This window comes from Barbatula barbatula (genome assembly GCF_947034865.1).
Source record: "Barbatula barbatula genome assembly, chromosome: 8".
NCBI lineage: Eukaryota > Metazoa > Chordata > Actinopteri > Cypriniformes > Nemacheilidae > Barbatula > Barbatula barbatula.
In genome coordinates this window covers 198,421-342,599 of record NC_136771.1, presented here as the reverse complement: position 1 = coordinate 342,599, position 144,179 = coordinate 198,421, and the positions used below count along the sequence as shown (strand labels likewise).

Below are 144,179 nucleotides of genomic sequence, written 5' to 3'. Positions count from 1 at the left end.
TGCGTCCTATGGCATGACAGCATGAATTTTGGAAGAAAATCTAACAGTGAAGATAAATCTCTCTTATCCTATGTTATATTATAAATATAAATCAAATAAAAGAATATATTGTTAACAGTTTGTTTCAATTTTTGGCCGTAGGAAGTTCCGGTTTACTTACCCACATACTACTAACTGCAAGACCCTTTAGTCTTTGACTTAAACTTTGGGGGGGGATTTAATCTCATACCATCTGAGCATCTGACAGTAATACTTCAAATAATAAGATGAGTGGACTTACGTTTTTTGGCAGGCGATAAAACGATTAAAAAAATCCCTTGCCTCGGATTGAAGGAAGGACCGGAGCCATATCTAAAGAGCAGAACATGTTATTGCTGGGCCTTTTGGATTTGCTTCAGAAAAAAACACCTGGAAACCATTAACACCCTAGCTCATCACCTCATAGCAACCCATTAAAAGACTTTGAATGCATTAGCGACTGCATAGCAACGCCCTGGCAACCACTATGAGCAAATGGAGAGCGAACAGCGGTTGCCAATTTAGTTTTTAAAAACTACATGACACATAAATATTTACACAAATTGGATTTTAATTTGATGTATTTAAATGTGAACTCCAGGGTTTTGTGTTCTTAAATCTGTTGCTTGTTAAAGAGACTTCATTGCCTATTACACAACTGAGTTATATGACACAAACATTTCCCTGGCGTGAAACTCGTTGGAAGTAATTCATCTGAATGATAACCTCCTTTTATCTTGGCGTTGGCAGGGATACTGTTATAAAACTGATAACCTTTCGCCTTTCTATAAGGCATTTCCCCTCTGTTGTTCTGGACTCGTGTAGCCCAGGGGAACGTCTTTGTTTGTTTCAGAGCCGTTAACCTTATTCCAACCCCGATGCAACGGCCGCTCTGAGGTCATTTCAAGTGTGTAACTAACCTTTGGGTTAACCAGGCAGATTTTTATCAAAAAACATCTCGTGTCCTCTCTCTCTCTGTCTCTCTCTCTCTCTCTCTCTACTGTGGTCAAAGAGCCTCCATTGATGGTCTGATAAGCACGTGGTGGTGTTTCCAAATGAGATGCTACAAGCTTTTCTTCATTAAGAGCTGTTGATCTTTTGACCCTGGCAGTACATGTTGATGTTTTTCTCAATAACAGCACATGTTCTGTCAGGGATCTTCCTTACGACAGTGAGCTCTGGGAAACATCAAGACCTTGAGATTGTATTGATTGGATGCTTTCTTTCTCAAAACTGACAAAACATTATCAGACAAATTTTATTTGACACTGCGTGCGCTTACAAAACTGTACTATTAAACTATTGAAGAAATCACAAAAACTGAACTTTATTTACCGACGAAGGTAAACAGTTCATTCTTTTGTTTGTCAAAGCTGCTCTCTATCGCCATCTCTATTTGAAACATAAATTGCAGGTTACTTCATGTACTTATCTTTGCATGAGCTTTACATCATTTCAAGCAAATACCGAGCATAGTGAATGGAGGTAAAGAGACATTACTCTTTTTACATACTTGCTCTGAAATTTCTGCATTATTGTCCATTACAAAAAAACGTTATGGATTACAGCAAGTGAAGGTCTTTTTTCAGTGATAAACTCAAAACAAACATTGAGTGATTTATTGCTCCTGTAACGTAAATGTTCATGTGAAAACATGATGTATGAAAGCATATCAGTTATTAAACGCTAAAAGTGCTTTAGCACAAAAATGGTCGTGCAGCGGCTAACCTGTGAGCGTCGCGTCTGGCCCTTTAAATCTGAAGTTCTGACTTCATATGGCTCTTAATAAGAGACAGCAGCTGAAGGTGGGGGAGGAACGTGGACGGACGGACGGATGATAAAGTAGGAGGAGGGTGGAAGTTGAGAACGGAATTCCTCTGGTGCATGGCCGGACCTGGAGATTTAACAAACACAAGCAAAACATGCAGGGAAAGAAATCATTTTATGTTTTTAAAGAAGAAAAATGTTTAACAATAGGAATTTCCATTACGAAACCATTACGAACTAGCTGTTTACCATTAAAGCCATTACAAAGTTCCTTACACAGTGTGTGTTGAGTCTTATCCCAGTAGGGTTTAATCTATTGAAGTTTAAATGGAAAAAACGAATGGTTCATGATGGTCTTTTAATGGAAACCGTTGGAATTTCTGTAATGGTTTCTGTTGTTTTTTTTAGCGGGGAAGAGACCCACAGACGCTATTATAGTTTAAATTCAAACCAATACAATTCACATCATAACTCTTAAATCCAGTTGAAATTTCTTCCAAAAGAATAGTCGCCAAGGAAAGTCAGACGCGATATACAAATATATTTCTGAGGGCAATCCAGATCTTTGGAGGATATCAGGGTGGATGTAGGTGAATGACAGCAGGCAGTGTGTGCCGAGGGTCACAGAGACCCCTCTATGACCAGGCGGCTTGGAGAGCAGGTGGTCCTTATCATCGCCTTTCCAGTCTGAGCGGGACACTCGCCACATTGTGCTCGGCCAAGTTTATAAGCAGCACCTGTGGGCTCGCCGGCCCCCGAGCTCAAACATGTGGCGTTGAAGGAACATTAAGTGGAAGTTTCACAAAATTGTTTTGGCGAACTTTTGCTTCAGCTGAACTAGACAAAACTATGCACCATATTACCAAAACATATCGGGTTCAAAATAGACTTCATGCATTGTTAATAACTCACTAGATATGACATTTGTGTATTACTGACTCTACTTTGTTTCTAAGAAAGAAGGTTTCGTTCGAGCATCAACCATAGTTTACACCACTTTGCATAACTACATCATTTGCATATGGGAACTTTATGATGGTAAGCTCTTTGTATTGAGTTATTGCAGACACGGGTCTTACAAAAAGAAACACGGTATTGAGGTGTAACTGTTATTGGAACATGTAAATGCACGCTGTCACTCAAACGGTTTTGTGTCCCGAGATCTCTGTTGTGTTGCACGGAAGTTTCAAATTAGTCTTAGAAGCGAAGGAAAAATGAAAACCGAAACAAATGAGACTGAACTTGTTGAAATGCATGAAAAGTATGAAGGTGTACATGCATGTAGATTGGAGAGGTAAAAAGATTGCAGACTGAGCTCAGTTTGACAGAGACGTGTGTGACATTTCTCAGGAGAACTATCTGAGACTTGAGCAAATGGAGAAAAAATTGAGATGACGTTTGTGAGTTTGTCTCTTTCTAAAGTAACTTCAGACTGGGTTGTTGCCATAGTAAGAAATGGAATCCTGGCTGTATGTTGGGATCTAGCGGATCCTGAATCTCTGGCTGGAGAAAGTAGATCCGCTGCAGTCTACGGATGAATCACAGCTGTGCTGCGATGGACCAAACGTCACGCTCGCTCATGAAACATTACTGTCCAGCGTTCTATCTTCTGTAAACTAGCGCTGATATGCTGGATAATCATCTCAACCCAAACGGCTACTGGAGGTTCTCGTCGTGCTTTATTTCATTGCCAGACTTCTGTTAAATGTCAAGATGTAGCAGGACTCTAATATCGATTGGGGTCTCGCTCACCTCAGCCCTCTGATATGTGGAAAATTGAGTTGAGGAAATGAAGTCCGAGTTGATTTCGGGGAGTTCAGCTCCACCATGTAATTGGTGTTCATTTGGTAACACAATTACGCTCAAGGAAAGGACAAAAATAGGCGTGCTTGTCAAGTTATTAATGGCCCTATAAGTGAGGAGATAAAAGTCCCCCTGTTCCAGACTGTGTTTATTAAGAAAACACACCGTTGGCTTGTGAAGGGTTGTGGGCAGCAGCGGCGGTGCAGCGCTACGAGCGTGTCCGTGCCACGTGTCGGGTTCAGGCTCATAAATAATGTTCAACCATCAGCTCACTTTTGAGTTTCCAACCTTAAACATCTGCAGGCTAGCGTTGCACAGCATGTCTGTAGAATTGCTTTGAAAAGTGTGAAACATGCAAGAGCTTTGTGTGCATTCAAACTGAACCAACGATAGATTTCAAATCAAATGTCCCCAAAACCAGTGAGAAGTAGCCCTGCAGCCACAAAAACATATCAAAGTGATCCTTTTTTCTTTCATGCCCAAAAAATCTGGACATTAACTAAAGACCATGAAGATGTTTTGTAAAATATTGCAAATATATCTAAACTTTCTTTTTGTGAGTGATATCCTATGGTATTCCAGAACAGTATAATCTACTCATTAAAAATATACGAACTGTACTCAAAAATGTGAAAAGTTCATTTATCTTACAACTGTTAAGTGTGTTTAGCGATTTTTATATTTTGAGTTCCAGGGACACAAAAGTAAGAAGTCGCTTAATTCGAACATTTTAATGATATCATCCAATGACATCAGACCGATTCCCAGCATGCCTTTCCTGTATCTCAGTGGTGAGAGCGTTGTGTTAACACACAATGTTTTGTGTTGGATCTCAGGGGATTGCAGATATCTATGTATAAATGTAAAGGATAACGCAATGCGAGTCACTTTGGTTAAAAGCGTCTGCCAAATGCATAAATGTAAATGTGCTTTGAGTGGACTTGATATTGGAAGTAAATCTCGAAAGTGTTTTTATATGAAAATGACAACGGGAGAAGGCTTATGAATGTTTAGTATTCTGTTATTTAAAGAGTTTTGTGACATTAGTGATTTTAAGAAGGTTTCCATTGTGCAGACGTTTGCTTAGGAGAAAAACAGACTCATTTCAGATCTTAATTCTTTGATCTGATTGTAATTTGCTATTGTTCCTTCATGATAACTATGATAAGTGAAACTCAGGTAAATGTAAAATAATGAATTCATTATTATGTGTTAAGTGTTCTTTGCTTAAAAGAATTGAGTTCCCAACTTAAAAGTTTTGAGGTAATAAGTTTCCACACATCTTCCTCAGTATTTTTAGAAATCTTTAATAGTTGTATCTCGGTCACCATACATCAATGGACAGTTTATTTATTCGGCGTCAATTTTGTTTTGAAAATTTTGACAAATTTAGAGTCACAAATCTCAGGGTTTGAATGTGATTTTACAGCCTGGTCTATTTTACAAGGTACCCACATTGATAGAAAAATGAATTGAACAAGAAAACTACAATTATAAAAGAAATCAATGATGAAACCCTCGTACGAATGAGACGATTTGTACATTGAGAAGCTTTGGATTGTATTTGAACAAAATCTTTGGTAGAAACAACTTTAAAATAGTCTGTGAAATAAACCAAAGACATGCATGATTTAAGATTAGAAATGCTTTATTTATTTATTAGATGCAAATTAAAGTGATACTTTACCCAAAAATGAAAATGAATTTGCTCACCCTCAGATTCTTCCAAACCGATATACTGTACATGTCTTTGATCGGAGGAACACACAGGCAGATATCTGAAAGATAGTATTTCTTTTCTCTGGGGGTCGAGATCTGACATCTCCTGTGTGTTCATCAGATCAAAACATGTTTATACTGTTGGAGTAAGAAAATGAGGACAGAACTGACATATTTTGGGTGAAGTATCCCTTTAACATCCCTCTAAAAGTCACTCTTATAAAACAAGCACGCTAAACGGGTCTATTGACTTCTCTATGGTCACTATTTACTCTCACATTACTGACACAGTCTTTTTTGTCTTACTATAAAGTCGCAAACGGAGTTGTGGTGAAGTGCGAGTAAATAGAGGAGGTAAACGCAGCGGTTTTCATGTGTGTTTGTGAAATATCACACCCGATAAAACAAGCGATTCATAAACTTTCTGGGAACTGAACGTGGATGTCGGCCATAACAAAGCTCACTGTGGCAGAACCTAAATTCAGAAAGACTCGAAATAATATTGATTACACTTTATATTAAGCTACACAAATTCATCTACATGCATGTTGGTGGTATATCAGAGTTTTTTTTTATTTGAATGAAATGAAAACTAAAGGAATTTCAAATCACATGAGCCAATATTTTATTCACAATAGAAGAAAGATAACATAGCATAACTGAGAAATGTAATCTTTTATCCACTAAATTAACTCATTTTAAATGTAATGCCTGCTACAGGTCTCAAAACAGTTGGGACGGGGAACAAACGGTTAAAAAAGCAGCAGCTGGAAGACCATCTAGAGACTAATGAAGTGAATTGATATCAGTTGTGTAACATGATTAGCTATATAAGGGACGGATGTCTTAGAGAAGCAGAAGTAAAGATGGGCAGAGGCGCTCAAATCTGTGATAGACTGCGTAAAAACATGGTGGAATACTTTCAAAACAATGTTTCTCAAGTCTCATCATCTACAGGGCATAACAAAGTTAGTAAATAGTGAGAATTGGTCTCTATTCTAAAGTGTGACCATAATAATGATGAAATATGAAATACATTATTTGATATTATTATTACGATAAGTATCCCATAACCTGTCTGATCACATATACATCAACAACAGCTTTAGCTTGGCAGCTGACTATGGTACAAGAGGGATAATCCACGGTTAGTCGTGCGTTAAAGGATTTCAATGCACTTCACATAGGCAACCTTGGCCTTAAATCCTTTAATGTCAATATTATACAGTTGTATACAGTATATGAAGAGCTCCTTTGCAAAAACAGATAACTTTTTATTTTCCAAAATCACGTTTTATTTGTGTTTGTGAGTTAGTTAGCTGTTTTGTTTTATAAGTTTATGTATATACATAAGCGTATTATAATAGCAACATGTTTGTTCCCAAAGTTAAATACACAATTTAGTTTTAGAAAGAAAGCGTGCACTTTAAAAATGCAATTTAATATGATACAAATGTCTTCTTCTCACCCTAAATAACAATATGTAGAAGTTTGTATATAAAGTTGATCTGTAAAAGTTTTCTTCTCATAAGCATGTCCTCGGAAACAAGAAACCAGTTCCCATTATAACACAACGCTTACAAACGAGATTCAGGATTGTGGTGGTACGATGAAATGAAACCATCAGTCGTGAGTCATTGTTTCTGTTAGGATATGCCGCTGTTGGACAGTTTCCACATCAATGTCAAAGCATTTTCTTTTGTCGCACCACAATCCCTACAGAGCGAGAGTTTTGTGCCAAAGGTTAGCCAGGTGGCGTCTTCCAAACTCACTGTAAATGTTTACAGACGTTACGGTTTGTTCTCTCGGCCTTGCACACCTAGCCGACCCCTGATCCTGTATCAGATGATTTCAGGGTTTGAATCAGGGAAGAGCGACTGAAGGGAGAGACAGGGAAAGATGTGTTTGCTGGGACAGCTGCACCGAGCCGCTCTGTATCAGATGTCCCCACACACACATCCTAATACAAATATTGTGTGTCAGTTGCCATGGACACGACCAGGCAACAGCTGGCTGGATTCACTTCACCTAGAACATGTTCCTCGTGGTCCACGACATACACCATACACGGCATACACGACTCTAATCTAGCGTTCTTTGTTTCCAGATTCATACTGCAATGCTTTTATCCCATTTAAGGTGTACATTTTATGACCTAAGGAGCTGTCCATTCAATCTTGTTTCGCTACGATTCACATTGTGCGAACACAAACGCATTAGGCACCTTGAAAAAACGTTGGTACGGTGTGAGACAGGAGCGACAGTTTTGTTTCTGTAATTGATTTGTTTCTGTTATAATATCTAAATGTGTCTCTTCGCAGTATACATTACTTCAATGATAAATATAAATACCAAAGTTAACAAAGAACAAGAAAACCGTTACTCGTTTATCATACAAATCAACTGTAAATAAAGAACAATCGGGCTCTTTTAAAACATCAAAAAATATATATAATTTCTACAAATTAATGTCATGTGAAAAGCAAAAAGCTTCCAATGTTCATTGGCTCTTTACTTTGTTCGTAAGTGTCATGCGATCATGATTCATCACGTATGTGTGTCTGAGGAAAGCAAGTTCATTGGTCAACATGCGGGAGCGCTGCAGAAGAGAGTTTGAGGAGGTACGTGGATCCAGACTGAAGGAGCGGCGGTTCTCTGCGCTCCCGTCTCACGCGCCGGGTTCATGTTACGGTTATCGGAAGGAATCTACGGAAAAAGCGGAGCCAAGCGCAACTGCTCATCATCAGGACAGATTAACCTTGTCAAGCAGGAGTGTACGAGGAAGTGAAGGAGAGAGAGAGAGAGAATGGCTGGCAGGCAGGCTGGCTCCACAGCTAACTCAACACCACAGAGGCCTTTCCTCCATCCTGAGGGAGCGCAAACACACGTCTCCTCTTACAGCCTCTCTGTGCCATTACACTCACGTATCCCAGCATCCCCTTCTTCATTTTCACACCACCTGTAGACCACCATATTTTCTTCTGTCGTGGTCGCGTCGAGGTTATCGTTTGAAGTCTTGCTGTTTGCACCTGAAGAGTTTGGTTCCAAAATGAGATAAATAATGTCTGAAAATGATGTTTTTTTATTGTGCAAACAAATACAGTTTACTAACATAATAAAAGCATGAAAACATAATACAAAAAACTAGTCTCATTATTTGAAAAATACAAGTTTTAATCTCTTTCTCGATTTTGAACATCAACTAATTTAGCAGTTGATGCTTTAAACATGAATGCCACAATCCAAGTTTAGTCTCTCTATCGCCATCTGAGTTTGAAACAAGCCGCAGGTTTCTTTACATACGTATCTTGTCTAAGTTAGATCTCAAATGTCTCTTACTGTTGTAAATCAAACTAAGTTCAGGCAAAAGTATAGAAACGCTGATTTTTGTTTATTTTTAACTACTAAAAAGTGAGGGATTGCAGCTTTTATGTGTTTTTTCATATGTTGCTTTGTTAACTTCCTCTTGCTTCTCTTTGCAACATAAATTGAAAAGTCTAGCACGTTGTATTATGGGATACGCTACTCGTACAAAGGATGCAAATGTACAGGAATCTATACACCGTTTGGTCCAGAAGCACTTCCTGTTTTAGTGTTTTAACACTATGCAAATGTCAAAACAAAATACTGAACATTTAGAACCTTTAAGACTCAATAATGTGAAACAATATCAAACTGCTTCTGGGCCATTATGCTCTATACCATTATGTAGTGATTTAAGATATACCAACAATGTGCACATTAGGTACTAGACACTATTATATAACATTACTGGCATAAGTATGCTCTCCCGGTCGGACTACCTAACAGGAACTATTCTTGCTTTGATCATATTTCACACTGAAGCGAAGAATTCCTGCCGAGGTGACAGGACGACCCTCGGGTCAAAGTTGTTAAAGCTCTGGCATGTGGAAGTGACCTCTGCCGAGCGTTCTGTTATTACAAACGAGTACAAACCAAACGTAGCACGGCAACAGGACGAGTCTTTATCATGAGCAAATCTTTAGCTTCAGGGCATTTATTACATCCAACAGCTGCGACGCCTGAGCTGTCGGCCTCATCAGTTCCTTCCAAAGTCATAAAGCAATCCATTTTTATTTGTTTGGGAAATAGCGCGTTCTTCAGCGCCTTTAAAAGCTCAAGCTTATGACTCATAATTATGAGGTAGCATCCAAAATGTCTGTTTCAACAGGAAAAGTCTTAGATAAAGAGTCACAGAATGGAAGTGGACATTCAGGTAGTCGAATGTATTTTTACTATCCTTTGCTTAAAAACCCCACAGATCTTTGGAGACCCTCTGAGAAAAAAAAAGAGCTTTGTTGATCTACTCGAGCAAAAGCGCAGGCGTGCAGCCAAACGGTTTGCGGTTTTATTTCAATGATCTAGAAAAAGCGCGGCCTTCCGTGCCAGAAAAACAAGTGAAAGCCAAGCCACTGTGGAGTGTTTCTTGGCCACTTGAAAGGCAGAGGATGTGCTCCTCAATTCACCGTCGTGTTCCCTGAAGAGGTGTCGGGAGTGAGTCGCAACACAACTGCTCAATAACCACCAGCCCACCTACAAGGTTAACGCTGTTATTCGTCAGAGCCAAGCGTTTTGTTTGCCATGAAATGAGTCCCAACGAAAGCTTCTTGCGAGATCGGTGTTGAAAAACGCAGGTGGAAGTTTTTGGAAGAATCTGACAGGCCGTTGACAACATACAAGAGAGGTGTGGAACGGTGCCATGCTGGCCCTGGGCGGCACTTACTCCCAACCCATCCACTGAGAGAGAGAGATCAAATATTAGATAAGAAAATGGAATTAAAGGTATATACTGTATATAGCGGCTGATAGAGTTTGATGGTGTACCAGCAGCTGACGGCACAATGGCTTGTTGACCTCCACACATGTTGTCGGCCACTTGGCTCCGCCCCCATGACGTTTCATTGGTCACATAAATCTATACTGGACTCGTGGATCCATGATGGTTTGCACGGAAACAACATGTCAATTATTATAGAAACATGTGTGTCTCATGATTTCTTAAATGAAACACAAGTGAGTCTTCTATCTATCATGCTTTAACTGTAAAGCCGCTTCATTCACAAGCACGTGAAACCATGCAAAGCGCAATAGAAGTGCATATGAATGAGGGAAAGAGTTGAGCGGCAGGGCGAGCAGGTTGAGACCCGGCCCCTGACATTCCTCTCAGTACCTGAGCAACAGCAGCGCGAGCAGAGGTGTGTCTGAGCTTAAGAGAGAGAGACCTGTTTACCCGCGGGGGCCGGAAAGCCTCAGGCGGGGGGAGACCACGAGAGGCCAGGGGAGCATTAGGCATGATACCACCAGGGATACTTAGAAGAGGACAACAGCTTGTCCTGGAGAAGAGTGAGAAATGAACACGTGTCCGTGTATTGATAAGAAAATCCCTTTCAATCATTTGGAATGAAGTCTATACCAACTTACAGCATAATGTGTACACCTAGTTATATAAATAAAAATGTTGTGTGTACAATAGTCATGAATAAAATTTATAAAAAAATTGTGTATAGATATTAACACAATGTGATATCATCACTGTACAATGTGAGACGCTGTGAACGCCTGTGAGAAGAAAAACATCCATCCAGAAGAAAGGACCGGAAAAATGCAGTAGGAGCATGTGCCGAGCGGAAAGGCATTATGTAAATAGGTCACTCATTAAAAGTTTATCACGAGTGTGTGTGTGTGTGTGTGTGTGGGAGAGAGAGAGAGGATTATAAATGGGAAAGTGCCACTCAGTGGTGGACATTTGCACTTATAATATAATAATCTTGTGTTTGTTCCACTGCTACAGAGTTCTGGGCCATAAACACCGTTGCATTTGGGCAATTTCAGCATTATGGATGTGACATAAAAACACTCAAGAGAATGAATTTGTTACCAATATAATTTTACTGAACCCTCGCGGACATTTTCTGATGTTTCAACACTATGTCTGAGTTCTCTATTTTAAAGATGGAAATGAATAAGCGTTATGGATGTGACAAAAAAGGACTTTGTAGGATTGTGAAGTAAAATACACAAACCTGAACGCAATAATATCTAATAAATGAAGAAGTGATGTCTCTTAACACAACATCAAATAGTTTCTGTATTTTACTTTCCATGTGACCATTTGTGAGGAATATGTGCCGTTATGGATGTGACGATATGACCTGACTATGACCAATCGTGCACTTCAAATAAAACAAAGATGTCTGTTTGAAGCAGTAAATGTTGATATCTGTGCTATTAGCTTGATTCGTTGCCCATATACATGGCTTTTTACCATGGTACTGTATCCAAAACAGAACTTACTGAGACTATGTGATATTAAACCCTAACCACAAATGTGACGGTGAAAATATGTGCAGATGAATCAGCGAACGGGTCAAATGATCTCACTTGAAGACAAACACATTATTTAAGGTCTTACAACAAGCGAAACGTTCCAGGGATTCCAAACTTTATTGGCATTTGGCAAGACAAGAGAATAAACATCACACAATCAATCTCTGCGAATCAGAGAATACCCAAAATCATTTTTTCCAAAACAAAATAGTTTGGTTGATATACATACATTTAACAATGTAAGCTTGCTTCTTTTAATCAGGTGAATTAGTTTGTAAAGCGTCGCTGTAACCGTGTTAACCATGCATTTCTTCAATATGCAATATTGCTGAAGAGGATTGTGATAAATAGAAGCAAATGACAGTAGCGTTCAGGCATTCCAGTAACTGAAGAAGTCCTCTAGGCAGGTCACAGCTTGAGCGAGATGCAACTTAAAACAACCAATAATCATTAAAAAAACAGAACAATCCAGAAGGTGCAAAAGGCAAATACATACTTTAGGATCAGTACAAATTCATTTTCCAGTTTGAAACACATCAATGATGTTACATAATCATTTGCTATAAAGTTAAGCCAAACACAACTCAGAAGAAGAAGAAAATGTGCAATCGTGTCTTACATTTTAGCTTGACTGTTTCGCTAGGTTTAGAAGTCAAAATCTATCTACCTATCAAGATCGGTTTATTAATACTGCGATGCAATAAAATCAGCCAAGGACCTGGATGCAAAGCAAAGAGTCTAGTTTCATCCATCTAAAGTTTGGTAAACCACATTGCATAGGAAATCTTGGCTGCATATTATCATAAACTAAATGCGCATGCAGTGTGCGTGTGCTTTGTGTTTTGAGTTTTCCAAAAGTAGTTATAAACCAGATTTGAAGCGCACGAGCTGAAGCAAAAAGGGAAGTTATTAAGTGAAAACCTCATGTGAACGTCGTGGTTCTGCGCTCCTTCAAAAGTGCAGTAAAACCTTTTACCAAGTTCAGTTCAGAACGTTTGGCAGAGAAACTCGTGTTTTTCCCCTCTCTTCCCTTTTTCCTCCGTGGGATCCGGTCCAGTTCATTTGACGGGTTGCAAATCATCAAGGAATTTCACATTAGGGAGGAATGTTTGGCGAGGCGACCCTGAAAAAGAGAGTGAATGAGAGTCAAGCTTGTTTTTATGACGGCCTTTGTTCTGCAAACTGCGCGGAAGCAAAGATACCAGATACATTAAGAACGAACCTACACATCTAATGTCCGACAAAAATCATGCGTGAGCCAGCTGTGACCTCTGTAAAGCACATCTCTGAAGTGAGTGATTATTACATCATTTTGTTAACTTACTGTAAAAAATTGCTGTGGTGTGTAAATCAGCTGGTTTTAAACAATATAAGCTAGATTTAAAACTAGACTGTTTGCTAGATTTCAACATTCGGTAAACACCAGTGAAAATACATTAATACCGAGATCCAAAATGTGGTGAAAATGCTTTGAAATACAAAGATGTTTTGCTAGTTATATCGCAGAGAGACTTGCTTGCAATATCCAGATGGCAAATGATACATTGGGTAATTCCTGACCTGTTTCTCAAGGAAACGTTTAACAAATGACATGACAACCGCAGCAATTAAGTTCACCGCAGAAAATGTGATCAGCATCATTTTATACGTGTTGAGCAACACCAGCCAAACATTTAACCACATTTATTAAAAAAACGCATGTCAGGCATTTTGAAAACAGGAAACATATACGAGCGTGTGCTGGTTTCCCTCAATTCACCACAATTAACCCAATATAGGATGTGATATTAAAACACAGAGAGCAGGACTCCATCTGCAACTCATTTAGCACAAGAAATGAAAACTAGAACAACATCTTTGGACGATCACACGTACAAACACATATTTGTGATTTGTGCTGATGTCAGGAGCGACTCAAAGAGACGCGTATGAAAGGGTTACTCTGGTCTTTCTGCCATTCATGAGATCACGTGTGTGTGTGTGTGTGTGTGTGTAAGGTTCTCCTCACCTCTAGTACAGGAGGAAGAAGCGGGTCCGAAGTGAAGACACCATGTTTTCCGACATGTTACGCACCTTCAGGTAGTTGACGAACCCTCTGAAGAACAGCAGCAGACCTGGAGGTGAAAGATCAAAGGTCAGAGGTCAAAGACACAACGTGTAATTTCAACCCACAGTTCTACGTATGCTAATGTGTGTTATTTAAGTTTAACACACAAAATAAACATGGAAACATATAAGAGGCGATCACTCATTTAACAATGGAAATACAGGTTCTCTAAACATGTAATGTGGTAAACGTCCCAGCAGATGGAGCCAGATCGCTGCACAAAAAACAAGCCTGCTGATAAATCAAAACAACGATATTATCAGATGACAAGCAAACCGTGTTACTCTTGTGTAACATCTGTAAGAGAACACTTACCCAAGACAAGGAAAATCCACCAGAGCCAGTACTGCCCGTTGAAGTATCCAGTGAAATAATCGGAGAACTGTAAAGAAAAATGACCCCCGTCAAACAATGCTGACTTTCTGTCACGTGGATGTCGAAACAGAGTTCAATCCAGAGTTTGAAATAGAAATCTTTCGCTTGCAACTACGGCCCTCAATTCCAAAAGAGTCCTCCAGTTAAGTCCTGAGACTCATTTCTCTCTGTGTTCTGCGCTTGAGCTAACTCACCCGAACAATAAGAATCCATTTGATCAGCGAGAGACCGAAGCCACAGATAGCACCGTATCGGCCCGCAATGGTGTTGGTCAAACAGAATGACAAGCAAAATCCGATCCAGTTGAAAAGGAAAGCCACTGGTTTCACACACAGAGAGAAATTGTATCATTACATTACTGCAAATTAAATGAAGACACACAAACGCCATGTGCATTGAACTCAATGAATATGATTGAATAACAATAATAATGTGCAATAACAGTAAAGACACTAGGATTGATTAAATAAGACATAACACTTATTCATGGCCTGTTAACACCATGAATAAATATGAAGATATTATATTAGCGTCCACACAAAGTATGATAACTAGAAAGAGATAACGTAACATAACACTCCAGGCTGTTGGTATGGCCATTGTGAACTGTTTTAAAATAACAATATAGTTCTTGTCATAGTCGTGATGTGGACTGTGCTCTTCTCTTAAATAGCAATCATTTCAGTTATAACCTTCTGTTGTACTCACTAAAGAAGGCCAGCAAAAAGATTCCATCATTCCCGACCCTCAGCTGGTCAGCATCAGTGAAGTCATCCCGAACGGGAAAATCCTCATCCTTATTTAAACAGAGCGAGAAAGACTCCACATGATAATGGCCATTATTTCACCCGTTTCAACCGAGAATTGATTCCATTACATTGTAAAAATGAAATCATGAGCAGCAGGCCCGTCTTTATAAACAACAAAACAGCCACCTGTTTGATGCTAAGTGTCAGAAAGATGCTGGAAAATGTTCATGCAAAATGATGTATATGTTTGGTGTGAGAAACCTTCTGAAGCATTAGAAGCAGAGAAAAGTAGAACATCATTATTGAAAGTGTGGAATATATCATCTTTAAAGCATTTGGGCAACAAAAATCACCTTCTTTTTGATAAAACGTTTGAGTCTGAGATAAAGTTAGATTCAGAAAGATATGGATGACGTACAAGGTCCAAAGTCCAAAAGTCAAAGCTGGATTATAAAACATTGTTGCTAAAGCTCATAGCAGTCCGAGGGGGTTGTGTAACAATCGCAAGTCTTAAAGCCTTTATGTAAACTGCACTATGAGGGGTTATTAAAGGGTATGACGCATTATTATGGTTCATTAATACATTAAATGTTGTTTTCAAGAATTATAACCAAAATAAAATGTGAAGAGTAACAATGATTGATGAGTGTTATAATGTATCAACTGTGGTTACAATTATTCATGAGACATTATAAGGTGCATTACAGGGCATAAGTCATACATTAAAACTACTTTTATAATGCACTATACATGCTTTAAGTAAAGTGTTATTCTCTCAATATGAAGATTCAGATCTGGATCCACAAATATATATTAATTGTGTTTTAAATAAACAACTTCACATACTGGTGACAAAACCAGAGAAATATTTGGTTTAGAAACGTAACAATACTAAACACAGCTTACTGTTTATTTTATATATAGTTTTAGATTTTGCATTAGTTGACGTCTAGTAGCATCTGATCGTACAAATGACAGACGTGCATCCATAAAATCCTCTCGACAGCCGTCTCAAGTTGAAAACTCAAGTTGGTTCTGAGAAACAGTTTGCCATTGCGTTACATAACAAAACATCAAACCAAAACAATGACATTTAGAGGATTGGAAGTACCACTTCAGACCGAATGCTTTTCAGGGTCGCGTTACATAACACTTGATCCGAGCAGAGAAAACTGAGAGACTCTGTATCTGGGTCATGGTTTCCACGGCACACCACATCCTCCATGTGGCTCCCCTCATGTTCCTGCTCAAAGCCTCTCAATGACACACAGACGTATACGGAGCTCTGTCCAGCGGAACATTGTGTGGATGAGATACTCACTCGTGGAATGACCTCAACGACTGATGCAGCCATGGCCGCCGCCTTTGCTTTCTCCGCCTCGTCATACGTGGGCAGTGATGTGGCGACGCTGTAAGGTGGAGGCACGGGAAAGTCCCCTGAAAACACGCTTTCTGTAAAGAGAGCCACACAAGGTTATATTTCAGTGCAGCCTCGTATTGATACACAACAGACGTTTATTGGCGGTATTAGCTCTAGGGCAGGGGTGTCAAACTCATTTTAGGGTAAGGGCCGGATGGAGAGAAAAGTGACAATGTGCGGGCCGAATCACCTTTTTTAAACCATATTGCACCAAATTACAAATGAATTAGCAAAAAAACTAGAAAGACATACTGTTCTGTAAAAGGTGCATTTAATAAATCCTCAGAACGGTTCAATAACACTCTTATTCCTCTTTGAAAAAACTATTTTGTTTAGGTAAAGGCAATCAAAACCCTTTCCTTTGAATATGAATATTTTTTGTCAGATACTTTTTAAACTAGTAATGACAAAAATGCAACAGACTCTATTTGTGTACAGACGGTCACATTAAATATGAACCATACAAGCTATACAATATAATTCACTAATAGGAAAAACTGCTTTAACATATTTAACAACTAGTACAGTAGTACAACTTCACTTTGGATATGAACATTAAATATATACTAGAAATTCCCTTTAACAACAAAAGATCTAGATCGCATCTGCATTATGATTTTAATTCCTGACATCTCTTTTCTTCTACCACATCAATCTCATGCTGTCATTTAGCTGTCTGTTTGTGAGTCGAGAGCGCAGGTTGGACTTGTTAATGTTCATTACCGATTCTTGATGAATTCTCCCTCTGAAAACGGCTTTGATCCCGCTGCGATTTCGTTGGCAATCAAATAGCGTTACAGCTTCATCAGTCCCTGTTGTTTTTGTGAACATTGACTGCTTTTTTCCGAGGCTAAAGTTAAATTATTGACTTTTCGAAGTTGTCCAGTGTATTTATCATATTTCTCTGCGTATATCTCATAGTGCCGATTAATATTGTACTCGTTTTGCACAGCCACGGCTTGTGAGCAGATTAAACATACCGGCCTACCGTTGAACTCACAGAAGAAATACGTCTTCTTCCGTCAGTTTTCTTTATTTGGACATTTTTAAATCACTAGTCCTTGCCGCACAACTTAGCCGACTTTGTTTTCGAAATGTAGGCGGCGCTTTAGAATGCGCATGTTAGGGGTTCCGGCAGAAGCCCAATTAAATGATCAATGATAAAATAAAACATTTAATAAAACAAAACATAATATGGCAGCGAAAACCTGATTGTATTAATAAACTTTAAATTAATTAAAATAATAATAAACTTTTATTTCATATTTGTATTATTTTTCAAATCTTCCCTCGGGCCGTATTGGACGCCTTATCGGGCCGGATACGGCCCGCGGGCCGTATGTTTGACACCCCTGCTCTAGGGTCACTACTGCTTTTGGTCAAACTTTGGATTTGAACAAAATTGACAACTTTGTGGTTTGTAACACACATCAGTTTTGCTAAAAGTAATAGTTTAAACCGTTTAGTAATGTGTTGGTTAGTCATTTTTTGCACATTTAATATTGATCGTTTCACATTGTGTTCACCTGCACGTATTGTTTCCTCAGACGGTCACAAGGATTTCAAACCAGCTACCCAATGTGATGAAGCTCAATGGATTTTATTCATCATAATATTTCATTTAAGTGCATATTTTTTATTAATTTAGCTTCGGCAGTCCTTAGAAATGTATAAAGCATCAACAGCCACACTGATGTTGACATCAGCAGAATAATTCCACAACTACAGTTAAAACGACATTTAGACTGCACAGATTGTTAGTGTAAAGAAATGTTGGTAACACTTTACAATAAGGTGCTATTTATTACCAATGAGCTGCATTAGCTAACATGAACTAACAATAAACAATACTAATACAGCATTTATACATGTACGTTCATGTCAATTTCTGCATTTACTCATACATTATTCAAATTAAAGTTAACATTAGTTATTGCACCATGAACCCACATGGATAGCTGTATTGACATGAACTAACATTAACAAAGATTAATAAATGCTGAAAAACTAAATTGTTCATTGTTATCTAATATTAGCTAATGCATTTGCAAATGTTAAGAATAACACTTTATTGTATTGTTTCTGTTCATTAATTCTTATCAACAAAGCAAACCAACACGGCCCTGTGGCCAGGAACCCAAACTCCAATGATAAATAAATGGAGATAAAAACCAGACTCAGCCGGGAGGACCAGATCTCCTCTGACATGTCACAGCTGCACTCGCTGACTTTGATTCAAAGTAACTGAGTAAATGTTTATGAATAACAGGGAGAGATTATTAGTTGTGATTTAGGAACTTTCATTTGTTGAAACTGTTTAGGGCTAATTTTGTCTTTTTTTGTGACCGATATCAGACAACAGGGGAATGATATTTTGACCTAAAAATACTGGAAAAACTTTGAAATGTTGCCTCAAAAATAAACTGAAATAAGTTTAAAGCAGTAAAATTATAATCATAAACAAATGTATTTATCCTATATAGCAACCCAACAAAATAAACAAATAGATTAGAAAATGAGTATGACAAAAGCATATACCAAAATTGTAATAATACACTATAAAAATGAAAGCTTATTTGAAATATGAATAAAACTAAAATCAAAACTATTCAAATGTATTCATAACAACAATCATTATTCTGCCAGATATTATAATAGTACTGTCTGTACTCAATTTATTCATTTAAACTAAACTAAATCAAAAATAAATAATTTCCTGTGTGTCCTAATGGGATTCAGGGAGTGTTTGGAAACCAAAATGATTGTGTTCGATGCCCACAGATGCACCGATATGTGACACTTCACCCTGTTTGGACCTTCTGCTTAATCTTTAACACTGATGATCAAAGTCTACACCCACGACTGAAACATGTATTGGGATAATCCTTCATAGATCATTCAATGGGGTGTGAAGAGACGCCACTCATACCTGCTGCGGCTGTTGCTCCCAAGGCCACACTGGCGTAAGGTGGAGGCGGGGCTTCGGTATCCGTCGCCGCAGGGTTACTAATGCTTTCCATAGGAGCCTGGGAGGAGGTGGACGGCTCGGGGCTGGCGGACCCTTCAGAGGGATCGTCCTCATTGTGCAGCTGTGAAAGAGCGAAAGAAAAACACAAGATGTTTAAATAACACACCCCAAACCAGACATTCCCAGCGGACGTGCACAAAAACAAAAATCCAAAACATGGAACACAAACAGCTACCTTCAACAGAAATGAAAACATGATTTTCCTTTCTCAAATCTAAAAGAAACTCATAAGGAGTGACCGGCCGTTTATTCCAGACCAACACATCTGGCATCCACATGACATGATAAAAACAAGGAATGAATCTCTGATCTGTGATGTTCTGCATAACTCAAAGTGTACAGTGGTCTTCCGCTGCAAGTTTGTGACGTACTTTATCAACCGCAGCTGTGAAAACTGAAGCGCCCTGCTTACATGTGTACGGAGCCTTCGGCTGATGACCCCGAGGCCTTCACGCTTCAATAGAAGGGAGGATAGCACTGCAGGGAACATGTCAACAACTCGCTCTCTGGGATCGCATAATCGTATTCCTCTCGCCCTACGAAGAACAAAAGAGCTTGTGAAAGTTTTCGATAAGGGGGTTGGAGCTGAATGCCTGAAATATTGCGTGTCCAAGCTTTGAATTGAGCTTTAATTCATTTGAAGCGTCCTGAAAATGTCTTGCAAGCATTGAAGCTTGTGGGTAATGCGACAGTTTAAGACTACAGAAAGGATTTGGCACATCAGAGAGCTGAAGGATGCAGAGCACCTGCCAACAAAGTTTGCAAACCACGAGGCTCAGGCAGCGGTAACAGGAGAGCGATGTGATGAGCATCAACTGAAACTGGACCTGTTTGATGGATTGTGAAGTGGTGTCAACTTCACGTGTAATAGCAAAGGTTTAACCAATAGATGATGTTTGAATGACTTTAGGGGAAACTGGGACTAATGCTGGGTTCAGACGAATATTGTTTGACATAGGGTGTTGGGATGATCTAGGGCTGTCACGATTATGAAATCTGGCTGACAATTAATTGTCTAATACATCATTGCCATTATGACGATTAAAGCCACAATATGGTTATGAAATATCCAAAAACAAATAAAACTGTGAAGCATTACGCTACCAAATCAACTGACAAAGTCCAATATCATTCTCACAGGCTAGCGTAGCATAACATTCCACGTTTCTTGCAAGCTAATTCATTACGATGACATCAAATATAATTCATTCATTACCTCGTCCCTGAACATGATGAGCGATCTCCATACGCCTCTGGATGGTGAAAACAACATGTCCCATAATTCCACTCTCCTACATAACGTCATTTAGCTTGGCCTTTTGTTGTTGTTTACAAAGTGCACCATCTAGCGCTCCAAATGTACATATTGTGGCTTTAATGGTTTTAGAGCTTTTTTAATTCAGCCATATTGTTCTGAATATAAGAATATGAAAATTTCTTGGAAATACATCATCATATATTCACGGTGTAGGCTTTGACGTGTCAATAATAGAATAACTGATGTCATTGGTTTTTGTGTGCCTTGACTTTCATGTTGGATTGTTGTCCTTTCTGGAGCGATAACATTTTCAAAGCTTCGAAGTGAAAGTCAGTACATACATTACATTCGGGATGGCATGAGTGTGAAAAAGACTTCTGTGTTATTCTTCTGAGCGTGTTACAGGGAAGGACATCTCAAGAACGCTGCATTCTGCTCGACTGCATTCCATCGGATGTTTGTGAATGCCAGAAAGGTCACCTGCGCAGATCACGTCCTCTCCCGGCTGCATCGCTTGAACCTCTGTGCCAACCAATCACAACATCTAAACAAGTGGCACAATCATTACATGTCATTTCCAGCCACTCTTGTACTCAGAAACTCAAGCACAGACGTCTCTTCATAGGTCAACGTCCTGAGGTTTAACTCCGCTCTCTTCAACAACATGGCTGGATAAACTTCCCAAGAACGCCATTACACTGTGAGGCCACATCAGGGCCAGAGAAAGTCCAATAGAACGACAGTGGCGCTGGTCTGAGGACAACACAGGGACGACCTCCGTGACTCTTACATAAACACAACAGAGACGTCACAAGCCTCTCTGGTGGGTGATTAGAAGAACTACTAAAACTACCAGAAATGTCATTTATAGACATCGCCACATCACCGGACCCTCGCATGGATACACTGAGGATGCCTTCAGGACCTCCTCTTAAAGGGACAGCTGACCCAAATATATCATTCTGTCATCATTTATTCACCGTCATGCGTTCTTCATGGGAACACACATCTCTGTGGTTTTGTGTTCACACAACGGAAGTCAACAGGGTTCAGTGTTATTTGGTTACCAACGTTCTTCCAAATATCGTCTTTAGTGTTCTGCAGATCATGTGCAGAGGTGGACAGTCAAACAGAAGGAAGGAAGCCGGTTCTCTACTGTGGTCAAACCACAAGCACCTAATACTGATGGACACAGCGGCTCGGCCTAACCCTAAGCGCTCATTTGTGGAGATCAAAAAACATCATGACTAAGAGCGAGACTTCCTAGAAAAGCTGAAAAGACTTTTAGAAAACAAGCGCAGCCCTGCAGGAGGAGTTACAGCCTCCAGGAATAGATCTTCATTTGCTGCCACAACAAACAACTCGTATTATATTCCAAGAAAATAAACACAAGTTTCATAAACTTGCTATATTAGAAAAAGAATGACGTGTCTTACACTTTACAATATTTCAACTTTATCAAAGATTGCAGAAGCACATTTAAGCTACACGTCTCCATCACATTTGATTTGTTTATATGACAATACACCTTTTATTGTGATATAATATATAAACACGTGTAGAAGACTGGTATCATATCAGCAGGGTCAAGAAAGGTTTGCACGTATATGTTTATAGAATATTATATTATTTATTTTGGTGTAAACAGCGCTCATAACTTAGAAAAGGTATCACAAAACATTTGAGTGGTTTTCAAACATCGGTATACATTGAAACCGGTATCCGGCCCAAGCCTAACCTATATATATATATAGGCACACTTCTTTTAAGCATCAGACCACTAAAGAACACATTATAAAGCCCTTGACTTATATTCAGCCTGTGACATTCAAACGCGCGCCTGACGCGTCAACTACACATTTAAACACGTCCAGTGAGTCACACTTGATCTCTACTTAGACTGAAATGTTGTCTATATAGTCTGCTCATCAGATCTGCGTCACACGCGTCTTAACGTGACTTCAACTCCCAGAATGCGTTTACGCGTTGCTTTCTTGACGCAAAACGCGCTCTGAATAAACGCTCGCGTCTGTGGTGGGATTGATGGCGATCGCTGCTGGCTGCACCTCATCTCGTTTATGTATCGCGCGGTATTTTATCGTCTTATATATATCGATGAATCGAGACTTACCATTCGGTAGCGGCTCGCCGCCTGATCCATGTTCATATACGGCCAGCCAGTATAAACCCCGAAGATTAATTCAAATTAAATGTAGTTCTCGGTCTTCGTTGAGATCGTGTGTCACGGATCGGTCATGAAACAAAAAGCATCGCTTCACGCTAAACGCCTCCTTCATACACACGGTATACCGTCTCGTTCAACAAAGAAGAAACAAAGCGAGTGGGCGGAGCCGCCCGATGCGTCACTGTGATGCAATGACGTGAACGTCAAACGTCAAAAAGAAAAGTTTGCCTGAAAGTATTGAAATACTGAACACAAACACAATTGTGAGTGATTACAGTTATAACAAAACATGTTTTTACCGTTGATGATGTCGTAACCTATGGAAGTTATGGTATGCAATGACACGAAAAATCGACGAAGTTCAGTCTTTCCTCGCAACATTATCCGTTCTCGGCAAAGCCATTGAAGCTGACAGACAGGTCTACATAGTAAACATCGACACAAGCCTGTCAGGTGAGCCGAGCGAATGTAAACATCGACACAAGCCTGTCAGGTGAGCCGAGCGAATGTAAACATCAACACAAGCCTGTCAGGTGAGCCGAGTGAATGTAAACATCGACACAAGCCTGTCAGGTGAGCCGAGTGAATGTAAACATCGACACAAGCCTGTCAGGTGAGCCGAGCGAATGTAAACATCGACACAAGCCTGTCAGGTGAGCCGAGTGAATGTAAACATCGACACAAGCCTGTCAGGTGAGCCGAGTGAATGTAAACATCGACACAAGCCTGTCAGGTGAGCCGACACAAGCCTGTCTGGTGAGCCGAGCGAATGTAAACATCAACACAAGCCTGTCAGGTGAGCCGAGCGAATGTAAACATCGACACAAGCCTGTCAGGTGAGCCGAGCGAATGTAAACATCGACACAAGCCTGTCAGGTGAGCCGAGCGAATGTAAACATCGACACAAGCCTGTCAGGTGAGCCGAGCGAATGTAAACATCGACACAAGCCTGTCAGGTGAGCCGAGCGAATGTAAACATCGACACAAGCCTGTCAGGTGAGCCGAGTGAATGTAAACATCGACACAAGCCTGTCAGGTGAGCCGAGCGAATGTAAACATCAACACAAGCCTGTCAGGTGAGCCGAGTGAATGTAAACATCGACACAAGCCTGTCAGGTGAGCCGAGCGAATGTAAACATCGACACAAGCCTGTCAGGTGAGCCGAGCGAATGTAAACATCGACACAAGCCTGTCAGGTGAGCCGACACAAGCCTGTCTGGTGAGCCGAGCGAATGTAAACATCAACACAAGCCTGTCAGGTGAGCCGAGCGAATGTAAACATCGACACAAGCCTGTCAGGTGAGCCGACACAAGCCTGTCAGGTGAGCCGAGCGAATGTAAACATCAACACAAGCCTGTCAGGTGAGCCGAGTGAATGTAAACATCGACACAAGCCTGTCAGGTGAGCCGAGCGAATGTAAACATCGACACAAGCCTGTCAGGTGAGCCGAGTGAATTTAAACATCGACACAAGCCTGTCAGGTGAGCCGAGTGAATGTAAACATCGACACAAGCCTGTCAGGTGAGCCGAGCGAATGTAAACATCGACACAAGCCTGTCAGGTGAGCCGAGTGAATGTAAACATCGACACAAGCCTGTCAGGTGAGCCGACACAAGCCTGTCTGGTGAGCCGAGCGAATGTAAACATCGACACAAGCCTGTCAGGTGAGCCGAGCGAATGTAAACATCGACACAAGCCTGTCAGGTGAGCCGAGCGAATGTAAACATCAACACAAGCCTGTCAGGTGAGCCGAGTGAATGTAAACATCGACACAAGCCTGTCAGGTGAGCCGAGCGAATGTAAACATCGACACAAGCCTGTCAGGTGAGCCGAGCGAATGTAAACATCGACACAAGCCTGTCTGGTGAGCCGAGTGAATGTAAACATCGACACAAGCCTGTCAGGTGAGCCGACACAAGCCTGTCAGGTGAGCCGAGCGAATGTAAACATCAACACAAGCCTGTCAGGTGAGCCGAGTGAATGTAAACATCGACACAAGCCTGTCAGGTGAGCCGAGCGAATGTAAACATCGACACAAGCCTGTCAGGTGAGCCGAGCGAATGTAAACATCGACACAAGCCTGTCAGGTGAGCCGACACAAGCCTGTCTGGTGAGCCGAGCGAATGTAAACATCAACACAAGCCTGTCAGGTGAGCCGAGCGAATGTAAACATCGACACAAGCCTGTCAGGTGAGCCGACACAAGCCTGTCAGGTGAGCCGAGCGAATGTAAACATCAACACAAGCCTGTCAGGTGAGCCGAGTGAATGTAAACATCGACACAAGCCTGTCAGGTGAGCCGAGCGAATGTAAACATCGACACAAGCCTGTCAGGTGAGCCGAGTGAATTTAAACATCGACACAAGCCTGTCAGGTGAGCCGAGTGAATGTAAACATCGACACAAGCCTGTCAGGTGAGCCGAGCGAATGTAAACATCGACACAAGCCTGTCAGGTGAGCCGAGTGAATGTAAACATCGACACAAGCCTGTCAGGTGAGCCGACACAAGCCTGTCTGGTGAGCCGAGCGAATGTAAACATCGACACAAGCCTGTCAGGTGAGCCGAGCGAATGTAAACATCGACACAAGCCTGTCAGGTGAGCCGAGCGAATGTAAACATCAACACAAGCCTGTCAGGTGAGCCGAGTGAATGTAAACATCGACACAAGCCTGTCAGGTGAGCCGAGCGAATGTAAACATCGACACAAGCCTGTCAGGTGAGCCGAGCGAATGTAAACATCGACACAAGCCTGTCTGGTGAGCCGAGTGAATGTAAACATCGACACAAGCCTGTCAGGTGAGCCGACACAAGCCTGTCAGGTGAGCCGAGCGAATGTAAACATCAACACAAGCCTGTCAGGTGAGCCGAGTGAATGTAAACATCGACACAAGCCTGTCAGGTGAGCCGAGCGAATGTAAACATCAACACAAGCCTGTCAGGTGAGCCGAGTGAATGTAAACATCGACACAAGCCTGTCAGGTGAGCCGAGCGAATGTAAACATCGACACAAGCCTGTCAGGTGAGCCGAGCGAATGTAAACATCGACACAAGCCTGTCAGGGACCCGTTTCAATAAGGAGGTTCAAGCAACACTGAGTTAAAATATGAACTCTGAGTTGATTTACTCAGATAACCGCTACTCTGAGTTTTCTGTTTCAGAACAGCTGGTTTCAATCAGTTCAATCCACTCTGAGTAACTTCACCCGAGGTTACTCGTGTTCACCGCGGCTTTAAAAAGACATCATCAATTGAGCGAAGATAACATGATTCACCATGGCAACGCCACGTGACAAAAAGCGTTCCGTTTATTTCTCGCAGTCGAATTGGAGGCACTATATATATATATATATACACACACACATATATACACATATATATACATATAGACATATATATACATATACCTACGATTTTGCAATAAAAAGATGGCAGCAGCTGAAAATGAAATATAAAAACATCCTTCAGTCCGGTGAGTTTAAATGCTCTTGCTTGTAGGATGCCTGACTGGGAAATATTTGATATATTTAATAAACTGGCTTTGAAAGTTATGAGGATATGAGAACCGAGCACTGTGGCTATAGAAGACAGAAAACTGGCCATTCTTGCCCCTGATCCAGCTGTGTGTAACGGAGGCCAGCTAGTGAAGAGTTGTGCAGTGTGTAAGCCTCACTCCCCGACCAACAGAGACGCTCTACTGACAGACGCAATAGAGACTGCGGTCTTTAGCCTCCTGGTTAGAGCGCCCGTCTCTCATTCGGACCGACGGCAGTTCGAAGCCCGCGCAGAGCGGGATGAGTGGAACCTTTTAAATGTGCACCCTATCACAATGGGAAATCCTAAAGGGTATTTGAATTATTATCTAATTCCAGAGGTGGCAGCAATACTACATTTATTTGATCAGTCTAATTCAGAAAGACGTTCACCATAATCCTATTAAACTCCTCTTTGATGGCTCTCACAGGAAACTTAACAAAAGTGTATAAAAAATGCTTGAGAGCGATGCACACTTTTCTTACTGCTCTGCATACAGTTGCCTTGCTAACGTGTTCTGCATCCCCGGTGTTATATAGAAAGCTTCCATTAGTAAAGAAACGTAAGGCCATACAGAGAATCTGCTCAGATTTAAGAGTGAGGTTTGTGATGTAAGGATGAAGCAGATTGTGGATATATTTAATGGACTGTAAAGAAAAACGGTATCGCTCAAATAAAAAATCCTCCGGATATGATAAAACATCCAAACGGGGCTTCACCATATATTCTCTCCCGACGTAAATTTAACTCTCTCTGAATAAACGGACATGCAATTTTAATGTCTGTGTTACGAACGATTGAAAAAACAAACGGCGAAGGCAATTTCAACACCGCTCGCGCTTCTAAAAGGGGCGGAGATTGTAACAAACCTCGGGTTAGTGGAATAAAACCTGCTGCAGACCAGGTTAGGTTCACAGAGTAGGTTACTATGGTTACTCACTTTAAGTATAAGATACCTTGATGTCTGAAACGGGCTTGACTTACCCTGCGGTCACGGGTTTGATATACCTCGCGTTCTGAAACTGAAAACCCAGAGTATCCCGTTTTCTGGGGTTAACTAACACTGAGTTTGCACTTAACCTGCTTTCTGAAACGGGTCCCTGGTGAGCTGAGTGAATGTAAACATCGACACAAGCCTGTCAGGTGAGCCGACACAAGCCTGTCAGGTGAGCCGAGCGAATGTAAACATCGACACAAGCCTGTCAGGTGAGCCGAGCGAATGTAAACATCGACACAAGCCTGTCAGGTGAGCCGAGGGAATGTAAACATCGACACAAGCCTGTCAGGTGAGCCGAGTGAATGTAAACATCGACACAAGCCTGTCAGGTGAGCCGAGCGAATGTAAACATCGACACAAGCCTGTCAGGTGAGCCGAGTGAATGTAAACATCGACACAAGCCTGTCAGGTGAGCCGAGCGAATGTAAACATCGACACAAGCCTGTCAGGTGAGCCGAGTGAATGTAAACATCGACACAAGCCTGTCAGGGACCCGTTTCAATAAGGAGGTTCAAGCAACACTGAGTTAAAATATGAACTCTGAGTTGATTTACTCAGATAACCGCTACTCTGAGTTTTCTGTTTCAGAACAGCTGGTTTCAATCAGTTCAATCCACTCTGAGTAAGTTTACTCGAGGTTACACGCGTTCATCGCGGCTTTAAAAAGACATCATCAATTGAGCGAAGATAACACGATTCACCATGGCAACGCCACGTGACAAAAAGCGCTCCGTTTATTTCTCGCCAGTCGAATTGGAGGCACTATATATATATATATGTATATATATATATAAACATATATACCTACGATTTTTTGTCATGTAGGTGCAATCCTTCTGCAATAAAAAGAACATGGCAGCAGCTGAGAATAAAATATAAAAACATCATTCAGTCCGATGAGTTTAAATGCTCTTGGTAGTAGGATGCCTGACTGGGACATGTTTGATATATTTAATAAACTGGCCTTGAAAGTTTTGAGTATATGAGAACCGAGCACTGTGGCTGTAGAAGACAAAAAACTGTCCATGCTCGCCCCTGCTCCAGCTGTGTTTAATGGAGGCCAGCTAGAGATGCTCTAGCGACAGACGCAATAGGGACTGCGGTCATTAGGCTCGTGGTTAGAGCGCCCGTCCCTCGTTCTGACCGACGGCAGTTCGAAGCCAGAACAGAACGGGGCGAGTGGGAACTTTTAAATGTGCACCCAATCACATTGGGAAATCCTAAAGGGTATTTGAATTATTAGAGTTGGCAGCAAGAGCACATTTATTTGATCAGCTTATTCAGAAAGACGTTCACCATTCACCTGCAATCTTATGAAACTCCTCTTTGATGGTTCTCACAGGAAACTTAACACACATGTATATAAAGTGCTTGAGAGCGATGCACACTTTTCTTACTGCTCTGCATACAGTTGCCTTGCTAACGTGTTCTGCATCCTCGGTGTTATAAAGAAAGCTTCCATTAGTAAAGAAACGTAAAGCCATACAGAGAATCTGCTCAGATGTAAGAGCGCATTCACGAGAGAGGTTTGTGATGTAAGGATGAAGCAGATTATGAATATATTTAATGGACTGTAAAGAAAAACTGTGCCGCTCAAATAAAGAATCCTCCGGATATGATAAAACATCCAAACGTGGCTTCACCATATATTCTCTCCCGACGTAAATGTAACTCTCTCTGAATGAATGCAGCTTCCTCGTCTACGGGTACTGAATAAACGGACATTTAATGTCTGTGTTACGAACTTGTGCGCGATTAAGGAAAACGAATGAAAAAAACAAACGGCGAAGGCAATTTCAACACCACTCGCGCTTCTAAAAGGGGCGGAGATTGTAACAAACCTCGGGTTAGTGGAATAAAACCTGCTCCCGACCAGGTTAGGTTCACAGAGTAAGTTACTATGGTTACTCACTCTAAGTATAAGATACCTTGATTTCTGAAACAGGCTTGACTTACCCCGCGGTCACGGGTTTGATATACCTCGCGTTCTGAAACTGAAAACCCAGAGTATCCCGTTTTCTGGGGTTAACTTACTCTGAGTTTGCACTTACCCTGCTTTCTGAAACGGGTCCCAGGTGAGCCGAGTGAATGTAAACATCGACACAAGCCTGTCAGGTGAGCCGAGCGAATGTAAACATCGACACAAGCCTGTCAGGTGAGCCGAGCGAATGTAAACATCGACACAAGCCTGTCAGGTGAGCCGAGCGAATGTAAACATCGACACAAGCCTGTCAGGTGAGCCGAGTGAATGTAAACATCGCCCTCACGCGGTTATTAGATCATATCGACAACGTGATGATGCAAATGAGCGATTAAACAACGACCGCATTCATTTAAATACGTCAATGAAGTTATATATGGAATTGACGCGAATTGCAGGTTTTTAATGAAAAGTTTGAGAAGAAAATCAAAGGTTTCAATAAACATGTTAATCCCTTTTAATGTTTTAAATCAAAAAAAGATTTACAAAGAATTGTAAAGCATTTTAATTTTCAATCTCACCACCAGAGGTCAGCAAACCATCATCATACTTCCTCAGCCCCATTCAAATAACCGCTAGCATGTAATAATGATAATTCAACAGTTACCAGCACATTTTGTTTATTAAATATATATATATCATTTTAATATGAACTAAGAAATGTCAACTAAAACCTGTCGAACATTAACCATCAAGGACAAGTTAAGACAAACTTTGTTATGCCTATCAACAAGGAAAGATCTTCACCCGCCCTGTTTCCATGATTTTGTTTAATAAACAACTGAGAACTAAAATGATAAGAGAAATATCTCTCTTGATTTCCATTAAGCGTCTTTTTTAATCACACAAGAAGACGTCCTGAGTCCGCCGCAGTCCCATCTGAAGATGACTGAACCCTGATGAAAACAGATACTGGAGGGCCACCGTACGACAGAGACATAAACATGACTGATGAATGTCGTTCTGTTAGTCCTGTAGCCGTAAGAACTATTCCTTTTCCACCAGCATAACTAAATAGGGCTTTAGTAAAGCAACAAATGTGGTGTTTATAACGGGGTTTATTGTCTTTGTTGAGTCGTAACGAGACATGACTTAACACTGGTTGATCAAGAAGGGCCGAAGCACTTGCAGTATTTATTATGTTACTGTAATAAAGTTCCATAGAAGGGAAGGAAGGAGGCGGGAACCGGCGAACATTCCAACAATAAAACTTTAATTAAATAAACAATAAACACGGAAGTAACCGACAGCCACCTCACGGTAGACTGCGGGCCATAAAGTTGTGGGTCAGTTGTGGGTCAGCTGTGGCCTAATGGTCAGCTGTGGCCTAATGGTTAGATCGTTGGGCTTGTGATCAGAAGGTTGCCTGTTCTAATCTCAGTGCCAGCAGGTCATGACTGAAGTGCCCTTGAGCAAGACACCTTACCCCTGATTGCTCTGCAGTAATGTGCCACTGTAAGAAAACTACTTGTAAGTCGCTTTGGATAAAAGCGTCTGCCAAATGAATAAATGTAAATGTAAATAAAACATACATAAACTAAACATATGTCCGGGCCCGGTCCTCTCTCGTCAACAGTCCTGCCGATCGTCCTTTTAAGCTCCCAATCTCCTCCGTGATAAGATGCAGGACCGGTGCGCGCACAGCTGCTTGCACTGATCACTCACGCCACCAGCCCCGCGTCACGGCTCTCGTCCCGCCTTCCTCACCACAGTTACCATTCCATTCCATCTTACACAAACTCTGTATGATGTATATGGTTGTTTGTTTATAAGAGGCGTTACATTTCCGTGCAGTATTCGACTGATCTAGTGAACTGGCCAATCATAGCACACCTCGCTTTTCAGAGCGATGAGCTTTGTTAAATATCAGCGCATTTCTTAGAGGCGGAGCAAAGATGAGATACAAACATGCACAGTGTGGAAAATACGGCGTTTTTAAACCTTAAATCTTGTTAACACATTGTATTACATCTAAAACAAACAATAATATTCGTTTTAGCCTCGTCAAATGACCCCTTTAAATTAATTTGAATGAATCATTTGGTTTACTTGAGATGTTATTTAATGCAGAAAGGTTGAGGTTACATTGGGTACATACATTTAGGTATTGTTTTACTAGCTGCTCACAACCAAGTGCTATAGTTTTAAAACCCATTTAATCTCCTTTATAAGCGGTCACTTAAAATACTTGATCAGAAGTCTGATGTCTACCTGTTTTTTAAGATCTTATATGGTATGCATCTAACCCATTGTGCCAATTTATTACACCAAAGGAAAGTGGTGCTAGAATATCAAGAGCCACTAGTGATTTTGCTGTCCTCATGCTCCTGGATCTTACAGCTGCATTTGACACTGTAGACCATAATATTATGTTTCTAGATTTGAGCATTGCGTTGGAGTTACAAAAAGACTGCGTTGGATTGGTTCAATTCAACTTCAATTTTATTTATATAGCGCTTTTCACAATTTGCATTGTTCCAAAGCAGCTTTACAGGGAAAAAAAGGGTAAAACACAGAACATGAATAGTTGAACTTGTTATAAAAAAGACCTAGTAAATAATATCTAATGTCAGCATCTCCTGGTGGTTTATTTAGCATATTTTGCATTAAGTGAATGTTTGGCTGTAAAGATGTGTCTTTAATCTAGATTTAAATTGGGCGAGTGTGTCTGATCCTGGAATAATATCAGGAAGGTTATTCCAGAGTTTAGGTGCTACCTTTGGTGGATTTAGATATTCTAGGTATTATCAAAAGTCCTGCATTTTGAGATCTTAGAGAGCGTGATGGGTTGTAGTGTGATAGAAGCTCTGTTAGGTAGGTAGGGGCTAAACCCTTTAAGGCTTTATAAGTGATTAAAATAACTTTAAAGTCAATACGATACTTAATGGGTAGCCAGTGAAGGGTTGATAACATTGGGGTTATGTGATGGTATTTTCTGAACTAACTGTAGTTTGTTTATTGATGATGAAGGACAAACACTAAGTAGCGCATTACAGTAGTCAAGTCTTGAGGTCATAAATGCATGAATAAGCTTCTCCGCGTCAGCAACACACAGAATATTTCGTAACTTGGCCACACATTCTTAGGTGGAAAAAGGCTGTTTTGTGACATTTCAGATCTTATTTGTCTGACAGACGTTTTCGCTCTCGTGCGGTGTCCCGCAGGGTTCCATGCTTGGTCCTGTTTTATTTTCTTTATATCAACTTCCGCTATAGCTTATTTTTAGGAACTACGGCATCTCGTTTCATTGCTATGCAGATGATATGCAACTCTACCTTCCTTTGTATAAAGGCCCTTTAACATCCAAACGGAAATATGGTTCAAATTTGTTAAAAGTAAACCAAACATGTAAACGTGTGCTTTCCATCATTACTGTTATTGTTAATTGAAGTTTAAGTTTTCCCTCTGTGTGTTTTATCTGAAGATTTTTTGTTTAACTGCCAATTGTTATTATTAATAATTTTTTGTATGATTACTGAGTGTATTTTAATTCTAGGATGCCTTGTAGAATCTTGCAAGGGGCAACAGATGAAAATAAGCCCACCGGCTAACTCTGACTTTACAGTATTGTACTGTTGATTAATGAAGACCCTTATAAAATTAAGACAAGACCAAAACATTCACAGTTGTTGTAGGCAAAATTACAGTATATTTAACCAATTGGGGTATAAGGCTGAAATAAAAATCCAACCACAGAATTGTCTTTGATCATTTATTCTTGTAAGAAGGTCGTCTGACACACAGAAAGTTCTTCAGTGAGAAGAAGTAAATGCAAACTCTTTTACACCCATGCTCTGAGACAACCGGAAGTAAGCAAACATGTGCACATAATCAGCAACTTTCCATCAACCACCAGTACAAAGCGATTTCTTATAAATTTGAAAAATAACGGTAAGATATTCAAAGACTAAGTCATGTATTTCAATCACACAGTGAATAAACATGAACTGATAATTGGTTAACAGTTTCTAGATGATTATCTCTGAACTGTCCTCACTGTTGTTTGGAGCAGGATTTGATCACATCCAGCTTTCCCATCCGATCTCTTTTTCATTTTCACGGTGTTGCCTCGTGAAATATCTGTGTACACATGAAACCGAGTGAAAATAGTGTAATGTACATGCCAAACCAGTGGCACATGTGTTTCCGTGGAGACTGTCATGACAAATCGAGTGTCATTGCAGCGAGGTCTTTTTGGAAAGATATTAGCTCATTTCGTAATGAAAATATTGAGAGTGTTTTTCAATATCTTTTAAGGATATTATGACTCTGACGTTAACAATGTTTGCTTTAATGTGAATAAAAAATAAATTTGTAAATTTTACTTACATATTCTCCATAATAAGCCATTATTTCCGGTCTTCCGAAAATATTTTAAGTTATACCTGGACTCTATTTCACCTTGTTTAAATAAGAAAGCCATTAGGACGATTTCAGTTTGTTAACACTTTCATTTATATTCTGTAACTGATATATAATTTAATTTCTTAACCTCGAGTTTGTTTATTTATTAATTTTTCCTAAACTTTCTCTTTACTTTTGTACATTTCAATCTTTTTCACCATTTTCTATGGTGGTGATATGGAACATACTTTTTACAACGTGTATGCACTGTATACTTTGCATATTATTTACTTTATTTATATTTTGTATGTGAACATGTCTTGTAGTTCTTTGGAAAAGCTCAATAAAAAAGACAAATCGAGTCCCCTCACCCCGCGTGATTCTTTATTGTACAATACAATGTCAATACAAACATGTATGTCACAGCACACTTTAAATATTACATGAGTTAGTGTTGATACAGCCTTTAAAAGAGAAGGAACATAAAAGACTATTAAAATGCTTAAAGAACATTTAAACCCCGCGTGATTCTGTTGCCTAAAATAACTTCTAATAGGTACTCATTTCAGCGCCTGATTGCAATTCTTACAAAATAACATTACGATTTATGCGCTAGTATTTTCTTAGAATGACCATTATTGTCTGCTTGATAAAATAGTACATAATCGAGACTATGGGATGTGAAGTATCTAAAGTGATGTTTTATGTTTGTTACGCAGATGTTACACCAAGCTTATATGATCACGTTTGTCATTTAAACCTTTATTTAGCGTATTTAGCCTGATCTTGCTGTAGGAGCTAACGCAGCATCGGTTAGCCATACAACAACATATCGAGATAACAACCTTGTGATCAGGCATTATAACTACCTACTACATTGGGTCCTAAGCGGACACAATTCACACGGGGACCGAGCGACGTTTCTAGAAGGGATACAGCTACGGCCGGAAGTGGTGCAAAATCTCTCCATATAATTACAATAAATGACATTATCTAACGCTTCACGCACCCCAATCATAACCCTGACCGTACAGTCATAAACAAATATTAATCCCATGTTTTCAGCGTGACAATATGATGCAGTATTGAAGTGCGCATGCCCAGTGGAGGGAGAGGTATCCCGCTTTTGGGGGAGTGTCAGTTGGCCCCTCCTCTAGTGTAGATATAAATTCAAACTCGTGCGATCACACGCTTAAACTGTCTCACTACAACCGCATTGCAGGTCCGCAGTGAGAGGAAAACTCTTCTTCCAAGTATTTTCCGACGACAAATCCAATACTAAAGCAAAATGGTGAGTACAAGCTTGTTTTTGATGTGTAGTCAAACTCAAGTAATCTCTACTGTAGGGAAATGTGCTTCCTGCAAGTAAACATGTTGAGTAATCATTCACGTGTTGGGCAACGTTGAGCCACGAATCATGTAATGTGTACTTTAATCGCTTTAATTCTTCACGTATTCGTTTTAAATGAGTAACGTTTAAATGAAATCACTGGACTAACGCGTTATCTGCAATAGATTTGGTCAATAAAATAATACATGTCAACTTTACCATTTTAATAAACCCAGTAAAGCACTTTATAAAGGCTGTTGTTGTATAATAAACAACATTGTGTCATTTAGTCTGATTTACTTTTGAAGCTCATGCTACTTTTCCCACGCGATTGATGACGCATTTCCGTATAAACCAACATTTTAAATCGAGCGAATTACTATTATTTGTATTGTTTTAATATACATTTCTAACGGTGTATTACCACTGTCATTAAATTAACAATTAAATACAAAAAAAATGAATTTGAAAATAATATTTGCTTTAATATAACGTTCCCTTAACAGGAGTTTACTCTTTATATGCTGGAGCTTGTTGTCGCGATCTGTTTTCTATGAGTCACATAAACATGTTTATAGCTCGACGTGACCGGAGCCGTTGAGATTCAAATGTACGACACTCACTCAGACCTCCATTGTAAGACGGGAATGCGGAAGTGACCGATAGTTTCAAACACTCCACTGAAGCCCAAACACATTACTGTGCTGTTTATACATTTAAACCAATTTGACCGTTTCCGGGTCAAAGCATGTGTTGATTTCGAGCGGGGCTTCAGCTGTTTACTCACGTGGCGTGTTTAAGCGTCTCTGTGAACACTTGAGTCGCCGGACTAACGGAATCTCCGACATCAATATTTAAATCAATGATGATGTGAATCACACACTGGTCATGTGGGGTTTCGTTACGGAGATGAAGGTTGAGTTCGTGGTTTTCCGACAGTTTAACGGCTCGCTGTGAGTTTATATTCGCGCTTTTTGTTCTTCGCCTATTGCATTTTATGGATGGGTTGGACCCGGAAACAGTATGTGACCTTCCAAATATGGTGGTGCGTGACGTCACACTAAACAGCCGAATTTGAATGGGTTTTGGCGGGACAGACAACAACAGCTTTGCTAGATATATTAGCACACTGATAACTGTATGGACTACAACTATAGCAGCATTTTGTCTGTGGAGTTATATGAATATAACTATGATTAGAAGCCATGTCCGCCAACTTTAAATGTATAAATGTGCCGTTAATTCCTTTCTTCCAACGGACGTCTATACTGGTGTCGCAACTCTGTCTTTCAACCGCTCTGGTTGTGACTCTAAAATGGCCTCATTTCCGGAGACACCCACCGACTACAGCAAACCACTGAAGAGCTTGACACGATCTTCTACTAATGCCATGAACAACTGTAACTGTTTTAAAACAATATCAACTAATTTACATTTATGCATTTGGCAGACGCTTTTATCCAAAGTGACTTGCATTGCATGATCCTTTACATTTATACATCGATATCTGCAATCCCCTGAGATCCAACACACAACGCTCTCACCACTGAGATACAGAGAAGTCGTATGCACTGTTTATTCTACATTAATACGCTTTTCATTCTCAACCAAAGTTTAAGATTTGTAAAGTAATCGTGAAGTCCGTGCCAGAAGTGTCCCAACTCCGTTTCTAACGGAGAAGACATTAGGATCCCATGCGCTGGAGTTTGTTTGTGCTGAATACCAAAGACAAATGGTTTTCACATTGTGCCGCACCTCCAGAGGTCTTGTTTGACTTCTAGGTGCTCTGGATGTCACTTTCCTTTAGAAACTATTTGTTTATTGATGATCAACCATAACCTTTGAGCAAAAACATGAAAATGAGATGTAAATAATCTTCTCTACAAACCAGAGGGTAAAGTCAGTACTCAACATTAAAAATTAAATGTTTTGTCGAGTTTGGAAAATCACCATAAACCTGTTAACACGGTCATTTCAATCATTACTGCGAATTACATATCTATAAAAAAAAATGTTGTATTGTAACTGCATGATATCAACACACTTTTAGGATCAAAGGAAGGTGGTGTTACCAAAAGATGACTTTAATTTATCACAACAACCCATAAATAACTTCTGACATGGCTGCAATGCCCAAACTAGGCTGTGTTATCTACCCCGAGTCAACAACCCCCTTTACCTCTGAGTCACCATATACCAATAGAGGGGTAAAAATAGCCCCCCGTCCACGAGAGAAGAGAATGTAGAGGATGAAGATCCGAGTCTGATGTTCTGAAGTAGAGCGGCTCTCTGGAGTCTGAATCATCACTGAGCACGGCTATAACAGCCTCTGAATGTATACAGATCCGGCTCACACAACCTTGTGATAACATTTATGGCTCATGTGTCAAATAATTATTACTTTTTTAATAATGCATTATTAAATGTGTATTTAAATTAAGATAAAAAAGGCTTAAATGGAAAGATTCCTTGTTTAATTTGTTTTAAATTTGTGTTCGTATGTCTTTTTGCAAAATATCATTCATTATAAGACAAGATGGTTTAATAAACATGTTTTTGTGTTCGTTAAACCCACAAATTGTATACTGAATTATAAAACTTTATTGTATTAAAAACACAGAGGTTTAGGATGGACCCTTAATGATCATGAGAATCTGTTTCATAATAACTTCTATAATGATTATATTTTTTGTAATAAAAAGCACAAGGTCGTATCTTCACTTTCACCATTTGTGTTATTCATTACTCATGTTTTCCATGTTGACTCTAGATCGTATTCAAAGCTTTTGTTTTTGCAACACACTTTTTAGGGCACAGGCTAGAAATTCCTCACGAGGGCGCAGCTTCAGATAAAAACCTGTCTGAGCTGTTGTTAACACCCCGAGCTGTTTACACTCATGCAAATCATTATGTAATGTTATAATGAAGGTTTGTCCATGGCTCAATCTGCCCATGCCAAGTGTCACATGGTGAACTATATCCTGAGTCTTTAGGAAACTCCCTCTCCAAACAAAGCGAGGTGTTTAATGCTAAATGTTTTGCTTTAGTTGTCTCTGCTTTATTATCTGGATAAGTGCAAACCCATGACTGGTGACAAAAACAGGTTTGAGGGCTTGACATGATCCGGCGAGCACCGCTTCTCTCCGGGCAGCTGCAGATGTCAGTCACCTGTGCCATCTCCATATCTGTGGTCTGCCCCCGGTGGCCAAATAACAAACGACAATGCTGGAATAAATAAAAATATGGGGGTATTGACTTTTGATTTCAGACTTGACAAATCTGAGCTCAGATGGAGACATTTGTGACACTTCTGACTCTTTTTCTCTGAAGAGAAAGTCTCAACCGTGACTCCTTTTACTCTCATTGACCTCTAATGGAAATAAATGAAATATTACAGATCTGTCTGTTTTTCTTTATTATGGGCTGTGTTTCACTAGCACTAGTGTTATAAATTGTACATATTTGGATGGATCAATGCAATTCCACACAACGTTTGCCAGCTACTAATAATGTGTTTCTGTACTCCGTGTCCACAGCGTGAGTGTATTTCTGTCCACGTGGGTCAGGCTGGTGTCCAGATGGGTAACACCTGCTGGGAGCTTTACTGTCTGGAGCACGGTATCCAACCCGATGGTCAGATGCCCTCCAACAAACCTGTGGGTGGCCACGATGACTCCTTCACCACCTTCTTCAGCGATACCGGAGCTGGGAAATATGTTCCTCGTGCCATTTTCGTAGACCTTGAGCCTACAGTCATTGGTAAATATCAGCAGTAGGATTATAATATTAAGCCACGGAAAAGTTCTTTTTTTACTTCGTCTTTTGTTTTCCTAGAACACTAATAAATATATCTTCACTTATGGATGTTAAAATTAAAGACAAAATGTTATGTATTTGATTAAAACAAGAAAATGGGTCAAAAAATGATTCATTGACAATAGGTTAAAAATATAATCTTGTTTTTTTTGTAAGAACTTCACAAAATTCTATTAGATTTAGCTGAAATCATGAAATAAATAGTTCCCACACGGTGCTAAAGTTATTAAAAGTAAAATTAGCTTTTTTCAGTATTTGTTACCTAATAAGCATTATAGATATACTTAACATATATAAACTTAACAACACAAACAATACTTCATATCATTACTTAGCTTCAAGTAAAAGTGTCTTGATTTAAAAACAAAATGTTGTTAAAAAACGACAAAAATATGAAAACATGTTTTTATAGTGCAAGTGAACAAGCACTGCTTTAAATGTATTGTTTTTTTAAATCGAGCAATGGGACAGGACTGTTTAATTTTGGCCAATAACTTTTAGTTTTAGTTTCATATTAAATGTCACAATTAAACAAAGAAAAAAAAAAGTTCACGAACCCTCTCTCTTCTCTCAACAGGTTTTGTTGAAACTAGTATCTTTGTATTAGCATCTATTGTATTATTGCTCTTTTGACATATCACTTATTGCTCCCTGGACTCTTTGTAAGTCGCTTTGGATGAAAGCATCTGCTAAATGATTAAATGTAAATGTAAGGTTTTAGTTTTTCACAAAAGGCAAGCAAATGTATATATCCTGTAAAATGAATTCAACCGTTAGAAACAAAGCTAAACATTTTGATTTCATGGGGTTTTTAAATTCATCTCATAACCCTGAAGACAATGTACCATAATGCAACATGATTTTAGTGGTTTGTTACCGAGTGATTTCAATGTGTTGATGGTGCAGTGATTGATTGTGTTTTTCTGGTGCAGATGAGGTGCGCACGGGTACCTACCGTCAGCTGTTCCATCCCGAGCAACTCATTTCGGGCAAAGAGGATGCAGCGAATAACTACGCCCGTGGACACTACACCATTGGCAAAGAAATCATCGACTCTGTCCTGGACCGCATACGCAAACTGGTAACGTGAATCATTTGTTTTATGGAGAACTTCATCTCTTATCGTGAAAAGAACAAGCCTTTTATTCTGTCTGTTTACCGCACAGGCTGACCAATGCACCGGACTGCAAGGATTCCTGGTCTTCCACAGTTTTGGTGGAGGCACAGGCTCTGGTTTCACCTCCCTTCTGATGGAGCGTCTCTCTGTTGACTTTGGAAAGAAGTCCAAGCTGGAGTTTGCCATCTACCCCGCTCCTCAGGTTTCCACGGCTGTGGTGGAGCCGTACAACGCCATCCTGACCACCCACACCACCCTGGAGCATTCCGACTGTGCCTTCATGGTGGACAACGAAGCCATCTACGACATCTGCAGGAGGAACCTGGACATCGAGCGTCCGTCCTACACCAACCTCAACAGGCTCATCAGCCAGATCGTCTCCTCCATCACCGCCTCTCTGCGCTTTGACGGCGCCTTGAACGTGGACCTGACAGAGTTCCAGACCAACCTGGTGCCCTATCCCCGCATCCACTTCCCTCTGGCCACGTACGCTCCGGTGATCTCCGTGGAGAAGGCCTACCACGAGCAGCTATCTGTTGCCGAGATCACCAACTCGTGCTTCGAGCCCAGCAATCAGATGGTGAAGTGCGACCCCCGCCACGGAAAATACATGGCCTGCTGTCTGCTCTACAGAGGAGATGTGGTTCCGAAAGATGTCAACGTGGCCATCGCTGCCATTAAGACCAAAAGAAGCATCCAGTTCGTAGACTGGTGCCCTACTGGTTTCAAGGTGGGCATCAACTATCAGCCCCCGACTGTGGTTCCCGGTGGAGATCTGGCCAAAGTTCAGAGAGCCGTGTGCATGCTTAGCAACACCACGGCCATCGCTGAGGCCTGGGCTCGTCTGGATCATAAATTTGACCTGATGTACGCCAAGAGAGCCTTCGTCCACTGGTATGTGGGTGAGGGAATGGAAGAGGGCGAGTTCTCTGAGGCCAGAGAAGACATGGCAGCTCTGGAGAAGGACTATGAGGAAGTGGGCATTGATTCTTTTGAAGAAGACGAGGAAGGTGAAGAATATTAAATGCAGGAAGAAAAGTATTTTTTCTACCAGACTTGCAAAGTAAATAAAATAAAATAAAGATTTGAATTGTTTTCACTGTGGTTCTTTCATTGTGTTACTGATATTTCAAGTACAGAGAGTTGCCAGAACATCTGATGTAGATTCTTAACAATGCTGCACAAATACGCTACAGAAGTTTACCACACTTAAAAATAGAGAGAATATTGAAAGCGTTTGGTTTCTAAATGAGAGATTAACCTTAACGATTCAAACATTTGAAGAAAAAAAACTAAATTTGAAAGAATTATTTTTTGTACAGTCTAACCAATATCAGCCAAACTGCAGTTGGTTTGATTTAAGCAATAACTGAAATACATGTAACTAACACAATAAAACATCATAAATCCAAAAACTTACATACACATATAGTGACAAACAAGCATAATGAGAAATAATAATTGACTAAATATGTTAATTTCAGAAGCACTTTTATCTTTTCATTGGGAATCACAAACAATGTTCCTTTAACAATCATATTTTAAAATCACTTTGTGGTTTATATTGTTTTCGGATTTGCTGTGTAGCGGTGACGCATGGGTTAAATCAACGTGTCGCGTTGCGTCATCGCGTTAACGTGACGTTGATTTTGTACACGGAAGAATCTCATCAGAGAAACAGCGGAGCGCGAGGACTCTCAGTGAAGGTAATGTAGTCTCATTCTCGCTCTTTAAACGGAAATAAACATTTATAATCCTGAGTATATATGACGAGTATGTCAATGAAACCGAATGTGCGTGGTGTGTACAGCGCAAAGTAACGTCACATCACTGAAAGTGCCACGTTTGCTCTGGACGTGATTCTAAACTTCAGTAATGTGCACGTCACGTGACAATGAATGAACGCAGCTGAGACACGAGGGGTCACAGGTCACGAAGAAGCAGCTCACGGGGGTTTTCTTCAAAGGTCGTGAAGGGGTCAGCTTCACTCAATCATTCATTTGACTGGACAAACACACGATCACATTTCCGGTTGACGGTTTTTGTGGTTAGACCAATCAAATTGTGTTGATTTTTCATAATAAAGGCTGGGACACAATGTTTAGATATATTTAAAAAACACCTCATGCTGAAAAGATTGCAATGGGGTTAATGGTTATTATGAAAATTGTATTGTTTTTCAAAAATCCTGTTTTTTATTGTGCATTCTAACTAATATCAGCCAAACTGCAGTTGTTTTGTTTTGATTTAAGCAATAACTGAAATAAATATAACTAACACAATAAAACATCATCGTAACCCTTCATTTCCTTTTGGAACCAAACTTCTCATCTCCATCTGACCCTCTGCACATCCTCAAAGCTTCTAAAGAATGTTATTATTGACTTATCGTTATTATCAGTTAACATTAAAAGTGTTCTCAATCAAAAGGTTTTATATTTATATTACTGTAACAGTGTCTGTGATTTTAAAACCCAAATGAAAATGTCACTGTGAACTCTTTGTTTTGTGTCAGAGCCTCTTTTCCAGTCCTGGTGGCTCTTATAAGCGATGCTCCAGAGAACATGGGCCATGCTTTGTGTATCTGCTCTCGCAGTGTCATCACCATCGACAACAAGAAATACTACTTCATCCAGAAACTAGAAGAAGGGTGAGATCATCAGAACAAAGCTGTTTCTCTGTTGTCTCAAGATGCCTTACAAACCCGTTCCGCGCTGGTGGTGGTCACAGACTCATGACTGGATTTCTTCTTCCTCCAGTGGTTTCAGTTATGTGGACCTTGTGGAGGGATCACACAACGGTCGGTTCTACGCTCTGAAGCGGATCCTCTGCCATGACCGCGAGGCTCGTCAGGAGGCTCAGACGGAAGTAGAGATGCACCAGCTCTTCACTCATCCCAACATCCTCGGTCTGACCGCACACGCCTTCATGGAGAGAGCAGGGAAATGTGAAGCTTGGCTGCTGCTTCCGTACATCAGTGTAAGCCCAGTGTTGTGCTGGCCGGGTCACGCTGTGAACCGTGGTGGTGTTTTGACGTTTGTGGGTTTGACTCGCTCTTCTTTGACTTGCGGTGCAGAAGGGAAGTCTCTGGTCTGTTCTTGAGAAACTGCGGGACAAGGGAAGCTCCGTGTCTGAGAGCCGCATCCTAAACATTCTACATGGTGTCTGCGAGGGCCTTAAAGCCATTCATGACAAAGGCTACGCACACAGGTATGATGTTATGTTGGTATTCTGCTTTAGGTTTAACAAGAGTTTCCACGAGAGCAGATATCACTTCAATAGCAATGTCTTGAATTTGTGTTATGACCTTTATCCTTTTCATTCGTTTTCTGACGACCCTCAGAGACTTGAAACCAACCAATGTTTTACTGGATGAGAACGATCGGCCTTATTTAATGGATTTGGGCTCCATGAACAAGGCCAGAATGGAAGTCCGAGGGTCACGGGAAGCCATGAGGGTGCAGGTGAGATCTTGTCCTGTGCGCCTCTGCTGAACCTTTATAAGCCAATGAAACATGAAACATTCAGTGGCGTTCTTTACATGTGTTGGCGCTTTCTTAGGATTGGGCGGCTCAGCGGTGCACCATCTCCTACAGAGCCCCAGAACTGTTCAATGTGGAGAGTCATTGCATCATCGACGAGAGAACAGATATCTGGGTCATTTTCTTTAGACACATTTCTTATTTAACTGTTGTCTCCTCTAATGCGCTAATGGCAGTAAATGTGGTCTTTGTTTGGTCTGTAGTCTCTAGGTTGTGTGCTGTACTGTATGATGATGCTGGAGGGTCCGTATGACCTCATCTTTCAGAAGGGTGACAGCGTTGCGCTCGCTGTTCAGAATCCCGTGTCCATTCCGCAGCCTTGCAGGTGAGCTCGAGATCTTACGTATCTTGGTAACGTTTACTCATTCAGCGGCAACTTTAATCCAAACGATGAGTAAACATCATGCACATTTTCTGTGTACATGCGGTACCTGGATTATTTAAAATACTTTTGAATGTATCCCACAGTGCAATGGGTTCAACTTAAAGGGACAGTTCACCTGAAAATGAATATTCTGTCATCATTTGCTTCCCCCAGATTGTTCCAAACCGTACACATGTCTTTATTCTGCTGAGCACAAAGGAAGATATTTTGAAGAATGTGAGTAAGTAAACAGATCTCGTCCCCCTATTGACTCCCATAGTGTTTGTTTTCCTTACTATGGCAGTAAATGAGGGATGAGATCTGTTTGGATACAGACATTCTTCAAAATATCTTTCTCTGTGTTCTTTGCTATTTGCGGATGATGTTGTCGTGTTGGCCCCTTCAAACCAGGACCTTCAGCATGCACTGGGACGGTTTACAGCGGAGTGTGAAGCGGCTGGAATGAAAATCAGTACCTCCAAATCCGAGGCCATGGTCCTCAGTCGGAAAAGGGTGGCTTGCCCACTTCAGGTTGGTGGAGAGTTCCTTCCTCAAGTGGAGGAGTTTAAGTATCTCGGGGTCTTGTTCACGAGTGAGGGAAGGATGGAACGGGAGATTGACAGACGGATTGGTGCAGCTTCTGCAGTAATGCGGTCGATGTACCGGTCCGTCGTGGTGAAGAAAGAGCTGAGCCGCAAGGCGAAGCTCTCAATTTACCGGTCAATCTACGTTCCTACTCTCACCTATGGTCATGAGCTTTGGGTCATGACCGAAAGGACAAGATCCCGGATACAGGCGGCTGAAATGAGCTTCCTCCGCAGGGTGGCTGGGCGATCCCTTAGAGATAGGGTGAGAAGCTCGGTCACCCGGGAGGAGCTCGGAGTAGAGCCGCTGCTCCTCCACATCGAGAGGGGTCAGCTGAGGTGGCTTGGGCATCTGTTACGGATGCCTACTGGACGCCTTCCCCGGAAGGTGCTCTGGGCCCGTCCGACCGGGAGGAGACGGTGAGGGATGTCTGGGAATCTCTGCTTAGACTGCTGCCCCCGCGACCCGGCCCCGGATAAAGCGGTAGAAAATGAATGAATGAATGAATGTTCTGCAAAACAAAGAAATGTACACAGGTTTAGAACAACTTGATGGTTAGTACATTTATGGGTGAACTGTCCCTTTAAACCACTATTTCAAACGTGACAAAAACATGCACAACTTCAGAGTGTCTGCAAGAACTGTATTGAGAAGCGGACACCGCTCTCGCTGAATCAAACATGCAATGATTTTTATTTTAAGAGGATGTATTAAGAGATCATGACCTTTGCTGTTTAGACGTAATAACCGGCATGTCTCCGTCTTTAACACAGTTATTCTCAAGGGCTTCAAACCCTCCTCAGCTCTACCATGGTGAGCAATCCTCAGGAAAGACCCGGAATCAGCTGGGTTCTCGATCAAATCCAGAACCTTCGGGACTCAGACGGGACAGCCGTTGATACCAACAGAGTATGATGCTTTCACAAAGGGAGCGACACGCACTCGACCATAGATCTCTGTTCCTGTTTTTCAATCGACTCTGGACTTTATGGACTACGCACTCTCAGTCTCTCTCTCATTTGGACAGAAGTGAACACCCGGGTCATACCTCAGTGAGCTCAGAACCTCACGTCTGTTGCATCAATGTCCAGCTCCATTTACCCCACAATCAAAAGACCAAAGAATGACGTTTGTGCCACGTCAGGGTGATTTGAACAGGCGTTTATTTGCATGGAATTAATGTGCGTCTTTTGGTTGTACTGTTTAGAAGAACAAATAAGGATGATTTGTAAGAAATCTCACGGGTGGTTTAATTGATGTTAGTAAATATTATTTGATCAGTTTGTCCCTGGGAAACAAGCTTTTTTGTAGGTCCAGTGTTTCAAAGCCGAACACATTTCCTTGTCAATTGCTAAGAGGTCATGTGACTGTCATAGAGATGTCACCGGTTCAAAGAATGTGAGAAAACTGAAGGAGTGAGTGATAAACTGTGGGTCAAGCTTCTGTAAATAGCATCTGAGATCAATCTTGAGAACGGGATGGTGAGTGGTGGTCGTGCCTGTGAAAACGTTTTAAAGCTCACTTTCTCATTTGAAGTGGTACAGAGGAATATACAAACACATTTTCTCTTATTTCTTACAGTATTAGGTGGACGTGCATTAAGCCGTTTCAAATGTTTTAAGCATGGATTTTAAGAATCAGTCTTGTTTATTTATTTCTGATGTGGCCGATACTTGCAAAGGAAGGAGTTAAACTGAAGAAATGTTATTTTGCTCTTTTATTCTCTAGTAACATTATTTTAATAACGTACACTTTTTTTCTCGTTGTTAATCTCATTATAACAGATGATACACAGATGAATCGTATGGTTTTCTTTATGCAAAATACAATTCTGTTTTTACTCTGTACTTGTAATAATAATTTGTGAGATTTACCTACAATGGTATTACGGGCCTGTTTTATCATAAATCTATGGCATGAAACATTCCCGTTATACTTCTGAGTTTTTGCTGTGAATGAGGACCGAAGTGTATTTCTGTCTTAAGGAATATAAGCGCAACATTCATCGTCAAGTCCTGATTTGTTTGACACAATATGTTCAGGTTTCTCTGTTCATGCATCTTTTGCTATTCATTTACATTATCTGGTTTGTCTTTTTTAAACGGCGAATAAAGTGTAAATCGAAGAGTGACAGGTGGTTTTGTCCTGTTTTGGGGATTTTGAAGAATTCGATAAGACCACATGGGGGCACTGCTGCTTAAGTTGTTGACTGTAGACTACATTTCTTCTGTTGTTGTTTATCTCTAGCTTATGTGACGAGCTTCAAAAGTTACAGTCATCCAGCCAGACCTTCACAGCATTCACACACGCCTTTGACAATCTGCAAAAATGTGAGTATTTCAGGAAAATTAGAGAGACGGACGGTTGAGTTGCATTTCACCTTGTGAACAAGATTTTATCTTCTGAGAATGTAAATATATCAGGTAGCTTGCTTCTAAAGGGCATTACAAAATAGAAAATAAGATATTTAAAGAAAATACTAACAACTTATTATCTGATTACAAAGCTTTCACAAACCATTATAACAATCTTAAGCAACTTGATTTGGTATTTTGTTTTCCATCTCAATGTTCTGTGAGAGCATTTTCAGTATTTGGATTTTGAATATAATTAGTTTTTATCCCCTTTTCTCAGAATTTCCAGAACTCCAAAGAGACGTTCTCGAAGGAAAAACTCTTTCCCATTTTCCCATGATGCACGAGTAAGTCATTTACAACATTAAACAACACACCAGACAGTCTGTCCAGAATTTCTCTTTATACTTAATGACTTGAACGATTGATGCACACTCTTGTTTAATTTGTTTCGTGTTATTTATTTAGTGGCCAACCTTCAAGAAAACATTTATTTCCAATGACCAACATAAACTCTGACCAGGTCCTGCTGTTTGCTGTTTCTTGATGAAACTTCTTCATCACCGTCACTTCAGGCATCTGAATTTATGGTTCACAGGGGTTGTGCGGGTCAAATGTGACGTTCTGACTCAATGTTCCTCTCACTCAATCTCACCAATGACCCCGATGGCAAAGAGAGACCGTAAAGGTGGATGCATGTGTTTCTCTAGACATCCTCAATGTAATGCCCAGACAAAGATACAGCTCCAGTGGGGCGAATTACACTAGAATTAGCATTTTCCATCCATGTAAACCATCCTGTTTTAAGTCCGGATAATAATTCATTAGACAGAAACAATGTTTATGGTTGGAGGAGTGTGCCGGGCTGTCACCTCATTGGTCGGCCAGTGCTTCTTTCATGATCCATTGGGCTATGAAATGATGTCATGTTTTAGTCCACGTCAAGGTCAAACGTAACCTCCCTTTGTTTTCTCAGGGACCAATATGTTTAGTATGATGATTAGCATCCCTGCTAGAATAAAACAGGTTCACTTTGAAAATAAAACGTATTAACAAATCCAACCGCTGGGATTGTTCGGTCAATATATGTTTTTAGGAATATTAAACAAACGATTGTGTTTGTCCATATTTGATCTGTTCAACATTATAGCCAATGTTGCTAAGATGTTTAGTGTTTTTTAATGCATTTCTTTTCAGTTAATTGTGTTCTGTTTGTCTTTGCCCATCAATACTAACTCTCCAGTTAAATAGCGATTTATCTTTATTTATTTTTATTATTGTGCATCCAGTTGTTTTAACCCACAGTTGGGTAAAATAGAGACAAACACAATGGTTGTTTTAAAGGGATATTTTTAAAAGTTGAACTTATTCACCCTCTTGTCATTTTAAACCTGTATGGCTCTCTGTCTCGTGCAGAACACAACAGAAGAAATTGGTAACTGAACAACAGCGGTACCCATTCACTTCTATTGTATGGACACAAAACCAATGTAAGTCAATGGGTACCGCTGTTGTCCAGTTAAAATTTAAATTTTTGGGTAACTATCTCTTTAAATTAACCTCGATAATATCCATATCTGACGCAACCAGCATTTTTTATAGTGCCACTTATAAGAAGGCAGTCAGAAACCAGCTGGTCACAGAGTACTATACCAACACCATAAACCATCTCCTGCTTTATTGATTTGGCGATGAATCAATTAGTAAATTATTTAATTAGCCAGGGATTATGGGTCAATGTTGAGTGCCTTTGATCCTCTGTTTCTACAGGTCAGTAAATCACCTATCAGCCATGAAGAGAGAGTCTAGGAAAGATGGTGTAAATGCGTCGCATTGTGCATCACAGTAAAGTTCTGTGTATGATGAATCAAAATGCATCCGAGGGTTTACATGCAAACTTTGCATTTATTGCATGTGATTAACAACCATGGATTTACTATAATAAACTGTTACTTTTACAATTCTGTCATCATTCAGTCACTCGCGAATTGTTCCAAATGTGTATAAATGTCTTTCTGCTGATGAAGAATGTTAGCAACTGACATTTCTGAAAAAATGTAATGACAGTCAAAGGTGCCCCAGAACTTCTGCTTTCCCACATTACATTAAATATCTAATTTTGTGTTCAACAGAACCAAAAATGCTAACATTATATTTTCTACTATGGGAGTGAATGGTGTCCCAGAAATCTCAGTCGCTGACATTCTTCCAAATATCTTTGTGTGTGTTCATCAGAACAAAGGCCTGTGTACAGATAACTCAAGAGTCAGTAGACATCATTCAGTTTTGAAGAATCCCTTAAACTTTTCAGTTTTTACTAAAACTACTCGTATACAAATCAGTCTGTGCTTCACTTTTATTTAGTGTAATAGAACCATTGTTAACTTTTGTAAGGGTTCCCACGTGAAAACCGCCTGTAGCAATCTGTAGTATTTACTATTTTAAACTGTAGTCAAATTCCTAAACGTTTCCTTCAGTATTATTACAGTAGTGAATACTACAGTAGGCTACTGTAATGCGATGATAATCCGCTGCTGTGAGGCAAACACGGGACACTTTCTATATGAGATGATCCGCTGCTGCTGCTGCGAGGCAAACACGGGACACTTTCTATATGAGATGATCCGCTGCTGCTGCTGCGAGGCAAACACGGGACACTTTCTATATGAGATGATCCGCTGCTGCTGCTGTGAGGCAAACACGGGACACTTTCTATATGAGATGATCCGCTGCTGCTGCTGCTGTGAGGCAAACACAGGACACTTTCTATATGAGATGATCCGCTGCTGCTGCTGCGAGGCAAACACGGGACACTTTCTATATGAGATGATCCGCTGCTGCTGCTGCGAGGCAAACACGGGACACTTTCTATATGAGATGATCCGCTGCTGCTGCTGTGAGGCAAACACGGGACACTTTCTATATGAGATGATCCTCTGCTGCTGCTGTGAGGCAAACCATGACACTTTCTATATGAGATGATACCGCTGCTGCTGCTGTGAGGCAAACACGGGACACTTTCTATATAAGATGATCTGCTGCTGCTGCTGCTGTGAGGCAAACACGGGACACTTTCTATATGAGATGATCCGCTGCTGTGAGGCAAACACGGGACACTTTCTATATGAGATGATCCGCTGCTGCTGCTGCTGTGAGGCAAACACGGGACACTTTCTATATGAGATGATCCCGCTGCTGCTGCTGTGAGGCAAACACGGGACACTTTCTATATGAGATGATCCGCTGCTGTGAGGCAAACACGGGACACTTTCTATATGAGATGATCCGCTGCTGCTGCTGTGAGGCAAATGCGGGACACTTTCTATATGAGATGATCCGCTGCTGCTGCTGTGAGCCAAACACGGGACACTTTCTATATGAGATGATCCTCTGCTGCTGCTGTGAGGCAAACCATGACACTTTCTATATGAGATGATCCCGCTGCTGCTGCTGTGAGGCAAACACGGGACACTTTCTATATGAGATGATCCGCTGCTGCTGCTGCTGTGAGGCAAACACGGGACACTTTCTATATGAGATGATCCCGCTGCTGCTGCTGTGAGGCAAACACGGGACACTTTCTATATGAGATGATCCGCTGCTGTGAGGCAAACACGGGACACTTTCTATATGAGATGATCCGCTGCTGCTGCTGTGAGGCAAACGCGGGACACTTTCTATATGAGATGATCCGCTGCTGCTGCTGTGAGGCAAGCACGGGACACTTTCTATATGAGATGATCCGCTGCTGCTGCTGTGAGGCAAACACGGGACACTTTCTATATGAGATGATCCGCTGCTGCTGCTGCTGTGAGGCAAACACGGGACACTTTCTATATGAGATGATCCCGCTGCTGCTGCTGTGAGGCAAACACGGGACACTTTCTATATGAGATGATCCGCTGCTGTGAGGCAAACACGGGACACTTTCTATATGAGATGATCCGCTGCTGCTGCTGTGAGGCAAACGCGGGACACTTTCTATATGAGATGATCCGCTGCTGCTGCTGCGAGGCAAACACGGGACACTTTCTATATGAGATGATCCCGCTGCTGCTGCTGTGAGGCAAACACGGGACACTTTCTATATGAGATGATCCGCTGCTGCTGCTGTGAGGCAAACACGGGACACTTTCTATATGAGATGATCCGCTGCTGCTGCTGCTGTGAGGCAAACACGGGACACTTTCTATATGAGATGATCCGCTGCTGCTGCTGCGAGGCAAACACGGGACAATTTCTATCAGAGATGATCCGCTGCTGCTGCTGTGAGGCAAACACAGGACACTTTCTATATGAGATGATCCGCTGCTGCTGCTGTGAGGCAAACACGGGACACTTTCTATATGAGATGATCCGCTGCTGCTGCTGTGAGGCAAACACAGGACACTTTCTATATGAGATGATCCGCTGCTGCCGCTGTGAGGCAAACACAGGACACTTTCTATATGAGATGATCCGCTGCTGCTGCTGTGAGGCAAACACAGGACACTTTCTATATGAGATGATCCGCTGCTGCTGCTGTGAGGCAAACACGGGACACTTTCTATATGAGATGATCCGCTGCTGCTGCTGCGAGGCAAACACGGGACACTTTCTATATGAGATGATCCTCTGCTGCTGCTGTGAGGCAAACACGGGACACTTTCTATATGAGATGATCCTCTGCTGCTGCTGTGAGGCAAACACGGGACACTTTCTATATGAGATGATCCGCTGCTGCTGCTGCTGTGAGGCAAACACGGGACACTTTCTATCAGAGATGATCCGCTGCTGCTGCTGTGAGGCAAACACGGGACACTTTCTATATGAGATGATCCGCTGCTGCTGCTGTGAGGCAAACACGGGACACTTTCTATATGAGATGATCCGCTGCTGCTGCTGCGAGGCAAACACGGGACACTTTCTATATGAGATGATCCGCTGCTGCTGCTGTGAGGCAAAGACAGGACACTTTCTATATGAGATGATCCGCTGCTGCTGCTGTGAGGCAAACACGGGACACTTTCTATATGAGATGATCCGCTGCTTCTGCTGTGAGGCAAACACGGGACACTTTCTATATGAGATGATCCTCTGCTGCTGCTGTGAGGTAAACACGGGACACTTTCTATATGAGATGATCCGTTGCTTCTGCTGTGAGGCAAACACGGGACACTTTCTATATGAGATGATCCGCTGCTTCTGCTGTGAGGCAAATACGGGACACTTTCTATATGAGATGATCCTCTGCTGCTGCTGTGAGGCAAACCATGACACTTTCTATATGAGATGATCCCGCTGCTGCTGCTGTGAGGCAAACACGGGACACTTTCTATATGAGATGATCCGCTGCTGCTGCTGTGAGGCAAACACGGGACACTTTCTATATGAGATGATCCGCTGCTGCTGCTGTGAGGCAAACGCGGGACACTTTCTATATGAGATGATCCTCTGCTGCTGCTGTGAGGCAAACACGGGACACTTTCTATATGAGATGATCCGCTGCTGCTGCTGTGAGGCAAACACGGGACACTTTCTATATGAGATGATCCGCTGCTGCTGCTGTGAGGCAAACACGGGACACTTTCTATATGAGATGATCCGCTGCTGCTGCTGTGAGGCAAACACGGGACACTTTCTATATGAGATGATCCGCTGCTGCTGCTGTGAGGCAAACACGGGACACTTTCTATATGAGATGATCCGCTGCTGCTGCTGCTGTGAGGCAAACACGGGACACTTTCTATAGCTGCATCAGAATCACATCTCAAGGATGTGGACATTATTTATTGCGCAGGGAAAACAAACACGGCCTTTTGCTGACTCCTGGCCAATCATAATGATGGCGACGGCAAGCTGGTCGCTTATCTTGATTATTAAGCCACATTTCGCATCTGTTTGATAGATTTCCCGCAAGCATAATAAATGCCTGTCCCGAACACAACGTTGCCTTTAAAGAGAAAAGGCTCAAGGCTTTTTCAATAAACTTTATTACTCAAACTTGGCCTTTTTGCGCGCGTTTGGGTCTCGGCTGAAGACGCGACAGATGTGGATTTATGGGCCGGTTTCTCATTCCTTTACCTTCCCATTAGCTTAAGTGACACGACAGGACCGCGCAGAAATCTCAAGCAATACGGGTGATTGCTTTGAAAGATCACACAATCTGTTCATATTCCCGTAATGAGTCTGATTGATTAAACTACAGCGTATAAATATTTTACGGGGTCGTGTCGCTCAAGTTATTGCTCGTGATTTGTCGCGTTTAGTCGTTTTTATGCGGTTAAAAGTGACGGATCGGATCACGCAGCGTGACGTGACGTTTGCTCGTCGTGTTTAGAAAATAACATCGTGTCGTGTCACGCAATCTATAAAGGTTGAGCTTTACAACATTAAAGTCTTTTATGTATTATAAAGAGCAACGTTTGTTCCAGACTGTAATAAAAGACTAGATTGTGTTTTCTGAAGGAATCAAATACTAATAGAACCGCGATGCTTTGTTTCTTTTAAGGGACAATTCTGTCCTCGTTTATTGACCCTCGTGTGGTTGAAAACCTGTATCTGACACAAAAGAAGATACTTCGACATGTTGTTTGAGGATCAACCTTCCCCGCAATATCTTATATTTTGTGTTCTGAGGAAAAAAGAAAGTCGTACAGGTTTGGACTGACATGACGGTGAATAAAAGCTCAAATGTTTTTCATTTTTGGCTAAATCCTCCCTTTAAACGCGCAGTAACATGCACGCTGTCGTGTAAAATACAACCTCTTCTTTGTGTACGTCAGGAACCCTTTTCTTGACTTTGAAACCCTGCTGCTCTGAACACTCTTGAGCGTTTCATTGACAACGCGTTCACAACGCTCTCCATATAATCACCCTGAGGGAGCGTCGACAAATGACCACGCGTAAGATGAACCGTTCAATCTCTAAAAATGAGCAAAAAACAAACTGAAAGGCCGTCCTTGTTTCCAGGGTTTCCTCCTTGAGTTTTAACAAGACAGGGACAATAAGCCAGTTAAAAATGCATTTCATCATTGTATAAACACGCTGTCCTGTCGTTCTGCATTTAATCACCGTCGTCGCACAAACACCCAATAAAATGGCTGGTTTTAGTCACGCTCTCATCATTATGCTTTTGTGTGTTTTGGGTGACATCATCATCATGATCATCAGGAGGTTGGTTACATTACTCGCTCTTCATTAACTTAATTATTTCTCTATCAGTAAACTCGAGCGAATAATTCAGGTTTGAGAGTCGGGTTGTAAATAACCCATCGCAGGTTTATTCTCGTGTTAATCATCCTCGCTGCCAACAGATATGCCGCCGGACCTCAACGCCATTGACGCAAAAAAGCAGATCATATTCATTCATATACATTTAAAACAAATGGTCTCGAATTGGGGTAGGATTGAATGTTCTCATCATAGCCGAAAAAAGTGTATTCACACAGTCGTGTTCCTTTTGTTTATTTTCATCAGTTTACGACAACACAGACAAATACCACGTTTATACAACCGCGTGTTCAGCGTAAATGATTTAAATAACATTATAGACGACAGCAAACATGTTCTCAACACAGACACATGACTGAATATTCACAGGACGTGTTTCTATACAAATAAATATGTAGCACCTTAAATTCAAGCTCTCCAAGAGGTCAGACAGACATCGTTCAGTTCATTACTTCAATATATGATGATGTTATTTTTGTTGTAGTTCTTAAGAGGGGCTTGTAAATGGCTTGTAAACCACCAGGCAATAAAATCATCATTTTGACAGAGCTACATTTAGTCAACTCAATTCAATGTTATTTACGTTTTCCTTATATTAAATGTAAATATTTAGCTACTATTAAATGAAACATTTTACTAAACTGAGTGCTTGGCACAAAATATTCACAACATCTGATTCTATTTACAGAGAAACGAAATAAATGAAGAATGAACCTCCTGCTTTTCCTCGTTGTGGAACACTTGTACTCATCTTGGTGAAAAGTCAACAACCAAAATCAAACTAATCAGTAATCTAAATAATTTTCAGTCAAATCTATTATACATTTTTGATCAGTAGAATAATTATTGTAAAATGTAAGCAATAATTAGGATTCTTTCCCCCTTCTATTAAAAATTATATTATAATATTTTTCTTATTATTTTGTTTATTATGTTTTTTGTTTATTATGAAGAATATTTGTTTTGTTTAATAATTAGCATTTTTAGACAACATAATGGCATAAATGTAATATTTTTGCAATAATTATGATCTGTTTATTCTATTGAATATGATAGTATAGTATTTGTCCTAATACCATGACAGAGAGAAGTAAAATATTACTTTTTTAAGGACCGTTTAGCCTTTTTGAACCACATCTATTAGTGTTTTGTGCACATAGCAAGTGGGACGAGAGACAACGTGTTGTAACAAAAGTGTTGTAATCAATCAAACGTTGAACTGTTTCCAATACATTTCCTATGGTGGTCATTATTGACTGAGGACCACAAGTGTGATGATTTTCCAGTGCCACATAAGTCACCAAGTTTAGTACCATTGCCATAAAGTAAATAAAAAAAAGTTTTATGTTCATCAGCGACCAAAGAATAGCAGAGGGTTAATGTACATGTCTTCCTAAAAACATCATGTATGTTTGTTTGTCTGAATTGTAAGAACGTCCCCAGAGGCGATTATCAGTACAATTTTGGTTGATTCACTATTTCATCTGGGAGTGACAGCTATCACAGGACTGTATTAGATTGCTGTGAGTTCCTGCGGTCTGTTTTACAAACTCTATTTCAGCTTCCGCATCCTCTGAATCTGTCTTTTCATAACCCCGCCCCGATCTTCCTGTCAGCCCCAACCTCGTCCATGTCGTCATCGGAGAACGAGCTATCCGGGTGGTACGCCAGTTCAGCTGTGTGGTGCAGGAAATCTGTGGAGCGATGGATGTTCATGAACTTGTGTTTTTCTCCGTCTTCCTCATCATACTCTTCATCTTCCTCGTCGATATCTTCTTCCAGCTCATCCATACCTGAGGCCCGGCGGCCGTCTCTTCCTGGCCTCTCATTGGTCGACTTGGTTCCTCCCCGTTGGCGTTCGGCCTCGCCCTGAGCGGCCTGTTCTTTAGCCTTACGACTGCGTTTCCACTTCATCCGACGGTTCTGGAACCAGATCTTCACCTGGATACCCACACAATGACGGTTATCATATACATATGATAATATGGCATTGAAATATCTGATTTTGAGGAGAGTTCTGAGGGGATGCTTCACCTGTGTTTCAGTCAGCATGAGCGATGTGGCGACTTCGAAGCGTTTGGGTCGTGAGAGGTACTTGTTGAGTTTAAACTGGTTCTCGAGCTCCAGTAGCTGTTGACTGGTGAAAGCTGTGCGCGGCCTGCGACATTTTCCCATTAAACCAGACTGGGGTGCTGCTATAAGTCAAAAACAATCATCAATATATCTTAGCATCTAACAAACAGAAGACTGCACATAACATTAAAGTTATACTTCACAAAAAAATGAAAATTCTGTCATATTACTGTGAACACACAGGAATACATTTGGAAGATTATCAGATCTCGCCCCCCATGGACTGCCATAGCAGGGGAAATAAATACTATATGAGTCAACGGGGGTCAGATCTGACATTCTTCTCGGTTTCTTACTGTGTGTTCATCAGATCAAACACATGTATACAGGGTTGGACCGATCTTCTCGAGTTCATTTAACGTACAGCTTTAAACATGTAGAGACGCTGTTTGTGAGAAAATGATGATAGAATTTTTGGGTGAACTGTCCCTTTAACGACCAATGAAAAAGATTTAAAGAAACATTCTGTCATCATTTATTCCCCCTCCTGTGACTGTACACCTGTATGTGAGTCTTTCTTCAGTGGAACACAACAGAAGATATTTAGAGAAATGTCTCGGTGGTTTTGTGATGGAAGTCAATGGAGTTCAGTGTTGTTTGGTTACCAACATTCTTTCAAATATCTTCTTGTGTTGATCGGAGGCTTCAGTCACGTTTGCAAAATTTAAGACGTAGGGTTATGGTCGAGGCAAAGCTGTTAATAATACTGAAGTTCAACATAACTTTATATTGATCTTATTTCAACTTTAAACTGGCATAAACATTAAGCAGCATTTTTTCTTAAAGCCCACAGTAATGCTATTGAAAACCCTGTAAATCTGTTCCAAATTAATAACAGGCCTCTTGGGCCTCTATATAAAAATTAAGCACCATGAAGGCAAAAAGGACGTGAGCCGCTGTAATCCACGTCTAGATTATTTTTATGAGATTTTTGTCTCTTTTATATAAAGTCAAGGACTCGCAGGGTTGGAAAAGGAAGCCCAGAATTTGCAGCTATTATTTACCATAATAACTGTTCTGCAGCTTATTGTTGAACACAACGGATGGCGAGCCGAGCGGCCATAAAACCCAAGAGCAAGCCATTAACTTAATGAAAATTCAATGAACGCTTTTGGGATTTTATTGATGAACTGCAGTATGTTTGAGGCGTTTGTTTATTGTTTCTCTTTCGCACAAAGATAGGTTCCATCAACCTGACATTTATGGCTTTATAAAGAAGCCAAAAATAAAATTATATTATTGCTGTTTGGTATAAATCCTGGTAGCACGGTATAGATGATTGTTTAGTCAGAGAGACAACAAAATGACTTTATTGTTGAGTTGTCGTTTTCTTTAAGTACCTAAAGGTAAAATAATATTTTGATCATGTCTAAGCAGTGCTGTAATGTATATTGCACATGGTAAAATTAAGAATGCCTTTCAGAGAATGTCTAATATTTTTAAAAACTTATCTTAAATGTGAGCATTTTTACTTTATTTAAGGGCACCCAATTTTTATATATATATATATATATATATATAATCCAACAGATGTTCAACTCATTTTATCATGTGACCACCACAATTTCAGTTGAATAATCAAAGGTTAATAATTGATCATGAATACAGTAATTGCTCGGGCGAACCCCCTGTGTTTTAAGAGTGGCAGGTAAGAGTAACCATAGCCACCTCTCTCTCTCTCTCTCTCTCTCTCTCTGTTTGCACTTCTTTGATTACCCTGAAAAGGATTTTGTGGTCCTTCACAATATTTGCATACAATATGACAATAGCAATGATGCAACTCAACGAAGTCTTCGACAATAACATTATTTTGTGATGTGCACAAATAAATTCATATTAATATTGTGCAATTCACCAACTTTAAGTGTGACCTCATTCTATTGTCTGATGTATTTTTTCTGCACCAGACACACAAAGCTTTCTTCATTTTTAATACAAGACAATTAGTTTAGTTTCAATGCTTTCAACAAACACGGAACAAGATGTTTTTTTTAGATAATAAAACGCTCACCTATTTATTACAGTTCATAACACGTTAATAATATCATAACGTAAGACTTTATCATGCTTAGTAGCTCATTGGTTAATTGACATTCAAACAGAAATTGTGAACCCATATCTTGGTTAGTTTAATTTGTTTTTAGGCTTTGCACACATTTTAATACAGTAATCTTTTTAATTGTTATACAATGTTTGTTTTTGCAAAGTGTTACACACCCATCTAAGTGATTCCACTACATTTAGTCACTTGATAACTTTCATTAACAAGATTTAAAATGTGTTAACAACAGCTCTTTATATTTGAAGGCAAACTCTTACCGATCTGTTATTCAGGATATAACGTTTCACATATTTGTTTAAAGGCCACTCACAGGTGTAATCTGGAAGTCGTGGCAGCATGATCCCAGCTCGTATCCAGTGCTCCAGGGGTAAAGATCCAGCCATTGCCGCCGCCTTCAGCTGCTCCGGATACGGATGCATAAAACCCGAGTACGCAAAAGCGGGGTGCTGGCCTCCCAAAGCCGAGAGAGGGTACATGGGAGCTGAGTACATGCCCGGGATCGAGCCTTGGGGAAGAGACGCGAGTCCTGGGTGCGGGAGATTGAGCAGACCTGGTTTAGGTATGATTCCGGGTTGAAGGTGAAGCGTTGTCCCGCGTGGAGACGGAGTGTCCGCGCGCCTGCAGGACATCGGGCTGCCCGTCGGGCTGTCGCTACTGAGTCCGGGTGATAGTACTTCTCGGGTCCCTCTGTGTGTTTCTTCAGCCAGAAGGGCGTCGATCCGGAAGTTTTTCGATTTTTCCATCGCAAAACTTTTGAGTCGCTTGAAGTGGCCAGAAAGCAGTGTAGTGTGTGCGTTTTAAACTCGATTACGAGATGTCTTGAATCAATTAAAGAGCTGTCAAATATATGATCCCCTGATGTCTACCCATTTGGATCCCACCCAATGAGACGCCAAATATTCTTGCGTATTCCCAAAAATGTACGCGCGCATTAAAGTGTCTCGAAATGAAATCCAGAACTCGTTCCTGTGGCTCTGAGTCTCTGTGAATCAGCATCGCTTTCATCCAGTGTTCTCTGAACTTTCCTGCGAGATGCCATCTCAGTCAGAACGCCTGCGTGCGCGCTCATTGGCTGCAGACGAGTTGATCGCTTGACAGTTTTCTAATCAGCTAAGCGTACTGTAGTAGTGTCTCACTGAGGTCGTTTCCTCACCACCTGCAAAAGATTGAAACTAAAGACCTCATTCACTGTATCGTTCATTTGATTCAACACTGTTAAAAGACTCCCTGAACAATTATTAAACCATCATCATATATAGATATAGATATAAAATAAATGATGAATTATTTAAACGAACAAAATCAAATATGGAATTTTGTATGTATTTTATTAATAATTATTACGAATCTAATCATTTTACGCCTAATCAAATTGAACGACTTTAAGTTACATATACATAGTCCATAAATGAATGCATGACATCGCCGAATTGTTCATGTTAGAGACAGTGTGTTGAATTTTACATTAAACGATATTTTCTGTAATAAAAGGCTTTGATTTAATAAATGATAAGTTTTCTCTTTCCCAACATAATAATAACACGTTCACTCTTAATGTTAGAATGAACACAAACAGCGTCTCTATATGTTTAAAGCTGTCCGTTAAATGAACTCAAGGAAACTGATATTTCTCTGTTATTTCGATTATTTCGAATCGATTATTTTTTTAGCTTTTCGACTCAATAAATGCGTCTTAAAGTAAATATTCATTCAGACACCGCAAAGAGTATATATGGAATATTACTTCGAAATCGAGGCCAAAAATGGTAATATCGGAAAGAGTGCAGGCTGTGTGAAATATTCAATCTATTTAACACATTCATTCAGGTCATGAACTGACCGTCGTAAACATGCAATAAATCGAGAGGAAATGAATTGATATCCAGGATTCCTTTTTTAAATGTTGGCGGGGATGAATAAAAACTCTTGTGATTATCATGACCTGAGGAAATGGAAGCGGGTCACCACTCTTGATTACTGTCTGTCTGTCTGTCTGTCTGTCTGTCTGTGGTGCTCATGTGCGCAGACTAGACATCATAGCCATACCTGATCCCGAATAGCTCAATTATATTTCATATATTAATGACATATTTTTAAAACAAAACTTCTGTTACTTAAGCCCATTTGATTATTATATAATGTTTTAGATTTTAATTTATTGAACGTTGTTTTTTAACGTGTACCATTTAATGTGTGCCACTGCCTGTTATGTTCTATCAATGAAATATTGTGAAAAGTAGTGCTACAGGAATACAGTTGGAAACGAATTTGGTCATACATTTATTTGACTTGATTCACCACAAAAACAGAAAAAACATAAATGAACAAAATAAAAAAATGCAAACACATTTAGGCCTATACGGAGATGTGTTTCTAATCATGCATTTTGAATACAAAAAAAAGAAGAATATTTCTAGCAAGTGTTGCACTAGGATCAAGTGGTCAAGTGCTCTCCACAGATTCAACATCCTCTCCGGCTGCTTTTATGAATTAAAAGTCATTGAAACAAACGGGCCGCTGGTCAATCCATCATTGGCACCCGTGACAGATGCGCGCGCATTCAATCAGAGCAATGACTGACACCTCTGAAATAACATATTTATTTATTATTTTCATATTTATTCATGTGTATGTTCTGCACGGACTGTATGTAGATCACACAGTGCAGTTTTACATCAAAGTCAAAGTTTATCATTACAGCCTGTAAACTTTAGTGCTCGTCTAGTTGACAGAACATTAAAGGTCTTATCACCGATTATTGGCTTATTTTGCGGTCATTATCGCGGCTCGGCGGTGATCACACAGAGAGTCTCTTTCTTTCATCTTGTGCTTGAGTCAGCAGTCTTTCTATCACACCTTTCACTGGAAATACTGTACATACAGGTGAACATGGCATGTTACACGGCACATATGTGTTCGGAAAAACAAACTGTACTGCAGGTTCATCGGTGGAACACAAAGGAAGATACTTTGAGAAATGTCTCAGTGGTTTTGTATTCATAGAAGTCAGTGGGGTTGAAACGTTCTTCAAAAGATCTTCTGTTGTGTTCTGCGCTAGAAAGAAAGTCATTCAGGTTTATGACATGTGGATGAGTAAATGATCAAAGAACTTTCACTTTTTTAATGTTCTTAGCATTTGGCCTCGCATTGACTTTCATTGAAGTACAGAAGGTGTCATGTCAAATCGTGTCAAAATCTAATTCAACTGAGCAAATGGCACTTGTAATCTGGTTTCATTAAATTTGGTTGTAGGTCTTGTTTTATTGAAATCGGGCTGGGGGTGTCCTGTATAAAATACTGTGGTGCTGAAAGTAAACACATTTAATTAAGCAGATGGAAACTCATTTGGGCAAACACCAGTTTTCGCAAAGAATATCACTGAAAATCTCCAGACCTTCATCGCTCTTGCTCTCTACACTTTATCATATTATATGTTGTGTGCTTAGTAAGATTTGTGTTGGAGAAAATGAAGGTGTGATTCCTCATTAGAATGCAGATGTTTTATGGATCATAAATAAGCCAATCACCGGCAAAAACAGCATTAAATTGAATCCAAAAGCATTACTAACATTCTTTCTCATAGCACGAGATAACATGAAGAGGTGTAATGTGATTGTAGAGATAGATCAAATAATCTGTATCTGATGAGTTTATATTGAGATCTTCAATAATATTGACTTCTGTAGACTTGACAAATCTTTTGTGATATTAAAGAGAAAGAGAAACATTTCCACGTGTTCTCCTTTTCAACTCATTGTTGTCTAGGATAAATAAAGGAGACATTAAAGGGATCTCATCTGTGATGTTTTCTCGGGGATAACTTTGTGCAGGTTAATGTCAATGCACCCCGTTTCAGTGTACCTGCCTTTGAAAAATGTTTGTGTGGTTTCATCCAATACATTACAGTAATTATTCCTGTGAAGAAAACATCTTTGAGAACATCTCTTGCCTGGCACTGCATCTAAACACTGATAAATGTCCGGCTTTTATCCAAATGCCAGAAAATGACGTTATTTATCAGCGTTTTTGTCCTCGATTTGCACCTTTCAGTGTCACTCGCGCTGTTGAATTTAATATGTTTTTATCTGGCTGGACCCATCAGGTCTCATAAATTCATCAGAGATTGTGCATTCAATTATGCGGCTTTATTATGTTGATCAGTTTCACTATGGCTACGATCGCTCTCTGATGTGTCATTATTAGTGCAGATAAGACGACTTCAAAGATAAACGTGACACTTCCCTTTCTCCAGACCTGAGAACTTAGCTGGTTCATTGATACAGAGCAGGACATTCTTTTGTTTTGCAGCAGGTTTTCCAGTAACTTACTTTAGATGTAATTTACATAAACATTTTGTAATTTATAAAGTTTAAATGTTTTAACTAGAAAACTAAACAAAAATGCTCATGAAGAATGTCCTTTTGCAGTGTAATGCCAGTAATGAGACCAGTCTCTTCTTGCTCATTTTAAATATGGAAAGTCAGAGCGTTTTAATTTAGTTTAAAGTAAGGTTTGACTCAAATTAAAAACAGCACTAATTGGAAAAAAATGAAGTAGTAATCAAATCTACAGTAAGATAAAGAAAAACTGCTGCAAAATTACAGCAAAGTTTTACAGTATAATACAAATTACTACATATTGTTGTAGTAAATATGAAAACATATTACATTATTTACCGCAGTCTATTATAGGTAATACTACAGAATACAACAATGTGTCACAATTACTATAATAAACGACTGTATTTTACACTTTACTATAGAAAATATTCAAGTATACTACATTATTTATGACGGATGATCAATTTACTATTGTTAATGAATACAGTTAATGAAAACTAACAATACTTTACATTAAAATGTTGTAATTACGATAACATCTTACAGAATACAACAATTTACTACAATTTACTATAGATGCCTGGACATTTATTTAATAGAAAATCTTTCAGCTGCTTCCTCGTTTCTTTTAGTGTTTATATCAATGCAAATCAGTTTATTTTTCTACGATGACATCAAATTTGTAGCTACCTTCATATGTTGTTTGTGCTGTTCTTTGATCCATATCCTTGCTTTGAAATCTTGTTTGTTTTTATGACATTGTAGAAGCGTCTGTGTTCATATGGTGATTTTAAAATGATGATTAAAATATCACATTTAATTTGAAACTCTTATGTAAGGCAACCATAAATCCCTCACAAGGGAAAACATCAAGTTATCATCAATAAAGTGGCGTATTTGGAAAGGTGTGATGCATCCTTGTATAGAAATATGTCCTTCGGTTAAAAAGGAAGCTTAAACTCATTTTTAAAAGTGACAGAGTTCAAGGTGCAAGCATACTGGATAACACCTGTTTGATTTTTCCACGCAGGTAACAAGTTTACACCGGCCGGGAACGTGTGAGCATTATGACGGTTAATGGGTATCCTTTAACAAGCAGGTATTTTACGACCCCGCACAAGGGCCTTATTGTGTGCTCGTAGATAAACAACCAGTGTTACAGCCATCACACACCAGCAGACATAATTACTTTCACTCTGATATCCCTGTTATCTCTTCCTTTAAGAGAGAAGGCTTTGAAGTTCTCCTTTTCTTCCCACCTATCATCTGGTCTCTGTCCCGCTCAGTTTAATCTCTCATTATCGCCCTATATACAGATGAACCGAACCACTGTGTATGTGTTAATTGATGTCGTTTTTTCAGCAGTGGATTACACGGATCTCCTTTGAAGAAGCGCAGGGCCTTGCATATAAGGTCAATGAGGAAGTGTCCGAGGACATTAGCACACAGTGAGTGAGCCCTCATTGGCTAATTTGTCTGAGAATGGCAACCTTTGGTTACTACAGAGTCAGAAGGCTTTCAACTTACTGAACAGGGAAGTGATGAGGACCTGCGACTCAATAATGGACGTGCAGGTTAAAGGTCACTGTTGCGGTCATTTTCACAATGAATCTGAACCATGAGTTCCCGCCAACTTGAAACCTCACCTTTATACTGTTGAATATTTCAAAAGTTGAAACCTTTTATGCAACATACAGTATAAAAAACAAATCATTTACTTCTATTCATTTACAATATGCACAATTTGGAAGCTCAAGTACCAAAGCAAACTTCAACGTACACTTGATTTATTTACATTTATATTATCTTGCATCAAGTTGCCTCAATGTATGTTAAGTAAATTTTCAACATCGCAAACGTGTGAAAAGCCTCGTGCTGAAGCATTTAGCAAATGCTTTTATCCAAAGTGACCTCATAGATTTCAAATAGCATTAAACCGAGTACTTATGAGGCATACTTAAAAATACTTGAACTTATTAGTATAAAGGACTTAAAGTATGCACATTTTTCTGAGGCAGTATAAAAGAGCGTTACGTTCACATTATACGTTAATGTACATTTTTTGTGATTTTAAATGAAGTATACTTAATAAAAAGAACTTGTTCACACATTTTTGTGAGGGGAGGAGTGAAAGAGCCATTTTCATTATGTTAAGGTTTTAACGTGGTTTTCAATGCCCTGCTCAACACACTTTGAATTAGTTCAACTGAAAGGGTTTACTCAAGTAAAGTCTGGCATTCTAAACCAGAAGCGAGAAAGCTCCTCTTTAGACATTGACCTTTCATTGCCTTCCTCTTCTGAAAGCTTAATCTGCACATCCTACAAGAGGCTTGACCCCAGAGAACAATGCACAGCAGCCCTCTCTATTCTTCCATCGGCAAACTCACACGTTCCCTCTAATGACCCCAGAGAATTGAAGACTTCCCAGACAACAACCGTGACAGCTCACGCCACCCAACACGCCCTGATAAATGATACAGGCGTTGTGTGTGAAACTGTGAGGGCAACAGATGTGGACACCATCTGATAAATACTTCAATCTGGCCTTGCTGCCAGAAAAGGAAAGCTTATTTTTGTGAACGTCAGATCGTTTGAGTGTAGAAAAATAAGACCACGGATCTTTATTTCAGTCTGATCTGTTGTGAATTTATTTTGGGGGTACAAATGTGTACAAATACATACTATGTTATTCCTTTGGGACAACAAATAAGGCCATGAATCTGCTTATTTTAACTTTAATCTGTCAGGATGTTATACATCAACATTCTCTTCGTAAAGCTGTTCTTTGTGACTCTTTCCTCCGCGTAAATTTGATTTACGATGTTGGAGTAGAAGTCCGTCTAGTTTCACACTTATTGACCTGATAGATGGAGGTTATCGAGTTAAGTAGCCTAACGGTTTCGCCTTGTTGAAATTATAACACGTGCCAATTTAGCACTTCACCGCTGACGTCGAGATTTGACTACTAAAGGATCAGGAAATAAAAAACAATCAATTATTCAATCAAGCTGACAAATTTTATTCAATTCCTCGTAAATTCTCCGGGAAACAAATGGCTTTTTGGTGGCAGCGTTTCGATTGAGTTCCCGTGTCACCTTAGCTGTGATCAAATGGAGGCCGAAGTCTCCAGAGCTCTTATTGGATGACATTTATCCCTCGCAGACGGACGGCTGCATTAAAATATGAGATATGGAAAAGCAATGAAGTCGATATTGACTAAGTTCTGACTGGATCATTATATCATTCATGACCACACATTGCCACGGCTTCAATTTTCCAGCCAGCTGTCCTTCTATAAAGACTACAAAGCAAGTATTGCTGCATTTACAGACACTTAATCCAAAGTCCCAGTGAAGTTAAAAATGACAATTCCTATTTTTTCATGAAATATTGCAGCGCTTATTGTAAATACTTTATCAATGAGAGTCATATTCTTTTTTTAAATTTTTGTGCCCTTATAATCTTTAATCTTCTGCCCGTTAAAATCTGAAAATGCACTTCCTGCCAGTAATGACAATGGGCGGAGCATCCGTTAACTCCTCCCTTTCAACTGTCAGTCTGCTGCTAGTTCTATTTCAAAATCCAACGGCTGTTTTTATACATCCAATGAAATCCCAGAGAAATAAGAAAGCCACGCCCACAATTTGTAGGAAATGCATCGTAATATGGAAGTAAATACGATTGCAGCGTCCGGTTCACATCGGAGACTTTGATGTCCATTCAACGTATATGTTGTATTAGTAACATATGATATTATATAAGTGTTTCACAGAGAATCAAGGCCTGGCAAATTCAGATTTGAGGATGGTCTCTTTATGAGCCAGAAACCTGGTAAATCACACCTTGAGGACGTCTCCCAAAACCTTGAAAGTCCCAATGAAACTCCAGTAGAGATGAAAGGCGTCGGTGATGTCAGTGATAGATGCTGTCGGGTTAATTAACTGGCGGCCGATTGGACCTCGGGTTAATCTGTGCACTGAATTGACAGGTTGTTGTTTATCGCTCCAGCCTCCTCTCTGCATCCCCCCGGCTTCTCTTCTTCATTGTTTAGAAGAAGACGGTTCAATTACTTCATATCTTGTTACAAGGTAAATCAACCTCAATTTTCTATTTAGAGTCACATTTACTGCAAACACTGATGAGAAATGAAAAATCTTACATCTGCTTGAACTGCATTCATTTGTATAAAGTCATTAATGTATTGAGTGTCAAAATCTGGTCACTTAAAGAAGACGACCAAATCATGTGTCTTGTTGAGGAGAGAGATGTAGTTAATGTAGTGATCAGTTTATTCCAATAGTCTTAAACTACTCTATCTGTAGTTTGTGCATGTTTTGTTTTTATATTTTGAGTCGTTTGTACAAAAAAAGAATAGTGTGTGCACCTTGAGACAAAACAATCAGCTATACTTTAAGATATGTCAGTTTGTGTTGTTTTTGATCAAGACACCGCTAACATTTAAGTTAGTGTGTACTAGAATTGTATAGTTTTATTTAATGAACACTGCATTTAGGAATTTATAGTGTGTCTGATATTTGACCTGTGTTTTGACTTGCTTAACCTTATATGTTTAGCTTATGTTAATCAATGTTTTCTTGTACAGCTGCTTTGTAACAATGAAAATAGTAAAAAGCGCTATAGAAATAAAGCTGACTTGACTTGACTAGGCTTAAGCCCTGCCGGAAAAATCCCCCCATAGAAGAATGGCAAGAACTTGCTGATTTATTTATGACTTCATGGAAGTCACTGGTAAAACTCTGTTTACTGTGCAGAGCTACAGAGAGATGTATGTACAGTCATGTGTGTGTGTGAGATTTCTCCCTCCCACCATTTGTCAGAGCACTTCACCTCGTTGCTGGAGGTTGTAATCCGGTTTGTATCCATCCACTCGCTCTAATTACACCCATTAAAGGTGTGCTGTTCATCTCATTCAACATCTTCACTTCATCGAAAATCCTATATGCCAGTCGAAACATTTTATACACAACAATCAGCCATTAAGGTTCATTTAAACATATACATTTGGTCAAGAAATGGTAAGTGATGCTCGCCGCCTCCAAGGCCTTCGAAAAAGAGCAAAACCGTACATCTCAATGATATTCACATCTGTGGATATGGCACATCAAAACTCAATACACTTTTTTTACACAATAATGCATAGGATCTGACATTTTTGCCAGATTTATAATAGCACAAGTGATGTTTTACTCATGTTTTCAACAAGCTGTTGACCTTAAACCAACATCAGGCATCAAAAACTGTCAATTATCAAATCTTATCGAGAGTTATTGTATAAATCAGTATAATAAAAGCAAAAAAAGACTTACGGAAAAATACATCTAGCAAAAACTCACTTCCATGCATTCAGTTTGGTTTCCGCCATTATATCAGCGATAAATACCACTTAATATTCACATCAATTGTTCTTTCTGTCAACATCCCAGAAAAACGCTTAATGGAAACGCTTACTGGTTTCTCGCAGTAATCATGATAAGTGATACCATAAAGCCATGAATGTGCGTGTTTGTGTATGCGATGAGAAGATGAACGGCGTCCCAGGACGGATAACAGCACGTCAGTCTACAGTTTCATTTGTCTCCATACTCCATCAATATGAAGCAGCTGTCACGGGCCTATTTCAGGAAAATTAAACGGGCTTACGGTAAAAATGTGAGGTGAGGGCGGGTGGGTACGTGTGTGTGTGTGTGTGTGTGTGTGTACTTCAAACAGGAGATTTGATGGAGTTTTCAGTTGTTAATAAGTTAGTTACAGAGTTTGGCGGTGTAGATCTCAGTTCCACACATTCTTGACGTCTCTTCTCAAAGTCTCATGACAGACACATTTGTCACATTTCAAACTCTTTTTCTTATGATATGTAAATTCATTGATGTCTATGATAAATCATTTCTTTCTCTATCGGATTTGTGTGTCTGTAAAAGTAAATAGCGTTGTGTTGAAATTTGCATTTCTGAGATTGATTGGTTACAAAGCAGTCTCATGCAAATGGCATCTCTTCTTTTGACACCGTAATGGCTGTAAATTGATGAAAACATCTCGCTGGTTCTACAGCAACTGGCTTGACGTGCCTTAGCCAAACACTTCAAGCTGCCACATCTACCCATCAATCACCCGCGGCCCCCCCACCTCGTGTCCAAGCGCTCGTCCATTTTAATCAGCTAATTCTCTCCTTTGCCGTAACCCTGTTCACAGATACAACACCGTGTCTCTTCACATCTTCCCCTGGGCTTAATCTGCTTTAATGAACTCCTGATCTGACAATTAGACACAATCACGGCCGATCAGAAGATAAATAGAACCGTCTGGTGCTGCTGGTGCTTTAGCATCACGTGCTAAAAGATTACAGGTGCAGACGGCAAGGACAAAGCAAGGACCGTGTCAAGCATCTTTTCTAGGAGGAAAAATCAATGTTTCTCAAATGTTCTTTGACTGTATGGCTCCATAAAGTTGCTCTGTAATTTAAAAGGTTCTTATGGGGAATGAAAATGGTTCTCCTTATTTCTCCTGTGAAACCAATGTCTCCTTTGAGTTTCAGAAGAGAAAAATGTGTCAAACTGAACTCAAGTCAATATTATTGAGGATCTCAACATGAACATCTCTTTAGATTTACCCAAATTCAGCTGAGAAGTTTTTTTGCTGCTTGTCCAATTTGATTAATTTCAATCCGTTAAATCAACATAAATTGTCACAACATGAACAGATTAAGTTCATAACTGAACATGAAAAATCATGTTGGCACTACATAGATTATTTGTGTTGTGTTAACATATAATTGTTATAACTGGGCAGAGGATTTATATTTCATAAATGAACTGAAAATCTGTTGGATTAACATGAAAAAATGATATTCATCGGTGGCACATAATGAAATCATGCTGAGTAAACAACTTTATTATGTTCAAGTTGCCAAATTTATGTTTGTTAATCAACATCATTTTTATATGTTAACATTTCATATTTTCATTTAACATTCTCAACGTTAATAATTAATGTGACAAGAACCTCTATCAAGATATGAAGTTAAACAAGCTTAACAGAATTGAACTTCATCTAAATCTCAAAGATAAATGAACATTAAACCCGGCAAGTGTCTCTCTTGACTGATAAACACATAAAACAACACGCCATAGAAAATAACTCAAAATACCGTTTTACGCAAAGCATGCTGGGAAATATAAATCCTCTGCCCAGTTATAACAATAATGTGTTAACACATCACAAATAATCTATGTAGTGCCAACATGAACGGATTAAGTTACATAACTGAACATGAAAAATCATATTGTGACAAAAATGATGTTGATTTAACGAAATCATCAAATTGGACAAGCAGCAAAAATCATAGTTTTCGGTGTGGGACCGTTTGGTTCGCTTTGCATGAGAAGCATCACATTCATGTGATCAAATGATGGAAAATACAGTTTGCACACAAACAGACTTCGACCTCCATACCAAACGTATAAATGAGCTTGAATGACTTTTACATGGAGTAATGTCACATCATGTTTAGGCCGCTTTCTTGCTTACCTCAGCGTTCCGCCAGACCTTGACTCAACACACTTGTGATGCATTTAAGAGCATCAATAACACCCAACCTGCTTTGACCCTCGCGCAAATAAAAACTTATCGATTCCTCAACCTCCGCAAAAGACACTTTTTGTGAGCCCTGATGAAACACTTTCATCTAATCACTTGGCAAAATATAAAAGAGGAATATGGGTAAAGGAATAAATAAGCAGTGTCGCCGGAGAGATAGAGTGCACACCTTTAGAGATGAAATGAGTCTGAAGCCGCTGCAAATCAATGAAATCGATGCAATCAACTTAACTGCTATAGGTGACGCAGATCGGCTCGCGCTCGCGCTGCACTCGGTTCACTTTAATTAAATGACTACAGTCGCGAGAGAGCCGGGTTGGCACGAGACTAATCACTAGAAGAACAGCGCGAATAAAGTCATTATGACTCCACAGAGCTGAAGTGTTTTCGGGTTTCAGTCCACATGTATATGAACGCAATCTGAAGTGAACTCAGACCTCTTTATAAAGTGTCAATTACTGTCCCCTAAGATCCCATTGGTTTGTTCTGATTAGTCTTTTCCCCTGTGACGTCAGCTTCGGGGGCTGAAGGTTTGTGGTGAAGTATGATCCTAAGATATGTACCTTTCGACTTCTTTCGATATCAGGTTATAAATATATAAATGTAAATACACACGCAGTCTGTGTAATGAAAGTCCACCAACACGAATCAATAGATTATATTTCATGACTATAACACGAACTGCGGCAGACGATTGAATCACTGAAACTCCCTTTAGTCTTAATTCTGTTCGTTTAAACATCTCACTACATTGACGTGATGTGTTCTTGAAATGTTACAGAGGACAAGAACAGGTTTGAACTTTCACAGATCAGATGATTTGAGCTGAAAGAAGCTTGTTCTGAGTTTAAATGTGTAAATCTGTTTGGTATCTGATCTCAAGATTGATGCTGTGTGTAAATATACATTCTGTCAAACCACTTATAGCCCATTTCATTGCTTTGCTGCCGTGTGGTCGTCCAGATCCACTGTGCTCCAAATGCTCCAAAAGAACACACTGTGTATTTTTCAGTAGGTATTGAAGAAAAGAGGAAATCATATTTGATTCTGGAGAAGGCATCTTGGTTTTATTGAAAAAGATCAACTTGCTCTCTCTTAGCCGGATTAGTGTCAGGTGTGTACACCTGTGTGTTGGTTAGTAATAAAAACATATTGTGCTTCTCTTTGAAGTTTGTGTCAACCATCAACTATTGTTTTCATTCAATATAAATGTGTGACATTCTTCCCCAGTAGGCCTTCAATAAACTCATAAACTATATATCGCTTCTGTTTAAGACATGACATTTTATGCTTAAGGTTTGATGTTTTATCTTGTGCAGCGACACTTTAAGTGTTTATTCGAATGAATCAACCTCTGTTGGCTACAAACAAACAAACAAACAAACACTGGATGAAGAATAGAAACCTTCATGAGACTGACGGACTGTGGAACGATCAGCGGGCAACGGGCGCCCTCTAGCGGTGTGGTCAAAAAGATGAACTTTCTCTAACTTTCATTTACATCTTTATCATTTAAAACATCCAATAACCTCGACAGGTAAACAAGTAAACGGCAAGCACTCTAAAAAGAAACACGTGCTGTAATAAGTGCATGTAAACTCCGAATTGACCGTTAAATGGATAAAACGTTGCGGTTTATATCCGCGTGTTTTAGTTATAAACTGTAATCATATATAATAAATAACTCGCACTTCTTTGTGGTGAATTAAGTGGGCGGATACGTTCATGTAAACTATATTTCCCAGCATGCATCTGAACTTTCATTTCCACGTGTTTGGTTAGCAGCGCGCGGGTGCACGAGACACTTCACTGCTCTGCTTTACTCTGCACGATGACGTCTGAATTGGGTAAAACGCTCTTTTCTACACGCATGCGTCACTTTTATTGTGTTTACGCGCCTGGAACGAGTTTAGTTGTGTTTGTCGGTCTTGTATGTGACGTCAGACTGAAAGCTGCGGTGTGTTTCAGCTGTGCTCAGTGTGTCGGATAAGACTGGACTGGTGGAGTTCGGCCGGCGGCTGGTGGCAGTGGGTCTGTCCCTGGTGGCCTCTGGAGGCTCCGCCAAAACTCTCAGAGACTCCGGACTCACAGTCAGGTCACACACACATCACGCACATCACACACACACATCACACACATCACACACACACGCTTCACACACATCAGACACACACACACACACATCACGCACACGCTTCACACACATCAGACACACACACACACACACATCACGCACACGCTTCACACACATCAGACACACACACACACACACATCACGCACACGCTTCACACACATCAGACACACACACACGCTTCACACACACATCACGCACACGCTTCACACACACACATCACAATGTGACTCGAAACACAAATGTTCAGTGGGTTTATGGATATTGATAAAGTATAATTGAGTCCTGCACGCTTTTCTTTTGGAGCGGAAACTGGTCACCATTTACTTTCATTGAATTCTGAGTATTAGGAGAACTAGGCTAAATATCATGAGATGATGATGATGATGATGATCTCTTTTATTCATTTCTTCAATCATGTGATGCTTTATGTGACACAGGGATGTATCTGAGCTCACTGGGTTTCCAGAGATGCTCGGAGGACGAGTCAAGACACTTCACCCCGCTGTCCACGGTGGGATTCTGGCCCGACAAACTCCTTCTGACAAAGCTGATCTGGAGAAACTCGGGTTTAGTGTCGTCAGGTGATCATACTAAAATCTGTATTTTCACATCCGTGTTCCAGATACCGTGGTAATGCCATTGTACTTTCTGGAGATCTTTTGTTTTCTTGGTTAGGGTCTATTATGGGATACCAGTGATCAGAGACATCAGGTTTAGTGGCGACACAGTATAGTAATCTAATCAGCGTTCATCTCATTGATTGGTTCAGTCGAGTACAAAGAGCTTCTTGATTGGCTGCATGCGGTCAGAGTCCTGTAGTGCATCATGTGATGAGGTCATCACGCTTACTTCTAGTTCATCACATATTAACGCTTAACCGTTTACTATTGAATAAAGATAGTGTGTATAAAAAAACAACATTAACATCATAACTCAATGTTGATGTTTGTAAATGTTTTTGTTTTTTTAAAGGGTGGTGGTTTGCAATCTTTACCCGTTTGTGAAGACCGTTGCATCACCCAGTGTGACCGTGGAAGACGCTGTCGAGCAGATTGATATCGGTCGGTACTGATTTACAATTCCCTACAGAAATGAACGTTTTATATAAACCAAAGCATCCAAACCTTTTTCCCTGTAGTTATGCTAATAACGTAGTACTTCACTTTCAGACGGGTGCTATGTAACCATTTCTATCAAGGACATTTTCATTTATGTATACATCAGATTTGGGGGGGAAATTGGTCCATATCTGTCAATGTGATTATGACCTGAACATATTCCTGACCGTCTGTTGTTTTGCTGTGACCTGTCACATTAGGTGGAGTGACTCTTCTCAGAGCGGCAGCTAAAAATCACGCCAGAGTGACGGTGGTTTGCGATCCATCCGATTATGATGTCGTCATCAAGGAAATGGAATCGTCTGAGGACCACGACACCAAGGTTGAAACTCGCAAGACTCTCGCGCTGAAGGTCAGTTTGACGGACTCCTGCGAACCTCAAACGCATTGATGCGTTTTACAGCTAATAAACACGTGCAGTCCGTTTCTCTATAGAGAAGCTGAAGTAATGTCGGACTGAATCATGTTTAAACATGTACGCTGAAGCTCAATTGAGTAGTTCATTCAAATCTTTTTCTTCCACAGAAAGAGTCAATGTGTGCTTCAGATAAAACAGCTTGGGTGCAGTGATTGACACGTGTGTTTAGCTCGGCTCTGTTTGTTTGAGACGCCTCATATGACATGTTAGTGCATGTTCTTGTGACCTTCACCCAGGATTATCAATTCTGTCATCATTTGTTCACAGTCATATAGTTCAGAAGCTGTTTGAGACACTTTCAACTGTGGAACACAAGAGGAGATATTTTGAGGTTTTGTGTTCATCGATGGATTGCCAGCGTTCTTTTAAATGGTTAACAAGTAATCAAATGACTTTATATTTTTCTAGTTAAAAACGTTATATTCTCTTGTCACGCTGTGTATAATACTTTTCCCATTTCATGAGTTCATCCAAAAATGATAAATCTGTCATCAGTTACTCGCACTCAGGTTGTTTCACATCTTTATAAATAATTTTCTGCATTTTAAATGATTTATTATTGTTTTTTATTGTGTTAAACGTTTAGAAATGAATGCCTTCAAGGTATGATATGTTTGTTTTGCATATATATTAATGAAATGTGTCGATACAAATGTTTTGTGAGGATCACCCATTTATCAATTGTTATGTCTCAGGCCTTCACACACACGGCTCAGTATGACTCGGCCATCTCTGACTACTTCAGACGAGAATACAGTCGAGGGATTTCCCAGCTGCCCCTGCGCTACGGCATGAACCCGCATCAAGCGCCCGCTCAGCTCTTCACGTTACGATCGGCTCTTCCGCTTACAGGTGAGGGACAGGCTATCATTCACCGCTCAACTCAATGAACTGGTATGCTGTGTGCACACGCAGACGCTTGATGTTCTTCTGTGTGTCTCTGTCTGTTAGTGCTCAATGGATCTCCAGGTTTCATCAATCTGTGTGACGCTCTGAACGCCTGGCAGCTGGTGAGAGAGTTAAAAAGAGCTCTTGGGATGCCTGCGGCTGCTTCCTTTAAACACGTCAGTCCTGCAGGTACTGTATAATCACATACTACATCAAAAATAAACCTGTGATATGGGTGAAAATGTTTGTCTTGAATAAATACGAATGAAAACTGGTCCCACAGACCCAAACACCACACAGGGGTTGAAACTTTTGCCTCTCTGTTTAAAACACCGCAGGCCACTTTATGAACTGTATGTGGGTCAAAGTCAAATGACATCAAACTGATATTTATCTCAGAATCCTAGCTGATGACTTGTAGCTTTAAAGATTTGCCGTACTGTTTTAGGAGCTGCTGTTGGCGTTCCGTTGAGTGAAGAGGAGGCCAAAGTGTGCATGGTGAATGACATGATCCCAGATCTCAGTCCTCTCGCTACGGCATACGCAAGAGCCAGAGGTACATCATCCCTCCAAAGATTCCAGCCGTATGCACACACTCATTTAATCCTTAAAAACAACGCCAATGTCTTGTAGGTTCTGATAGGATGTCCTCCTTCGGAGACTTCATTGCTTTGTCTGACGTCTGCGATGTCCCCACCGCCAAGATCATCTCTAGAGAGGTGCGTGTGAATGAGTCCAAAGAAATCCTAGAACTCACTCCAACGTTTTCAGATCACAGCTGGACGTTTGTTTGTTTGAAATCCCTTTCACAGGTGTCTGATGGTGTTGTTGCTCCGGGTTACGAGGAGGATGCACTGCGAATTCTGTCCAAGAAGAAAAATGGAAACTATTGTGTCCTTCGGGTCAGTGGCTATTGGCAGTGAATGCGACCGCTTGTCTAATGTTGGTTGTGTTTTAACATTGCTTTCTACTACTAAAGAGGATTCGTTCCTGCAGATGGATCCCGAGTATGAACCAGATGAAGAGGAGGTCCGGGTGCTGTTTGGTTTGTATCTCAAACAGAAGAGAAACGGTGCGATCATTGATAAAGAGCTCTTAAGCAACATTGTGTCTAAGGGGAAGGTGAGAAGCAGTCAACTCAAGTCCTTTTTCTTGATTTCACAGGCAAATATGAATACTTTTCTTTTGCTTTTATGTTTTAACCTCCAAGAATAGAGATTATGTGGCAAAGGCTGATGTGTGCACCTTAAATCTCTGCTTTAATATAGTTTCCAGTATTTGTTGCGTTTTTTCTTTTTTTTAATTGCATTACAATATCATCGAGATCACAAAATTTGTGTTTAATAATATTGCGGATTCTGGGTGAGATTTTAAATTGTAATGAAGTAGCATTGCTTTTATGCTTTAAAAGCAACATTAGTTATTGAGCAAGTGCATCAAAATTCACAATATTGGTTTTGGTATGATGATGATGTCGTCGTCAGTTTGACCGTAACGTCGTCTATATTATACATCCGTTTCTGCCATCACAGCTCTCTGAAAACGCTCTGCGAGATCTCATCGTGGCCAGCATCGCCGTGAAGTACACGCAGTCCAACTCTGTGTGTTATGCAAAGGACGGTCAGGTATCCACAGACATGCAAACCAACCAAATATAAATGTATAATGTTGGATTAATTATAGGTTATGAAAACATTAAACACGAGATTTGTATGCTACATTCTGGTTAATGTAGTTTGGTCACTGTGTGTATCAGGTGATCGGCATCGGTGCCGGACAGCAGTCACGCATCCACTGCACGCGGCTCGCAGGAGACAAAGCCGATAACTGGTGGCTCCGGCATCACCCGCGAGTGCTCTGTATGAACTTCAGGAGCGGAGTCAAGCGTGCAGAGATGGCCAACGCCATCGATCAGTATGTCAGTGGCACCATTGGAGAGGTATTCAGTGTTATATTAGCCCGACTGTTATTGGTGTGATTTATGAGTATTTGAATGATCGTTCATGTGTGTTTGATGATCAGGGTCCAGATCTGGATCTCTGGAAAGCTCTGTTTGAGGAGGTTCCTGAGCTCCTGTCGGAGGTGGAGAAGAAAAACTGGATAAGTTCTCTACAGGCTGTGGCTCTCAGTTCTGATGCCTTCTTTCCATTCCGGGACAACGTTGATCGTGCCAAACGGGTAAGATACATTTTTGGTCTTTGTTTCTTTTCTTTGTACACTTTATGTACACAGTCGGTGTCTTGTATACACTGATTCACTCATTTAGTTTTTAAAAATGTATAATATTTTTGTGATAAACTTATCAAACTATGGAAAAACACAAATGTAACTGAGAATTATGCTGTGACTAAAAGCGTTTTCCTGAATGGTTGTCATTTTTCAATACCTTGTTTTGAGAGGTAAATCAATACTGCATTAATGCATTTTCTCATTCACTGTCAACAAACGTGAGACGCATCAATGTTTTAAAAACAAATGTTCAAATTTGAATGATGAGTTTCTGTGTGTTGTTTCAGAGCGGTGTGGAGTACATCGCTGCTCCGTCGGGCTCTACCGCCGATGAGATCGTCATCAACGCTTGCAATGAGCTGAGCATCACTTTAGTGCACACTAACATCCGTCTCTTCCATCACTGAGAAGCTTCCAGAACGTCTAGTTTGACACCAGCATCACAGACGTCTTTCAAATCTGTAACTGTTAGTCTAGTGCTGTTGTTTAAACCCGATCACAAAACCTGATTGACGGAGCTCTAATCCTCATAGCATGTTTACATTTCTGCAGCTCAAACGGTCGAGAATAAGGTTCAATAAGAAGCCTGTTTCTCTCTTAATAGTATGATAAAAGCTAACGTTTGCAGCGTGAAATCATCTTCTACTGTAACACATTACTTATTGTCTGTAGTGTCTCTTGAGCATTATGTAATAAATCAATTACAGCACATTCGCAAAGGTACTCTTGCAATTTATTTTCATTTGTTGACACGTCATGGGTGTTTTTGCTTAAGAACCTTCTTCCACACGACTTTGACTCGTATAAATACAATGATGGAGTTATGTTGACTTTAATCGAAGGAATTTAACAGTAGTGGAAACTGGCATCAACGGTGAAATACGACAAACATAATATACTATACAAACCAAACACTGAATGAAAGGGACTCAAAGAAACTAAGAATTAGACAAAAATTACAATGTTTTTTGGATTGAAAGTAGATTTTTTTTTCAGTGCAGACTTAATAAAAAATGACCATGGAAAGAAAATCTCAATGAACAAACCAATACCAGACATGCTTCTAGACAGTGCTTCATATTTAATGTGTCATTGACTCCGTGATGATGGTGTGATTCCTGGTAGAATTTAAAATCTGTGGCTAAAAACAAACCAAAAAGTCTTCTATTAAATGTACCTAAATTCCTATGCGTTTTGTGATTAATGCAATGGCAATACAGAAAAGTCTTGTTTTTAAACCGCAAGAGAATACAAAAAGATCAATCAAAGGCTTTAACCAATAGCCAATGAGAAACCGTGAATGAATTCATCTGTTGATGTGAAAGGAGGTCCAGTTTACTCTCTGGTTTTGGGATTGTGACCGGCCACGGCATCTGCGAGAAGATCCGGTCGGAGACATTCAATGGGGCATTGAATGTTCTGGAAGAATAACCAGAGAAGTTTTAGCTACCAAGACAGAAATATTCTGAAGACCACTGTCAGACCAAAACCATGAACTCACCACTTTGTAACCGGTGTTTAAATTGACATTCTTCAGCAGGTCAGCGTTGACCTCAGTACCAGGTCTCCTGCAGTTCTCACAGCGCCATCCCTGGAGAGTAAATGCACACTGCTTTTAAACAACTCTTGTTTCCATAAACTCTCATTCATTAGTAACGTTAAGCAAAGAACGTGAATTAAGCGTCTATACCTGCTGTCCTCCATAGCACGTGCAAGTGCAGATTGCTCCTAAGTATTCCTTCTGCCATTGATTTCCCACCTGGTACATCTTTCCATCATCGTAACATACAGACTCATCTATGCAGAGATTTGTAAGGATTTTAATAAGAAGCTGTAAGGCTCGTCCAATGCTGCATTTGTCCACCTGCCGTTCTATCTAGTGCATATTCTAGTCTTTCAAATGGCACTTCATAGACCTAGAGCCAATTCAGATGCATTTGAAATTTGGCACAGTGCGAAGAACCATCATACGTAACTAAGAATTAAAACTTACGTGGTTCGCACTTGAACTCTCCTTTGCCGTTACCCAGACAAGTGCAGCTCATCATTTGACCGTTCTCCGCACGGCGTTCCCACTTTTCACCAATGCGGTAGTTGTTTCCATTGTCGTGACACCACTCTGCGTGGAGATTGAAGATTCAAATTCAATACGTTTTAGTCTACATGGAGAAGATCCTGACTTCAGGCTCGAGGTTACTCACTGGAGGAGTCGCATCTGAAATGTCCGCTACCCAAGCCAAGACATTTACACCAGAGTTTGAAGCCGGTCTCAGACATACGCTCCCATTCCTTACCAACATCATGGTAAGTGCCTGAAAAAGTGTCATAACACGAGTCCTTTTTGGACGAAACGTCTCCTGGAACTTTCCAAAAAGAAACACAGATATATTAGGATGATGCTAACCACATGCATTTTTCTTAGTGGAGTTCCAAAGTTCGTTGACCCTTACCCATGTTTCCAGCAGTCACGACTTCTTCCAAGATTTTGTGTCTGAGTGCTCCTTTAAGGGCCTCTACGATGACATTATAAGAGGCATCAGGGGTCAGACCAATCAGGGTGGCACTTGTGGACGTTGCAGGGAGACGCATCTGCAGAACAAGCAAACGTGCATCGGTAACTAAATTCTGTACAGTACAGTCACTCCTTATTCCAATATACCCTCATTCTCATCGTTTTCTGGTTCTCACCTGGAACATTTTTTCATCATTATGAGTAATGGGTTGACAAGACACCAAGTAGCTGCTGCTCTGCTCGTAGGGTTTCCATGAAATGGTTGTGTAAGTCTGGGCCTCCTGCGCTCTTCCCGTTCTGTCCGCTGGAAAACCAAGAGGATTGCCATCGCCAAGTTTTTCACTCACCTGAACAACCTGAGGCAGACGACCTCCATCGGGTGCTGCCTTGGGGATGTACACTAAGGTCTCTCCCACTTGAGGTACATAAGGCTGGGGTCTGGGTTGGTTAGGTTGAGAGCCTGTTTGAGGATGGTTAGGCGAGAAGCCTCTGTTGGGTTGAGTGGGCTCATTATTGTATTCTGTGTACTCCACGTGCTGCCCGTGCTCATTCGCTGACTCCGGCCCGGTGGGGCCCACTACATGAACACGGTTTTCAGTCTCAGGCACATCCAGTATGTCTGTGCCGGCATGGCGGGGCGGATTGGGCAGACTGGAGCTCAGCTCTGGGCGGGAAAAAGGTGTTAAAAGCAAAGCAGCAGCACAAGACACAGCCACAGTAGCATCTACAGGCCTGCAGCGTCAGTAAAGATTGAGTCAAGGAACGGTGGCATATCCAGATCTTACTTTAGACGGTTCAAGAAATCTAACAAATTCCACTATAATCAATAGGGATCTTTTTGTAAAGATGGTGACTAGAATACTAGTTACTTTTATTGTGTCATGCTATTTTTGAAAACGTTCGGACAAGCATAATTTCTCCAAAAGTTTGCATTGATAATTATTGAACTGTTTTGTTTCCACATGTTTATAATAAATTTAGAAACATTTATGGTCCCATTAAGGGTTTAATCCCTGGAAAGCTTGGTTTGAATAAATTAAATAAGGCAGCAATGAGCTAGCATTCCAGTTAACTTGGCAGATAAGCTAAGCCACATCAAAAGCAATATCCCATAATTTTGATATGGCTAAAATATTCAAGATGTTTTCGATAATTCTATCGAACAACTCCATTGAATATCTGAAATACTGTAAACTACGGTAAGCAAAACCTTGGCTTAGCCTGTCTGTTTTAAGAAAATGCCAGCCAGTGCGAAATCTAAGCTTTGAAAAGATATAGCGTTGGTTTATCAACATTTTTTTGTTAAACTTGTTTAATTATTACTGCAGCATGAATTCATTCTTGCAACCCCAACCATGTTTTAACAGCTTTTACCAAAACATTTGAGACAAAACATTAATAGCTTAGAGTCTGTGCAAATGAATGTCACTTACGAGTTCTGGCTGTACCGATCAGTGGTGCACTTCTCTGGTTATTCAGGACAGCAATGATCTTTATGATGTATTCAGTTGCTGGTCTCAGACCTGTTACAGTAACACAATTTTCCATAATGTTTGTCTAGAGCACCTGACATTAGCCCAAGTGAATCTGGATCTTACCGGTGATGGTGGCAGAGTTCTGGTCAGTGCGGGGGCGTGGTGTGACTTCACGAGGAGAACCTCCCTGTTCCTCGTAAGTGACATAATATCCTGTGATTTGTGTCGCCGGGGGTTGCCAAGTGAAGGCGATGGAAGTGGGAGTCAGAGAGGTAAACTGAAGGCTGGTCGGAGACTCTACAGCTGGGCGAGCTGCAAAAACAAAAAACGACAAATGCAAAGGTTCTTATGAAAGTAATCAACGTCATGTAGTGCACTTTGCACGTAATTCTCTTTTTCTGGAGAGGGTTAAGTTTCATACCGGTTGATTGAGTCAAAGTGAAAGGTGGGCTGCGAGTATTTCCATTTAAAGTATACATGTTGACCACATATATGATGCCTGGCTGTAAACCTGAGTTATGAAACAAAGTTAATTTAATTACCAGAAATATTCGTTCATTCAAACCAAACACTTGCAGTCTGCATACCAGTGACTATGTAGGAGGTTTGATCGGCAGGTATAGTTTTCCTGATGGTCGGGTAACTGCCTGTTTTGGGTATGGCTTCAATTAGGAAACCTGTCATTGGCTCGTTACTTACAACACGCCACGTAAGAGTGAAGGAGTTATCCTTTATATCTGAGACTCGGACTCTGCGAGGTGGGGTTATATCTGTGGAGCCAATAACAAATTATAAATGGTCTATAATGACATTTGTGTATTACTTAGAGGATACTTACTGTCAGCAGTGGTACATTGCCCAGTTAGAGGAGTGCTGCTTTCTGATCCCTTCAGAGCATAGACATGAATATTATAAGGAGTGGCCACCTGGAAGCAAACAACAGAAGCTTAGGCCAAAGATGTGTTGGTTGTGGTTGGTCAAAACAACCTTAAGACAAGTGATATTACCATGAGGCCGGGCACCAAGACTTGTGTGGAATCTGGCGCAACATTCATTTCTTTGGATGAGGCATACTGATTCTTTGGGGTGACTGTCACACGGTATCCAGAAAGCCTGATGTTAGGTGCTCGCCATGCCACAATAAAGGAGGATGGACTTATGTCGAGAAACTGAATTTGGGTGGGGGCAGGAACACCTGGGGAGGGTCAAGTACAGAGTAATTAACAAACAGGATAAAAATCATGACATTCAAGTATAAAGTCGAATTCCAAATAAAAGACACCCTACCAGTGGAACCGGTGTCCACGCGGGCGGTGTAATAGGTGCCTTCAAGGGGGTCCATTGGGAATCGTCCCTTCATGGGAATTACTCTAACACTGTACTGGGTTTCTGGGCGCAGTCCTTGGAGATGCAAACTGGTATCTTGTCCACGTGGGGTTGGTTGGTACTCTCTCTCTCCCTCTTCTGGACTAGAGTAGAGAACCCTGTAGGAGGTTACAGGCGTCCTTGGAGCATCCCAGGTCACAAGCATGGAGGTGGTGTCCACTTTGGAGAAGGTCAGGTCTTTCGTGTACGGATAGGATGCTAGATTGTTGGAAGGGTAAGGTTAGTAGATTAATTGTGCAAAAGTGTCTGTAACACAACAATGTTAACAAGAAGGTTGCTGGCTCCCACCCAATAAAGAAATTACTTTATCTGTTTGAACAAGCTGGGGAAGGTTGAGTTGAGAGTCAGCTCACTTGTAACAATGAAGATCATGGTTAAAAAGTAAATTTTCACGTCACTGATGTCCTACCAGAGGAATCGAAGTCCTCACGGGTGGTGGAATAGGTGCCTTCAAGTGTGTTTATGGGTAATCTCCCTTTCATGGGAATTACTTTAACGGTGTACTGGGTTCCTTGGCGCAGACCTTGAAGACGCACACTGGTATCTTGTCCTCGTGGGGCTGGTTGGAACTCTCTCTCTCCCTCCTCCGGACTAGAGTACATAACCCTGTAGGAGGTCACAGGGGTCTGTGGAGCATCCCAGGTCACAAGCATGGAGGTGGTATCCACCTTGGAGAAGGTCAGGTCCCTTGGGTGTGGCAAAGATGCTAGAGATTTAGAAGGGCAAAGTTAGCAAAGCAATGTGCACCGGAAGGTCGCTGGTTCAAGTCCTTTAGGAAACCGGCTTTGAACCACAAAATGTTTCTGTTCATACTAGGGCTGAAAGATTTGCGACCAACACAATATTAGACAGACTACACCATAACTGTTCTTTCCTGTAGTTCAGACATACAGTATATATTATGATCAAATTAGTTAAAAGGATTTTTTATGACTGATGCATTTTTATTAAGCTACTTCTATCACAGTACTACAATGACTTTCAGCCTTGTAAACATTTGAAAACATCAACATGACCATGATCATGACATGTCGGCACAGCAGCAAGTTCATGGTGATTATAAAAGAATCACTAACCTGTTGTAGATTTTTCCACCACAGGGGAGCTCTCACCCTCTTGACCAATAGCAACGACAGTAATCGTGTACTCCACCGTGGGCACTAGGCCATGTATGGTCATTTCTGTGCGCTCTGAATAAGGCAGGCAACAACACTTATATTATAACAAAATAAACAGTCTGAAAACCATGAGTAGAAATAAAAAAATAATAATAATGAGGGTTGTCTCACCAGGACCCACCACCTCATTAAATGAAGGGCCTGTCCCATCCTTGGGCGTTCCTGTTACTCTGTATCCTGTGATGGGGCCTCTTGCTGGGCTCCACCTGACTGTCATTTCATTATCATGAATATTACTAACATCCAAATCTGATGGGGATGCGATACCTGACAATAGAAAAGAGGACAGACCACATATACTTATGAAACTTGGAAAGTTGATGGTCATCTGAACACATCTGAATGTCTTGACAATTAAAGTTAGAATGGGTGCATACACAACTTTGACAGCTATGACAAAAGGATATATTTTTGATATTTTTGAGTACTGGAAGTAATTCTGAGTACAACTGGAGTTCATCATGTGTACTTACCGTCACCTGCGGTTCTGTGCGTGATTATAACTGGCGTGCTAGAGGCAGGACTATCTCCCCTGCCCGTCACAGCATACAGCGTGATGGTGTACTCTGTGTCCGGCCGCAGGCCCTGGATAGTGGCGGTGGATTCTGTTCCAGGGACAGTGAACTCTCTGGGTGTGTCTCTTTCACCTTCAAAACACCGTGATGGAATCAACAGCATTAAGAATCAAGAGAATCGATGTCACCTAAGATTTAACGTTGATTGCGCTTTACCTGTTTCACCATGCGTGATCTTGTAGTAGCGTACAGGGACTGCAGGAGCATCCCAGGAGATGGTGATGCTTGTTTGGGTGGTGGACTTCACGGCCAGATCACTGGGAGCATAGGAGACTACAAGTACAGTACAAACAAGTCTGAAAGTGAACTTTCCAATTCACACACTTGCTTTGGGTTTCCAATTATTCTTTAAATCTCACCAGTCGCTTGTTTTCCAGTAAGTGGGAGACTTTCTCTACCGCTGCTAACAGCGTAAATGTAGACAGTGTACTCGGTTTCAGGGGCCAGATTTGCCAGCGTGAAGTAATTTCTTGTCGGCGGAAGTCTCTCTTCTTTTGGACGTCCTTCACTGGTCGGCTGATAGCGAAGACGGTAGCCAGTAATGACGGCACGGGGGGCCATCCAGTGCACAGTAAATGAGTTAGTGGAGACGTCTGAGAAGTCCAGATCTGTGGGGGAGTCCAGTCCTGTGTGAAGCCAAAAACAATGAGATGTGCGAGATCTGACTTCACAGAGAGACAAGAAAACCATTGAACCTTTTCAAAGACTTACTTGTCTTCTGAACACCAGTAACACGTTTGCTCTCCTTGTCTTCATAGACGCACACCACGCTCACCAGATATTCTGTGTTTGGCATCAAGTCTGAATTGGAAGACATTGGTATTATCAGCAGGCGAAACAATTCTCATTTTCGTTGATCAAATTGCCCTTGTATGTTGAATCTACATGTTTCACTTAAGGTAATAAAGACATTGGGCATCTCTTACTCTGCAGGGTGAAGGTGTTTGTGCCGCCTCCCACGTTGACCTCCTGGGAGTCGTCATCATTATTGGTGGGATGGTAACGAATGACAAAGCGACTGATTTCAGTTGGCTGCACAGCGGGTGTGGTCCATGACACCCGCATGTTGTCTGAACCCACCTCTGCAAAGTTTAGGTTTGTTGGGGCTGGTACACCTGACACATCAATGGACAATTTGGGTTACCAACTCACAAGGTTACAAAGTTACCCATTCTTAATATCAAACGCTTATGGCTAGTGATTGGAAGCCGTCTGCTAAGGCTAACACATCTAAATGGCCTTTCCTTAAAATTATACCATACCATTTCTTACGACCCTTTATAAGTATGTCAGATGGTTACGACGAGGCTGTGTTGAAGCCCTTGCTCGAACAAGAGAAACAGATGGAAAGACAAGTTCTGCCTTTTAAAAATCTGCATCCTCTCACCCCATTACACCCCCCCCCCCCCTCTGAAACGTAAGGATTAACCTTTGTGGATTAATACACCAGACTGAGTTTGCTGTGTGATCACTGAGGGCCCGCTCTCCGCGTCATCTGTGATGGAAGTCACGGTGATGTCATAATTGATGCCCGGCTCCAGTCCGCGAACCGTATAATAGCTGCTGGAGGAGTTCACAACGTCCTCCAAGATGGGGGAACTCTGGCCGGTCGGAACAACCATAATGTGGTATCCGGTAACCGCTGGGTAATTAACCGGATTCCATCTAATGCCGATTGTGGTGTCCGTGAAATCGACAAAGTTGAGATCACCCACCACAGGCACATCTTTAATTCGGTTTACAAAGGCACGATCATGAGGAAAGGACACAGGAGACAAGACAAACAGGAGCAATGACAATGAACAAACGAACACAAGCAAATTAACGTTTGAGGTTATCAGTGGACACATGCAACATGCAATGACAATGATTGAATGCATTAATAAAACAAATGCAGTTAGTCACACTACAACAGATCCATTCAACGGGTTTGGAATCAACACACTGAACTTTAAGTGAAACTGAGAATTACACGTGTATTTTCATGATGCCCATACAGATGAAAGAAGAAGAGCTTGTTTAAAGCCGTTCACATGCATATTTTCCTAATATTGTATTCTGTATTTATTCTAACTGTATATCCTGCACTTGCTAACTGCACTTCTGGTTAGACCTAAACTACATTTCGTTACACTGTACTTGTATATGTGTAATGACAATAAAGTTGAATCTAATCTAATCTAATATATATCACAGAGAGACAAGAAAACCATAATATATATAGGAGTATTGAAGGTGCTCCCATCTACAGTCTATATACAGTACATTTATACATTTTTATATTTAATCTAATATAAAAGAATATATCCGGAATAGATATATACTGCATAAGGGATAATGTACAGGCAGCTGGTTGTTATCCCTTCAATGTGATCGGCTGAGGGTCTTGTGTCTCACTGAAGGGGTTTATTTCATGATAACAGCCTGCTGTTCGTACATTATCACGCTTATTACATGACTTCTGGCCACATGAGAAAAAAACTGGACATGAAATGTGAATTAGAAATATTTGATGAGCACATTTTTACTGAATGCAGAACTTCTGTGAGGAAAATCAGTTTAGTTTTGGTTTTAAAGTGCAACATTCCAACGTCACAAACAAGCAATTTGGTTTAATCATTTGTAAATATAATGTCATATATGTTATTAAAAGACAGATTTATATTTAATGTTTGTGTAATATTAAACTGCCACTCTGGAAATGATTTGCATCATCAGGGATCGGGGTATTTGACAACACCTTAGAACTCGGCGCAGCCAATCTGAATCAAGCACCAGAACTGACCGTTTTATTATACCCTGAATTATTCACAGCCTAAATATCTTTTGATTTACTTTATTTGACCAAACCTTGCTACGCATGCGGAATAAGTGTTTTATAAGAGCAATAAGCCGTGTGAAGCAGTGTGTTACAGTCCATTATATAACAGCTGAGGGGCTTTAATGACTCGTGCCACAACACCATGAGCTGTTAACAAATGAACTGCAACACACTGTTTCTAGGGGAATATTGCTTTAATAACAACCGACAAATAGCACTGGTACAAAAGCATTTCATGGTTCTGCTTTTGCACTCTACACAAACATAAGAATGACATACAAACACATGTAAAAGCGCACATGTGATCGACACCTCAGGGCTTTATACACAAGAGCTGTCTAGTATTCACTTCACAGTAACGTTCATCTGGTGAAAGAAAACCTTTAGACAACCGCTGAACATGTTTATATCTGCTCAAGTGGAGTGTCACGAGGTCTCACCTTGCGTGATGGTGGTGGTCACAGGCTCGCTCTCCCGGTGGTCTTTAATGGTGTAGACGCTGATGTTGTACTCAATGCCTGGACTCAGGTTCTCGAGGACGCACGAGGTTTCCTCCTTCTGAACAAACTCCTCCAGAGTGTTTCCACGGCCTCTGGTTGGCGTGCATGTGACTCTGTAACTGCTGATGTCTGAGGAGATGATGGAGCAAAGGTCAAAATGAAAAGTGCTGTACAACTTATGTGATCTATTTGCTGAAATAAGAGTAAAAAACATAAAGAGTAAAAAACAAAGATGACTGGATGAGTAAAGGAATAAGCAAACGAGGACGTCTGTTCAAGTCTCATGTGTGTCTCAGATGTTTCTCTTGAGGAAAAAAAGAGTCAGAAATGTGTCTGTCATGTGAGTTTGAGAAGAGACGTGATCAATGTGTCAAACTGAGCTCAGATTTGTCTCGTCTGCATTCACAAGTCAATATTACTGAAGATCTCAATGTGAACTCAAACATTTCTCTACACACACACGCACGCACGCACACACACACACACACACACACACACACACACACACACACACACACACACGCACACTGCATAATAGTTCAAGGTCCATCAGTGCGCTTCAAAGTAAAGTGTGATTAGAGTAAAGAGTGGGTGTACGGTCAATATTTACCGGGACTCGTGGTGCTGGTCCAACTCACATTGAGTTCACCGGTGTCAGGGTTGGACACGACATTCAGGTCAGACGGTGGGGACAAAGCTAAAGTAACAGAGAAAAGATGAATGGATGTTAGAAAATGTGTGTCGTATTTTCTCGCTCAGAATGGGTTTCTTGATAAGCATTTTTGTTTTGATTGCTAGAAATGTCTAAACATTCTTACTTGACCAGGAAAGTGACAGAAGACATTTAGTCTTGTTTCATGAAAGTGGATATGAAAACGAAGTGAGCTTATGTTTAACACAAATAAAGCAAATTTAATATTCATTTTTCTTCCGCACCTAATTTTCTCACCACATTTTTAAATCAAAATATATTTTTACTGTAAAAAATAGAATACAAATACGTGGGTAGTATGTAATTTTCTGGAGGATCTATTGACAGAAATGCAATATAATAAACATATCTGTGTGTTCAGAGGTGTATAAAGACCTTACATCATGAAGCGTTATGTATTTATGATCTTAGAATGAGCTTTTTCTATCTACAAAAATACGGAGTAAGAAATACATTTTCGTACAGAAACTACAAAGATGAAAGTCAAACTAAAGTCTTAAACTAAACCTCTCTGAAGCAAGACCCCTGAATGGCTCACATGTCATGATTGTGTTGGTGATGGGGCTGCCGTGCTTTCGACCGTTGAACACGGGTTGCATGCTGTAGATGTACTCCACTCCTGGAGACAGACCAGACACGACAATACTGCCGCTGTCAGACGTTTCATCTCTGGGAGACTCGCCTCCTTGTGCCGGCCGCAGGGACAACTGAAGAAACATAGAAAAGCCATATACTGTCAGCTTTTTTCTGGAAACGTGGAGGTAAATCTTTCTAAAAGAACTTTTCTGTATCAGGTGTCAATATTTATTCACCCTTACGTTGCTTAACACATGTATGTGGCTGTTTTTTAGTGGAACACAATCAAAGGTATTTTGAGAAATGTCTCAGTGGTTTTGTGTCCGTACAATGGAAGTCAACATTATCCAATATTGTTTGACTATCAACGCTCTGAAAAAAATCTCCTTTTGAAGAAAGAAAGTCACACAGGTTTGCAATTGTAAAGATATGTATACCTTGTAGCTGAATCGCAGTACGGGGGTCCAGGAGATTACGAGGGACGTGTCTGTGACTTCAGTTGTAAATCGAGGAGCTTTACCTGTCGACTGAGCTGAGGAAGCAAACAAAAGAGAGCAGGTGCATTCAAAAACCAGACATTACTCACTCCGGCCCATAGTGGGCACAAGAGAGAGTCTTCATCTAAAGAGAGAAGTAGAGAGGCTCCAAGCAATATGGAAAGTCTGAATTTTCCATCTCCTACTTGGAGGGAATAAAACAGCACTTCATTGCAGCTTGGAAATCCAGACGGAAATATGTTCGTACCATTTCATATTTTCCAAACCTCACACAACAGACAAGTACTGTATGTAGACAAAGGTCAGGAATATATTTGTGAATGGCGTGATGCACTAAAGAAAACATTTTAAGCAAACTTGGAGTTCGGTTGATAAACACATGAATGAGACTCAAATGATGAAACGCACATGTTCTGAAGACATCGGTCAGTCCCTCGCTGAGTGCGTTCCCTTGCTCTGAGTGCAGGGTGATCATGTACTCGGTGTCGGGATGAAGGCTGGTGATGGTGTACTGAGACTCGTGACCTGGGATCTTCAGCTGTTTGGGGCTAGTTTGGGAGTTTCCTGTGCTGATATAAAGACGATATCCAGTGATCTGTGAGCTGGGGACGGACCAGACGAGCAAAACACTGTTCTCAGTGATGTCCGTAAAGCGCAGGTCGCTCGGAGCATCGGGTTCTGTGGATAGAGAGCAGCGGGTTATTGACCACACTGCTTTTACACAACTAGTTACTGTAAGTAAGGAATAATGTACAGGCAGCCGGTTGTTATGGCAGAATAATCCCATTCAATGTGATCAGGACGTGAAGCTGAAGGGGCTTATTTCGCCATAACAACCAGCTGCTTGTTCATTATTACACAGCTGCTTGAGAAAAAAACTGGACATAAAATGTGAATTTGAAATATGTTATTAGCTCATTTTTACTGAATTCAGACCTTCTGCGAGGAAAAGCCGTTTAGTTTGGGTTTTAAAGTAAGAAACGACGTTCAAACGTCATGAATGGTCAATTTGGTTAAATCATTTGTAAATATAATGTCATATGTGTTATTAAAAGACAAATATATAATTAATTTTTCAAAAAACCTGTCAAAATGATTTGCTGCATCCGCATTACCCTGTGTTATTAGTTTTGAGAGGTTGTTATCTGGGAATAACGATCCTGCAAATGTCTGGACTGACCAATCAGAACCAAGCAGTCCAACGAGCCGTGTAATAAAACTAGTAACTCACTCGTGGATTTCTCTCCAATCAGAGGTTCACTGTCGGCACTTCCACTGATGGCGTAGATGTGGAAGCGGTAGAGGGTTCCGGGCTGGAGGTGAGTGAGCTCTGCGTTAGCGTTGTGCGTGACGGGAAGTTGAAGAGGTCTCTGGACGCGACCGTTGGTGCTCACGGGGGCAAAGGTCACGCGGTATCCCGAGACCTCAGTGGGAGGACCGGTCCATGTGATGGTGATCTTGGAATCGGTAACTTCGTAGAACTGCAGGTCAGTGGGGGCTTGGACCTCCTCTGTGAGCAACATGGAAAGAAAAACACTGCTTATTAAGTGTACTAAAAAGTATATTTAAATTAGAACGTATGCTGATATCTGTGTACTAGAAATATCCTTGTAAGTCTACTCTTTCAGTACTACTTGGGACTAAATTGGCCCACTTTTTAGTTAATATAAAAGTATTCTTATAAGGATACTACATAACAATGACTATCAGTAGTACACTTCACGTACACAACTACCGTAGTTTCCGCAAGTATTTATTTTGTATTGCAACTGTAATACAAGAATACTGTAAGCAGGGCTGGGAAGAAAAAACGGCCCGGACCATCAGATTTTCTGACCGGGAGGGTGCTGGAGGTTGTAGGGCATGCTCAGGTCTGTTGACTGGGGGGGTTCATGGTTAATTCTGTCGACGGGGGGATGGCCTGCATACATTTATTTTTCACGTCTAATTCATTATTATGATATAAAAACACGTCATCAAACGCAACATTTATAAAACTTTATTACTTTACATCCTCAATAAAGCTGATTTCTTATTCACGCTTGCTTGATTATTAGAGGTGGGGTTGAAGACGACAGATCCCATGTATCCACGCTCCTTCACAGCGTCATCAAATGATGCCCTTGTTGTTGTTTTGAACATATCTGTTTTGAATGGGAATCCTACAAACTGGGCCCATAAGTGTTATTTTACTCATATTACTAAAAAAGTACATAAAATGTAGACTGAAAGTATTCTTAGTTTTAAAAAGTATACTAATAACACACTTCTTTCTTTGTGAGGGTATACAGTTAGAGGTATGATTCTCTTCACACAAACAGCACAGGAAGGGTTCATATTTGGGATGAGGATCACATTCCTCCACACTATGAGCAACAGAAATATAAACATTTGTATAATTAAGAATCTCTGTATATACTCACTAAAGGCTTTTGGGAGCGTTCCAAAAACATAAAGAGCTTTATTAGCTTAAAGACAGGAAAAAGATCTCATAAGAAAGTGCATGTTTGGTAAAGAGACGGTAACTGGGACCATTTGGGGAGAGCACAAAAACACACTCAGATCTTCCCAGTCCATCCTTATAAGGTCATTCTGGCTCGGAGCAAACACTAAACTGCAGCATCTGCTAGTGTCACTTCATACCCTGAAGAACATCTGGACACGTGAGAGACAAACTGAGGTACTACGGCCAAAAAGCTCCAATCAAAGAAAAATGAATCAACAGCCTCTTAAAAAACGTCAGCAAGTTGGAAAACATTTTCAAACAAAAATCTACCAAAATAAATGTGTTTGTTGGTGCTGCAGGTAAGGCTCATTCACACCAAGAACAGTCACTTCAGCCATAACTGTATTAGGGTCCCGATTAGGAGTGTGATAATATGCCATCATTGACAATAACCGTGATACTTAAAACCACCGACATCGTGTTGTTTCTACACATATTGTAAACTATTCAGCAGCCACAATGGTTACAAACACTCTCTGCCTCGCCAGACTTTTGTTCTCAGCGTGATTCATTGACTAAATAACCCACAAAATAAACAAAATTCAAGATGAATACATTTTTTGAAAAAAGCAGCAGATACCACGATAATACCATGAGCGAAACGCTTCCGGTCACGATAACCGAGTTGTGGAAAAAGTTGATATAGTGATAACTAGGGCGATTCTGAATGGAATGATAGGCTTCAAATGTGCTGAAATCTTACCAGGTTTAGATTTTCCAGAAGTGCTGACCTGAAGGTCCAAAGGTTCACTCTCCATGTTTTCCTTCACTGAGTAAATACTGACGTTATACCTCAGGCCAGGTCGAAGGTCACCCAACGTCACAGATGTCTGAGTCTCGGGCAAGATCAGCTCAGTACTGCTCCCCTCGACCGACGGCGTGTAAATAACACGGTATCCTAAACACATGCGTTTATTATTATAAAACTAGAAGACAGTTTTGAGTGTAGCTGAAGGTGTTACCGATGCTAACCTGTGATTGGTGCGCTGGGTTTCGACCATCTGATCACGATGGACCTCTCCCGGACATCAGTGACCTGGTGATCGGTCGGCCTGTCGGGTGCTGCAATGACACAGACAAGAGTCGAGGTTCGGCCATCATATAAAAACATTTGAAAAGCGATCTGTTAACAGAGCGGCGATGGTCAGCTCACCGGTGGTCTGAGCGGTGGTCAAGATGAGATTTGTGTTTCCTTCTGGATTGACTTCAAACACTTGCACGCTGTATCTACGGCCAGGCAGAAGATCTTGGAGGTTCACTGATGTAGTTTTGCTGGGGAGGTCTGTATTTAAACACAACGACAAAATATTGATGGTTTCCCTCCAGTCGCTCTTCAACACGAGGCCGTCTGATGATACTCACTGATGACTTGTGGCTGGGCTCCGTCCTCCGAGAGCTCATATTCCACTCGGAATCCAGACACGGTGTCGGACGCGGACACCCATGAGATCACAAAGCTGCTGGATGTGATCTCGGTAACGGACTCAGAGGTGTCCACTACGGCCAGAGGCTGGGTGGTATCGCCCTCCGCTCTAGCCACTGCAGCAAAGAATGTCAAGTCTGATGGTGGTCACTAATGCATTTGGCCGATGCTTTTTTACAAAGTGACTTTCAGAATGAAAGTGATAAATAAAAAGAAAGATTACAACAGACAATGAGCGCTATCGCAATTTTGAGATTACTAGCGTTGGTCAAAAGGACAGAAAGGAGATCAGAATCAATATAAATATAAAGGACGAATTCACTCACGAGAGCCGTACGTAGTTGTGAAGTCAAAGCGAGTGACCTCTCGGGGTCCGTAGCGCAAAATGCTGATCAGTTGACCCTCATAGGTCAAACCTGGTTTCAATCCTGAAATGGTGTGCGAGTTTATGTGACTGGGAATGTTCGCTTCTTTCCAGGCTGAGCGTGAATGTTTCTGCGAAAGGAAAATATTTGCTAAAAACAGGCCGTTATAATGTCTATTTTATTCTATTATATATTATATTTGAATATATGATTTAAAAACAAAGAATATAATATATTCGTACATCGTTTTTAATAAATACTAAATACAATGATTTTGTTGTCTATAAAACATAATTAAGTTTTTTAAAGCCTTGAGAAACATTTTAGTGAAGTGATCTTAAACGTTGGCATGGCAGCGTATGACTGTCTGACTGTGACAGTAAAGGGTGAACTTTTCAATGTCCTCTGACCTGAAAAATGAAATATTGTCTAAATAAATATTAAATTATTTTAAAAATACATTTAAAACCATAAAAATCTCCCCGGCCCTACAAATGAATAATCAATAGAAAATGTATAAAATATATATATATAAAATGCACTCAGACCTGAATATATAAATCTTAGTCCAAATACCATTTGGGAGATGAACATGTAGTACTTTATCAATTGAATTGTATACACTCAGGCAAAAATGACTGTACATGTGAAGCTTTTTTGTTCTAGTTAGAAAATCGATTCATGAACAATTTGGCAAGAATCCACTCAAGTGAACGATGAGTAAATGTGTGTTTTGAAGTTCAAGGTTTTTGGCTTGTTTGTGAGTGTTGAAATCTCAACCCGCTCTTTCACATGAACTGTGCACAAACATGGACAAAACGTCTCTGCTTCAAAGAATCAAGACCAAGAGAAATGAATGTATACAAATCTGAACAAGCTGTGCTTTTTGCATCACATGACTTACAACTCTCCACTTGAGAATATATTGGGTGATGTGGGCAGAAGGCGGCGCGTTCCACTGGATGGGATGAGAGTTGGGTTGATTTCCAGCTTCTGTGATGATGACGCGAACAGGAGCTTTTGGAAGTAAAGGTCAGTATACTGTTAGCTACTGTTGTAGTATAAAGGTCGTCATTTACAATTGTTTTTAATATTGAATGCGAGATGAGGTGACTTTTATAAACAAACAATTGACTGTGAAGGAAAGAAAAACAAAGACGTCTGGAAAACAGTCTGGTTTATATGAAAGAAAACATCAGGACTGATTCATGTTTGGAGAGGACGGTCAAATCTATCGTCAAGACAGAAGAAAACAACAACAACTGTCGTTGGTGTTGAAGGGTCCGGGGGGACGACTGCGTGGGCGCAGTGTTAAAAATCACACCCGGCCAAAACATTCTTCATCCACTTTATCCTTTATTATCCCGACGGGTTGGTTTAACAGCTGCATGCAATTCAAAGCAGTGAGGTCATTTCAAACAGTCCTCTTCTCTTTGCTTCCCGTAAATCTCACTTTATTCAAACCAAAATGTGTCCATTCAAACCGCATCCTCCAGAAACCTCAAAGAAAACTTCACATTGGTGACCTTCTATTAAAAGTGTGCTAAAGATCAAATCATATACAGATGGCCACGCTACGTCCTAAAAATATTGCTCACACTTTTCTTTGAAAAAGGCAACAAATGTCAAAGTCTCTACGCCCACAGGCCATTTGGTGCAGTTCTTAGGTAAACAGTGAAAAGCTATGAAAGGATCCCATTTGCTACGGTACGGCCAGAGACAAAAATAAAACCATTGGATCAGTCGATCACAAGAACACAAAAAGATCCAACACCGTGCCATTTGAAAGCCAGATTTTCTGTAAATAACGACTATAGTGTATGAGGGACACATTTTTATCGTCCTTTAAAGAGTTAGTGATCCAACAGGGTTGCCAGATCTGCATAACAAAATCTGTCCAATGAACCCTGCCCAAAAACCTATACGTCACTCTCACACCTAAAATCCTAATTTTCCTTACACATGCGAATAAAAGCTCATGAACAAAATCTAGACACTTTTATCCCACCAAACACAACCCACAACAACAATTGTAGAGTTAAACAGACCTGGCAACCCTGGTTGATATTTTTCGTGTTGTTTGCTTGGACATTTGAAATGCAGAGTTGTGAGATCTCTTACCAGTAGACTGCAGGGGTTCACAGGCCAGCTCGCCTATGCCATTGCCATAACACGAACACCTATGAGGGATGCTCTGGATCACCTTGTTCCACGTCTCACCTATCTGGTGAAATGCCTTGGTCTCCGGCTCCTGGCACTGATCTAAAGAAAGAAACTTCTGCATAAATGGTTTGTTCACATACAGCTAAAATGCTCTCTTTTGTTCCAAGTCGGACATGTTTGCAAAGGCCATTGTTCAATTACGACTGTTCGCTTTGAATCAAAGGAAATGTGGAAACTATAAGGCAGACACTTTGAACTTTTAAAGGAAAGTTCTGACATTTCGTTGGAGACACGGAACAGGAGAAATCAGACTGAGCGAGTGTGTTAAGAGGGACACACTTACCGATGGCATCACACTTCCAGCGTCCGCGGCCCTGACCAAAGCACGTACAGTTCATCATGTAGCCCTGATCGTGTCGCTTCTCAAAGGTCTCGTTCACCTCATACGTCTGGCCTTCCAAGACGCACTGGTCTGAAACAAGCAACACAATTGTTTTGGGATAAAACATGGTTTTATTATAGTAAAAAAAGTGTATTACTTAACCTTTGTTATGATTATTTTAAATGATTTTAAATATTTGAATAGTTTGGTTCCAAAAAAAATCATGTTTTTCTTGTGTTTTATTGTGTTAGTCAGCTGTATTGAGTTATTATGGCTTAAATCAAAACAAACCAGATTAAGTTTGCACAAGAAAGACACATCTTCATCTATTCTCTGTTTGCTCCACAAGGCATTTTCCGTACTTGACTTGACCCTGTGACACATCACTGACCGATAAGTCCGATAAGAGTTGAGTTCAATTAAAGCACACATTAACCTCGGAGCTGTGTGTGTGAAATGCAGCTCCATTCCCCGCGGCCGCTCCCCTGACACTTGCAGCGCATCATGTGACCCAGTGTGTCATGCCGCTTGTCCCATTCATCTCCAACCCGGTACATGACGTCATTGACAGAGCACACTTCCTCATGAGCTGCATTATAAAATAAAGACACACAGAAACGTTCAAATCAGTTAATACTGCTATTAAACTACACCTACATCAAGCCGTTTATATCTCAATGCAAAGGTCTGTGTGAAACCCAGCACAACGCAATGTCTAGTTTGGACTGGAGCCCGTCTCTGGACCCTGACCAGGGCGGACCCGGCAGATCCAGGCAACGAATCAACACTCGCTCACTACATGCTCTTAAAACTCCCACGTCCTTAAAGGCTTTTATACACGGCTGGAGAACTCATTCGCAGATCGCTGGATGTCAAGACCTGATCGCATAAACAAGCGATTAAACAAAGAAGCCATAAGAAGCTTCACTCTGTCAGAATCCAATAAAAAGCACCAGTTCGATACAATACACAATACGACAGTATCACAATCTTTGGAAGTGAAATGAAACTGAAATTCAAATAACAGATTTATTTCCTAATCATTTTTTATGAATATGTCAATAAAACTTGTTATTCAATTGACAACATTAAAGAATCAATTGAACCTTTTGCTTTTAATTTAATACAAATGAACATACATTTTAACATAAAAGCTCAATTCTAAGAAAGAGCATATTAAAGAGAAAACAATATATATGTTGACTCATGCCATAATTTGAGTCATTTTGAACAAAAAAAGTCATATTTCCTGTAACATGATATATTGTGCCACGATACTGTATATCGTTACACACCTTGTTAATCCACAGGAGAATTCATCATGATTTACTCTTACCTTTCATCGGACAGAATCCAAATTTTTGTTCTCTGTCATAGTCGGTCGTGGTACCGCACCACTTCATGCCGTCACGCCGGCCGTCAGATGTGCAGTCGGTGTAGTTCCGTCCGTTGTAGACGAAGGGGAACTTGCAGAGTGCTCCATTGGAGTTTCCTCCTCGAGTCGTCACCAGCACTAGAAGGTCAATAAACGGCACGATTAGAAAAACCCAATCTTGTTTGAATAACTTCATCAGACAGAGCAACAGCTAGCTTTCGGATTCACTGACGGTTTCTCTGCGTGCAGAATGAGTACATGGCATCATTGTCGTAATTGGAGGTGGTGCTGCACCACAGCTGGCCGTCGGTCTGACCCTCCGAGATGCAGGAGTAGTACGTGTCTCCACTGAATATGAAGGGGAAGACACACGGCTGCCCGCCAGAGTTGCCGCCATAAACCTGTGACTGTCCGTCTGCGTAGACCGATACAAAAAACAACATTATTAAAAATGAAGGAACCATTGCAGTAGGATGTACTACAGCATTTCCATTTGGATTTCACTTCCGAGCGAACAATTACCATGCTCCTCGCAGCTGATTCCTCCACCGATACACGTGCACAGCATCTCCTTGCTGCCCTGAGTCCTGCTCCAGCTCATCCCGTTGGAGTACGCCACACCGGAATCGCTTTTGCAGTTGGCCTCCTCAAGCACTTCAGACAGAACGTCGACCTGCTCCGTCATTGGTCGGACCACATGATTGACTCTATCAATAGTACCTGGATGAAAGAAAACAGAATCATGCAATAATTCAACAAGACCCTAAAAGAAATCAAATAGAATTAAATCGGTGAGGCATCACATGAACCTTTATTTACCAATATCGTGAAGAACTGGCAAATAAAATGTTCAATAAAACTTTACTGCTATTTGAGAACACCTCACACGTACCGATGGCAGGGTTGGAGTGGGAAGCGGCATGTCTTTCGCACTTCCATTCTCCGCGTCCATTGCCAGTGCACAGACAATGCAGGGTGTTTCCACTGGAGTCCTGTTTGTTCCAGGTCTCGCCGATACGGTACGAGGTTCTGGTGTCCTGGTCATTACAACGATCTAAAAAAAGATGCATTATGGCTCAATAAAAATCAAGCATCATAAGTATGCACTTTGGAGACGCTCCCTAGGAATCAAAATCTTTCATGAACTTCTTCAGCTACAACAACGTGATTCCTCAAAGGTGATAATGATTTCTTAATGGTACTAAACACAACATCCAGCCAGCTCCCTCTGCAGAATTTGTGTTTGAGAAACACCTCCACACCATCACTCCTCAGCAGTTCGTCTTTTTTATGACCATAACAGTGTTGCTGACGCTTTTCAGAGCGATGAAGGAAGTTACGTCTCGCTTCATTTCTCGGCATCATCAGCTGTGGAAAGTGCAGGCAGAGATTTTCCATGTGCATGTTGCCGTTGAGTCGCAGGAGTCGTGCAGACCTCACTGGAGATTATGTAATAAGGGTGTGGCGTGCAAATAATTACAGAGTCATGAAAGGAGACATTGAAAAATACAGGGCAGAATGGAGAGATCTCGTCAGCAACGTCATCATTTGAAACAGTTTTACCCACAATAATGTGAAAACAACAACTACATTTTGAACATACTTGTGGTAACTTCACGTCGTTGGTCAAGACAAAGTTAGGTAGCTAAAACATTTCAAGATTCCCATTTGGCAGCCTTTGTGATAAAAAGCCAACACTCACTTCTGGAGGTGCAGGTGATGCGTCCGTTACCCTCCCCCAAACACGTGCAGTCCACGATCATCCAGCCCTGATAGGGTTTCTGCCACATCTGGCCCACCACGTATGAGGTTCCTTGTGAGTCGTCATAGCAACGCTCCGCTGTGCAGAAACAGCAGTGTTTCATTTTAGTCGTTCAGGTTGGGTGTAGTTGGCAAGCAAAATTTCATACAAAGCCACATTTATAACCTTTTAAAAATCAAAGTTGATCTTTTTATGCAGGAGTCCCAATGATACTACTGAAGACAAAACACACTCACAAATGGGTTGACAGGTCCACTCTCCCTTTCCATTGCCAAGGCACACACACTTAAGCATGTAATCTCCTGTGTCGTGGGGTCGTGTCCAAGTCTCCCCAATTCTGTATGAGTTACCTCCTTCGTGGCAGCGATCTGAGTGCAAGCAAAGCTGATCAGTTCAATGTACACATTACTGTATTGTATTGATAAATCAACAATTTGCTAGTATACTCAGCTTTGTTGTATTCACTACACATTAAAGAACACCATTGCAATTAACAAAAATATATGTATGTAGTGCTGTGGGTCTCAAAGATTTAATGGTGTTCCATTGGTTCCCATAAGCTTGATGATAGCAGCACATTACAGTAACCACACAGACCATCAGAGTTTATATTTAAATGAATACAATTCTCAATATAATCATTCAATATATTCTAAGTTTCTATTTTTGCTACCGCGAGAGGACTTACTTGCGATGGTGCAGCTGATTTTGCCTTTGCCAGACCCGATACAGGTACAGTCCCATATCATTTCATCCTTGGGTCGCTCGTAGGTTTCTCCGACTCGGTAAGATCGGGCGTTGAATTTGTCATAGCACGATTCCTCGGCTAAAGATGTAAGAAAGGCGACCAGTACAAACAAAACTTCGTATCAAACATTGAAAATGAGCAAAGTACCCGCTGAGCGCTTTTATGTCCGTGCGTAATTGTGCGTGACGCGCATTCGTTCATTCTTACAGAAATACTGACGCGTATGTCTTTAAAGCATACAAGCATAAATCACTGCATGTCGAACCTCACCTGCAGGTTTGGATTTACACTTGATCCCCGAAACCCCATGACAAGTGCACAGAAGTGTGCTGCTGCCCATGAAGGGACGCTCCCACTGATCGTTCAACTTATAAACGCGCCCGTTCTCGGTACAGCCACCTGTGGTGAAAAAGCACATCCATCTATCCATCTATCGAACATTATTAAACATCAACACAAGAATAAATAATGAACATACTTGAATGCATTGCTAAACTTCGTGCTTCATCCAAAACCGGGTCCACCGAAAATTGCGTACAGTGGACAGATCCGCCGATGCACAACAGCACCAGAAGCCTCATTACCGGGCTCCGGGTCATTGTCACCCGATATGAAAAGCAGCAGAGGGTTGCTTCACTTAACGTTGATGTCCAGTATTTGATATTCCCCTGAATCCACTGAACCTCGCCGTCCGGCTGTTATGGGACGAGCTCTCTTTTAAAGGGGGGATTTGTGGTGCCCAGTGTGGAGAGAGAAGGTTCGAGGGGAGGGGTCTGTCTCACCCCGTGCAGTCTCTGCGTCAGTGTCTGGAAACTGGTCTCCAACCTCACCGGGAAAGACACCAGAATCACCTTTTCACTCATGAACCTGCAGGTGACGGTCATGTGGAGTTCACGGGTGAAGCATTCGCTGTTTCAAATGATTCATGTATCGATATAACTGTGCATATGAAAAAAACGAAAATGAGAGAAGTTTATTTAAAGTCTATTATGCAATGATGCGTGATGTCTGTAGGCTCCTTTCTCAATAAAACTTGATCTAAGAGCCTATGGTATGGACTTTTGCCAGCATTGTGCATTTGGAAAACTGAAGTCAATGGTCAAAGTCGAAATCATTTTAGCTTTCAAATGTAATTGTAGCAGCTTGGCTTAACTTCATAATGTTTAGCCCTGTGTTTTTCTCTCTGCTGTGTCATGGTTTTCATTCGCCGAATTTAAACATTTATCCTCCATGTCGAATAAAGTGGAAACAGGGCATTGAGTGTTTCTGGGCACACGTTGCTTACCCATCAAGCCTTGTGTTTAGTTTTATTACTGGAAAATATGTGCACCTTCCCCGTCTAGCCAAGGTGATTCTGACGTCCGAAAGTAAAAAGGGAAATAGGTGTTGGAAAGATGGAGCATTATGAGTCCCATGCAAGAGTTTACACACAGGAACTGATGTCCTATATCTGCTGTCCCTATACAGTATGACTCAATGTATCAATCGGCAGATGTTTTTTAGTTTTGTCTTCGAGCTCTTGTTTTCGAATCGGTAAAACACATCAATCACAATTTCAGAGGCAAATTGTGTTGTTGATTTGGATCGGGAAAGTTCACCCCAAAAACATTGCAATTCTGTCATCATTTACAGACACTCAAATGTTAAAGGTCAGATATCCGCTGAAGCACACAAGAAGCTCTTTGGAATATTTTCAGATGCTGAAATGGGTCATTGGGTTTTGTGAAACTAAATCAGACACATTCATACAGAAAGGTTCAACTAAACCCTTTCTTTCATCTGTAAAGATATCTTCGATTTATAAGCACATTTAATTTAACAAGCACAGCATACAGTATATACAGTATAATGTCCTGTCACACCTCATGTGCAGTTACTGTAAAGCAGTGTTGTGAAAGAACCAGACGCAAAAACAAGCAGGCACAAAAACACCCGACGCACAGAACTAGGGTTCAAAAACCTCATGATTCACAGACCGATTGACACAACAAGCAATGACTGACAAGCGATGACTCAAAAGATCAAAAACAGCCTCTCACGTTTAAATATTCACAATATTCCATCACATCTTGTTGCATTTGTAATGTTTATGCTGCGGATGAGCTGCTATTCAAACACAAGTAACAGAGAAAGCTTTGCTCTGGATGTTCTGACACAACTGTAGATTTGTTATACGTGGACATTGTGTAACATAAGTCAGTGTGATTGCTGTTAAACCTCACAGAAATGTTTCCCAAGGCTGTTTTGCTGAACTTTTCCCCTTCGACTGATGGAACACAGAACTTCACTGACAGTCACTTCACCGCCCATGTTCACAAGTCCTCCAAATGTTGAAGTGCAGCGAGATGGTTTTTATGAAGCAATTTGCATTCCTTTGCCAAGTACAGATCTGCTTTTTCTATGAAAGCACTTTCTGTTTTTTTATGATTACATGCGAGACGAGTCTTCTCTACCTACTACAATCAAAACGCTTAATAATATGATACTAAGGTAAAATGCATGTAAACTGGGATTTATTTTTCACTTTGGTAATTGTTTTTGTTTGTTATGTTTGGGACACGACCTCTACATTTTAAACTTTGCCATGCACAGGCAGCCCATCAAGTCATGTTTCTTGTACACATTCCTCTAATTTCGGTCTGCGGGTGATAAAAAGTGGATAAAAGCGGTAAGCATGCTGCACCCAAAACACTAAGTGCATAAAAAACACCCAGAAGCCCTTTGACGCCACATTGCAAATCAAATGTTTAAATGTGTTAACGATATGTACAGTACTTTCGATATGTACGCGGTTATTAAGGACAAACAGGTTTACAACCCAAATCTTATTTGATAATGTTGCCTTAACTTCAAGTCAAGTTTTTTTCAGATAATTTCTAAAGCACTAAATGATAAAAATTGAAATAAAAAAATCTAAACTAAATGGACAATATATTATTTATAAAAAAGAAATAGGACTAATAAATTAATAAATAGGACAAAACAAAACTGCCAAAACTGTAATAAACACAACTATAATAAGATAAATAAATCAAATAACTTTGGTGCTATATTATTGCTCTTTATAATGATCATACGTTATGATTCATGTTATAAAAACGCACAGGAATGAGTCACCTTTTAAAAGAGTTATGTATTCTTGTGCATTTACACAAACAGTATATTTCCATTGTGATGCTAATCCATTTAACGTCACACAACCCATCGGTTGTTTGTCACGATGAGTAGAAATGTACTCGTCTACTGTTTATTTTGTATTATTCACATTTAACAAAGAAATGTATTACAAGCAGAATTCCGTGTAGGAGAAGTCTACGGACATTGATATATCCCAGACCACCTGCTGAAAACTGATCTGACATTGTCCAGAACCCTCCTGAGTTTGTCCACACGCCTCTCTCACTCTTACATTTCTCCTTCACCTTTCCTCACAGAGCATGTGCTGAAATAAATGACTGCTCAAATTCATCATTTACAGGTGTTTGAGAAGAACCTTCATTGTTGGCCATTACTTGCATTTATATGCAATCTGCTGCACGTCATACGTATGTTAGACTGCACTCCTGTCAAGCTTTCCAAAATAATATACAGATGTCACAATTGCTATTAACAGCTTGTATTTGGCAAGCAAACTGAAAATAATACCCACAAAAATGTATTGAAATGGCAACATGTTCTCCATGTACAGCATATTATATTAACAGGAGTAGTGAGAACAGATGTATAATGTACCCCAGAACTCCTTATGACGTGATGATGTATAAACCCATCTAATGTAAGAAGGCCTGTGCTATCGCCCCCTATTGACAGCAGGAGGTTATAGATATTAAAGTACACTCAGTGATAATTAAATGTATGGAAAGGATGAAATGTTTAGCTTAGCTTATAGAATTAAGAAAGATCACTAAATGAAAATGCTTCTTGTGATCTTAAAATTATTTTGTTCTTAATGCGTTTACGCAAAAGTTTTGTAAACAAAAATATAATAAATATATAAACAAAAAGAACATTTTATTTCATTAAAATGTTTTTAAAAATGGCAAGAGAACATTTGTGCAAATTCTAAACAAGCAAGACTAGACTACACATCATGATAAAATATAACATCCATGATTAAAGAGATACATTGGTGTTATTCCATTGGTTTTCATGAGTTTACTATTATTCAAAAATGTTTTTAAAAAGACAATAATAAAGAACAATTATACATAACAATATTGTTTTATTGTATTGTGTGTTATTTATTTTGACAAACATTATAAATAAACACTTATAACTATACAATATTTATTATACTATAATTTCTAAATTATTATAAAAAATGATATTATTATTATTCATTATGATTTAAATAAAGATTACGCAAGTGAGTAAGGTATTCTATAAAACTCTGTAGATTGATCATTGAATGTGTTTTGATGCTGTGCTGTTGTAATATCACCTGAAGGACAGGATTTCTTGTCCATTCTTGGAAAAAAGTGTCGCTCTGTGAAGAAAGACAGAAAAAGGAAAAGGTTTTAATTAAACACAATTTTTTTCAGCACGTTCATTTGGAAACATTTGTGAGAAAAAGACATGAGAATCACAGTCCTTTGGGGTCAAAAATTCACAACCTACTTGTTTGTGTTTTCAGAAAGAGACATTTATATTACGGGTGAGGAAATGTGAGGTCAGCTGGTGCTTTGAGAGGTGGGAGACTTTGGGATCATTTTAACACCCACATCTGCATGATGTTCTTTTGTGAAGGAACCAATAGAGAATAGCAGCGTCCACACAAATGACACGGAGGCATCAGATATATTGTTTGCGATCACTTCAAGAGCTATTTCTTTACGCTGTGGAACATTAAAACAAAGACAAAATCAAATCCACATCCGACATTAAAGTTCTTGATAAACTGTGTTTCTCTGCCGGGCTCTGCAGTCATTCTCTCTCTCTCGGGTCACACCTTCACATGAAAAAGGTTTCACATTCACCCACAGAATTATGATTTCTCTTTACTAATCTCTTAGCAGAATGTCACTTCACCTCATCCACATCATGTTCCGCTGACACAGCTTTGACAACGTGTGGCATTCCTCATAACCGTGATGTTTCAACGGACCAAGTCGTGTTTCCGGGACACTCATCGCATGGGTGAGCGGTGGTCCGGTTCTGGGGCCGGCGATGATGTGTTATCCTCAGGGAAACTCAATGAATCAGCGTTACAGACATCCGTTTGTTTGTTGACTGTGTGCAAACGGTGATGGTTGTCGAGACGCTCTTTCACACCATGACTGCTCCGTGTTTGTTGTAATAATATGTTTAGGGGAAAGAAATCTTTCACATTATGACCCTCTTAAGATCATACACTTGCACCCCTTTTAAGTTTTGGATAGAAACACACCGACTGACTGACACAGGCTTTCTGCAACCAGTCCAGACTGAAAATCTGAGCAAAGTGTATTTTAGCATTAAGTTGATACTTAGCACAAGTTTGAACTTCATCAAATCTTCTGAGCAATAAAAGAACAACCACTGAGCAAAACCTTGTCTCTTTGGCAGCACTGCTGATGAGAATGTCTCATTGCTGGAAACTAAATATATATTTCTATTCACTATTGTGGAAGTACAGGCCACAAGTTTGTGCTAAAGCAATCAGCCGATCATCTCTGAATAATCCGATAGGAACGTGGGAGAGAGACAGGATAATGATTTTAAAATGACTACTGAGTGATAGTGGGACTTCAATCAACACATTCTAGTGAAGACCAAACAGTGTCTGGAAACCAGCGGATAGGGTGAGACAGACACACACACACACACACACACACACACGTTTGTGATTCATAACGACTTTCATACTATACAAACTGTATATTGTACCCCAACCCTAAACCAACACACAGACGAATCTTCTGCATTTTCAAATAGAAAACATTTACTTTGTTTCTTAATTATTTTAAAACACATTTGGTCCCCACAATATACAGAAACCGGCACATTCACCCGCACACATGCCTTCACATGTTTGCTAATTTGTCCGTTTCTTAATCATTATTTAAAGTCTAAATCCAAGTGTGGTTCTGTTAAACTTAAGCTGTAAAACACACAAAATCATTGCATGGAAATATAAACAACAACCTGAAACAAAACAACGAAAGTCTAAAGCCACTGGCTGACACAGCAATATGCATATGAATGCAGACTTTTAAAACTCTTTTTTTAAATTATAATTTTTTAGTAGAAGAACTTTTGAAAAGTTTGTTGTCATAAATACGTTTATGCTGTTATGCTATAAAACCGGAAGTGTTTTGATAAAGTGGCAGAAAAACATGACCTGTATGACTCTTTTTCCTTCTTCTGTGGAACACAAAATGAGATATTTTGCTAAATGTTTCTGTGGTTTTGCATCAAATTGAAGTCAATGAGGTCTGATGTTGATTTGTTACAAATTTTTATGTATACTGTAAAATAACTAAATTAATACAGGCTTGGAATGACATGAGAGCAACGCTGAAGGAATAATAATTTTTGGTGAACTGGCCTTTTAAAGGGCTTTTCTAAAAATCACTTTAACTCCAGTTGGTATTTACAAAAAATGGAAATAGTAATTAAGTTGTAATAAACAATATCCATAAATATTCATTTTGGGGACACTTTTAGAAATGTCTAAGTTTGTCCCTCCCACAGACATTTTCCAAATAGTTCCACATCCTACACCCTTGTTCATTTTACATATAAAAATAATTCACTGCAACATTCATTTCATATCTTCTTAGTCATCCAATTTTAGCTAAAAGACGACAAATGGACAACTAAACCACATTTGATACAATGAGAGACAACATAGCTAACAAGATGAAATCATATGGGACAAATATGTTGTTATACATCTATGTGCAACCTTGAAAATGAAAATTATGACCAAGAGAGGGAAAATGTACATACTAAAAAGTCAAGTGCCCAAACTTGACCCCTGGGGAACACCAGATTGCACCACCCCAACCTCAGGTGCAACCACCCAACACAACAAATTTCTTGTGGTCTGAAAGATAAGACTTTTAGAGCAGAGTCAGAGACACCAAAGACAAGACGGGTGAGCAAAATACAATGATCAACAGTGTCGAAAGCGGTAATGAGATAGAGAAGAATAACCAGAAGCAATTAACAAAGCATGTGTGACCTTAACCAAAGCTGTTTCAGGACTGTGCATTTTACAGAAGCCAGATTGAAGGGGCTCAAAAAGTTCATTAACAGTAAGATAAGACAATTTGTTGCAAAACGTTAGTAAGGATAGATTGGAGATGGGATGGACATTTTTTAAGGTTTCAAAATCACTGCCGTCAGCTTTTGGTACAGGGCTTACAGCAGCTATTTTAAATGCTGCTGGCACAATACCAGTACACAGGGAGTCACTCATAACAACAGGACATAATGATTCAAAACATGACTGAAGCAGACTAGCAGATACAGGATCAACTATTGAGGTGGTAGCTTTCATTTTTAAAACCACATTACTAAGAGACTAAGAATCTATATGAAGTTCTGAGATGTTTAATGTAGAAGCAACTGAAGTATGTGTAATGCCAATGTGATCACGTATATCCTCAATCTTATTGCTGAAAAACTCAAGCTGAAGTGGAAACCTTAGAAAGACTGTTTTTGTTAAGAAGTGTGTTAATGAAGTCTCTCTGATCTCATTTATCAGAAATGAATCTGTCTTGCTGTACAGAGTGTGTCCTTTAAACTAAATGAGCCACAGTGTTTTTGCTTCTCAACAAATTCAGCTATTAAAGTTTCTTCAGGAATTTGTTCTCAATGTCCTTTCCATCCGAGGACGACGTAGCCAAACAGCTGTACGATTGTGTTCTACACGGCATGTCTGCATCCTGTCTGCGTATGATAAAATAATCCTGTTTAACTGATATGAACAAAGCACTCAATCATAAAACCTACAGTGTGTTTATTAGCACATCAAACTTTAAAAAGGATTATAAACTTTCATTTAGAAGCAGTGTGAGATATCAGAGTTGGAGCTGACACAGTTGCTTCCTGAAAGAAATCTTGTGTAAAGAAATTTTTCAGGATTTTGTAACCTTTGTGTCGATAGCCCAAAACCTTTAACTAGAACAAGAAATACATCAGCTTGTTAACTATGGAGTGAAACAAAAACTTTCTGTACACTTAAAGCAATGACCATGTTACATGTCCAAACACCATACTTGTACTATGGTATTTTTGTGGTTGACCTTTATTTCTAATTATGTACCACCACAACCCTACAAGTAAAGCTCAAAGATCTATGGATGAACAAAGTGAATTTTGATTTAAAACGATAATCCTGGATATCATTATCATTACTATTAATATTAATTTAGTGCCAATTATTACAATAATCACAACAGTGTGTCAAAACAATAGAGTACCACATCAGAGAAGCTGTATTTTTGTAGGCCAACGACGAAAGCCTACGCATTGTTTCCCATAGAAACATTATTAAGGTTATTAAAATAAGATATGTGATTGACAAAACGTGTACCATAACATTTGTTAATCATGAGAATATTCACAGATTAACACAATATTTGCTATTTTCGAAGCCTAAAAACAATCGGCAGAGGTAAAAAGCTAACATGATGCCATACCACCGTTGAAACCACCACCAAGCTTCTGAAAACTCTTAAGTGATTACTCTGTGAATGAATCTCCTAGAGATTTGTGCCCATGTGGCATTATTTGTGAGATTTACAGTATATGCACACTTGACTTTAGCAACTTGTTAGCAACCACTGCTTTAAAGACACAATCAAGCTTTACAAATCATGAGTGGGTTATAACTGGTGTGTTTTGGCATAGATTAAAACGTGAAAACATTCAGAGATTTTTGTTTACTTATTTTAGGCAATTTAAACAAAAACCTATTAAAAAAATCCATTGGCTTTGGGACGATGGAACCGGAGGGTTTTCTTAGCTATAAATCTTCCTATTTATAAGGAAGATAACTTGTCAATTGTAAGATAACAGGAAAACTGTTTATATATAAAAAAGTTACAGACAGCCGCTTTAATACAATCAATTTTGAGGGTTAATAAAAGACCCAACAAGCAGTTTAATTGTACTTGTAAATCATTATTTTAGTTTCATCACTTTATAGTACCAACTTAAACCCATTAAATGCCCTCCGTGGTGCACAAATGCACCTGGTTGCGAATCGGTCACCAACAATAGAATCTATAGTATGGCATAGATGTCTAGCCTCTCTAATTCCAAGCTTGACGCACATTCCAATGCCATTTTCCCATTACAAGTCACACTGACTCCAGTTTTTTGCATTTGTTGTAGTGCATACTCGAGATAAACTCGGACTGCCAATTCAATTTTAACACCGGCCCGTCTGTGAGGTTCAGAATGTTACCAGAAATCCACTACAGATTTTTAGCAACGGAAATGTTTCAGTGCTGCATATTGAGTGTCTTTCACACGTTCACAGCGGAGCCAGTCAACAACCGCACCCTTGACCATCCTTTTAACACTGGAACTCCAGAAAGACTCCAAATCCTCTCCGCCGTCCCCCGCATGAGTCAGACTCCATCGTAGGCAGAGACCCGGTGCTAATTGAGGTATTTCCCAGCAGCCATAAGTTCTGTTTGAGGGGGCACTGAGACTTGTTTAGCATTGTTGTGTGCTTATTGTTGCTAGAAATGTTCCACATGTGGGCGAACATGTTGTTTTTAGCATTTGAAATAAACATTACATTAATATCTAAACTTCACAAAAGGTTTGAGAATCTTGAAATACTGTTCCATGCTCGCATTCTGCCATCTTTGTTCTGGAGGCCATGTGACCAATCAACTCGGAGACACAGATAAATGACGTCCGGATAATTTCCATTGCCTGACAGACTTCAAAAGTCTCAAGCCCTTTGTTTGTGACCTTGAGCTGTGATGTCATATAGAAAACATATTTGTCCATACATGGCTCTCTTAAAGACTAAAAGAAATAATTTTGTTGACAAAGCATGTAAATAAATAAAGATATACTGTATAATGATTTATATGTTACCGCTTTTATATTGAGAAAGATGTCTTTTGGCCTAATAACGGTGCATATACGGTATAAATGTGGTCTCTTCTATACCAGACAGGACTAACTGATCACTGAGTGATACTGTATGTGAATAAAAGTTAAACTGGAGCAAAACGTTGTGACGACTAGCCCCGGTCTCTTTTGCCACACAATGGTGCAGCTAAACACATGCAGGCCCGGATAAAGTCTGGAGGCTTTTGTTAGAATTTCTCAAGTAAATGTTGGCGGAGCTATTTTTACATTAGGAGGAGGATATGCTGGTTAACATTTTTATTTATCACAGCCCTGCAACATTTACAGACACTATCGATGGTTCATTTGAGGTTTCTGTCTCCTCTATTGAATACAGAACAGTCAATCTGGTTTGACATAACCTCTGCTGAACCCGGAGAGAGGGAATCGCTTTAGCCACGTAAAATATTGATATAGAGATTTTCTTGGTTACTTCACATGAGTTAAAGGATCATTTGCACCTTGATCTTCCAATAGTTTTATATCACAACGCACACATGCGCTGATGTATCATTCCAGCTCCTGAACGGGGACGTGACATAACTTACATAACTTGAGCAGACTGCGTGCAAACAAGTCTGGTTTCGTCAGACCGGAGCCAAGAAAGAAAATAAAATCTTTCCGACTCTCCGCGGTCCTTTAGACCTCGCGGTACCTGTGTGTACAGTCAGCGAATGATGTCACACCCCAGACAGACAACATCGGTTAAGACTGTAAACTGGCCGACCAAACATGGCTGCTGTCTAATGTGGCGAAGTGAGGTACGGCTTGTTTCTTCAGCCAAACACAGAAGCGGAGAGGGGAGACGGCCTGTGAGCCGTGAATGGGCATGTTTCTTGATTCTTCCAGTAGGTGTGACATCATCGTAGGTCTGGGCAGTAAAATTACACAGTAGAACATTTTACCTTTAAAGGTAAAGTCACCCCCAAAGAAATCTGCCCATTTAAACAGTTATCTTGAGAGAAAGACCCCCTACCATATGGGGAAGTGCATTTATACGAGTCAATACTTGCATATTTGGAAATATCATTCATAGTTCACGTGGCGCATTACAAAAACTCTTAATAACGCAGAAGTTTGAGTTTAAACATCATGCATTAGTGCCGGACCAAAAAACATAAACATGTGTATGTGCATGTGAGCGATGTTTTCTCTTTGACAACGTCTCCTCTCGTTGGTCTGTATGTAGGATAACCTGTCATAAGCCGAATGATTCTAAATGACCATCTTCAGGACATTTGAACCACAACAGTTATGGAATGGGTGAAGAAATTCAGTTCTTTCATGAATCTTGCTTGAAAGCCTCAGGGTTTGAATAACAGAAGATAGACTGTACCTGTGATTCATGTCAACAATGATGACACATGGAGGTCAACGGTAGACTTCTTGAGTTCTTATAAGGACACACGTCTCTGGAAGAGAATGGCCTGCCTGTTCGGCAGGGACTGACCAAGTGGAAGAAAAAGCTTCCTCACATTGGATGAAACAAAATGTGAGCCTCTGAAAACAAAAATACATTTACATTTGTGTTTAAAGCCAATAACATAAACATACATGATACCTAACCCTAACTTCATGATAATAATAGGTCTCCTGAGCTATAAAAGAGCAAACCTTTTTTCTTTGGTTCCTCCTCCGACTCATTGTTAACGGTGGAAAAAAGCAGCTGTTTTCTCCAGAAGATTCCATCCTTTTACTGAACGTCATGTTCCTCGAGGCTCCAAGTCATTACTTCGATTTATGACTGGAGATGTTGATAAGAACACAGAGCTGTTTTAACTCCAAACTTAATACATGCCAGATAAAATATCTGTTGTTTCACATAAAAAGCAATGAGATGAGAGGAAATGGAAACTTTGGTTTGAACCTCTAAGCACTTGAGGTCTGTGTGAGAAAATACTGTGAAGTGAGGATGTTTTCAAAAAACAGATCAAATGCACACAGTTTGAAATGCATGCATGTAGTTTGTTTCCCAATGATGTGGGCTGCTAAATTCTTGCAATGGAACTTTTTCATGTTTCTCAGCCCCGGAAGTCGTCACAGTTGGGTAAACTTCTGCAGCGATGAACGGGAGACTATCACAAATATACTTGAGCGAGGCACCTGACCCCTGTTTGCTCCCCGGGCGCTGCCCACTGCTCCGGGTGTACGTGTGTTCACTACTCTCTGGATGGGTTAAATGCAGAGGTCACATTTCGGGTAAGTCACTTTCACTTAAAACGAGAGAATGATGTCAAATCTACTGTGACTTCCATAGACGCATGGAGAAACACCCTCGCATAAACATTAACATAAACAAACATACATCTTTTTTAAAAAGGAAACCATAAAAAGCTTCTGACAGGTTTGAATTACACACGGTTGGGATTTTACAAAAAGACCAGCAGCCCAGTAATAAGCAGAGTAAAAGCAAACCAGAAGTTAAGAGTCTATACTAGACAGGCGCCCCTGACCCCCTGTTGACATGCGGTTTGTGTTTGGCTAGTGTCTAATGATATTTACTATTTATATTTTATTTAAATGATTTTCTGTTCCATAAGCTTAGCATGTATACAAACCTGCAGACATTAGCAGGATTACAAGAAAACCTGATTTGGCTGAATTCTGTATTCCTATATTCCTTAGATAGCTGTCTAGATAAGAAACAAAAACTTCAAGTGTAAAACGAAGCACTAAAGTAGATAGTTGCGGTTTCTATATATTAAGATCTTCACTAATACTGGCTTTTGATTGCAGACGAGACGAATCTGAGCTCAGTTTCTCAAACTCTCATTACAGACCCATTTGTGACTCTTTTTTTCTCAAGAGAAACATCTGAGACACACATGAGACTTGAACAAAACTGTCCATTTGCTCTCCATTCAATCTCGTCGATGTCTATGAAAATAATGACTCATTTCAGCAGAAATCCCATCCGTGATTTTCTTTTAGATGGATTTACAATGTCACCGTAAAATATTCTTCCTTCTAACAGTCACTGAATCATGAATTAACATTTGTCAAGCAATTTTAAATGATAACCACATGAACAGATTATGTCAATTAAATGACATGCATTAGCAGCAGACCCACACACGCACGCACGCGCACGCACGCGCACACACACACACACACACACACACACACACACACACACACACACACGCACGCGCACACACACACACACACACACACACACACACACACACACACACACACACACACAAGGCAAGGCAAGGCAAGTTTATTTGTATAGCACATTTCATACACAATGGCAATTCAAAGTGCTTTACATAGAAGAAATTAAAAATATCCATTTGATAATATCAAATGGAAACACAGTAAAACAGCAGGGGTTGTTTTGTTTCTAGTCTGACTCCATGTTAATCTTTTTTCCCTCAGCATACCAGACACATGACCGGGCATGATAACTTGATTCACATGTCACGCAAGAGTTTAATAAAAATAACAAATAAATTACAAAATGAATTTAACCAGTCTGACAAAAGCACTTGCAATCTGCCTAATCCTTAAATATATGTCATATAACATCCATCCCTTTAAATTACTGAATAATTCAATCCAAATTATTTCTGCCATACATCATTATTTTAAGTCACTCTTTATGTTTGTTATTGGGTTTTCACAGGTCACAGGTCAACAGCATCTAAAACACTGGCCAGTTACTCAATCCTCTTCTGTCCAGTGTGTTAAAACTCCAGCAACATGTGAAGGCCTGTACTGGACTGTAACAAAGCACAGATGAAAGGTCTTCACTAACGTTATACTTACAATCACATTTTTCTTTTATTTATTTCAGCAATGGCTGGAAACCAAACTGAATAGGGAATCCTTGATCATATCGTCCCGCGTTTAACCACAGGGTCACACAAGGCCATACACTTCTTCTCAGCATTAACTAGTAAATGTCTCCATCTAGTGGTTACATCAAATATAGATTGACATATAACGGCTAAGGAACCAGTGACAGTTCTACTGTGCAACAATATATTCAAGATATTAATAGACCTTTTAAAAATGACATCTACCGGCTTATATTATAAAAGTCATTATGACATTTCTGTAGGATTGAATACTCACAGTCACGTTTGTGATGGTGTGACCCGAGTCTATACATACAGCCGGGTGTTAAACATCATGATTTAAGGGTTACGTGGATTGTAGAGTATATCGACTTCATACCGAGCTGTTGTTGTTGTCGCGTGAATAAAAGTGTTGTTATACATCAATAAAGTTTGTTTTGTATCGCTGCTTCTGTCAGATATGTTTACAATTAAAAGAACTGATACTAACCGGAAGCGGAAGTGGGTGTTGCCTTGACAACATTGTGGCCGATAACTGTCACACACATCAAAATACTGGTCTTCTTTCCATTAAGGTATTTATTCATTCATTATTTTGTATGTAATGTTTACTGTATACTTACATTTGTTTATTTAGTGACGCAACAGTTAAATAATATATTAATGCCTACTCGCGGTGAGTTGTGGGTAATATCCACCGTTAGAGTTGCATCATTCTTTTTTTAATTCATCAATAGGGTCAGTGGCATTATGTCATAGTACAAATACAGAACATAATTGCACAATGCTAATACCCCGAAAACCCACATCACTTATAAATCTAAAACATTAAGAAGTTTATCCAGTAGCTTTATATCTGTGGATAACTTTGCTTTATATAGCCTATATGGTATTTTCCAAGTAGAATAAGAATTTTAAGAATATGATCTATTTCCAATGAACTAGTATCACAATCCATGAACATTATATTAATAAACGTGTCAAATCATGTCTTAAAGAGATCCTACACCAAAGAAATTAAATATAAGAGCAACTGAAAAATACATGTACAATTGTTTCAAAAACATCCCACTGAAGAAAACACTTTGCAATAAAGTCATTACAAGGACAATATCTGTAAATGATTTTAAAGTGAGTTTCTTTGACTTTATTTGGGATGATGTCTTTTTTTATATCTGAGAGAGAGTTCATCATTCTGCACTTCCAATTTCTACAGGAAGCAGTTGACCATCGGGGAATCTCTATTAGGACACATAGTATGTTGATAGGACTCTCTATAAATCCATAGCTGCATCTCAATTCGAAGGCTGCGTCGATGGGCACATACATCATTAAGGCAACCGTTACATTTCAAGGTAAGAATGAAACTACAATGATTACTTTTTAAAACATTTTCATTTTATAATGTTATTTGAACAGAAATGAGACAACCTGGAGGACGTATATACGGTAGAACATGTGACCTCCGGAGGTGTAGCCTTCGATTTGAGACACACTACTATAGTGCATGGGTGTCAGCCATTTTGTAGCGTCGTCCAAATTCTGAGTGAACAACTCATTTGCTACATTTGTTCACTACTTTTTACCCACAGTGCATTCTGATTTTGAGTGTACATGAGTGCATTCAGCCCCGACAAAACGTTAAACACCCTGCTGTGATGACACAAGAGTTGAACTATGGCAGCTGAGAAGAATTGATTTCTGAATTGATGAAATCTGTATAAATACGTGTTGAATACTACAAAATACATGTCTTCTAATATCTTCACTTGATATCAACTCTTTTAACAATCACAATAAATTTAATGCAAGGTTTTATTGTTATTTTACAACTTTCCACCATCCCATACCCTCTGCAGTTCCTCCACAACATAACCCCCCCCCCCCACTCCCGGGCCAAAGAAACCTCACTCGTTTGACTGAGTTGATTTTGTAGTTGAATTTTCTATGCTTATAATCATGCACAGCCTTATCTTTGGCCTGTTTGGGATGGACTTCTGTTTTCTATGTGTTTTGTAAACAAGGCTCTGCTCACAGCCTACACATTTTTCATAATGACATGTTTCTCCATGAACACAGCTGGGACCCGTTTCAGAAAGCAGGGTAAGTGCAAACTCAGTGTAAGTTAACCCCAGAAAACGGGATACTCTGGGTTTTCAGTTTCAGAACGCGAGGTATATCAAACCCGTGACCGCGGGGTAAGTCAAGCCCGTTTCAGAAATCAAGGTATATTATACTTAGAGTGAGTAACCATAGTAACCTACTCTGTGAACCTAACCTGGTCGGGAGCAGGTTTTATTCCACTAACCCGAGGTTTGTTACAATCTCCGCCCCTTTTAGAAGCGCGAGCGGTTTTGAACTTGCCTACGCCGTTTGTTTTTTCATTCGTTTTCCTTCATCGCGCACAAGTTTATAACACAGACATTAAATGTCCGTTTATTCAGTACCCGTAGATGAGGAAGATGCATTCATTTGGAGAGAGTTAAATTTACGTCGGTAGAGAATATATGGTGAAGCCCCGTTTGGATGTTTTATCATATCCGGAGGATTTTTTATTTGAGCGATACAGTTTTTCTTTACAGTCCATTAAATATATTCACAATCTGCTTCATCCTTACACCACAAACCTCTCTCGTGAATGCGCTCTTACATCTGAGCAGATTATTTTTATGGTCACGTTTCTTTGCTAACGGAAGCTTTCTTTATAACACGGGGGATGCAGAACACGTTAGCAAGGCAACTGTATGCAGAGCAGTAAGAAAAGTGTGAATAGCTCTCAAGCACTTTTTATACATGTGTGTTAAGCTTCCTGTGAGAAGCATCAAAGAGGAGTTTCATAGGATTACAGGTGAATGGTGAACGCCTTTCTGAATAAACTGATCAAATAAATGTGGTCTTGCTGCCACCTCTGGAAGTAGCTAATAATTTAAATACCCTTAAGGATTTCCCATTGTGATTGGGTGCACATGTGACCGGTCCCACTCGCGCGGTCTTCGAACCGACGTTGGCCCGAATGGGAGACGGGCGCTCTAACGATGAGCCGTAGAGCGTCTCTGTCTGTCGGTCAGGGAGTGAGGCTTACACACTGCACAGCTCTTCACTCCGTTACACACAGCTGGATCAGGAGCGAGCTTGGCCAGTTTTTTGTCTTCTATAGCCACAGTGCTCGGTTCTCATATCCTCATAACTTTCAAAGCCAGTTTATTAAATATATCAAACATTTCCCAGTCAGGCATCCTACAAGCAAGAGCATTTAAACTCACCGGACTGAAGGATGTTTTTATATTTTATTTTCAGCTGCTGCCATGTTCTTTTTATTGCAGAAGGATTGCACTTACATGACAAAAATCAAGGGTATATATGTGTTTATATATATATATATATATGTATATCTTACATGTAAATGTGTATATATACACATATATATAGTGCCTCCAATTCGACTGCTAGAAATAAACGGAACGCTTTTTGTCACGTGGCGTTGCCATGGTGAATCATGTTATCTTCGCTCAATTGATGATGGCTTTTTAAAGCCGCGGTGAACACGAGTAACCTCGAGTAAACTTACTCAGAGTGGATTGAACTGATTGAAACCAGCTGTTCTGAAACAGAAAACTCAGAGTAGCGGTTATCTGAGTAAATCAACTCAGAGTTCATATTTTAACTCAGTGTTGCTTGAACCTCCTTATTGAAACGGGTCCCTGAATCATTGGAGCTATATTCGTATTTATACTAGAATGATTGAATGTTCACCATGTTCTTGTGGTTTTACTTGTTTTAAGAATCAAACCACTCCAGCTGGTTTTAGATTCTGCTTCAGAATCTTTTACATAAATCTAAATGGTTACATATAGTTTCAGTATAAGTTATAATAGATGATTTCTCCTAATATTTATTTTTTGAATATTGTTTATTAAACAGACAGATTCTCTGTTTTAACACTTTTGTAAATGGTATCTTTGGGTCATTATTTTCCTAACCCCATTTTTTTGATTTAGCAATAAAAAAGAAAGTATTCAGCACACAAACGCAGCTCCATTTAAATGACACATTTATTAGTATTTGCACACCACATAAAACATCTCTTTGCACGTGTTTGCAAAAGACCATCTTGTGTCAGTAGTATGTTTCCCTTTCCACCCAGCCTGAAAAAAACACAGATATCGCCGTTATTTTGACATTAATCTCAGGGGGAAATATGTGATATGTGTCAAAACTATAAACTTTATGGTTGATAAAGTCTGCAGGCTGTATCTGTTATTACCTCCTGGATTCTGCCGCAGAAGGTATTTCCTAATTTCATCATAGATGAAGATGAGCAGTGAATATGGGAAGGCACAGAACCACCACATGGGTCTAGATGAAAAAAATTGATCATTTTCTATGCTTAACCGAGCATTTTAATCTGATAAATATTTGAAAATCTGTGCGCAAAAGATGAAATATGTTTGTTCACCTGAGAGGGTACATTCTGACAGCCACGTCCATACCCGGGCAGTAGGACAAGAACGCTGCCAGAGCAGCTTCCTCAAAAAAGGCAAAGATGAGGACTTTGTTTCTATGAAAGAAAAAAGAGAACAATGATAGGAATGGAAAATTGGAAATTGAGATCTTTTAGAGATAAAAAAGCAAGAACTGAACACACTGTCTGCAAAAACAGAGACTGTATAAACAGGCCGATATTCTGTGACTTTTACATGCTTACGTACTTCATTCCTTGTTGTACGATGGAATTTTTCCTGGTCTTTACAATAATTAAGTCTCCCCACTGCGTGACCACAACACTGACAAAGAAGGCTGTGTGGCACGTGAACTCAATGATTTTTCTGCTCTCGTAGGTCTAAAAAGCCAAGAGAAAGCATAAAAACATACGTACATTTTCATACATGTTTACATGACTTATTTATAAGTTTAGGGTAAATTATCCCTGCTTTACTAAGGAGTTCACACCTGTTCTAAGATTTCAGTCAAGGAATGATAGAGTAATGGTTTAGTCGAGGCTAAGACACATACCCATTGCTGGCCATAACTGTCCTCAAGATCGCTAATGGATCTATCTTCCCAGCCGACTCGTAGTCCGGGCAGAAGACTGGGCCAGAATCCACTCTCACCCATAACGACAATGTAGGTGAAGAACCCTGCGAGTGCTTGGATCATGCCTGTAACAAATACAGTGAAGTACAATGACGTGTACAATGAACATTTTGATACTTTTAAATAATTTAAAGCCATGGATAAAGCTAAAATTGTTCAGAGCTTTTTGTTGACATTAGCACACTCTTACCAATTTGACCATAGGCCATACTGATGAGCCTCTCGTTTACCAAACGATCCGTTTGAGCGTTTCTGGGTTGTCTCTTCATGATGTCATTTTCTGCATTCTCATAGGCCAACGAGATGGCTGGAATCTGGGGAAATATTAAAACTGTGAATAAATGAAAGGGAAATTGTAAAAGTTGCATGAAATGATATGTTATTTCTCTTACCATGTCGGTGCCCAGGTCAATGCAGAGAATGGTGACTGTGCCCAAAGGTAAAGGAATACCCACAAGGACAAACATGAGGAATGGTGACATCTCTGGGATTTTACTTGTCAGTGTGTAGGCAATGGACTTCTTCAAGTTGTCAAAGATCAAACGGCCTGATGTTAAAGACACGCATTGTAGAATAAGTATCAGTGTTTCTTTTTTCGCCTTCATAATTCAAATCAACATTTCATACCTTCTTCCACTCCAGTGACGATTGAGGCAAAGTTGTCGTCCAGCAGAATCATGTCAGCGGCCTGTTTGGATACGTCAGATCCAGAGATACCCATAGCCACACCGATATCAGCCTTCTTCAGAGCGGGAGAGTCGTTCACACCATCACCCGTTACAGCCACGATGGCACCCTGATAAAGACGGAAAAGCTTGTCACACAGATCGGAGTAAAATCATTTAGTATGACCAGGATTGGTTAAATAGTACCTGTCGCTGACAACCCTCTACTATCATCAGTTTTTGTTGTGGAGACGTTCTAGCAAACACGATTTCAGTATGATGTTGGAGGATGTCATCCAGCTCATTCTCAGACATGCTCTTCAATTCTCCTCCATGGACCACACACGCTTTAGCATCTCTGGAAGTGTACCTTATATTAGCAGACATCTAAGTATTTAATCAAAAAATAATGTTGTTGGGATAACCAGTTCACCTTGGATTAACCTCTCCGATAGAAATGTTTAAACGTGCAGCGATATCTTCCACAGTCTCGTTGCCTTCAGAGATGATGCCGACACCCTTTGCGATAGCTTTAGCCGTAATCGGATGGTCACCAGTAACCATGATAACCTGTCATATAGGATTTAAATATAGATCATTTGAGGTAGACAGGTTCACACACATTTTGGTCGTGGATCTTGAATAAGTACCTTGATTCCAGCACTCCTGCACTTGCCCACGGCATCTGGAACGGCGGCACGAGGCGGGTCGATCATGGACATGAGGCCGACAAAACACAAATTCTCTGTTGGGAAGTTCACTTCATCTGAATCAAACGCAAAACCTTCAGGGAACTGGTCATCAGGGAGGGAAAAGTGGCAGAAACCTGTGAGAAAGAACCAGGAATTACCAATGTGTGTTATACTTCGGCAGCGATAACTGAATGTTACGAGGTGACTTTACCCAGCACTCTTTCACCAAGACCTCCAAGCTCTACGTAAGCATTCTGGAAAGCATCTTTTAATTCATCTTCCAGAGGTTGCTCTTTTCCTTGGATGAGAATAGTGGAGCATCGGTCCAGGATTCTCTCAGGGGCTCCTTTCATCACCAGCAGGTGTTTAGACTCAGAGGAATTGGGATTCTTGTGGATTGAGAGCTAGAGCGAAGCAGATTAGATGCTGTTAGCACGACTAGTTAAATCTGTACGATCTGACCTACAGAGAATCTCTCAGAGTATAAAATACCTGGTATTTGTTGGTGGAGTTGAAAGGGATCTCAGAAATATTGGTGTACTTGTCTCTCATTTCTTTCACCGAACCGCAGCAAAGCTCGATACACTTCAACAGAGCAGACTCGGAGGCATCGCCAGCTGTTTCTCTCTGCAAATGAGATATTATAACATTTTCAATTACAATAGCACTACTTGGTGTCTTTAAAAATATATACTATTGATAGCACACCTTAAGAATTGGCAGGTGGCTCTGTTCGGCACGGAAAACGGCACGGTTGCACAGACCAGCGACACGAGCGAGGGCCGCCCAAGTCGGAGAGCTTTTGTCAAATGAGGTTCCACTCTGGTTCTCAGTGGTGTCCGCTTCATGAATCTGGTTGTCGAACCACATGTGAGCCACAGTCATCCGGTTCTGTGTTAAAGTTCCCGTCTTGTCTGAGCAGATGGTGGAGGTTGAGCCGAGAGTCTCCACGGCTTCAAGATTCTTCACCAGACAATTCTTCTTTGCCATACGTTTGGCAGTCAGAGTCAGACACACCTATGAGAGTAGACACAAGATTTTTGGACATTTTTGGTTCACATTTGTTCCTAGGATTTAGGTTTCTGGGAATACATTCTGACTTACAGTTACAGTGGCAGGGAGACCCTCGGGTACATTAGCGACAATGATTCCAATAAGGAAAACGACGGCTTCCAACCAGCCATATCCAAGAATCAGAGAGAGGATTAAGAAGGACACACCCAGGAAAACAGCCACACCAGTGATGATGTGGATGAAGTGTTCGATCTCTTTAGCAATCGGTGTCTGTCCAGCTTCAAGGCTGGAGGTGAGACTGGCGATACGACCCATGACGGTACGGTCACCGGTGTTAATGACGATACCCCTGGCGGTACCTAAAATTAATGTCATTATGTTAAAGGTTTTTGTCCACAGCCATTGGAAAATATTACCTATTCTTTTTTATGTGTGCGCGAGGGTGCACGTACAGCCGAACACAACAGCCTTGCAAAGTATACTTCCTTCTAATCATACGCGTACACACAGGTTTTGTCGCATTACGACATATTGCAATACCTTTATAGTCCTACAGGTCTTCAAATACCTTGAATCAATGCTCCCTGGACACGGTTGCCACCTGGTGGTTAAACTAATTACTTAAACATCCTAATTTAACTAAGGTCTGGTCCTGGCTTAATCTAATCCCTGTCTGGAATTTTGTACCTTCAACACAGTTGGTGGAAAAGAACGCAATGTTTTTCGTCTCAAGAGGGTTTTCATGAGAGAAGTCAGCAGTACGAGACTGAGGCTCAGATTCACCAGTGAGTGAAGAGTTGTCCACCTGAGAAAAAAGAGAGAGATGATTTATAAAAAGGTTTGGACTTTAAGGATCATTTAATGTTTGAGTTTACCTTGCATCCTTGTGAGGAAACGATACGAAGATCAGCCGGGATTCGGTCTCCACCTTTGACCTCCACCAGATCACCAGCGACTACCCCCTCTGCGTTGATGATCTTTTTCTCTCCTTCGCGGATAACAAGCGCTTGCTGCGTGATGATAACAATGAAATCATGACTTTTTACTAAATTGGACATATGGCAGAATAATTGCTAAATGCAGTGTGTAGTGAGGATTATTACTCTCAATGTATTATAAATGCGAATGCACGCAAGGTGAATGCAGCCGACCCCCCCCCCGACCATACACCAAAAATAGTGTAGGACTGAAGTGGGAAAAAAAGCCAGTTCCGATTATTCTTCCCAGTCCAGCCCTGAGTAGAGAACAAAATTTCTCCACCGCTACCGATAGCTGATAATTCAGAGAAATATCTGCTGATATCGATTCTGAAGATTAAATGAAGTTTGTTTAACTTTCTAATTGTTATTAATTCATATAATGACTATTAATATTGAACGTCAAACTGGTGAAGATTTTCTACATACAGATCACAGATATATTGCATTATTATGATCGATAGTATTTATCAGCCCGGCTGTTTTAAAACTAACGGCCGAGTTTGTAAAAACATTCTTTTATCCACCATATATCAGTGCATCTTTACCATTTTTCCAAAGATAAAACTAAAGTAACGATGAGTGAAAATGTACTATTTAACATTCACACCTGAGGGACAAGATTTCTGAAAGACTCCATGATCTTCGAGCTCTTGGCCTCTTGATAGTACGAGAACCCTCCATTGATGATGACAACGAAAGCAAGCACGAGTCCCAGATACAACTGTAAAGAAAAGACAATGGGAAATGAAATGATATATGAACTATTTATAACTATGATTACAGAACTCAAAGCATTTTTTTCTCTCTTACATTGTCATGCGCGGGTTCTTCTTCTGAGGCAGCCTGGATTCCATATGCCATGAAGCAAAGGAAAGCACCAAACCACAGCAGCGTTTGAAATCCACCAAAGAGCTGTTTGCAGAACTTCACCCATTCAGGAGTCGTAGGAGGTGGGGTCAGGGCATTGGGTCCATCACGGGCTAAGACCTCTTTCGCACGGGATTCAGACAAACCCTGTTGTGAAAATCATGAAGTTAAAGGTACAGTACAGTATATAGAACAGTTCTATTCTAAGTAGGTCGCAGAGTGCACAGTCTAAGAAACAACATTACCAACAACAGACATTTACTTTGAAAGAGGCGCATGAAAGCTGTTGTCACATACAGGTGAGATATTGTCTGGCTGAATGTCAGTGTCATTATTTTATTGTTACTTTCTTAACTTATTACGAAGTAAAATGTCTTTCACCTCAGAAAATAATAAAAATTATAATTAATAATAAAAAGAGAACTATCCTGTCTAAAAGGCGTGAAAATTTGCCTAAAAGTTGTTAATGTGTTGGGGAAAAAATGTGTCACTTTATATTTTTTTTACCAATATCGTGATCAGTATTGTATATTGTATTGAATGAGTGAGCTGACATATCTCTATACACCCCTATTAAAAAATACAAAGAGCTGAAATGAACTAAAATTGGTAAAACTTAAGCCAGAGATTATGATGTTTTTGGGGGTACAATTTGCATTTTATTACAAAACATTTTTGCCTAAAGTAGCTTACGCTTAACGTAAAAACATTTCAGTCTGGAAAGCAAGTTTGATTTTAAAATAAAGAAAATAAGTGCAGTATTCTCAACTAAAGTGTATCATACTCATACAAAGCTTCACAAGAGTAATAATACATTTGATCATTACTGAATCTAAATCTTCTCACCTTGGTTAGGTCGGTGCTGTGTTTGCGCTGAAGCTCATCCAAAGTCAACTTGTGGTCATCCTGCGGAAGAACAAAACATGCTCAAAGTCTTTTTGTGAATCTCAAGCAAGTCGTGAACTTTGTGAGGATTGTCATTTCAGAGCTGTATGTACGTATAAAAGGATTTCTCACCAGATCCACTTCTTTCTTGAGGTCTTCCACATCCTTCTTGTTTCTTTTCACCTTCTTGGGCTTTTTGATTTTATTTTCTGAAGTTGCTGCCAGCTGATATTTATCATTCCCTGTCTAATAAAAACACAGAATATATTTAAATATAACCAACAGCTTACCTCATCATAATAAAGACATCTCTTTTGAGTAAAGGTTGTTGTTATTGTGTCTTATAATCTGAATAAGCTCAGCTGGTGGTGCTGGTAGGCAGTATGGTTTGTCCATGGATGTCTATCAGCATCCCAAACTGAGGACCAGCATCTAAAGCGCTTGACACAAGAGATAATCCACTCACGCCGAGCCCCATGTTCTTGATTGATCTCAAGCCAAACTCTGGATCTTTCAGAAGCCCGATTCCTATTAGGCTCTCCGGAGACACGGGTCCCTGTGTGTCACCGTCAGGTTCACCATATTTATATTCTGCCAACTCACCTGTGTTTTGGAAGGAGTCCTGAGGACTTTTGGGAGGAGTTAAACAGCTGTCATCTTTAACCTTTGATTGTAACCTTCATCCATATAGGTCATTTTTGACAGCAATAAGCGCTTTATTGCCATGGTTACTATTGTAAAGTATATATTGTCAAATGAAGCATGGTTTTACTAGTCACCAGAGTTTAACTATGGTATTCGTAGTTAAGCTGTGTTTACACACACGGTATTCAGCTGGACAACAAACATGGTCACTACACTACACTGGTGTATGTACAGTAGTGACTTGCAAAGAACAGTTTACTTTTGTTTTGTGCAATTTCATTTTGTCAGCAGTTTTAAATATTCATTTTATAATATTGTTAATTTTAATGTTAGTATAAAAACAATCATGATATAAAGATTATGAAATCATTCGTTTTTTGGGGGACAGATCACACCCGCTTGAAAAACTTTAGATTTTACAATACTAAAGTTAAAGTTTGTGAAGCTTTTTTCTACCAAAAAATTATGTTAAATCTTGTAAGCTTTGTTGACATACTTCATTCACCGCTGTTGGATCAAATTCTGCTTGGTCGTACAGATGAGAAATATCACTGTAAGAGTCTTTCATGTGGTTTCCTGCTTTATAGACCAGTATGGGATGGTGCTTCTGATGACAAAATGATATAATAATTTACACCTTCATGTCATTTAAAACCTGTATGACTTTCTTTCTTCTGCAAAACACAAAAGAAGATCATTTGAAGAACGTGGATAACCAAACAACATTGACCCTCATTGACACAAAACCACTGGGACATTTCTCAAATGATCTTCTTTTGTGCTCCACAGGTTTTGAACCATGTGAGGGTAAATACAACAATAACAGATTTATTAATTGGAGTGAACTCTGCTTTAACTAGCTGAGCCAGGTTAACCAGTCTCATGCTAGTGGAGCCGGCGTACGGGTGATGGCCATACTGACCCATCATCTGGTCTAGAATCAAAAACTATTCACAATACATTGACCTGCATGGAAATATATGCTGGCGGCTTTATCATTCTTCTTGTCTTTATGATTTTTAGCCAATTTTCCAGTTGCATGGAAAGTGATTGATGACTTCTGTGCTTTGCCAACAAATCTTCTTTAATGAATATGTGGATTAACATCCATGTCGTATGTGGGCAGATTCAAGCTGTAAGAACTCTGAATGTCAGCGTGGGATGGACATTGTTATGTGTGTTATGTAAACTGTTTGCTTTCTGTTGCCAGTCAACATAGTCTCACAGGCCTCATGTCCTTCACACGGCCATAAGAGTTTCTGTTTAATTAATAACATACTATACAAATACAAATCAACTGGAACATCAAAATTAAAATAATCTCGATCCGAATCCGAAGCGAGACGTCCAGCATAGACCAGTATGATCTTGTGTGCTGGTTCATGTTGGCCTATGCTGGTTGTGCAGGTTATGTTGTCTGATAATCTGATAAAGCTCTGCTGGTGATAAGGATCAGCTGGTGTGGTTTGTCTTGTCAAGATATATTTAGACACTATATGAGAAACCAATGTATGCATTGGAACCGGTAGAGTTTGTTTTAAAATTGTTTAGTGAAAAAGTGAAACAACGTAGAGGTATCAATCTGAATTTGGATGAGAAATGTTTGGGTTGATATTGAGATCTTCACTAATATTGACTTTTGATTGCAGATTTGATAAATCTGAGCTCAGTGTGGGACCAGCGCTCGTGATCCGCGTGCACCTGAAAGTGTGACACGTGCGGCGAACAGCCAATCACACGGAACTCTCGCGGGTGTTAGGGTCTGTTGAAGATGAAGAGATCATTATGAAAACATTTGTGAATTGAAACACATTTACATGGCAGAATAAACACTGCAGGAGTGAAAGTTTGAGAAGGCAGCTACTGACTATATCAATACAGAATCAACTGAATTAAAAGGATTCATATAAGTTTACAATAACATCAAACGATAATATGTATACTTCATTACTTTAAAATGCTTTATATACAAGTTTGTCTTTATACTATGCTACTAAATGCTATGTTTAATATTTATTCATTTAATGAATTATCAACTCATATAATAATTATGTGAATGTGTTTTGAATTATAATCAATAAATGTAAATAAACATTACAAATGAACACTTATTAACAAAAGATTTTCCCTCTAACATCTTATCACTGTCAACTTTTGTTAATTTGGAGCAAGAGATATGATGGGCGTGGCTTCACTGCGTCAGATATTTGTCACTTTCTCACAGCTGATTGGTCCAGTTTTAGTTTGCGATCTCTAACCCAGAAATAAACCTGTTCCAGAGCAGGTTAGCCGTTTAGCCTCAGTAACCATAGCGACAAAACCAATCCACCTTCTTGAGCCCGAAATCTAGAGTATGCTATACCAGAGTAAAAACCCAGACCGGATTCGTGATGCGGACTCCTAATTTTAGCTTGCAGCTATATTTAGTTATTTTTGTTTGTTCGTTGTATTTGTTTGTAATAAAAGTCTGGCACATATTAACATGTGATATGGGGTTTGGAATGAGCATCAAATCCTTTTAAAGAGATCTGTCGGGTCTCTGAAGTAGGAGGTTCATGAGTTAATGGAACAAACACTTTTGTAATACTCAGAATTGAGAAGATGTTTTCAGAATCTCTTGTGGCATTGTTAGCAATGCGTCTATTTGTCTTTTTCCTATGAGAATGTTACAGAAACATCATTTTGATGAACAAATCAAACTAAGAAATAGCTAATGTAGACTTCAGAAGAGGACAGACACAAGAAGAGAGAACGAAATCAATAGAGATTTCTGGCTCCAAAATTCAGATTACTGTGCTTAAGACGTCTATTTCTGTCACACAGATATGTACACGTGCACACTCATAAAATAAACAAAACCAGATGAGATCTCTATCACTTCACAATTACTGGACATTGATGAGAATAAATAAAGAGCGAAGGAAACTTCTGCTTGAGTCTTAAGTGCATCTTAGATTCTTTAACAAAAATGAAACATTAAAGAAACAACCAAAAAGGAAATAAACCGATATCATTTTTGCATGACAGGATGTAGATTTGAAAAAGTGACATTGTACAAAGAAATTATTGCAAGACAATTATGACATTAAACTAAAAACGTCTGTTGGCTCTGGTCATGATAATGACACGCCAAAGAAGGACAAATGCAGTATTTAGATAATAAACTGCTGTAAAGCAGTGTGTGTGTGTGTGTGTGTGTGTGTGTGTCTTATAATCAGTTTACAGATACCAGAGGTCACAGTCTTCTGAGAAGAGACTGACAGCGTAGTGAACTGCTCCTGCCCTACACAATCCAAACTTCTGAGAAACAGGAGATCTTTGGAGACAAATCAAACAGAGTTTGTTCTAAAAGAAAACTATGACACATGAAACTCTGAGAGACGTTACGAGAACAAAAATCTAATCTCTCCACTCGAACCAAATCCAAGAGATTATGCCGTCTATGTAGATGTCATGTTTAGTGGCCTATAGTGCACATTGGCCGTTCTGTTCTTGTGTTCTTGAGTATTGGAACTGGACTTATTGAGAAACGGCCATTATTTCTATAGGTAATGCATTAAATCTATTTTTGTTCTATCTTTAGCGCATCACTTTCATCTATGTTTGCACTATGTGTTTACTTTCTTCTGCATCAGACAAGTTTGCTGTCTGTGTAAACATACTTGGGAATAAAAGTCCTTCTGATTCTGATGTAAATATACTGAAAGTAATCATTCTTTTTTTAACGTTTAAATGAAAAATACTACAGCACAGCGGAATAAACGTCTTTTTTGTAATAGCGTTGTTAAAGTTTTGAGTGGATGTTTGAGGTCAGAGCAACGACAGGTGTACATCAGCACATAACTGGTACAGTAGCATTTGATAATCACAAAGTGACACTTTCTGCCTCCATGTTTGTTGTTCCTGGAGGTCATTTGGCTTTGATTTGATTCTCACAGAAAGAAACTTCATGAAGGAATGTTTGACCTGCCTTTGATGTGAAAGGTCAACGATGATGGTGACCACTAGGTGGCAAACTAGTGGTCCATTTTGTTTATTTCATTAGACTATGTATAATCATATAATCAGGTATGTATGAGAAAGTTTAAGAGAGATATAAAAATGTTGATGAAAAATAAAAGTTTTGATTTAAACGGCTCTAGGACCGGTTCAGGCTAATTGCTGCCAAAATGGCGAGTCCATTAAAACTCATGGAGTCATCATATTCATTCAATTGGAGAACATTTGACATTCTGGTAGAGATTGTTGGTTTCTAACAAAACATAAACAGAGTAGAAAGTACAATACACATACATTAATAAGCAATGCAAAGCAAACAGAATATATATATATAAATAATCAGTTTAAACAATCAACCAAACTTAAGATCAAGAATCTGCCAATTAAATTCAGCAAACAACCAACCACATGAACTTTACAGGGAAACATAAGCAGGTATAACCCCAAACCACGTGCAGCACCCGGAAGCACACAGAGAGAGCGATAAAGAGCCACGTGTTCTCACTGAATACCAGATCAGCCAATCACAGTGTGGCAGAAGTTCCTACGCTCAAGCTGCAGAAACGTTTTTATCTTCAATAAACATCTTATGGTAAATGAAAACGTTCATACAATAGAAACGAGTATAATTGGTTTCTAACTTACACTCCGTGACTTTTTTTGACGGAGACAGTAGGGTGGCCATACGTCCGCACAGTCCGGATTTTAAGCCCCCTGTCCGGCGTCCGGCACAGCCTTATGGAGCGATTTAATTATTCACGCGTAAAACAAGATACACACATGCGTAAACAGTTTTGCATACATAAAACCTAATTTACGTGCACATATTATATATTTACATTTACGAAAAGCAATTCACGTGCGTAAAACAAAACTATTTTCTCACAAAGTACGTTTCGCAAACATACAACTGCGCACAAAACTTTCGAAAGGTTAAAATGTACAAGTTTGTATTGTTATGTGAATGTCCTAATCGTCACACACGTGTGAACCGCATTGAACATGTGTGTGTGTGTGTGTGTGTGTGTCTGTGTGTGTGTCTGTGTGTCTGTGTGTGTGTCTGTGTGTGTGTCTGTGTGTGTGTCTGTGTGTGTGTCTGTGTGTCTGTGTGTGTGTGTCTGTGTCTGTGTGTGTCTGTGTGTGTCTGTGTGTGTGTGTGTCTGTGTGTGTGTGTGTGTGTGTGTGTGTGTGTCTGTGTGTGTGTCTGTGTGTGTGTCTGTGTGTGTGTCTGTGTGTGTGTCTGTGTGTCTGTGTGTCTGTGTGTGTGTGTCTGTGTCTGTGTGTGTGTGTGTGTGTGTGTGTGTGTGTGTGTGTGTGTGTGTTTTGAGACTCTCCTGGCAACGCAACCCCTACCACTTGGGTTGTCGTACTCTTTAGCCAATCAGATTAAAGCTTATCATTCAACCAATCACAACCCGCTGAGGGCGCAGGACTCAAGGAAAACGGCTCTGCGCAGCTTTGGTGCAGGCGGCACATAGTTGAACAGACATTAGTTTAGTACTGAGCAAGTGCATTCAATGCGGGCTACTGACAGTGTTGAAAACCTATTCTTATTAAACAAATGACTTTATGATAAATGAACTTTATTTACAGGACACGTTCGTTTGTCCTCGGTTGACCTGGCTCTCCCTTTAAGCGCACTAAGCGGCTGCTTAGGGCCTCACCGCCTCTAGGGGCCCCCAAGAGCACATGTTACAGCTTTTATGTGATATATTCACAACACGCATCTATTTTCTCACGTAGGGCCGTACACACTGTTTGTTCTGTGCTGTGTGTCAGACTTTGTGAAATAACATTTTAATTTATATATTTAAATATAAAAATAAGTCACGTGATCACGTCCAACAAGCCTAGTGAGCTCGGTTTGTGATCACGTGATGTTGAACACGAGGTCTCGCGACGCAGCAAATATTGAGCTACAAATAATAATTTAGTTTGGGTTTGTTTTACACTATTTCTGTCAGTGCTAAAATATGATTGTTAAAATATAGCATAAGATCATTTATTTTGTAGGAAAGTATGTTTCATATTTTTTTAAATAATTTGTTTATAGATTTCCTTTAATAAAATCAAATCAAAAAGCGATTCAAATCCCCATCTTTTAATTATGAATAATGTTGCTGCTGTTGTTGATGTCGTCCTAATACTTGGATTAAAACAAATGAGAAATATTTTCTATTTTTAAAATGCATTACAAATAACGCCTTGTCTTAATATCCAAACAATTTCTCAACAATGCTGCTCATCGATGTTTATTATAATGAAGTTCCTCATAAATCCGACAGATGGCGCCACGTCCTAACTGAACATATCATGTGTGCTTTAATTCCTCGACACTACGGGAAGCTTCAGTCAATTTAGGAGGCCAATCTTGAAGCTGGAATAAAACAATGTCAGCCAATGAACAGACTAACATATATATATATATATAAATATATATAAACATTATATAGTAGTATTACGTATATTATAATATATTGGCTTGTCCGATTCATTTGTATTTTGATCCAGCGGGTGTTGTAGATGCTTAAGAATGTTGTTAAAATATCAATGTAAACTGTAGGCTATTGAATGCATTGATGATGAAAAATCTGTAATTAAACAATTACTTTTGTCGTTCATGATTTAATCAGAAAGGTTCTGAACTTTCTGTAACTTTTGAGGGTTTGGAGACAAAGAAAAAAGCAAATGAAAAAAATCATTAATAGCTTTTAGTTGGATTTTAAAATGAACTGTTAGCTTACGACATCATTAATGGTTCATGTGTTGTAACCGTCAGCGCAGAGCATCATTGATTGAAACTGCACGGCTCACAGAACTATTCCATTGTTCACAGTCACATGAGGAGAGGTCAAGGGTCATTCACAGTGACATGACAGAGGTGGAGTTACTGAATACTGAAGGATAAAGAATAAAGCCAGCACTGTTCAGGTTCAAAGGTCATTAAAAACATTGACATTTTAGATTGTTTTGAATCATTTAAAGCTGTATTTCACCACTGCAACAAGATTTAAATTAATTTAAGTTGTAAAGTATAACCTGGACAATGTCATTGTGAAAGTTATGAAGAGTTGTGAATCATTGTGCAGGGACTAAACCACGACTCGCTTCACAGTCCGTCCAAAGTCTCAGAATTCAAGACCATAAACATTTCACCTCATAGAAGGCCATAACCCGAGAAGAGCTCAAATACAAAGTTCAAGCTCGTGTTGAGACTGGATGTGGGAGATGATCTGATCTCATATGTACAGTACATTCAGTTTTTAGCTTGAACGAATGATATGAATGAATGAATGATATTGTTTTGCTGTGACTGAATTGTCTTTTTCAATTGGTTTTCTTGGATCTCAATGAGCTTTTAACCTGCTTAAATATTTCCGTCTTTACTTGTATTTGAGTTTAATAAACGTTTTCAGTTAAGAAGAATTCTTTTCTTAGGAATATTTTCTGACTGTTTAACATTAGATGAATAAATGCTGTAGAGATGTTTCTTTCAGTTAGACCGCCGTCACATCTTCTGAGTTATATATTAAAGAGCAATCCATGAGACCGAGCAATAAAACGTTGGTCTGGTGAATGAAGGTTTGTCGTGTTAAGCTCATGATGTAACAGCGCTCAGATCTGCTGACAGAGTGGATCAGAAATCAACGGATGTCAGCGTCTCACACGTGTCGTGTGGAAAAGCTTCACATGTGGAAATTCAGTGGCGTGACAGGTTTGGTTTGGGCACCGTCAGGTTTCTCTTCATTTAGGTAAATCAGGGCCCGTCTGAAGGACATCAGAGTATTGTGGCAGACCTCCGCCTGTAATCTTTTAATCTTTTGAGCCAACATTTCAAATACAGATTCAACAAAGCCACATGAGTGAAAATCAGATCTGGAATAGGATTCAAACACTCAGTTTGACATAAATCTTTCATTTACAAGAACATGACCAAGGCTTATATGAGAGACCTAAACCTGTTCACAACCACAAAAAGGACAATTTACTGGTTTTATAGTCCAAGTGTATTAATGATCAGTTCCACAGTATTACTATAAATAAAGTTGTTGATGCGGTAACACTAGTAAAATCATGGTTAGTAGAGCTATCATGTGACACGTAAACACACATTATATATGTGATCGATGACCTTCCTGACACCTGTCTAGTTTTTGGACATGTCCTGTAGTAGTACTATGGTCATTTTGTAGAATACATTTTTAAAGTGTATATGGAAAATTCCTTATTGTTTCCAAGTATGTGCAACCCCCGGGGAATCCAACGCCACGCTCTTACCACTGAGCTACAGGAACACTATAACCTAAACAGTTCTTGCTCACCAGTGACAACCATACGAATAAAAAGTGCTCAATTCATTTATATGTAATATTAAACACAGAGGAAGATATTTGGAAGAATGAATGAAAGCCTAATCTGTCCTACAGGGTCAATGCTGTCCAAGAGCTGTTTGGTCTTTCTCTGTGTTCATCAGATTTTTCTTTTCTTATAGGTTTAACAGTTAGTCATCGGTGAGATTAAATGGAGAGCATTTGGAGACTTTTCTCAAATGTCGTGTTCCTCAAAACTGTCTCAGATGTGCCAAGAGACCGTCTCCAGCTTTCCTGTGTCTCAGTGGTAAGAGCATTGTGTTTACAACTCAATGTTGTGTGTTGGATCTCAGGGGATTGCAGATATCTATGTATAAATGTAAAGGATAATGCAATGTGAGTCGCTTTGGATAAAAGCATCTGCCAAATCTATAAAAATGTAAATATGTAAAATATGTAAAAAATGTCTCCAATGACGAATCAGAGATCTCCATCATCTCTCATCTTATAGCTCTAGACTCTTTTTTCCTTAGCAGCTTTACTAGTTGATACTGAACTGAATTGTGAGCACTGAGTTGTCTGTAGTCTCCTGAGCTGTGAGACACGTTTGAGCAGTATATAATGTTTCCTCTCTCGCTCTCTCGGCAGCAGTATTGTTCCGCGCTACTGTACCTGGCAGTGTGAGACGTTTCCGGCTTATCTCGCTACCATCCATCTGCTTTCCCCCGCAGGCCACATCTTTCCCTCTGCATCCAAATGTTTATTCATTTAGTTGCTGGTATGATCGGATCGACGCTACGTCTGCTCGACATATTTCATAGAAAAACTGATTAGAGTGTCACGGCACAGATGCTGATGTTGCCCTGGGTTTCATCATTGTCATTTCAGGTCTCGTTTGGGTACAAAATGTGTTTTCCCTTTTGCAATGAGAATAGCAGTTTTCTTGTGAGATCATTGTCTGTGCTTACCTGAGAGGTGAAAGATAAGGTAGGAGATGTGACATTGACAAGTTTTACATTTTGGTCTTCAATCCCTTCCTATCATCCTGTAAGAAACAAATCACAGATGAGGTTGTTTTAATATCTGAATTATTTATTCTAGACTTCAATGAAATGAAATAAAATGTTTGCTGAAGTCTCAGATGTTTCTATTGAGGAAAAAGAATCATTAGAGTTTCAGAAGAGATGTGATGTCACATACTGAGCTCAGAGGTCGGAAGTCGGAATTTAAAGTCAATATATCTCAATATGAACAATATGAAAAATTCTCATCATTGCCCTTTGTTTTTGGAGGTAGTTTACAGTGAGAGTTACAAACGGAGCAGAGTTCGCCGATCATCATTGTTCCTCATGTTTTTATTGTGTTACTTCATGAGGTATCCATGTTAGAAAGCAGACCGTACATTATACATAATAGATGGGTCTGTCAGAAGTATAATGATAGTCCCGACCAAACATAACAGCATTCACGTAATGTTGACACAACCTTGTGTGTTCATAGAGGGAGGGACTTCATTCTCTATTCTTCATTTTTCCATAAACATTTCCATCACAAGATTGGAAAATTACAAACAGTGATTCACCCTGCAGAGAAAATATAATAAACCAAGTGATGATAAATAACAACATTTGAAGAAAAAGCATGAAATTGTGTTTTTATATTCCCAGCTGGTGAATAACACAATTGTGTAGTCGGACACAATAAACAAGATCTAATTCAACTAAATATTCATTTGTGATTCTTTGTCTTTATTTTTGATGTTATTCCCAAAGCTGTACGTATAATCTCTCCTCATAAAGCCTGGGGCACGAGCGTAACTTTTTCATTTTTAAGTCTGCTCTGTTTGTTAATGATATTTTTAATGCAGCGGATATTAAGTCACTGATATGAGACAAATTCAAGAGAGACAAGGGACGGGACATTAGTTTAAATAGGAATTTCTCTGGATTCGCTCATTCTTGGAAACATTCAGTAAGTACATAACCGCATGAAATATATCACACTGTGCAAGTGATCTTTGGATATTTCATAACAAAATGATTCCATATTGTGGCTTTAATTCAAGGATTTTGTAAATCATAGTTGAATGCTCTTCTCTAGGATTTGGCTCACACCTCGACCCAATATCAGTGAGTGGTTGGTGTAGCACGATGGATTTGTGGGTGGGTGTTGACGGCAATGGTCCGGTGCTCACCGGTGCCCGCCGTCCAGCTCCTGTCGAGATGCCATCAGGCGTGATGCCAGTGAGTCACACCCAGCCGTAGGGCAGGAAACACAAAAAACAGAGACACCCAAACCCTCTGAGAAACACCACACAGCCTTTGTGCTTTGACCTGATGGATGCTGATGGTAGATGAGTATTCGTTATATTATTAGAACAGTTGTAAGTGGTGTCGTGCGATACAGGAGGAAGCTTGTGTTGTATTTTTCATTAGAAAATGGTTTTGGATGAAAGTATTCTCTTAAAGAGACAGCTCACATCTGCTTGATTTACTCACCCTCGAGTTGTTCCAAATCTGTATAAATGTCTTTGTTCTGATTAACACAGAGAAAGATATTTTGAGGAAAAATCTGTCTGGTTATAAGCATTCTTCCAAATATCTTCTCGGTGTTCCTTTGGAACAACTGGAAGGAGAGTAAATGATGACAGTATTTTCATTCTGAGGAAAACTGTGTGTGTGTGTGTGTGTGTGCGTTTATGTTTGTGTGCGGTCTCACGTGGAGCCTCATTCAATTCTAATCAGACCCGAGCAATGAAGCTAAAGCCCTGCGAGGGTCCCCGCAGGGACCATGACTCTAAAAATAGCTTCATGCTGGAATGTGAAAATGTTCCTCCACTACAGTCTGCTGGTTTGGTCAGGAGTTATTCTCAACACTCTGTCATATGTTCATGACAGATGGTGTGGGGATAATTACAGAGAAGGTGATTCTCAAAGGCTGTGTTGTGCGTAAGATACCAGACCGAGTTTTCAACAAACACTGGAAGCGAGAAGACATGCAAGCGCACATTAGCCTGTTTCACCTGAAACATCCTCCAGCAAAAAACACAAATTCTCTCATCATTTATTCATCCTCATGTTGTTCAAAACCTGTATGTGAGAAGATTAAAGTGGTTGAAGTGACTACACAGACTGCTCTATAGTATGACAGGTTATGGCATCACCCACAATACCCTAGCAACCACCCGGTTGTCATTTTTTTGTAAAGGACACATAGAAACACCCTGACGGCACTTAGCAATGTCCTAGAAACCGCTCGGATCACCGTGGCAACAGCCTACTGTACTCGAGCCCTTGCCATCAGCCAGAATATCATAGCAACCATCAGTCATCTGGATTGTTCTCAATTTCTGCTTACATAACCTCACCATAATCATATGCACAATAAAATGTCAAGATTCTTCACAGACTTCATTCTGTTCTGTTCTAAATGTATAGTATCATGCAATGTTACTTTGGATAAAAGCGTCTGCTAAAAGCATAACGGGTTAGTATTGTGCTCTAGTCTAGTCTACAGAATTATTTTCTATTCTAACTTTGTTCAGTTGTGTTTACTATGTCTAATCTATTCTATCACTGTCGTAGTTCTTGTAGTATAGTGTAGCCCTCTTCAAAGTGTATGCGCATGTGTGTGTGAGTGCATGTGTGTATGCGCATGCATGTGTGTGTGTGTGTGTGTGTGCATGTGTGTGTGAGTGCATGTGTGTATGCGCATGCGTGTGTGTATGTGTGTGTGAGTGCATGTGTGTATGCGCTTTCATGTGTGTGTGTGCATGTGTGTGTGCGCATGCGTGTGTGTGCATGCATGTGTGTATGTGCATGTGTGTGTGAGTGCATGTGTGTATGCGCATGCATGTGTGTATGTGCATGTGTGTGTGAGTGCACACAGCGAGGAGCTCTGGTTGTTTGAATGTGCTCACACACATGGGTAAGGCCGGGGATGTTTTAATAAAATATCTCTGTCACACATGGCCACATGTATTATTTAGAATGGCTGATACTTTGTGATGCAGAATCTTCCTTCGAGCAAAAGCAAAAGGCGGCGGATGATTTCAGGCCAGTGGGTTCTCTATCCGTTAGCGGGAACGCTTCCTCATTATATTGATTTACTTTAGATTTATGAATCTGCAGAAACTGCTCATCTGAGGCCTCATTTTTAAAACGTGTACACACAGATTTGATCGTCCACAAAAGTCCACGGCAACAATTCATTAAAAAGGTCTTTGACGTGTAAAAGTGTTTAGTGCCACGTCAGGGTCTGAGCAGATGTAAACACTTTCATTCTTGCTGCTCGTAGAGGAATCTGAAACCGTTCAGCTGCGTGCGATTTCTTCATCATTTGCACGTACACATGCTTTCTGTCAATCACATGTACACACTTTGAGAAATGATCGTAAAATCAAACTTAGGATGGTTTCTACACAACATTCTATAAATCTCCGGGTGTTTCAGAATAATTCTTTGCCAGCTCTAACTGAACATGTTTTTACACTATGCTTTAAAGATGGAACATCTTTCTGTTGGGGGAAAATTGATGGTTCAACTGTTGATGTTTTCTAGCTTACGAGACTTAATGGTGTTAAGTCCATTAATATTTAGTTTAAGCAACGTCTCAGATGTTTCTCATATACTTGCTACAAATGAAGCATACAGTGAGAAATACAATTGATATGGATGACATACTCAGACCATTCGGGAACTTTTGATGAAGTCTTATGTGTGTCTCAGATGTTTCTCCTGAGAAAAAGAGTCAGAAATGTGTCTGTTATGGGAGTTTAGTCACACTGAGCTCAGATTCGTCTCGTCTGCAATCAAAAGTCAATATTAGTGAAGATCTCAATATCGTTATTTCTCATTTCATTCTGTTTTAGTTTAAATAACAGAGACTTAAGTTGATACTAATAATAAAACATCTGAAAGGTCCATCAAATCTCCTGATCTATCACCTCTGAGCAATATATTCTCTCACAGCTGTCTGAAACTTCATTGTGTTTTATTGTCCTGCAGGACGAGCTGATTTCAGAGAAGGTAGAATCGAGTGCTGAAGTATATCTGTGCTCACCAGCTCATAAAGCATCCTTCATTTCAAAGGGTCACAAGGTTAAAATCGGCCTGGAGCAAAGACCAGAGAACAGCTCTGACTTCCATCATTCGGCCTCTGATTCTCTACCTGTTTCACTACACACAGCAAATCACCTTCAGTCATTCTAATAAACACATTGAAGCTTTTCTATCTCTGTTCTTAAACCTATTGAACTTTTCAAAAATTGGTAATAAAATATTTCTAATTGGAATTTTTCTGAGCACTTCAACTGAGTTCCAGGTAGTCATCAGACCGTAAGAGTGTCTTTAAGAGGAAAGAAAGAAAACTTCAATCCCCAGTGTTCATCATCATCATGTTTCAGGGCTTCAAAAGGTCGTCAGGTTTCCTCTGGCTCTGTCACCCCTCCAGCAGCCTCTGGAACTGCTCCTAAAATCACATTTCATTTCCAATTGTGGAATGAAAACTGCTTCTGAGAAATCATTAAGAAATTGAGCTACATTGAGCTGGTATTCTCAGAAATTGAGATCCACTCAACAAATTACCCCGACTGTGGCGAGCGCGCTGCTTATACGCCTCGGTGGATCTTAAGAGGATGAAATTAGTCAAGATGTAAATCAGCTTGTGAGGGAATTATTCCTCTTATGGTTGAAACAAGGAACAGAGTCTGGAGGAGTAAATGTGACGAGAAATGTTTGAGTTGATATTGAGATCTAAATAATATTTCTGAACTCTTCTCAAACTCTAACGACGGACACATTTCTAACTTTTTTCCTCAAGAGAAACATCTGAGACACACATTGTTCTCCATGTCATCTCACGGAGACGTAATTAAGACATTAGAGATGTCATCTGTGACTGTTCCTCTTTATTGATAAATAGTATATTCATATTCATATTTGTATATGTAATTGAACAGATTACTGACTGATGCTTTTGTAACATGGTGTTATACAGTAATGAGCGGCAGGGCTAAATTCAGTCCTTCAGATGAACGCGAGCACTCATTGGAGATTCAGATGGTTTGTGTTTGTGTCTCTGTCATCATTCAGCTTGATGTTATTCTCCCCGTCAGTAAACCGGCCCTATGATGTTGGTGTTTTATTGTCTCGCGTTGTCTCTCTGGGCACAAGACACGTCGTATGGAGGTCTGATGGACATGAATAACATGCTTCTTTCCTCAAACATGTGCATTTCAGAGGCTTAGTCCAGGATCAAACTGAAATGTTTTGCAGGTTTGCAGGTCTGTGTGTGTTGTTTGGTTTGTAGATCTTAAAGGTCATTTCCTGTGGGATTCATGTTCAGGGCTTTTGGATCAATCAAGGTCAATGAACGACGCATTGCAGCCTGTGATCATCATTAGGATTCATGATACGAAAAATAAATGATTGTTTTTATAGCCATTGCAGATGTGTCTTTATGGCCTCTTCCAGACAGGGTTATTATACAAATGCTGGGTTATTTCCAACTCAACGTTGGCTCATAAAGGCACCAACCCATGGGCTGTAAAATAACTTATGCAGTGATCTTTCAACCCTGAAATGATGGGTTTAACTAGAGATGCACGGATATATCAGCCAATATCGGTGTCGGTCGATAAACTAATTTTCAAATTTTTTAGAGACGAACAGCCGATGATCAGGGCCGATATATCCGGTCAATCAAAAATCCACATTAAAATGCAATGAATTTGTGCTCTGTGTGTATAGAAAATGTTAAGAAACAGTTTGATGTTCAATAGTTATAGTCATTATAGGAATGAATAACATTTAGAAAATTAAGAAATATTAATCTTCAGAATCGGTATCGGCACACATCACGCTGAATAATCGTCTATCATATCGGTTTTTGGTTGAATATATACTGTAGTTAAACCGTGATTCATTTTAGAGAAAAACCAACATTGGGTCATACCGTATCGGTGGAGAAATGTAGCATCGGTGCATCTCTGTAACACTTCTGTTGGTCTCTAGTCCTCTTTTCCCTGTTTTTACCCAAAGAAGTTACTTTTGACCAAACCTCCCTCATCAGAGCTCAGATTCCTCCGTTCACAATCACATGACTTCTGATTACACCGTCACCTGCACCCAATTCCCCAAAGACTAGATATACTTCCATTGTCAGTTGTTGTTCTTGTTTCTCTTGCCTGTTATCTTGGAATATTTCAGTATCTGTTTTTGGATCAATCGCTGGATTGTTGTCTTTTCTTTAACTCTGATGGAGTTTTCGCTATCCAGGATCAATAAACCTCTTCACTGGAACTCTGTGGTGTTCTCATCTGTCCGATCTCAAAGCGTTACACTCTAGTTTTAACCCATTGTTGAATCAAACATAAAACATTTGGGGGATTAATTTAACCCAACAGTTGGGTTTGTGCCTTTATGACCCAATGTTGGTTGTTCTCTTAAATGAACCATGGTTTTACTACGTATATATTCCACCTAAAATCTATGATTGCTGTAAATTATAGCAAACCAAAATAGAAATAGAAATGAATACATAAATAGAATTGTTAGGACAGGGTTGCAGTCTTTATACATGTTTAAGCGGTTTTATCATTTCAAATTACTGCTGTTTGCTGGCTAATAGCTTAAGCAAATGTATGTGTGTTCTTTTAAATACACTGTGAGCCAAACTCCAAACTCTGACACGCTCCATTAATGCTCTCAAGAAAAGTAAATGGGGAATGTAGTAAGAAGGACTTTGGCCATCAGAATCAATCAGCAGATGCGACGCCTTCAGGAGACGTTGTAGAAACACTTTTATTGAGTCATTATAAACAGTCGTCATTCTCTGAAGAATACAATCACAACATTCAGCATATACAACAAGTTTCAACAGGTTTAAATAATCAACAAGCCTCATTTGGAATGAATAACGCTCAGTTTGTGTCCGTAATGCTTTTGTATTTATACATTTTCACATGCACATCTGCAGTACGTTAAGGGTGCATCAAACTCTACGGCCGCTGCTGGTTCCCAAACCAGTTTTAAGACCCTTACAGACCAAACGTTTCACATCAGAGAACAACCTATAGATTGTGACTGCATGGTTATGTGGAAGTCATGCAAAAATCATGCAGGTACAACATGAAGGAACAGAATTGACCTTCTCTGTCTTTCTTATAGACTCCTCATAAAACCCCTCCTCCTTTGACCTCTGGTACCTAAACCCTGGAGAATGATTCAAGTGCTCTGCTACTCATTGATAATGGAAAGTCATTGACAGACTGGATCTGAAAGTAACCGACACAGAAGATATAAAGAGTCTGTGTGCAGTCGTAAGCTGTTTAGTATGGCAGCGCTGCTTTAGTGTTCCAAAGTCCAGGGGTCCGTTTATAAAACATGCGTACGCACAGATCTGATGGTAAAGTGTGCGTATGCAACAATCCTGATCACATCTGACAGAGAGGCATACGCACGTTTATTCTGTGAATCAATATTTAGAAAATAAGACCTAATATCTTAGATAGTAAATGTTTTTTTCAATTCTTTCACTTTATGTCCTGGAAAACAAGAGTGAGCTCAGCAGGTCGAGCGGCCCTTTTAAACACTGCTTACACACATTATTGGGTTTAATGGCACATCTTGCATAATTTCACCAGAATGCAAGTGAATGAATGGAGAGTTAATCGCAAGCAACTCAACTATAAAGCGCCTGAAAGGGAAAAATGATTTCAACAGCCTCGTCTGAAAATAACCTTTACTGGCGAAGCGCGATTCATCGAGAAATGACTTAAATATGTTCAGGCTCATCACGGCCTCCAGCCGAAACTGCACCGGGTCACAGATCCGCCCGCGGAGAGAGAGAACATGGAGATAAAAATCAACCATTTCAATTCATCTCAGAGATTTACAGTGTAAGGGAAAGTTCACCCCAAAATAACACCAGGGGACATTTCTCTAAATATCTTCCTTTGCGGTTTACAAAGAAAATACCACATACCCATTTTAAAGAACCAACATTTTCTTTGAAGAGAACTATCCCTTTAAAATAACCAGCAGTGGTAAGAATACCGGTTGATTAAGATATGAAGTTGAAATCAAATGTGTTTTCAGAGGGTGCAGGCATGAGACCTTTCAAACCCACTCTCACTGGGGCGGATTGTCATCTAACATGCTTTCAGTTTTCAGTGACCGAGGCTGTTGGAATGGAAAGGATATTTGCAGAGATAACCAGCGTGGATTGACCTTTCATCGCTTTTAAATCTTTTGTTTTGAAACTTTATCGGCCAGTTCTGCCATTTCATTTCAAAGATTTAATATGGTAACCATAGTTACAGCAACTAATATTAGTGCATAGTCATTGCTGTTTATATGAATCATCATCATCAAGATTCTCAACTATTAGCAATGGTGTGTAGGTGAAAACCGTGGTTACCATGGTAAATGCTGTAGGGGTTTCAAACTTAAAGCAATGGGTGGTCCGGTCAAACATCAGCATTCATATCATGCACTCGAGCTCCAAGCATTTACCAAATGAAAAAGAAAACAAAGGAAATGACACAAAACGTGTGACCTGACTGCAAGTTTATTTTTATATTACACTTTTAAAAACATGTATAAAATTGGTCCGGCTTCAGAAACAAGGCACGCAATGTCTTGATTCATGATCTCAGTGTTTGTATCAAGCATTCCCAATATAAAAACACATCCAGATTACTGAGGTTAAAATTCCGAGCAGCAAGTCAACCATGCAAATAAACTTTTGTGATGCAGACCGGATGCTTTAATAGTACGTCTCCCTCTCCACCCAACCTACAAAAACAATACAAATAATTAGCCAGTATATTGTGTACATAGTATATCTTTGCTCAAATGAATTTTTAATTTCACAAGTGAAACACAAAGTGAAAAACATCAACTCTGTTTCGAACGTAGATGGCAAGGCATCATAGGAAATTGCCAGTATCATGGTATGGAGTCTTTCTATATAAATGATGCTCTCTGTCAAATATATCTTTCATTTTGCTTTGCATGTTGTTTTCGATTTATCGTGGCCAACAATATAATCGCAGTATCTATAAAATGCCTTTGTTGTATAGAGAATGTGGCGCTGACGTCACACCGTGTTAAATGCTGGGTGTCGTGGGCTTATTTGTAGGTGGCAGCGGCTCTTTTCTGCTAGTGAGATCAGTTCAATGTTGTTCCGTTTGACGTGATTTATTCATATTTCCCACCGCTCTAATTCTCTTTACACCACTGTACGCAAAGGCAAGATTAGAGCCGCAGTAAAACAAAACAATTGCTAGTAAACAACCTCCGAAGACGGCGGCGGCGCCGACGTCGATTAACAAGCTCTATATTATACGATATGTGTCGCATTAACACAATAACAATAATAATGGTGGTTTTATAGATCACGGTTATTGCCAGTACTGTATATTTTGACATCCACCCCTAATAGGCACGTAACAATTCTCAACAATTTTCAATATGTATTCTAGATTTAACAACTGCGTTTTTACTTTTGTCTCTTCTATCTGTATTACTACGCATTAACTCTAAAGCTGCTTTGCAGCAATGCATAATTGTGAAAAGCACTGTGTATTGAATTCATGAAATGACGGGTAAAGTCAAGAGAATTAGTCATGTAGCATTTTCGCTTGTGGGGTTTTAGAAAGACATCTACTTTCGAGGGAATCAATGTAGGCAGTAGATAACACAGCAGGTTTTGGAACAGAGCTAGAGCTTATTTCTCTGTATATAAAACCGATATTTCCCTCACCTCCTGGGCTGCGTCGGATGATGAGTTTACGGATTTCATCATAAATAAAGATGAGGAGGGAGTAGGGGAAAGCGCAGAACCACCAGGTCGGTCTGTAAGAAACATTTCATAATTACTTTGATACCACCCAAGACAAACTTCCTCTGCTTTCTCTATAAAATAATTCAACACAATAGACCTGAAAGAAGAGACTTACTTCAGTGGGTACATTCTGAGGGCGACGTCCATGCCCGGGCAGTAGGACAGGAACGCTGCCAGAGCAGTTTCCTCAAACAGTCCAAAGATGAGAATCTTATTCCTATAGAGTAAAAACAAAGTAAGTTTCTTCATCTTCATTTGGGGAATTTATTTGAGTTAAAAGAGCCGTTGTATACTCACTTCATTCCTTGCTGGAAAACAGAGTTTCTTCTGGTCTTGCAGATGATCAGATCTGCCCACTGTACGATTACAATACTGGTGAAGAATGCCGTGTGGCACGTAAACTCCACGATCTTTCTCTGCTCGTATGTCTGAGGAAACCCAGAACATAAGATAT

The 144,179-nt window shown here is 40.0% G+C and overlaps 8 protein-coding genes across 14 annotated transcripts in view; 3 read left to right on the top strand and 5 right to left on the bottom strand.

The window, feature by feature from the left end:
• Positions 1-11,731: 11,731 nt before the first annotated feature.
• Positions 11,732-22,967, bottom strand: ndfip2 (Nedd4 family interacting protein 2). 2 transcript variants are annotated; one of them, XM_079462101.1, is made up of 8 exons: positions 22,724-22,967; positions 19,236-19,395; positions 16,208-16,338; positions 14,846-14,933; positions 14,332-14,456; positions 14,078-14,144; positions 13,664-13,769; positions 11,732-12,778 (listed from the first exon to the last, which is right to left on the bottom strand). In XM_079462101.1, exons 1-7 carry the CDS (start codon positions 22,757-22,759, stop codon positions 13,666-13,668), a joined length of 711 nt encoding a protein of 236 aa, XP_079318227.1. In that variant the 5' UTR covers positions 22,760-22,967; the 3' UTR covers positions 11,732-12,778; positions 13,664-13,665. The 2 variants fall into 2 exon arrangements, 1 of the variants encoding a protein (XP_079318227.1); XR_013787001.1 differs by having other exon boundaries at positions 11,757-12,778; positions 13,664-13,996; positions 22,724-22,960.
• Positions 22,968-34,489: 11,522 nt separating this feature from the next.
• Positions 34,490-40,992, top strand: tuba8l2 (tubulin, alpha 8 like 2). Its single transcript, XM_079462863.1, has 4 exons — positions 34,490-34,921; positions 38,497-38,719; positions 39,709-39,857; positions 39,943-40,992. Exons 1-4 carry the CDS (start codon positions 34,919-34,921, stop codon positions 40,915-40,917), a joined length of 1,350 nt encoding a protein of 449 aa, XP_079318989.1. The 5' UTR covers positions 34,490-34,918; the 3' UTR covers positions 40,918-40,992.
• A 489-nt stretch (positions 40,993-41,481) lies between these two features.
• On the top strand, positions 41,482-46,515 carry stk16 (serine/threonine kinase 16). 2 transcript variants are annotated; one of them, XM_079461896.1, is made up of 9 exons: positions 41,545-41,599; positions 41,704-41,940; positions 42,409-42,543; positions 42,653-42,872; positions 42,970-43,103; positions 43,237-43,357; positions 43,455-43,550; positions 43,639-43,760; positions 45,158-46,515. In XM_079461896.1, exons 3-9 carry the CDS (start codon positions 42,458-42,460, stop codon positions 45,297-45,299), a joined length of 921 nt encoding a protein of 306 aa, XP_079318022.1. In that variant the 5' UTR covers positions 41,545-41,599; positions 41,704-41,940; positions 42,409-42,457; the 3' UTR covers positions 45,300-46,515. The 2 variants fall into 2 exon arrangements, with proteins under 2 accessions (XP_079318021.1, XP_079318022.1); XM_079461895.1 differs by lacking the exon at positions 41,704-41,940 and having other exon boundaries at positions 41,482-41,599.
• A 7,667-nt stretch (positions 46,516-54,182) lies between these two features.
• Positions 54,183-59,174, bottom strand: mnx2b (motor neuron and pancreas homeobox 2b). Of its 2 annotated transcripts, none has more exons than XM_079461545.1 (3): positions 58,456-59,174; positions 55,985-56,145; positions 54,183-55,891 (listed from the first exon to the last, which is right to left on the bottom strand). In XM_079461545.1, exons 1-3 carry the CDS (start codon positions 58,886-58,888, stop codon positions 55,538-55,540), a joined length of 948 nt encoding a protein of 315 aa, XP_079317671.1. In that variant the 5' UTR covers positions 58,889-59,174; the 3' UTR covers positions 54,183-55,537. The 2 variants fall into 2 exon arrangements, with proteins under 2 accessions (XP_079317671.1, XP_079317672.1); XM_079461546.1 differs by having other exon boundaries at positions 55,985-56,142.
• Positions 59,175-71,801: 12,627 nt separating this feature from the next.
• atic (5-aminoimidazole-4-carboxamide ribonucleotide formyltransferase/IMP cyclohydrolase) lies at positions 71,802-77,628 on the top strand. The gene is made up of 15 exons (XM_079462163.1): positions 71,802-71,946; positions 72,068-72,194; positions 72,672-72,815; positions 73,207-73,295; positions 73,553-73,704; positions 74,466-74,622; positions 74,722-74,847; positions 75,107-75,214; positions 75,292-75,377; positions 75,471-75,560; positions 75,655-75,780; positions 76,191-76,283; positions 76,415-76,597; positions 76,681-76,836; positions 77,175-77,628. Exons 1-15 carry the CDS (start codon positions 71,931-71,933, stop codon positions 77,292-77,294), a joined length of 1,773 nt encoding a protein of 590 aa, XP_079318289.1. The 5' UTR covers positions 71,802-71,930; the 3' UTR covers positions 77,295-77,628.
• Positions 77,603-100,551, bottom strand: fn1b (fibronectin 1b). The gene is made up of 46 exons (XM_079462162.1): positions 100,322-100,551; positions 100,114-100,242; positions 99,784-99,921; positions 99,332-99,463; positions 99,036-99,173; positions 98,226-98,387; positions 97,856-98,053; positions 97,566-97,748; positions 97,295-97,471; positions 96,395-96,547; positions 95,920-96,048; positions 95,535-95,675; positions 94,318-94,430; positions 93,375-93,543; positions 92,988-93,164; positions 92,779-92,907; positions 92,598-92,687; positions 92,329-92,523; positions 90,351-90,629; positions 89,528-89,797; positions 89,060-89,154; positions 88,585-88,753; positions 87,945-88,031; positions 87,275-87,463; positions 84,940-85,128; positions 84,725-84,814; positions 84,373-84,639; positions 84,170-84,286; positions 83,912-84,085; positions 83,550-83,705; positions 83,337-83,450; positions 82,670-82,966; positions 82,162-82,458; positions 81,882-82,069; positions 81,713-81,800; positions 81,462-81,644; positions 81,296-81,385; positions 80,998-81,186; positions 80,833-80,922; positions 79,576-80,063; positions 79,338-79,476; positions 79,089-79,250; positions 78,881-79,006; positions 78,578-78,684; positions 78,389-78,478; positions 77,603-78,306 (listed from the first exon to the last, which is right to left on the bottom strand). The coding sequence occupies exons 1-46, from the start codon at positions 100,440-100,442 to the stop codon at positions 78,223-78,225; spliced, it is 7,488 nt and encodes a 2,495-aa protein (XP_079318288.1). The 5' UTR covers positions 100,443-100,551; the 3' UTR covers positions 77,603-78,222.
• A 17,076-nt stretch (positions 100,552-117,627) lies between these two features.
• Positions 117,628-125,233, bottom strand: LOC306897469 (sodium/potassium-transporting ATPase subunit alpha-1-like). 4 transcript variants are annotated; one of them, XM_079462252.1, is made up of 22 exons: positions 125,065-125,233; positions 124,056-124,169; positions 123,885-123,944; positions 122,982-123,185; positions 122,779-122,892; positions 122,067-122,201; positions 121,879-121,996; positions 121,282-121,550; positions 120,886-121,194; positions 120,670-120,804; positions 120,389-120,581; positions 120,136-120,311; positions 119,919-120,055; positions 119,693-119,843; positions 119,448-119,616; positions 119,213-119,367; positions 119,011-119,134; positions 118,740-118,885; positions 118,436-118,566; positions 118,183-118,284; positions 117,991-118,082; positions 117,628-117,871 (listed from the first exon to the last, which is right to left on the bottom strand). In XM_079462252.1, the coding sequence occupies exons 1-22, from the start codon at positions 125,134-125,136 to the stop codon at positions 117,843-117,845; spliced, it is 3,135 nt and encodes a 1,044-aa protein (XP_079318378.1). In that variant the 5' UTR covers positions 125,137-125,233; the 3' UTR covers positions 117,628-117,842. The 4 variants fall into 4 exon arrangements, with proteins under 4 accessions (XP_079318378.1, XP_079318379.1, XP_079318377.1 ...); XM_079462253.1 differs by lacking the exon at positions 125,065-125,233 and adding an exon at positions 124,390-124,510; XM_079462251.1 differs by having other exon boundaries at positions 117,762-117,871; positions 119,011-119,367.
• Positions 125,234-142,429: 17,196 nt separating this feature from the next.
• Positions 142,430-144,179, bottom strand: part of LOC306897470 (sodium/potassium-transporting ATPase subunit alpha-1) — a 12,546-nt gene continuing 10,796 nt past the window's right edge. The window contains exons 19-22 of the mRNA XM_079462255.1: positions 144,023-144,153; positions 143,841-143,942; positions 143,645-143,736; positions 142,430-142,674 (exon numbers count right to left, since the gene is read on the bottom strand). Of these exons, the coding sequence (XP_079318381.1) occupies positions 142,646-142,674; positions 143,645-143,736; positions 143,841-143,942; positions 144,023-144,153 (354 nt within the window). The 3' untranslated portion in view covers positions 142,430-142,645. The remainder of the gene's footprint in view (positions 142,675-143,644; positions 143,737-143,840; positions 143,943-144,022; positions 144,154-144,179) is intronic.

Coding starts and splice junctions, on each gene's coding strand:
- mnx2b (XM_079461545.1), bottom strand. CDS start 58,888: ATGGAAAAATCGAAAAACTTCCGGATCGACGCCCTTCTGGCTGAAGAA. Junction 56,146..58,455: donor ACGACTTCCAGATTACACCT/GTGAGTGGCCTT, acceptor TTTGACTTATAG/CAGCACCCCAGTCTGGTTTA. Junction 55,892..55,984: donor TCATGCTGACTGAAACACAG/GTGAAGCATCCC, acceptor GTGGGTATCCAG/GTGAAGATCTGGTTCCAGAA.
- ndfip2 (XM_079462101.1), bottom strand. CDS start 22,759: ATGAACATGGATCAGGCGGCGAGCCGCTACCGAATG. Junction 16,339..19,235: donor GGGAGCAACAGCCGCAGCAG/GTATGAGTGGCG, acceptor CTCTCTTTACAG/AAAGCGTGTTTTCAGGGGAC. Junction 14,934..16,207: donor TCGTTGAGGTCATTCCACGA/GTGAGTATCTCA, acceptor TGTTTAAATAAG/GATGAGGATTTTCCCGTTCG.
- tuba8l2 (XM_079462863.1), top strand. Junction 38,720..39,708: donor CCTTGAGCCTACAGTCATTG/GTAAATATCAGC, acceptor TTTCTGGTGCAG/ATGAGGTGCGCACGGGTACC. Junction 39,858..39,942: donor TGGACCGCATACGCAAACTG/GTAACGTGAATC, acceptor TTTACCGCACAG/GCTGACCAATGCACCGGACT.
- fn1b (XM_079462162.1), bottom strand. CDS start 100,442: ATGACCCGGAGCCCGGTAATGAGGCTTCTGGTGCTGTTGTGCATCGGC. Junction 88,754..89,059: donor TACTGCGATTCAGCTACAAG/GTATACATATCT, acceptor ATGTTTCTTCAG/TTGTCCCTGCGGCCGGCACA. Junction 82,070..82,161: donor CGTGGACACCGGTTCCACTG/GTAGGGTGTCTT, acceptor GACCCTCCCCAG/GTGTTCCTGCCCCCACCCAA.
- atic (XM_079462163.1), top strand. Junction 72,816..73,206: donor CTCGGGTTTAGTGTCGTCAG/GTGATCATACTA, acceptor GTTTTTTTAAAG/GGTGGTGGTTTGCAATCTTT. Junction 76,284..76,414: donor GTTATGCAAAGGACGGTCAG/GTATCCACAGAC, acceptor TGTGTGTATCAG/GTGATCGGCATCGGTGCCGG.
- stk16 (XM_079461895.1), top strand. CDS start 42,458: ATGGGCCATGCTTTGTGTATCTGCTCTCGCAGTGTCATCACCATCGAC. Junction 43,104..43,236: donor GACAAAGGCTACGCACACAG/GTATGATGTTAT, acceptor GACGACCCTCAG/AGACTTGAAACCAACCAATG. Junction 43,761..45,157: donor TCCATTCCGCAGCCTTGCAG/GTGAGCTCGAGA, acceptor TCTTTAACACAG/TTATTCTCAAGGGCTTCAAA.
- LOC306897469 (XM_079462251.1), bottom strand. CDS start 125,136: ATGAAAGACTCTTACAGTGATATTTCTCATCTGTACGACCAAGCAGAA. Junction 120,805..120,885: donor GCCACCTGCCAATTCTTAAG/GTGTGCTATCAA, acceptor TCTCATTTGCAG/AGAGAAACAGCTGGCGATGC. Junction 119,368..119,447: donor CGTCACTGGAGTGGAAGAAG/GTATGAAATGTT, acceptor CTTTAACATCAG/GCCGTTTGATCTTTGACAAC.